The 125042-nt window shown below is 36.8% G+C and overlaps 2 protein-coding genes across 7 annotated transcripts; both read right to left on the bottom strand.

The window, feature by feature from the left end:
- Nucleotides 1-6521: 6521 nt before the first annotated feature.
- LOC137290199 (guanine nucleotide-binding protein subunit gamma-1-like) lies at nucleotides 6522-26815 on the bottom strand. 3 transcript variants are annotated; one of them, XM_067820921.1, is made up of 5 exons: nucleotides 26734-26815; nucleotides 24309-24355; nucleotides 8884-8932; nucleotides 8061-8077; nucleotides 6522-7482 (listed from the first exon to the last, which is right to left on the bottom strand). In XM_067820921.1, the coding sequence occupies exons 4-5, from the start codon at nucleotides 8062-8064 to the stop codon at nucleotides 7259-7261; spliced, it is 228 nt and encodes a 75-aa protein (XP_067677022.1). In that variant the 5' UTR covers nucleotides 8065-8077; nucleotides 8884-8932; nucleotides 24309-24355; nucleotides 26734-26815; the 3' UTR covers nucleotides 6522-7258. The 3 variants fall into 3 exon arrangements, 2 of the variants coding, with proteins under 2 accessions (XP_067677022.1, XP_067677023.1); XM_067820922.1 differs by lacking the exons at nucleotides 24309-24355; nucleotides 26734-26815 and adding an exon at nucleotides 11407-11624; XR_010957196.1 differs by lacking the exons at nucleotides 6522-7482; nucleotides 8061-8077; nucleotides 8884-8932 and adding an exon at nucleotides 20860-22119.
- Nucleotides 26816-40386: 13571 nt separating this feature from the next.
- On the bottom strand, nucleotides 40387-109083 carry LOC137290198 (GTP-binding protein Di-Ras2-like). 4 transcript variants are annotated; one of them, XM_067820916.1, is made up of 3 exons: nucleotides 108881-109083; nucleotides 64720-64931; nucleotides 43332-44585 (listed from the first exon to the last, which is right to left on the bottom strand). In XM_067820916.1, exons 2-3 carry the CDS (start codon nucleotides 64747-64749, stop codon nucleotides 43956-43958), a joined length of 660 nt encoding a protein of 219 aa, XP_067677017.1. In that variant the 5' UTR covers nucleotides 64750-64931; nucleotides 108881-109083; the 3' UTR covers nucleotides 43332-43955. The 4 variants fall into 4 exon arrangements, with proteins under 4 accessions (XP_067677019.1, XP_067677017.1, XP_067677016.1 ...); XM_067820918.1 differs by lacking the exons at nucleotides 64720-64931; nucleotides 108881-109083 and adding an exon at nucleotides 51521-51591 and having other exon boundaries at nucleotides 40387-44585; XM_067820915.1 differs by lacking the exon at nucleotides 64720-64931 and having other exon boundaries at nucleotides 108881-108958.
- Nucleotides 109084-125042: the final 15959 nt, after the last annotated feature.

Here is a 125042-nt window from a genome sequence, read left to right as displayed (position 1 = left end):
GTCTGAGGTGGAGGATTGTGCTGGTGCAAGCGTCGATCCTAGAGTATTGCATAGATGTTCAGTAGGGGACAAATTGGGTGATCGAGAAGCCCAAGGTATTCATCTGAACATTGTTTCCCTGGGGGAAGTCCTGCCAAACACGTATAACGTAAGGCCAATCATTAGCATGCTTCAAAATTCAACTGTCGACGCTGATGAAGGGAACGACGTGACGTTTGATTGATCTTCTGGCAAAAAAGTCAGACTTACCATAGCCATTTGCGCACTGTCTGGTTGGAGATTTGGCACAGTCCAAGAATTTGGATTGTTGTGGATGATGCGGCCCTGTTTTATGAACGAATATATCTCCCATCACGATATAGCTATCCTGCAGTGTTAACTCCAGCTCAACGTGACCTGGGCCTGCCATTAACCACCCCAGTATTGTTGTATTGGTTTGAGATTGTTAGTCTGGACTCCCTGAAAATGGCCAAGAGCGTTGTGTTGATAAGCTTCTGTCAGTTTTGTTTTCGTTCTCTTGTCTAATGGCTTAAAGCAAAGCATATAGAGTACCACTGATGTGGCTTTTAAGGTCTACTGTCATAGGTGTAACCTCGGGGTGATACACAATTTCATGATGCATGTGCTTTCATAAAGGGTGCGTTTTAGCGATTCACTACAGATGCACGTGTAGCGTTGCATGTTTGTTCGTCCCTCTTTTCAAACAGTTTGTCTCCAGTAGCCAACATGTCAGGATTCACCATATGGATCGGTTTGTGGCAAATATTTTCCTTAACTTCATTCTTTTCCCATGTAAAGTTTCTATTTTTTGGAAAAGTATTTAATGACTGCTTTGTCTGATCGAGATATTATTTTTCAGTGGCCAATCAGAGTGATATTACTGAATGCAAGAGCACTATCTACGTTCGGCTAAGGATGTAGGTAGGTCCAGTACTTTTTAAAATTAGATTCTCTCAAACTTTATAAATATGTTTTGACACATCTGTTTATATGCAAAACAACTGTGTTGTTCAGTTTCAGTATTAATATACAATAGTTGTATTCATTCATTCGACAGTTCAGATAATATCTTCAAATTAGTTCAAAATTACTCACAGTTTATTTATTGCAGCTTAACAAGACAAGTCCATTGTGAATTGTTTATTTGTGGAGGGTATACACCTTTCGTAATTTTAATATTAATTAGTAAACATATATAATTGGTTCATAACGTTTCGATATTTGCTCGCCCAATGTAAGGTCTGAGCAGCACGTTTCATAATTTTAACCTTAGTATACAAACATCATTGGGCTGTAAAGTTTCGATAATTGCTAGCTCACAATACAGTCAGTGCAACACGTTCCATAATTTTAACATTAGTAAACACCCAAGGGGAAATCAAAAATGATTTTACTGCATGTTTCACTATCAGCTGTATTTGAATTTCCTCCAGTCTGTGTCTCTAGAGTAGATAGTGCATGGACCCTGTATTCAAGGTGTGGTTCTGTATGTGTGCAGCATTTGCCTAACCAGTTAGACGTTCCTTTTTCTAATTAAGTCTTTTGTTCAGCAATTTTTAAGTACATTACAATATGCCTTCAGTGTACAGGGTTCTGGCTTGTCTATGCCATTGCCCTGTATTCCTTTTTTTCTTTCATTTATTATTTATCACTCGTTGCTGTAACCATGTGTATTTGAGTGTATCATTCTGGTCAGATTGGCTGTCCGCCATTATCGTGGATATCAGGGCTGCAGTAAGGGTACATGACATTAAAATAGTGTTATATCAGTATTATAATTTGATGGTCAAAAAAAACAAATAATCTGTAAAACAATCCAAGAGGACAACTGTCCCCTTGAATCCCTGAGCTACGGCCCTGGAATGTGCCATGCAAAAACAGGTAGGGGAAGGAAACCTTATGAATATGACGACCAACGCTGAGAAGTTTGTGTGTGAGTGAGCAGTTGTGATTGTATTTAAATGTTGCAACCTGAAAACAATGGTCTGTTCCAAACAAAAATAAACTCCACTGTAGACAATAACTACCACCAATAGATACAAAGCCACCCAGATGAATTACCAGTGTATGTGACCTCCTTTCAGTTAGGATCAAAGGGGTGGCGGGTTAGCTTAGTAGTGAAGCATGTGCTTGTCATGATCTACACCCAGGTTCGGTTTCCCACATGGTTAAAACGAGTGAAAGCCATTTCTAGAGTCCCCTCGGTAATATTGCTAAAGTAGTATAAACACTGTTCATTCACTCTTTGCCAATATCAACACCATCGACCCGTAAAAGCCCGGGGCAGAATAGGCATTCAGCAACCCATGCTTGCCATAAAAGGCGACTATGCTTGTCGTAAGAGGCAACTAACGGGATCGGTCAGGCTCTTTGACTTGGTTTACATGTGTCATCGGTTCCTAATTGCACAGATTGTTGTGTTGTTGATCACTGGATTGTCTGGTCCAGACTCGATTATTTACAGACCGCCGCCATATAGCTGGAATATTGCTGAGTGCGTAAAACTAAACTCACTCATTCACTATCAACACCATCGACCAATCCACAGGGCCACTCATGGAGTCTGAGAACTCCGACATCAGGCTTGTAACAAACCCGTGGTGGCAATTGTGTGGACATGCAATAACAAGGATGATTATGCCTTGGAATATGTGTTGTGTAACATGTTCCTTGTGTGGTGACCCACAAGCATCTAGTTAGAATTGGTCTTCAGTAACCCATGCTTGTAGAATACGTCAAACTGGATCAGTTGGTCAGGCTCCCCAACTTGGCTGACACGTTATCCCAGAACTGTGTTCATGATGTTGACCACTGGATTGTCTGGTCAAGATTCGATTATTTATAAACCACCGCCACCATAGCTAGAATCCTAGTTTGGTTGTATACTGATGCCCAGACGTCTTCACAAGTCAGCCCAATTACTAGTACAGTGTCCTTGCTCACATTGGGGCACATCCGGCACATTTCATGACAGGTCAAAACTTGATGAGCAAAAGTGCATCTCTTCCCCATAGTGGTTAAAGTGTTTGCTTGTCACACCGAAGACCCGGGTTCCATTCCCCACATGGGTAAAATGTGTGAATCCCATTTTCAGTGTTCCCGCATAATGCTAGAATATTGCTTAATTCAACATATAACTAAACTCGCTCATTAAAAATGAGAGTACTCCGCCCTTTCAACATATACTTGAAATAGCAGGTAGCTAAATGGATCCGGTTTGGTGCAGTAACTTGGTTGACAGCATGTCATCACATCCCAATATAACAATCAACCCGTGAAGGTCCGGAGTAGAATAGGCTTTCAGCAACCCATGCTTGCTATAAAAGGCGACTAGCGGGGTCGGGTGGTCAGGCTCGCTGACTTGACCGACACATCATCAGTTCCCAATTGCACAGATCGATGCTCATGTTGTGGATCACTGGATTGTCTGTCTCTATTACTTACAGACCACCGCCATATAGCTGGAATATTGCTGAGTGCAGGGTAAAACTAAGCTCATTAACTCACTTAATAACAATCACTGGAATTGTCTGGTCCAGTTGTGATTATTTACATGCTGTGATCATATATTTGGAAAATGCAGCATTAAACATATTGATTCATTTTCAGTAATCAGGTTAAACCTCAGACAAATTTGTACATGGAGGGATCGATATATAGTATTCCCAGAAATTATTGAGAATCATGTTGTGTCATGTAACTCATTACATTTATTAACTTCTGGCGTTTTACTTACATAAACATGTTAAAACATCATCCTTTTACAGTCTCAGTCTTGTTTTAGTACTTTGTTAGACCTCCTCGCTCAGCAATGCATGCCTGAATACGCCTAGGCACACTACCCATCAGTTTGTAGGTAATCGTGTGACAGGGTATCCCAATATTGGACCACCTCGGCCTTCATATCGTCAATATTTCTCAGTCCCTTTTGGTTTATTCTGTCCTTCATGACTCTCCACACATTCTTAATTGGGTTTAGGTCTGGGCTGTAACTGGGCCAGTCTAAAACTTGAACATTTTCGCCCGACAACCACTGTTTTGTGTAGCGTGCAGTGTGTTTTGGGTCATTATCATGCTGGAAAATCCAATCATCTTCATACAATGTTTGTGCTGTCGGAAGAAGGTGACCATTTAGAATGTCAACGTATCTTTCTTTTGTCAAGTTTCCCGTGAAAACACACAATGGCGTCACTCCGCGAGCCGATATGCCACCCCACATGTGAACCTTCGGGCTATGTTTTGATCGCTGGTAGATAGGTTTGACAGTATCTTTGGTCCAAATTTTCACACAATTAGAGAAAAGCCAAACAGAACTTTCATCCGAAAAGAAAACATTATCCCAATCTTGATTTTCATGAGCCCGACACCAGTTTAAACGTTTTTCCTTTTGTGCATCTTTCATCAACGGCGAGGGAATTCCACGTTTTTTCACCCAATTAAGTCTCTGTAATTCCTGCCTAACTGTTTCATTGCATACCTGAGGACTTCCTCTGCTAATCATTTCATTTCTGATGTTCTGAACACTTTTCAATTTGCCCCTACTCACAATCTGCCCAAGTCTTCGGCGATCCACAACACTGAATTTCCTAGGCCGACCTGCCCCTGCTTTGTGCTCTATCCCGGTTCCTGTTTGAATATTCTTCAAAGTTCTGTATACTGTAGACAGAGGAATACCATGTCTACAAGCTAACACTTTAGCATCAGCCTCACCCCTTTCAAAATCATCTAGAATGAGCTTTCTTTTCTCTCTTGCTGTAAATTCTGCCATGTCAACACAGGAAGCCGTCTGCTCAGACAAGGGAGATAACTCAATGAGCTGCCTTCTAAGCCTTCAAGAGTTGTCTCCCTTATTTAGTATGCTTAGTGCATAGTGAAAGCCCTTTTTCCAATCTTAGCATCATTAGAAAAAAAACAAAGATTTTCTCAATAATTTCTGGGAACACTGTAGTTCATGTTAAATATTTCAGTGGCATGAATGTAATATTTTCAGTGTGCCATGGTAGCATGATTAACATTCTGAAAATAATATACATACCATGATGCATTTAATGGAAAATTTGACTGAAATGACTCAAGTTATTTCTGCACCCAATCCAACTGTTTGTCTTTGGGCATTCTTAGTATCAGTTTTACATGGATGTGGCCATTTTGAAAGCCAGTGAGGGAAACAGGGAAGTTAGTTTGGATGATGACATAGTGTATGCTTTATTTTATGGGTCAGGGACAAGTGAAGCTGAACTATTCTTGTGCTATAATAGTGTTCAGAAAGTTATGCTTTTAAGTTTATAGGTTAGGTTAATGCTTACACTCTCAATGTATACTAACCAAAAATGCAACTGTTTATTTATTTGGAGGTTGGGGGGTCAAGTTCTTAAACTTTTGCTGTTCTGTATAAATAACTTTGATAGTAACAAATAATCCCATTTTAAGAAATCTAGACTTGCTCAATGAAGGACCTAATTATTGCTGAAAGGACTAGGCAGAAGCCCCCCAAAATGAGGTTCAAGGACTAAGAGGCAGTCTGGTTGGGAGGTTCATATGATGTTTACTGACAATTAACAATTAATTGAAATGACAGAAGTGTTGTATGTTTTAAGTTTCATTAGATCATCAAAAGGTATGGTCATGGTATATTTTCACAAATCACACCTAAATTAGCTGGTGTCCGGTGGAAGATGCAACTGAAAGACTCTATCAGGGGTGGAAAAAACCCATTGCCCAACGTCCCAGTCTAGTGTTTTTTTCTGTCGAGCAAGCTAATTTGTAGATCACGCTGTATCGGTGTCCAGTGGACTTTCCATTATTAATTATGGTCTTTATTTAAATAATCAACAAGAAAATCAGCTAGTATAGTGAAAAAATTTTCAGGGCAAGTGATTCTACAAGTGCCACTGTACCAGGGCACATTAGTAATTCAAGAATTAGTTCCATCCCTGTCTTTCCCTACCATCACTGAACTAGGTTATCAACCTCCAAGGCTGACTCTGGGCCCAACAACTTCATCCATGAACCTCCAGTACTTTGTTATACTTGAGGTAAGTAAACTACAGCAGATCAAATCCACTGTCTAAAACATGTTCATCATCCAACACACAAATGAAACAGATCTACAAGGACGACACTTATGTATAATAGACACATATACATAGTAATTGCCTACAACATTACTCTGGCCATGATCATGTTTTGAGGAGTTACATATACAGTCGACTCTCATTAATCTGACTTCCTTTTATCCGTTAATCGTCTTTATCCGACACTTTTGTCGGCAACAAATTGAATGAATGCTATTTCCACTTGTTAATATGTTTAGTGTTCTGTGACTTGTATACTTCCATTTATGTTTTTTTAAACTGTCCAAAAAAAATGACACCTCAAACAAATAAATCTGGTCTATGTAAAGAATTAATTTACTGAATGTTCTGATGGTCCCCAGGTAGAGTCGTATCAAGTTGAAAGAGAAACTTTTTGATTAGTTTCAATAAAGAAACTGGTTACATCAAAGAAAACAGAACTCATTATCTTATGTGGACATTTATTTCACTATACAATCAGATGAATTAAGATGTAAAAGCATTTTGGACAAGAACTGCGTAGAATGTACTTGAATATGTTTCAATAACATAAAAAAATTCACATATTCCACATAAATATGATGAGATGTCACAGATTTTAAATGATGCTTTGATTACTAAAATTCCTCACCAAGTACCACAGACCACAAGCATCTCCCAATTCTTGAAAGTGTAGATTAATGATGGCTGAAGTTTCATGTTTGCCACAAATATCGAAAAAATGACAAACAGACACTTCCACTCATCATCACTGTAAGCTAACAAAGGACCACTGTTCAGCACACATGTTAAATCTTACCATGTGTAGGAAACAAAACTGATGAAGAATAATGGACATATGTGAAAACTTACCCTACAGGATGTGATTGTGAAGGTTATTTTCTGCTGCTAATGATAGTTCTGATTCTGCCGTTGCAGGCTTGGATATACAGGAGTAGCTTTATGACAAAAATCATAACTTGCGAAGTCCCTTAAATCACATCTGTCAGCCATACGTATGAGGCAAAATGGCCATTTGTTGATACATGTACTTCCCTCACAGATATGGCTCCGGGAGCTCAGATCTCACAACACAAAGAAAAATACACAATATACTGGAGCTACACAAAATACAAGAGACAGATCTTGATGAGTCAGAGACAGGCACAGCGCCGTGCAAGAGATACCTCCCAGGGGAGGTAACTCTATAAAATGGTGCAACCACCCTTTTCTTTGAAGGGGTTGTCACTTGGCTTGCAGAATCCCTTAATGAGGACGTCATCCTCAGTGTGGGAGTCACAGTACTTGATAAGGTCCTCGATACATTGGGACACTCTCATGCGTGTGATCTGAGCCTCGCAGCGTAGCTGATCGATGAGGCGTCGTTGCTGCTGTAGACCTTCTTGTAATTTGTTCATTCTCATATCAGCTGTGGAGAGACAATGCAAATCAGCGTAAGCAACATACATTATTTCAAAGAAAGCAGTTCAAATGAAAATATTTTAGAAAGAGATGTTCAAATAAAATGATTAAGAGTATAACTTTTCTAAAAAACTATTACGAATTCTATCATGAGATTATATGTAGAAACTGTTCAACAAATCTTTTTAAGTGCCCCAACTTAATAAGCACAGAATAAATAACTGAAAATAAAAGGTCTATCATCTTTATAACAAGTGGTTACTTTTTCATAAAAATAACCATTATCAAAGAAAAGAACAATATAGATTTATGCGAATAAGGCAATAAATTTCTCACGAAGATAGTAAAATACCTGATGGCACCAAATGCCAGTCTGCCGTGCAAAGCAGACTTCTAAATATTACATGTTGCTAATTTTATAAGTACCGGAATGTATAAAATGTCTTTTTAGACTGCGATACAGGTGTAATATTGCTGAGTGCAACATTAATTTAACTCACTCTTTTCAGACCTGTGACTGAATAAAGAAGCATTTTTTGCATTTACTAAATGATATTTTTATAGTAATGAGAAGGAGTACCTTACCCATGTTTTGCCTGAATCTGGAAGACAAAATTATATTTGGTGTAAAAAATATTCCATTCGTACAATGTACATTATCATTAGTCACAATGATTCTTAACTATAAATGAAAACCTAATCATGAACAGTACCATTAATCCACAATTAAAGAATGGCTTATGATTATGATTTGATACATGATATTTAGCAAAATGATCAACAAACTAGGGCAGTGGGGTAGCCTAGTTGTTTAAGCATTTGCTTATTAGGTCCTGGGTTCAATTCCCTACATGGGTACAATGTGTGAAGCCCATTTCTGGTGTCCCCTGCCATGATATTGCTGGCATATGGCAAAAAGTGGCATTAACCCAAACAAACTTACTCTAAATAAGTAAATTTGGACAAGGAAAAGCAGTAGTTGAGAATATCAGCACAAATCCATATCATGGCAACATGAAAACACCCCATCAGCCAGGTCTTACACTGTATCTCCAAACTGTCATTAGTTCTTATAACAAATGAGTGAGTGACTATAGTTTTACGCCACTTTTAGCATAATTCCTGCAATACCACAACAGGGGGACACCACAAATTGGCTTCACACATTGTGACCATATGGGGAATCAAATACAGGTCTTTGTGGTGAGGAACAAACGCTCTAACCACTAACCTACCCAACAGGCCCCTATGACAAGTACACCGAGAACCTAACCTGCTCTGGAATCCTTACAGAAACATTCAAAGATCAAGGAGTCTTAGTAACTAGAACAAAATGGGTCAAGTGTAATTGTGAACATACTGGGTATTTGGGGGCTTTTTAATGATTTTTGTATGAGGTAATACTTACATAAAAAGATGTCACACACAATTTGTGCTCTGAGACCTTGGCCTTGCAACTGAAATGACAAAGCTTATTGATAGTTCCAACATCTCAATATATATGATCTTCATGCAGAATATGAAAAGGAATTCAAGTAAACCTAGGACTGAAAGTGTCCACTGCAAACAGCCTCAGCACGCACAGCACAGTGTTTGAAAGATAAGAGTCAGTGAAAGACCATGGTGTCCTGCTATGGATAGACGGAGGACAGAGGCCTTCAGCAACCCATGTTTGGCATAAAAGGAGACTACGCTTGTCGTAAGAGGCGACTAACAGGATCGGGTGGTCAGGCTTGCTGACTTGGTAGACACGTCATTGGTCCCCACTTGTGCAGATCAATGTTCATGCTGTTGACCACTGGATTATCTGGTCCAGACTTGATTATTTACAGACCGCTGTCATATGGCTGGAATATTGATGAGTGTAGTATAAAACTAAACTCACTTACTCACTAGAAAAAGGAAATTGTTAGCAAGCTTGAACGAACTGAACCCCTTATGGTGAAGCAAACCAGGCCTAACTGTCACTCACAATCAAGAACAAAGTCAAGGATTTCTCATCACAAAGATAACCAAACTGATGTTTAAAGCAAGTTCTATATTCAAACACTGTAGCAGGAAATTGCATGATCCCATGACCTTCCTCAATTTCAAACACTTCAAAATTCATGTCACTTCTTATTTCCTCAAACAGCTGCCGTCCATATAGTTTCATGTCTGTAAAACAATCACAAGTGTTTACTTCAAATTCAAGAAATAATCAATTATCCTATGATGTCACTCTATCAACCATGCATTGCTGTTTGTATACACAATGAAAATGTCCCTTCTTAAGCAGCAGATTTTGGAAAAGAATAGGATTTCAAAAATACAACTACTGCATCGTATTGGTGGCAAAATGATGCCAAACTTGCAGGACAGACATGATGGACATTTGTCACACCTTAAGATGCAATGTGAAAATAGTTCTTCTCTTCCTTACAGCCTATACCTTAAGGCTTGGTTGCAGCTCTTTGGTATGTATCTGACATCTCTTTCAACCAACACAGTTGCAATCATTTTTCACTCATATTTTGCTTACCACACAGATATTTGTTAACTCTACTTCATACCTAGATATGTATAGAGACACACCTGTTTGTGCAGGACATACATGACTGTACCAAACTACAGCATGCTGCCAAGTCATAATGATACACCACAGATTATTATTTTTATTTTTGAGCTGGAGTTCAGTGCTATGTAAATGGCCTTACATCTGTATTCAGCTAACAGAAAACAGATGTAAGGCCACTTACATAGCATTGAACTCAAGCTCAATAATAAAAATAAAAATCTGTGGTGTATCATTTTGACTTGGCAGCATGCTGTAGTTTCGTACAGTCATGTACATCCTGCACAAACAGGTGTGTCTCTCACCTGCTGGCCAAGTATCCAACACCAGCTGAAACACCTGGATTCATATGACATTGTCACCAGAAAAATTAGTGAGATTACACCATTTTTTGCACTATTCCAGACATATCACAGCCAAGAACACCAGAAATAGGCTTCATACATTGTACCTATGTAGGGAAGTGAACCTATGGCTTCAACATGATGAGCAAACACTGAACAGAAATGCCTATTATGTGGAGCAACATGTCAAAATATCTATTTCATTTAATTTGAAACAAAACAAATATCTTGAAGACGTTACTGTATTTTAAGTAAACTCTTGTTGCAAAAACGTTAAAATCTGACTCAGGTTCTGAAAACTATTTAGAGATAATGAGCAAAATGGCCATCCGCCTCTTCCTCAGTACATGAATAGTGCTTAGTGGCTAATTAGCGTTGTCCATGGTATCACCAGACAATAACACTGATGATAATTTAGTACATCAATATGAGCAAATGGTTTGATAGATGAAAACATGTTGACAGTGACTTACAAACTGAGGTTGATGGATCAGGAAAAAGACAATCAGATGTATAGTTCTTATATGATGATACTGTTCAGATATTTCAACTAATATTATTTCAATGAGGCAAAAACTTCTTCATATATTTCAATTATCTGTTTTCATTTATATAGTGTATGTAAGGTACTCGGTACTGGGTATTCACCATTTCCATATGTATATGTAAATAAAAAATTTAAATAAGACAAAACCACAAATAAATTATTTTATTATTATTTATTAATTATTTCTTACAGTTATTTCCTAAACAATCCATTCATCCATTTTGAAGTACAGGATCAAAAATATTTAAAAAGAAAAACAAAACAAAACAAAAAGTGAATACATGTGTAGGTGAATTCACAAGAAGGGATATGCTGTATACCTAATACAGGCCTTTGTTCTGATATATCGCTTCAAGTTAACTCTACGTCAAACTGAGTCAGCAGAAATCAACACAAATCCTACACACATTCATTGCATATTAACCATTAATAACCCAACTTATGCATGCAATTTCATCATAAAACAACCACTGACTCCCAACTTACCTCAATCCTGTTCAAATATCTATGTGGATGTTCTACTTTTGTGTGACCAGTCTATGATTTATGACCTGTACACATGAAACGGACACATCAACAATCCATCACCAGGCTGTTGTCAATACCAGTCTTGGTGCCACCTCCCAGTAACAAAGCAGGCGATAAAAGGGGCTGGGTGATAAATGTTAAAAGCCCTGTTGCCATGGCAACTGGGTATTACGTATTAGTCTCATCCTGGTTGGTCAATCTGATAATCATTTTCAGGGTAGTGTCTCTGATTCTTGCAGCGCAATTAGACAGAAATCAATCAGATTATGGTGTGATGTAATCACTTGTGAGTAGGGAACCAATCATAATTGTAGCACTGCTCGAAAGACTTCAGATGAAATGTGCTTACATCCTTAACTTCAGAGGTATTCAATAACTGGAATACAATGAATTCAAATTCGTTGATTTGTCAGTAGTCTTTTCCTTCCTGTATTTATTTATACATCTGCCAACATGAACCTGATTTTATGTACTTCCTTGTTCATGTAAGAACTCACAAAGCAGCTCAAGAAAAAGCAGAATACGAAACAAGAAATTGTGCCCATTTAGTGATTACTTATTAAATACACTGCACGAGATACCAAAATGTCAACAAAAAATAGGTTGCAATATGGCTGACATACTCCTGCTATAACTAAATTTCTAATAAACCTATTCACTCTACAAATATAATTCTGTCTTATGCCCCACTTCTGTCAAATGAAAACTTAAAGGACCCTTGAATATTTTGATTCTCAACATAACAAACAAGGTGTATTGCCTTGAAATCATCCTTGACCGTTGTGACCACATCCTGACACTTGCTTTCAGGTCTTGAAACATGTTTGGGGGGCAGAAATATATCAACACTGCTCTGGGACTATCTCATGATTACTCAGGATGAATATTAGGTTACATCAGACTGTGACTGTAACATTACCTCTGTCGCTTACTGGATGGGTGGCTTTCACACTTGAACTATGACAGTCTTTAAACATACTTAAGCATCTCCACTGTGACTGACTTAGGAACAAATCTATCCACTTTTTGCCATATTCATGACATGACAAGAGTGTGACCTCCAACCTGCATTCTCCACGCCTGTCATGATGTGTCACGTCTGTTGTAGTTTGTACCAATCAGTCACAAAATACCTACATGAATTTGTAACCAGGATCTATAGTAAGTGTCAGGTGTGATCTCCTTCTTAGAATGAGTGAGTTAATAGTTTATGGCACATAAGTATTACTTCAGCCATTAGCAATATGACCAGGATCTCCTTTCCTACAGCAACCTTTACTCAGGTTAAACTCCCATTCTTTAACATTGTTTACTTCAGTGACATGATCACCTTAATGGTTTGTGAAAGGAAGCCTTGGTCCACACATGCATATAAGTCCATTTTAAGTACAAAGTTTAAAGTACATTCTTTATCTACATAAATCATAATTACAGTCTGACTTATTATTGAAAAAACATCATAACACCTAATTTAGAAACCAATCTGCCATGCACATAGTTGCAATTTGTGATACAGACCAATTTCACTTGTCTCCTTCAAAGAGATTTATTTGGACGAAAGCCTAACATATATCCATACATAATCTGTACATATCATCTACATATCATTCTGGGTAAAATCCATATATATGTTTGCTTGTCAGCATTACAATGGGCAATGGAATCTAGTGGTGGTTATACGAATAACTGAAATAATCGAACACTGATTGCAGTGGCTTCACAGTGTTTTTCCATAAACAAACACAAACAATTCTGGAACACTTATTTGAATTACAATATTTTTTTCACAATTTTGGTTTTGTCTCCTACATTTCATAATCACTACAAGCTCGTTCCAAGTCATGACTGAATTTATCTCAAAGACTCCATTAAATTTATGTTCCTTACATACTAGTAATCCTTGAAACCTTGAAAGATGTGCAATTGGAAAAAACAACAGAACTACATCATTATTCTTTATGTTTTTGTGGATTAGCAAAAATAACCAAGAAAATTTCCTAACTGATGCCAACCAATTATTTTTAATGATTGATTGGTTGTAATGAACCAGTCATCAATTGTGATATTTTAACCAATTCCTAACACGAAAAGAATCCTACTCCTCCTAATGAAATGATGACATCCACAGGTGTTGTAGGTTGTTTTATAGTTTAGCCATTTAAACCTGCACATTATAATGAAATGTCTGTCATTTTCATTCCTGAATTGGCACCAGCAATGTATTTATAAAATAATATTGATCATTTGTTGACTATATCATTAGAAAGAATTTGTGATTGCAACACTGGGAATATTTGGTAACAGCCAAAAGGTTTTATTTTCAAAATATATCTATGGATAAAGATGAAAGTGTTTTGTTTACCCAACCTGACACAAATCTTTTTCACACAGAGAATATAAAGTTACTGAGTATAATAAAGACATATTACCAGACTTTATATATTCTGTTTTAGTTCATAAAGAATATTTGCAAAATCGCTTATCATACTTTTGTAGAGAAACAGAAGGTCCACCTACACAATGGTTGGTCATTCATATGCTGGCATCTGGACATCCACCATCTGCACTGCCATGTTTCACATCAAGGGACAGTCTCAAAAAATATCCTCGTTTGCTCACACTTTGTAATTTCATCTGTTTTCTATCAGTGCTTTACATTCATGACGACTTCGCATACCTGAAAATATTATTTCTTAAAAACTGACTGACAACATAACTTCACCCTGGTCATGCTAATGACCACAATATCTTTACAGTGACCAAATACCTTTGAGACGACCCCTCACTTCTGACCTGCTTTTAGCCCAATAGGGGGTGGTGTCTTTGTTTCCTGCCCAGCTTCTCGGGCACAGCTGGTCTGGCAATCCAAGGGCACAGGTGCTCTCAAGGCCTTTGTGTGGCAATAAATGAATAGATTCAATGGGTTCACACTTCTTTGTAGATGTGATTCACACTCCCTTCATCTCATGAACAAACCTGGTATATCCCATATCCCATAACATCTGACTTATATATCCAACTTTCATAATCAAGGTATCAATGCCAATGCATTGTATGAGAAAATATAAAAATATTTATATGATGTCATCTTAAGGTGAAACCTCCAAGCCAAAGTTAGCTCTGTTGAGCAAATTAAGAAAAGTTTACACACGCCAAATGCCTTTTGACAGAATTCTGAAGAAGGTTTAACAGAAAAGGTCAAAGGAAAATAAAAATTCAAAATACATTCCTGTAGAGGAGCAAGTAGAGTCCCACAAAACTGTACCAAATTTCATTTCATTTTTGATACAAGTTACATTAAATGGGCCCAAACTGTTGGTACAGCAACTGTGAGTGCCTTAAATAAATTCTTCTGAACACATTCTGCTGTGTATTGTCAACTATTTTAGGCAGTGTTTAATCAGATTTCCTTATGACATTGGTAGAGGCAGTGATTTTTTTCATCAGGAATCCACTCATTACAGAGGGAAGTATATTGTGTACCCTTGACAATGGAGTCATTTAGTTGAAAATAGGAATAAGAACGTGTTGTGAAAGATACCTTAGAAAGCTGTCTATCAACACAGAAAGATGATTCCATCAAAAATATTTTTAACATGCCAATGTCACAACTACCTGGTTAACCCAGCTAATAGATTGCGTGTATGGTCAAAGGGAGACAACCCCATTTGAAACCTAATCAGTCGCTCAGAATAGAAGAGCACCAGTGAATATCGTTACAAAAATAGCTAATGACCAAAAATACATGAAGGAACATAAAATACTGATGAAATTATTCAGCAACTTTGCCAAAGGATGCTTGTACCCATTATATCAAGGTACCTTTGATCAAAGGTGTCACCATTACTTTATTTCTTTACCATACTAGTTGAGTTGGTTTAGGGTGTGCAGTATGTCAGTGACATCACTGAGGTGAAAACCTAAACCTGTGTTGCCAAAATAGGGACCATAGGATGCCTCTTGGAAATAAAGTATGACCAGCTGATTCTGCAGAGACAGGAGGTGTAATTCTGCAGTTTTGGACCTCCTTTCAGTCACTGCTGAGGTGATCTTAAGTCTCTAAAATAATACTAATGCAATGTTAAAGAATAGGAGTTAGGGTTAACTTTAGTAAAATTTGCAGCTTCATAAATGGTGTCCCTGATCTACTAATGCACTAATGAATCTATGTCTCCCTTTGACAGTCATATGTAAAACACATTCTGAACAAACAACTGTTCTGTAACTGACAATGACCATACTCAGACTGTTTTATATAATAACTGCATCAAGGTATTCTTCATATTACCAAATTTTCTTCCAATACAAGATACACTATCTTTTCTATCTGAAAGTAGTTTACTAATTTCTAACAACTAGTTGAGGTTTTCTGCATCAGGTACATGATGTACACTGTACCGTCTTTATATGCCAGAGAATAAAGTTTCAAATATCTTACACTGTTGGAATTACTTAGTAAGTAATGTTGCAATATATTGTTTAGATATACAATTTGAAAATTTGGACTCGGGAGGCATTTTTTATTTATACTGATGTATGTTAAATTTTTAAACAAACTTTTCCAAGCACCATGTTACATTATCGATTAACAGTTTACCATGAAGCATCAATGCTTGTATGTGATACCTTCCAGCTGTATTTCAATCACGAAAAAGGGAATATTCACTGTGATAATTAATGTCGCACAACAAAAGGGGGTCAGTAAGCATGGTCACTTTTGCAGCATAAAATCATAAAGTCATGACATCATTATTTCCTCGTATGGTCAAAAGGAGACAACTTGCGACTAACAAACTGTGATTACTGATGATTACTCAAGTTCATGAAAATACAAAGTACATTTCAGAATAACTCTAATAAGCAATGTGACTAATCATATAGACTGAAGGAAGTAGTATAAAGAAAACAGTAACTGTGTCTCGTTTGAATCCCATCTTCTCCCTAGCCAGCTACAGTACCCAATGACTGTAGTGTTTAAAATGGTTTAAATGTCATGAAAATCACAGTTTCTGTTTCAAGATTTTAACAGGACCAACATCATGTTTAGTTACATAAACATCCATGAAAAGATATCCAGAAAAGCTCAATGAGAAACCACAGCTTGACTTGGCTTTCAAGTGGTGCCAAGCAGTGATTGCTACATGGTCTAAGGGAGGCAACTCCGCTTTCAAGTTGTGCCATGCAGTGATTGCTACATGGTCTAAGGGAGGCAACTCCGACATGTTTCTCCCAACCATCATGTCTCAGCATGATGGGACTTCTCTGATCAAAATGTTCATTTTAGTGTGCTAGTAGAGAACATCCTCATTTAGACTCATATGAATAATTTTATAACAAACACTTAAACTGTAATTCATCACATAACTGACCTATCTTGTGAATGAAGTTAGAATTATTAAGGACTGATCGGGCTCATGCACTTAATACAATCATATGGATCTGTATAAGAACAAACTATTAAATGCTTCTTGACATCAGATTTTATATTCAACCTGACATTTAAGAATCTCTTAACAACTACTTGCTAGTGTTGAATGCAAGTCAAGAGAAATTAATCAGGCTGGTAGCGAAGTTGTTTTTCTTCAACTTTGTCATCTAAATATCCCTGTTTCAGTTTGTTTGACCCTTCATTAACTTGTCAGTTTCTCAAAGACTTGACACAATTTGAATTTTTAAACTATGACAAAATGCATAATTTTCAAAGTCTAAAAGTCACAGTTTCATGTCCTAATTTATTGTTGTGTTGGTCAAGTCATTATACTTTAACAAATGAGTCAGAATGCAAAAATGTCAGAGTTTCATGTCCTAATTTATTGTTGTGTTGGTCAAGTCATTATACTTTAACAAATGTGTGAGAATGCAAAAATGTCACAGTTTCATGTCCTAATTTATTGTTGTGTTGGTCAAGTCATTATACTTTAACAAATGAGTCAGAATGCAAATAATGCAGTCATTCTGATCTTTCTAGGTAGAATGACCAATAAAAACATGACAATTACCAAATAATTAGTTCATACTGTTGATTCAGACACGAAGTAGCATTACTCCTATTCCACACTATACATCCACAGGTTCATCGATGCAATTACTATTAGCATTCATGTTTAAACAATCACAACAAAAATCCGACAGCTCTCTGTACCTGAGACAATTATTTCCTTTGGATCACAAGTCAGTGGCACTTTCCTCTCTGGAGTGAGTGAGTTAGTTTAGTTTTACGTGGTCTGTAAATAATCCAGTCTGGACCAGACAATCCAGTGATCAACAGGATGAGCATTGATCTGCGCAATTAGGTGCTATGACATGTGTCAACCAAGTCAGCGAGTCTGACCACCTGATCCCGTTAGTCCCTCTTATGGCAAACATAGTTGCCTTTTATGCAAGCGTGGGTTGCTGACGGCCTATTCTACTCCAGACCTTCACAGGTCTCCTCTCTGGTGATGCCAACAAATGCCACACGGTACAACAAGGTTCCCCATCAGGATGCCTCTTGGATTTGAATATGCAGATAACTAACTCTTGCATCTTGGCCCACAGCGCTACCCAATTGTGTTAATGTTAGCCAAAAATGTATGCTGTATATGTGTGACTAAGTGCTTTGTTTTAGACTGCAACCTTTCAATCAAATCTGTGACTGTAATAAGTACCATACTCACACTGACAATTTCCATGACTATCTAGTTTCTGGGTATACTACAGAATATTATGTTGAATGCATGTATAAACAGTACTCATATATAAAACCAAGTTTATTACACTTCTGTTAAAAAAAAAAATAAAGGCTGAATTATTGCCCATACTCCTGCTACGCCTATGTGGAACATATAACTATATCACACTTCAACACCAACTGCCTCCCATATCTCATAGTGCTTGTGTTCATATATCACTTTCATATCCCTGAATTTGACTCCTCTCCTAAAGCTCAGTCTACTTCACAATATAGTATAACTGTATCACAAAGCTTGCCATTCCTAATACAGTGCTTTTATAACACAATACCCTTTTCCAAAGTGGTCAAATGTAAAACGTCATATTTCGTATTACTGTTTCTTTGTGAAGTACAGATTCCAGTACTTTGTTGGATTCAGCCCAATCCGGAATTCGAACCCACACCTCCTGAGTCAGGCACCTAATCGCCAACACACAAAGTCAGCCGCCTCTCCCGTCATAACATAGTGCTTGTACTGTTATGAGGTTCTCCCGTCTGAGGAAGACAATCTTTCCTGGGCCGACTTGCACAAAACAATTTTAGAGCTACAATCATTTTAAGTACTTAAGATCATGATCTTAGGCTTCGGCTACAATCACCATCCACTTGCACAAAGCGATTGTAGGCTTAGATCATTGTAAGTTTTGTAAGTTACAATCAAAACTTACAATTGGTCGGAACCAATTGTAAGGAGCTAAGATCATTGTAGTCAGTAGCAAAATGGCATTCAAGTTGGTGTCAGTTTCACGCAAATAATTAGCTTTACTTTTGGGGATTGCTTTTATATTGCATAAAACTGTATGATTCACCTCGACACTTCAACAATACGGAAAATGCAACATCGATTTTTCGTCTGAAATATCGTTATTTGAGTTAGTGAACGTCATTATCGAGTCGATATCATAGAGTACGATTCTCACCTGATTCAGAGCTGGAAAAAGTATGAACACCATACCTTTCTGATAAACAAGGAAAGAATCGTAATGAAAGGTGTCTGCATGAAAGGTGTTAGCAGTGGCCATGACCTTTTCAATAACTCAAGGGCAGCTAATCTTGGTTTTTACACAAGATGGGAGTGGTTTCCCTTTGTGTATTATACAGATGCTGTAAAATCTGCAATGCCCAAATACAATGTATGTTATATTGTGACAGCGCAGATCTCCACATATATTTCTTTTCGATCATAGACGTGTCAATAATCTACAGTTGGATAATGTACAAATTTATGTTTCTTACTGAAGAGAGAATAGAGTTTTAATCTATGCATTTTAAATATAATACAAGTATTCTTCAAACAGGAAAATACACTTGCTGAGGCATGTGAAATTTGCACAAAAAAGGTTTTTAACAAAAAGAAAAGACAATTATCAACAAAATAGCTTAAAGCAATTAACATACTGTTGATAAGTATTTAACAACACATACAAAACACACAGAATAATAATGTTTTCATATTTCCCTGTCATGCATTTTCCACAACACTCCCAGTCATGTCACACTTTCATATCTTTACACATCTAATGCTTGTGGGATATATTTGGGACCAAATAACACCGACCAGATGCAAAACTCAGATTCATTAACAGCTATTGACAAATCATGGTATATTTAGGTGTTGCATCATAAGGAAATTTTGTTTATAATTTGTTATCTTTTAATTTTCATGAGTACTAGGTCAGTAACTCAAAACCCAAATTTGTTAATGTACTTGTTTGTATTTCCATATTTTATCATGGAACATATTTCCGTGGTTGCAGTATGACATTAGAGAATAACCCACGAGGTACGAGTTACCATATATGTTATCTTCCATGTTATCATTACAAAGATTTGTGGGGTTTTCTTGCTTGTTTTTTTTTTTGTTTGGTTGGGTATTTTTTGCTTTGTTTTCATGAAACATCTGCAAGGTGCAGTTAAGGAAGGAATGTCAGTTGCGTGCAGTAACCAATTTTATTTGCGCAGCATGCTATGTGCACTTGAAGACAACTGTAGACAGAGTCGAGTTTAAGAAATTTCTACCTCCAACGTTGAAGAGTTCGATCTTAGTTAAGATTGCGATCTTAAATCCTGGCTGTCTTAAGATCGTCTTTGTGCAAGTGGATTAGGGCGATTGTATGGTGATTGTAAACTTGATTGTAGGGACCTGAGATTGATTGTAACTAATATTGCTCTGTGCAAGCAGGCCCTGGAATTAACTCCTCTCCACACACAGCCTGATCTCAGGGCGTCACTGACTGCATACATCAACAGCTTGTGACCAACACATTTGTATCCACCTGCGCAAGGCCATAACTTGAAATCATTTTCACTCTGTGTTAAAGTACAGCTTTTGAAAGCAACGTTTACTCGACCAAGAAAACAATAGGAAGAGTTAAGTGGATATACAACTTTTTTAGTATTAATATGAGACGTGTTTTGGTGTAGCTTTTGCTTGATAACAGTGTTAGCAGCTTCACTGAAACATGACTTACATCAATAAAATAGAAGTTGCATATGCATAGAACTCTCCCCATTGTCTGTCACACTTACTTTTTAAATGCTACACGAAGAAGTTAGACCTTGAGAATTTGCTCGACTTGAGCTGTGGACCAAAGGCTTGAATCACAGGCTGTTTCAGTATCGAGTGCATACAGATGCAACGAAAAATTAACAGCATCAACATAAATGTCTACACATGCAAAGAAAACACAGATGCAGAATTAAAATAGAGACAAATTCTTTATTGCAGTCAGGACAAATGTACACAGACTCCTACTGACTGTAAACATGCAGAGTGTTAAGCCAGCCATTCACTATAGGTTCACAGTATCAACTGAAAACACTACACACAACATACAGAGGCCTTCAATAAATGCATGCTTGAAATATACAAGATCATTGTGTTAGCAATTCAAGGAATATATGAAATAAGATTTTTTATGTCTGTTGAAATCCATTATTATTAAAACGACCTTGAAACATAACATATTGTTCAAGTTAACAGGAAGTGAATATTGACTCACATTTGCACTGACGGAAATCCAGCTAACACAAAGTGCTTGAATCATTTCAAATTTGCCAACAAATATGCTCAAATGTGTTTTAACACTTTGAAGGGTTCCCACCAACCCACCCACCCCATTTTGACTTCAAACACGTGTCTAAAAGTGACTTATGAGCATTTTTGTCAGATCAAATACGCATGAAACAAAGATGATCTATGTCACAATACAGAATACGTCATGCAAAATCAGGAATTAAAAAAAAGCAGAAAGCATGAAGTGAAAAACGAAACTCAAATAATGATCAACAAAATCACAATTTGCAATGTACAAACTATGTCGTGACTTTACTGAATTTCTATGGCACATATTTATTTCCATATTTTCTAAGGAGATATCAGTACCAAAGTGCAAACGAGATTCACATCAATATTTAACCTGCATACACAATTTGAAGTACGTTTCAGAGCACATCTATATCATTAGAATAATCGCCCACATAGCTTATACAATTAGTGTCAAACCTGATTAAGGCTATCTTTGTTTGAAACACATCCAGATACTAGTCCAATGACAATACACTGAATGATCTATTGACAATTTCTGTCGGCATAAATGGCTGATGCAGCTGTTAAGTTTGTAGAGCAAGACATGATGTCTCGCCTCCCAATGAACACTTTAAATTCCACGGTGTCAATTTTCAATTTAGCCTTGCAGAATATGTATTTTTCAGTAAGAAGAAAACTTGTGAAAAACTGTTTCCCTCAAAGAATGTTGCATGTCTTTTTATTCCGGAAATGGTTGTCCCTTGCAGGGAATATAAGCATATCAGTTTGTTGGTTGGCTTCACAGTACGCCATTATATCCCGACATGCTTCTGACACTTTTATTCGCTGCATCTTGGCATGTCGACGAAGATCTTGTGTCAAGTTTTTCAACTTGCGATTGGTTTCGCTGGAGTCAGGCATGTCTAATGGGCTGGTTAAATAGGACAAGGCAAATTATTAGAAGCATTCTGTGAAACAAATTAATATTTCTATCCTACTAATGTAAATACTGCTTGTTAATTAAGACATGTAGGAACATGGAGGGCTAACAGATAAATGAAATTTTGCACTTTCACCCATGCTGAAGGAAAGATGTGCATTTCGCCATCACCCAAACATTTCTTATGCATACAACCCAGTTAACCAGTTTATAATATCATGACATGTTAATAGATCACATAATTAAGAATATAACCAAAGCATATCCCTACAAGCACATCAATAATACTCCTAGAAAACATTCAAATATCGTGTTTAAGCCAATTCCTTTTTTTCCATTTTCTTCAAGCAATAACATCCTGAATATAGAAACCTCTAAAACATTCACTTCAAAACCTTATCAAATTCAATATTTCTAAAGGCTAGACAACAAATGTTGACGGAGACTGTACGAAAATATTGAAACCAACTTACTTTTCTAATTCCATTTTGATACACCCAGAAGCACCTCCTCTTAACAAGAAAGACAGGAAAGCAACTACACTATAATATTCTGAGAACAATTTTATAGACCAGCAAACGATGCATACTCCCGGATGCAGAGATATTGAATTCCATTAATGCCTGCTCATTGCAGAAAGGTAGCCACTGGAGAATAAGCACATTACAGTAAGCATCAAGGCAATATCTGGTCCATAACGACTAGACACACCCATTTCCGGGACTTAAACTCGCATTGACGTTGCAACTAAAATAGTTGGAATCTCAGGTCATCAACAGTTGTTTAGTTACCTCTGTAGTGACGTAAACATTCCATCATGCAATACCGTTCTGTAAACTAATAATGGAGGTTTGTAATATTCCAAAAAGATATGTTGAACTGCCTAGTATATTCATGATGATTACCGTCAGAATGATATTCCGAACTGATCAGAATATAGTATGTTCAAATTAAGTACAGCTACCTTTCTGTCCTTAATACACTATAATTTTGTGCAAAATGGGACGCGTTTAACTTTGAATTGTTTTAATGTTTAAAATCCTAATAATACATACTAACCATGATACTTATATCTGATCCAAACAGCTTTTTAACAGCACTGTAGGTAGCAAGACCAGACACACCTATGACTAATTGCCTTGGTAAACCAACATTACAAATGGCCACTCATGTCATCCCAGTCTATTCGTAACAATCAGAATACAGGTCCTACTTCTAACATTTCAAAACCTACTGTCAAGATATGTCACAGTTTCAAATTCACACACTGTATCACGAGTAAAAGCATGACGACAACAGGCATTGTCTATTTCCATAAATTCCAGAAGAATTTCCAACCCCTAAACGATGGAATGACTTCATTTGGAATGCGACATCCACATCAAAACGACTTATATCAACCCACTAGATACTCGACTGTGTTACTGCTGGTGTGTGTCTGTCTGTCTGTATGTTTGCTACTGATGTATATACACACTGGATAATTAAGGGTGTTACTGCTTATGTGTACACACACTAGATAATCAAGGTTTTATTATCAATGTACATACTGAGGGTGCTACTGTTATGAAGAATTTGCTCATGTCCTTGTAGACTCTGTAATAAGTTAATGGGTTGAAACAAAACTGCCACACTGTTAGAACACCAAACTAAACAACTCATTAATGACACTCATGCTACAACATTCCAGACCACAGACAACAATCACTACAACATGCAGTTTAGTGCTAAGGATGAACTGTGCCACACTAGCATCTAAAAACATAATACAAAATACTGTACACATTTCTTCTTACAATATAACAAACACCAGCAAAACTGTCCAGTTGGGTCATAATTGCATATGAAATAGCAATTGTTCTTTATAGACTTTTTATTTTCATTTCATATACTGCGAGGATGCCAATGTTCAGCTGGTCCCTGTCCTCATTTAACTGGCAACTTCCTGATGTATTCCTAGCTACTACTTTCAGAGACATCTAATGAGCTTTTGATTCAGTGTCATTTTACTTAACCATTTCAACAAAAAAACTACAGAAACTATGTGAATCAAACACCTGCAATACTTGTGTGTGCATTAGGAATCTGTAGATTGTAATAATACCCTTGGCTCTATTTTACTCATCTGATAGCTACCTGTCAATCAAGACTCCAATATAATACACAACATATACACAAACCTGATTGGCTGTAGTTACTGAAATTGTCCAATAAGGTGCCACTATTCCTGAAACAGACAGGATCAATGTTGCAGTATATTACATAAAGCACACAACCAGCTGGTTTCCAACCAGCGTAAACAGGTTGAACCTAGTCATTGTACCTGATGTCTGCATGTTTGTTGCAGTCCAGAGATAATATAAAATACATCACCAAGATTATTTGCAACATTAAAATTCTTCACATGTTGAAATTTCATTGCATAAGCATGTTTTTATCATACAATCCAGATGTTTAAATTTTATTTTGTGACTTTGGCTTTCCTGTTCCCATAGTGCATCTTGTGTTCACTCTAGCAATTTGGTTTGACTGAGCAGGCACATCACTTGCAGTCCCTTCATGCAAGACTGTGCATTTTTGTAACTCCCACACTTAAGAAATTTACTGTTAGCAAGATTTTGAAAATATCATGGCTGGGAACACAAGAAATGGGCTTGAATTGATGGGAATTGAACACAGGTCTTTAGTGTTATAAGATGATGCTTTAACCTATCACTTTTCTTTACTTCCATGTCAAGATCTGGTTAACGCAAATGTAAGTTGAATCTTCTAATCTACAATGTTCAAATTATGCAATATAAAGTCCTGAAAGTTTCTCATGAATCTGTCAGGTTAGGAACACATTTCAGCTATCCAACATCAACAGTATGACAACTGTAACTAGCCAAATGATAGCGTGCAAGAGCTATCTGTGCATGACAACAATGCCCTTGAGCATGTCCAGCTAAGCCTGCTTATACAGATCATGGACTTGCAACAACACAATCTTAAGTCACACTTGTCACGGCTCCAGATTATGGTATTGATGAATCTTGGAATATCCACTGATAATATCATTTACATTAGCTATTCATTGTGATCTATAGGTGTTCAACATAATTTTATTCTCGTGCATATTCTCTGGTGCATATTTGCACCACTGTCCAGATATCTGTTTCACAGAGTCCACATGAATGCAGTTTTAGGTGATATTGTTATTTTGTATCTGTACATATACTGCTCCAAGTGTGTATCATGTTGAATAAACATTGGGTATTTACACATATGAATCTGCAGATTATTTGAAATTCACTTTCAACATCACAGTAAAAACCATGGTAAAAGTTCTGCCCATTCGTTGGTTCCACATTAATTTCAGACTCGCTGTGCACATGCGCAGAGCGTGTAAAAATATCTACTGGTCAATTTCCACGTTGGTCGCTTACCGACAAAAGAAAATGATTCAATAATAATTATTTACGAGTGATAAGTGTTCATAGCTGACTAAATATATCGATTTACATATACTTTTCAGGTATTGATGTCCTATTTTGGTTACAGCTGCATCAGAAATGTGTGTTTTGACAGTTGTGAGAAGGGAATGTGCAGGAAGAACGCTGGTGGCAAGGTGCGTTCAAACAAGAACTTATTCACATGAATCAAGCTATTTATTTCACTACTCCCAGTCTTTTGTACGTACAGGTATAAAAATATGTTGTAACAGATATAAAACTATGCATTTTGTTTGATTTTTCCGTTTCTTTAGAGTGTGTTTACACTATCGTTAAACGTACGACAAAAGCGGAAATTGGTCAGTAGATATTTTTACACACTCTGAAATTAATGTGAAACCAATGAATACCCACCAACCCCATCAAAAACCAAAATTACAAACTGTATTCATGCCTCACCCAAAATATACATTTGATAAACTAGAACAGGTTTCAAAAACTATCAATGAATTATTTCATCAGTGTTGGAATATTACACCAGGGAAGGACTCCCCACAGAGGATATTTATTATGTAAAAAGAGGGGATTACTCGTGGAACACTTTCCAGAAACCAATCCTCATTGCCCCAGCATAATACTCAGTATTGAGATATAGATACAGAACCAGACAAAGCCAATTTCAATGTTGTTGCACTTTTACACCAAAAGAATGCTACCGTCTTCATTTTTGTTAAACAATGTTGCTTCTGATATGCTTCCAGCACACTTGGAAGGAAAAACTGATTTTATCAAATTTCGATAGGAAAAAATATGTCGATTTGTAGTCGACGTGATTACACACAGATAAAATGACTCATCCTCGTTTTAAGAAACATAAAATGAAACAAAGATATAACCGTGTTTATCTATGATAGCGGCAAAATACTGCTAAATTTGGGCCCAGAACATACGTGAGAGATATCTGTATTTCAAATGCTGGCGTGAACATTTTGACAAGTGAAGCCTCATTTCAGCTTTCACTTTGTTTGTAAAAAATACTGATACCGCTCAGACAACGGTATTACCATGTTAAAAAACTATAATATGCAAACACTATTTCATACACTGAAACTTCTTATGTGGATATAAGACACACACTCGCTGCATATATTGAGTACGAAGAAAGAAAATATACCTCAACTACAACTGGAATCTGGCAGCGACAAAATGGCGTAGGGCGAGACGGAAGTGAAGCAACTAAGCCTCGTTTCAGATTTAAAGGGCAGCCCTATAGCTGATTTCAAAGTACACACAACCTTCAACCGACCCGAAAAGACTACAGACGATGAGTTATATATACATGTACGTGGATTAGAGGATAGATATATACTCGAATCTTTGGTGGATTCTTACTGTATTGTATCACTCTGTGTGTGTGACTGCAGCTACCCCCTCCCATGCCCTCCCAGTTCCTACGCCCATGATGTATTGTGACTATGCGTCCCATTCCACAGGGCTGTGAATGTGATCCTCCTAAGGACGGGAAAGCCGCAATAACCCGGTGCTCCCAGTGGCTGTATGAGTTATATGATCCCCAGGGAGTTGAGACTGATAACACGACGTTGCCGATGATATCGAGGGACAATACTAGAGCCTTAAAATTTGAGCATGTATCATGGATACGTGCGCTATATGAATATCCTATCATATTCATCATAATAACAGGATCCACTACTCCCATGAAATTTGCATCTCACTGTATTTTGAAACCGGACTTACCCTACTTGTACTGCACCTGTAAATAAAGATATAAGTTATGTGACATTATGACCAACACTGAGTCAATCGCCAGTTTCAGTCATTTCGCATTGCATACATAACTAACATTTTTCCTGTCGCAAGTGTTCTGATTAGTGACCATCACATCGATCATTACGCGTTAATCACGTATATTGTCCACACACGTATCTGTGTATTAGCCATGCCTGTATCTGTTAGACGTGTGGTATTTCCGCTGTAAGAATGCAGGAACAGGAGATCCATGTGCTTGTAAAGCGCCTCTAAAATGAAGATCACCCAGCTAACACGTGACGTTCCCACAACGTTATGTTTACGTCAGGGTTTGGTTACGTCGGAAAATGACGTAACTAGGACGTTATTAGAACGTCCTAGGATAACGTCATATCACAACCTTGCCACAACGTTACACATTACGTTCTCGCTACGTCCTTGCAACGTATTTTTCATACTTTGGTGTAACGTACTTGTAACGTTGTGAGGACGTTCGTTTCATATATTTTCTTCACTTGATCTGTTGGAAGATGTTTGTATTTGCAGCTGACCATCTGATTAGTTATCAAGACGATATTGAATCTAGAACAACTTTTGAATAAATTTGTTTTGTTTGCTTTGTTAAATGCGTTCAACTGAAGCAAATATATAACTTCACGTTTGAAGGTTATGAGAATGTCATTTACAGACGTTGTCACAACGTTACACTTCACGTAACCAGGACGTCCTAACAGCGACCAAGGTGCAACGTTCGTATAACGTTGTGAGGACGTTCTGTCCACGGCTTGCCAGCGCTGACCCGTTGGAAAATCGTTACATCTTATTCTCCTCATCCCGGAGCTTACTTGATGGAAAATCATATTTAACAGGATCGAAGCATGTGATATTTTCTTTTTAAATTACCATATAGATCTATCTCTTCAGTATATAATGAAGTTTATTCATAGTATTTACCTTATTTTTGTTTCATGCAATTTATTATTATACTATACACTTATTGTAGTGCTCTTGACTTCACTCATTTCAGGGAAGTTATGAAACACGTTTCCTTCTAGATCTTTTAACCCACAAGATCCAGATTGAGGCACATTACACATGACTTCTTCATGTGACGTCATTGCCTGTGCGAGCACTTCCCCGCTCGCTGACATCACACTTCTCGCGCGGCTGCCAGTCCTTCATGTACAGGGTTCTGTGTCTGTTCCTCACTTTTAAAACGGGCTCATCACCATAACAGTGAGTATTTTGTTTATTGTTTTGTTTAGATTAGTAATTTGTATGTATTAATTCAGAACGTACTCATTAAGAATAATGAAACTGACTCTTGATTAGATCTATTTACTTGTCCTACGTTTTACTCAAATTCGAAATTCACAGTGTCATTTGATATATTTTTTGAACTGTTAAAACGCGGGTAATTACTCGGAGTTCTGAATTTCTAAATAGCATATTAATGCTCACTGAGATCAGTTTTGCATGAAATCACCAATGATAATTCTGTAACTTGGCCGATGAACCTAGATTAGGCTGGGATGTTTTCGAAAATACACGCTAACACTAAGTGCGTTTAAAATTTCCACCATTTTGGATACTGAGTAGTGTTTATCTACCATATCGTACGTGGATTCAGGGTAAGCGATTTTATTCTTTGAGTGTTTCTGTTTGAATAATGTTTACATAAATATTGTAATATTGAGTGCAGTATACCACATCTGAAACCGTTACTTGTTACACAAGTGTTATTAAACTTAGGCATAACTGTCGCAAACTCCAAGGCTGTACGGAGGGCTAGGCCCATGGATGTAATTCTATCCTTCAAAGAGGCAAGTCCAGATAAGAGGACATTTCTGCCTTGTGAAATACCATTCCCCTTCCCTCTCCCCACCCACGTGGTTATCTTTTCTCATACGCTTCTCATGCCATAGTTGTCCGAAGATTTACTAGGGTTATGTTATGATGAAGGTTGATAGATGAATATATTATCACTAACACTGAAATATCGATATTTATTAGGGAAATAATCTATCTACGGTAAAGACATTTCTTGATACCACGCACTATTGCTTAACCCCTCAAAACTGGATTCATCGTTAATGTCGCTTTTCGCGATTCGTTATTTGCTGTATGTTTTGAAATGCGAAAATCGGATAATTACTGGGAGTATTGAATTTCAAAAATAACATATCACTAATATCAGTAATGATAATTCTGAAACGTCGCCGCTGAACCCAGAATCAGTTGGGATGTTTTCGAAAACACACTTACAGAAACGCCAAAATCCCCTTTCCGCCGTATTGGATAGATCTAGTTCCGCTAAGGCTGGTATTGAGACGCCTATTTCATCATGTATATTCCATTGTCAGCTGCGACAAATGCATCATTGATTTCCCCATATATCTTAGAATCAAATTACAAATGGGCTTTGTTACCAATACCAAGGGTCTGGATAAAACGAAACGAAAGATACTGGGCATGAAAAGGAACGCTGTGCTCGAAAGACTACGCTTGTTTGAAATGAAAACAAAGAAAAAATCCGATTTTACACCACGTAGCATTTTCGGAAAATTTCAGACATCTAAACGTCTAATCATTGCTTACAATGGCGCAATACGCTTTGAATATTCAGGGGAAGAGTATCGTAGCAGGAAATAGCAAATTGAAAATTGATACGATGCAATCATTTGATCATTCGTGAAAAAAACTGTCGTGTCAGTGCAGCGTGACACCATGACTGACGCAAAATCACCACAGCATTTCTGGCTTCTTCCGTCATTTACAATGTATACGATAAAAACATATAACAATACACAGATAGTCAGAATAATTCTGATTACTTACATCTCACTTTCATGGACAAAACATCCCTAAATCAAGGAAAGAGTGCTCGCAAAATCTTGTGTACCCATGTCAGCGAGGTCGCTATTTTGAAAGAAATCGGCCCTCGATAGTGATGTCACACCTAAACAACGTTGCACATGTTAGGCAATTTCTTGGAGGTGAAGGTCGGTTGAACAAGAGTAAACACAATGGCCATATCATTCCGACTGCACTTTCAGCAATTAGATTTATATTTTCCGTTCAGATACTTTTTCATGAAAATAATTTCAGTATCTTCAAATATCCTTGTTCATCCTCATATCATATGTGGATATAGGGTATGAGTTTTCATTCATTGAAAGCTCTTGATTGTTTGAATATTTACACGGGAAGTTGACTCAGTGTACTATAGGATCTATCACAGTCTATGCCTCCACACAACTATTGGAGGATCACACGTAGCCATTACTGCAACATGTGCTTTAGTTCCTGTGATGTACAATATTCAATATGCTGGGACAAATATTGCAGTTTCATATGAACAGACTAATAAACAGCGATTTAATTCAAAGTTATAAGTAAAACTGATAATATTAATGAAAATGATTTGTACATTTTCTGTGTAGTTTTATAGCTGTATGCAGACAACAAATAAAAACCCCTCGCATTCAGGGTGTTAAAAATGTAACGGCATGTTCTAATCTTGTGCTCCTGAATAATATTAGGTCTTAAAGATAAATTATTCTTGTTTCAGATGCACGCTGCCGCTGGGGAAGATGAGGAAGTGCAAGTCTAGAATGAAACGTTTCTTAGCAATGTATTATACTGGAATAAATGGTTCAGTGTAAACAAAAGAAGAATCTCTGTTATTTGTTACCAGGGCTCAAAGTAAACAGTTTCGAAAAACCCAAACCACACATTTATAATTGCCGAAATAAGTTTTCGAACTGTTGATCACTTGACCTTTTTTTTCCAGCATTCGTAATTTAAATCTAACAAAGACAACGTAAACTATGACTTTTAGCCCTGGCTATTGTTATGATCATGGTGACAACAACCCTGAACCCTTATCCTCAGACTACTGTACGTTCTGAGTACGTATATACCCCAAAAACTATACATAACGTTGTTACAACGTTATCTTTATGACGTCACGAGGACGTTATTTGTGGGTCGTATGAACGTAGAAAATAACGTTGTGAGGACGTGTTTTCGACTCCACAAAAAAGACGTAAGTGGGACGTTATATGCTGACGTTCTGGGGACGTAAACGTAACGTTGAGACAACGTCCTCACAACGTACGTTTGTTAGCTGGGCAGGTGGTTAAAATGAAAGACCAATATGGCTCGCCACTGTTCATTGCATTCCTGGTATACTTACAACATGCCCCAGTCATTTTATCTGGAATATTTCTGACTGTGACACTAAACCTTTTTTTAAAAAAATAATTGAATGCCATCGAAAGCGGTTTCAGCACTTGAGCCGAATCCTTATAATGGTCTGTATCCTACTTCCTGGTTTATGAACATACTCAACCACTACTTGGTTGTGACTGTATAGTTATACATATGTACTGTCGTTCTTAAAGGGCGTGCATAAGGACATTGGAGGTGGCCAAGCGGTTGAAGTATTCGAATCTCCGGGTTTTATTCCCCATGTATACAGGTACCTATAGGAAGCACTTGTCTCCCGCCTAGGCATATCGGAATGTCGTTTAAACGGTGTAAAACAGGATTCACACAATTTAAAGATATATACAATCTAAAAAAAGCTTTACGTTTAAACATCAGTGTCTCAGATTGCAAAACTCTGACAGAAGTTTATAACAAAACATTGACAAACCGTACAACGCGCATAAATGAATATATTGATTCGTGTTTTTCGTCGGAACGCTGGCATCAGTCCCTGCCTGTAATATGTTAGCATTATATGATATTGATATGCATGCACTATCCGCCCTGAATGTATTGACAGTATTATGCAAGTCCCGTTGCGTCCAGGTTTCATCAATATAATGATACTGTTATGTCATAAAATATTCACTATTATCGCTGTTTGGTATTTGTGATCAAAGCTCAGCAGAGATGCAATCGTTCATGACGAGTTACTATGGGTTTACGTCACAGCATTTCTGCAGGGAAAACAGGAATCGGCTTCACACATTATACCCATTTTCGGAATCGAACCCATGTCTTCTACGTGACGATACCAGTGAAGGTTCGGGGTAGAATAGGCCTTCAGCAACCCATATTTGCAATAAAAGTCGTAAGAGGTGACGAACGGGATCGGGTGGTCAGGCTCGCCAACTTGGTTGACACATGTCATAGCTCCTAACTGCGCAGATCAATGCCCATGCTGTTGATGACTGGATTGTCTGGTCCAGACTCAGAATTTTACAGACTGCGGTCACTCACACACTCACTCACTCGCGATCGCTTTAGCCACTTGGCTTCCCCACCGCCCTGGGAACTCCAGAAATGGGTTCACAAATTGCACTAATGTGAGCAATCAAACTCGGGTCTTTGTCGGGACGAACTTTAACCACTAGGCTACCCCACGGTCCTTGGTTCATGAAAAAACTACACGCACTTGTATTGGTATTATAACATCGATAACTTAGATTTTGAACGCATTTTTACGAAAAAAAACAGTGGTACAAAATCGAACCCAGAATCTTTACGGGGTAGCCCATGTTGAAGGCGTGACGACTTACCTTACTGTCACCCCTGTCACTATGACATAGTGTTTTGTATATATAACGTTACATCAGTTTATACAACCATGGTGGCACCTTTCTAGAATAATGCTAAAGCTCTTCATATACGTTTGATTAAAGGAAAAAGAAAAAGAAAAAACCAAGCTATACCGCCCCCACAAAATGTAAATATTATTCACTTGCAGCAAACTAAATTTATTCACCTTACAGCAAACTACAGTAATGTGGAATTACTGTAGTGAATACATACTTCAAAACAAATGAATGTCAACTAAATACCGATTCAACGACATATAAACAGATATATGAAGGGAAAATTACAGAATTATTTATAAATTTCGAGGTAATAGCTTTGGGTGTGGTTTAGTTAACCGTCGATATGTCTGCCTTTCGCAAATGTTGGCTTAGCTACACAGGAGGCTTCATGGTAAACTGGGTGTCCAACATAGCCGTTATCAGTGATAGCGGTTTGTTATGAGCCTCTGTCCAGCATCAGTACTGTGTGGCTGACACGCCCTTGAGTAAATGGGGCTTATATCGATCGCCTTTGCATGTCTGTGCGTCACGGACATACGTCATAAATAGCCACGTTTGGGAGGGACAGGGAGTGGCATAACATCCATAGCAACGGTATACAGCAGGATATCGGGGATGTCCGCTTTTTAAAGTAATAACTTTATGTATATATTGTGCGTTTTAGACGGCTGATTGCCTTTTTTCCATTACTACTACTACTACTACTACTACTACTACTACTACTACTACTACTACTACTACTACTACTACTACTACATGTCATCGGTTCCCAATTGCGCAGATCGATGCTCATGTTAGAACTAAACCCGCTCACTCACTCACTCACTCACTCACCACAACCACCACTACTTCGTCACGATATGGCTGAAATATTGCCGATGTGACGTTAAATATTAACTCACTCACTAGCACTACTACTACCTGTGTAGATCCGGGTTAGAACTGATCGCCGGCAATCCATGCTTGCTATAAAAGGGGATCGGGTGGTCAGGCATGTTGACTTGGTTGACACACGCCATCGTATCCCAACTGCGTAGATTAATGCTCATTCCTTTGATCACTCGATTGTACTGTACAGACTCAACCGCCGCCATACACATGGGGTATTGCTGAAAGTGGCGTTAAACTAAACTCACTAATTACTACTACTGCTGCTGTGGTTACTACTGGTAGTACTGGTCAATTACGTTTGAATACTACATAGAATAGTGAACGATTTTGCAAGGACACATTTTGGATTCACTAGCAGAAATATATTGAAGCGTTCATAAAATATACCTGTGCCCAACGACAAAACTCTTCGGACAAAGCAGTCAGTGGTCGTATCTGACCTATATTAGAGTGAGTGAGTGAATGAGTTTAGTTTTAAGCCGCACTCAGCAATATTCAAGCTATGTGGCAGGGCTTTTCAGTGATAACTGTACGTCATGGTTGTATTCCATGTTTTCTATAATTAGACCTTGCCTCTGAACAAAGTCACATCCTTTCGAACAATTCCTTTGGAGCCAAACAAATCAAGATTAAAAAAGGACTTTTTTTTAGAACAAACACACACAAAAATGCTTTTTTAAAACCATATACTGGATTAGTTGTGTTGTACCGAAACACATCACTGTAAATTCCACGCGTCGTGGTTCGGAAAATAAACATTCTTAGAGGATTATCTCTGATAAACAGGGTGTTTATTGCAGAGTTGCGTCCCTTGTAGGTTTTCATGATCAGCTGACCCGAGTTCAAATCCAACGCTCTGCAATATTTTGAATTGCCTTCATGTGTTGTTGATGGTAAAGTCCATACCATGAGTAACTTTATTGTTAGGAATACATCTCTCTATATTCTTGCGAATCACCGATTTGAGCTATGCAACCTGTGCCACAAGTATACCTGCTTTTTGGCGTTTAACACATTGAATAAGCACGGACTGGGAGCCAAATGCATCTGTATTACACCGATATACCGAGGAAAAGCACCGATGATGGCAACCACAGATATGCAGAATCGAACCCATGGTTCTGGTCCAATAAGAGATAAACACAGTGTCCAGTTGCCTCCGAATGACCGCAAAGCACAGAGGAGTTACCTCCCTTAGACCATATCCCTTTTCCATCCTTCACTGATGTAAAAGAAAAACCGTGACAACTTCAAAGACTCTAGTTATTGTAACAATACAAGGATGAGAAACGACTTCCGAAAAGGTAGGATTGTACAAATGAAACAATACGCCACTGAAATAAATAAACATTTATTAACAAGAGCCGTCCACCCAACCTCCAGCATCGCTATTGATCCCAGAAAAGCGTTGTGCTGTTTATTGATTGGGCCTCGGCAACCAGGGCTTGGACAGAGAAAGCTTCTCTTCAGGTTTCAGGATTTCCTGGTGTTGTGATATATTTACAACACGCATGTACGTTGCTAGTTTTGAGGACCAGAAAATGAAACTGACACTGTCATTTAAATGTTTTCAGTTTCTTTTCTATCATAAAACAATATTTTGCATTTATCGTGTGTCACAATCTCTGCCAATCTGTTGAGTTATTATTTCTAGTCAAAAGTGGATATGAAATTTGCTCTTCCATATTTTTGGTCATATCTTGTTCTGAAAACTCCAAGGTCACTGACTGGTAACCATTTTAAACTGAAATAAACTCACATTTATTTATGACAACACAGTTTCGTTTGTTCCGAATTTACTCATTTATTTGGTGAATGAAACCAATATCTTCATGTTTTATTACCTAGTATGTGTCAGCTATGCATAAGAAAGATTAATAAAACTGAATTTTTACAATTAAAAGAACTCCACTTTTTGTAGTTAAGTTATCTGTTACTCATAAGAGTGGGATATGCTAAATGGACATACAGTAGCATGACTCACCAAGTTTAATCTGCCAAGGTTCCCTATACTGCTGTCCACTAAAACATATGAGCAGAGTTACAGTTTGTTGCCTGACCAAAAAATAGAACTGGAGTGTTTCAAGCAAAACAGTTCCAAGACATATTTTGTAGTTTAACACTTCCATATTATGCATAAGTTATTCATAAATGAATATTCATATTCATTACCCTATATTAAATTCAGCTGCTTAGAAGAGTGTATCCATTACAGCTCTATACAATATCTGCATGTATACATGATATCCCCTTGCGTATGTTCAATGGATGAAAGGATATCAGTCTACCATTAAATGTTAATCTGGACAAGCTGTTTTGGAGAAATTGTTTATGAATTACTACAGCTCCATCATATTTACTGGTTACAATGTTGCTGTTGCTGTTGCTGTTGCTGTTGCTCTCAGCCCCATTTGATGAAGCATTCAAGGGTTGTTAAGTTATCTAATGATAGTTTAATAGTTAAACATTGTGACAGCTCCAGCTAATGTACTGCAAGAGATCAGTAAGCAAGGTTGTGCAATGTAGATATCCTTTCATTGGAAGACTTGCTCAGACAAAGCATAGCACATTCTAGATTCAGCACACTGGCATCAATGCTTAATTTGATATTCTAGCTTGCCATCATTGTGTTGTGGTTGGACCATTGAAGATTGTGATGCAACTGATACAGCCCAATGATCCATGAAGGATCCATTTCAGAGCTAGAGATAGTGTTTCATGTACCAAGGCTAGACCAGCTATGTGGACCCCTGGCAGTGGTGTGAATGCCTCCACCCCAGGAGATCAGTCAGTCTACTCACCCCATGGGTGGGGTAACCTTTGATCCCTTAGATCTTATAACATGGTGGCATTGCTATGACAATTGTTACTCTCACCCTTTAACATAGACTACATTACTTGTGGAAATTACCTCCCTTTGTCTAACAGGGTCAAGGTTGTCAGGCTCCGTAACTCAGTTGTGTGCCATGTGACCTTAGTGACGATTTACTCATCATGTTTTCAGGAAGCTTTATGTTTTATCCATCTCTCTGTCTCATGTCCAGCTGGAAGAAGCCTAATGGTTTAATAGGGGTAGCCTAGTGGTTAAAATATCAGCTTGTTTTGCTGAAGACCCATGTTCGATTCCCAACATGGATACAATGTGTGACTGACTGACTCACTTGGAAGAAATCCACACTGACTCACATCACATCATTGTTCATGTTTGACTGTATCAGTCATCTTTCCTCAGTTCCCAATAGCGCAGATTAATGCTTATGCCATTGATCACTGTATTGTCTGCTCCAGACTCGATTATTTACATACTGCCGCCATATGGCTGGAATATTTGTGAGTGTGGCATAAAACTAAACCCACTCACTTTGATAAATCCTTTTAATGACAACAAACACATGTGGTTAAAATAATGACATTTAATAAACATATGCAGTATACAAAGAACATTTATCTAGAAACCCATCCTCATCGCACAGGGAAGTAGCTGTTACCATGGAGATATGAATTAGTAAGCGTAGTCTATAATCTTAGAATTAACATCCCAGGTTACGTAAGATGAAAAATGTACCCTGTGTGGTGAGGATGATCATGATATATTCTCAATAACAAGAGAATGTGGTAATGATTGAGACAGTAGAAGCTAATTAAGTAATCAATTCTAATGGATAATCAGGTGCAGGCAAATTTGTCCAGATGACATTTTGCTCAAATTACAATTTCGTACTAAGAAACCAAAACATTGTGTCTTTTCTTGAAATATTTACAAATACTGTTAGGCCATGTAAAACAAATACGGCTTCAAGCTGGAAGATTATTTTCAAAATGATGAGGTTACCGTTTGTTCCCAGTAGGCAAAACCGTTATCATTTATTAAACCACCCTCTTTCATCAAGGGTTATTCCATTCTTTATCATAAGTACCCTGGCCAAATTAATGCCATGGCTTTGTGTCAAGTTTGACCAGGGTATTTAATATAACAGCATCACAATGCAATACCCTGGATAACTAAGGATGACAAGGAGAGATGATCTACTGTGAAATTCAGAAAAAGAGGATCTTTCAGTTAGAGACAAAAGCATAAATATTTTTAAGATCCTGAAAATGTGTTATGACATACCTTATCCTGATTAATTAGATGTTGATCGAAGATGAAGATCATTTGATACTTGCATATGATATCTTACTTCTGTGCACTGTAATACCTATTTTCATGAAGCGGATAAGAAGCTGGTTTCATAAAACTGAGTTATATAAGCTGACTACCTGACATAATTTATGAAATATATGTTTATGTGAAGAAAGAATTTATGAATACGCAGTGACAATGTTGATACTTTTAAGGATATATCAGTTTATCATCGTGTTTAGCAACAAACCTCTCGATGTTTGAAGAAAGTTTAACCCCCCAAATCTGGGGTTTATTCAATGCTTTTATTGAGTTTTGTTTAGTTTTTCATTTCTTATGCATGATTTTTTGTAATTTTGTTTTGACAAAAACTTTCAGAATTATATTTTTTTGGTATGCATCAGCATATTGGTGAAACAATTTGATTAGAAAACAAGAAATAAATTTGACTGGGCCTTGCAGATCTATTGTCTCAGTATGACAGTATATACTGTGCTGTGTTACTTGTCAGTATGATTATTAGGATGCATGAAATATATCATATTATCTATTTCAATGGAATTTTTTCCTTCCCATTGTATCCTTTGTTTCATTGTGATGCTAGTGTACACTTTTCCATGATCGATAGTATGCATTACTGAAAGAGTCTTTATTATCTTAGTATCATAGGAACTGTTTTCTGTGTCAAAACAGGATTATGACTTTGTCAATCAGACACTATTTCAATGTCACAACAAACAATTCTCTATTAGACCAAATCAATTTATTTCTTGTTTTATAGATTTTTGTCTTCAGAAAACCTAGAGGAAGGAGGAAAACAAACAGAAATAAAATTACAAGTTAGTGTAATATTCCTTCTCAATATTAAAAGTAATTTACTTCTGGCAATTTTCTAAGTGTATATGGGGCAAAAAACAATCCAAAAATCTTGTTTCTAGTAAGTTTACATTTTTGGCCAATAGAAACATAGGGATTTTATTTTTTGAGCAAGGAAAATTGATTTTTATTATTTTTCTGATTCTTGACAACATACAACCAATGGATCTGTAAAACAAGAAATAAAATTGGTCTGGCCTGAAATAAATACTTTCATTGTCTCAATTTGAGACGAGAAAAAAGTGATATTCCATATGAAATAATCATATTCATATGAGCAATCTGAAGAAAACTGCACAACCATGTTACTGTCAAGTGTTATCTCCCTTGTATCAAGAGTAATCTCCCTTGACAAAACTCGCTAACACAGGTACAAGCAATGCTTGATCTAACAAAATAAATTGTAAATTGATAATACACCATGCCATATTCATCCATTCCCCTTAAATATGGAATATTTTGTAAAAATGGTTTCAAAATGCAAATGTGATATGATATTAAACCATCTGACAGAGAGTCAAATGAAAATTGATGGCATGATTGTATTATGCATTAATTGGAGTTAAAATGATGCTATGTCCTTGAGAATACATGATACTGATTATGAAATAAATAACATGATAAAATGTTTCTATTTGAAGACATGCAATACATGATGTGAGCACTGAGTCAATTGTCAGTTATATCATGGAACCTTGGAATCTATACAATCTATACAAGCATTCAATCATGAAGGAGGATGTTGAATAATTCATGTTGTACTGTTGAAAGTATAACTGACTGTTGATCAATGCATTGTATTATAGAATTCAAACAGAGACATCATCAGGCATTCTAACATAATGGAAATAATGTTGATTTATCATTTCTAAAACCTTTGTTATTTGTCTTTCATCATGCTTGAATATGTAAAAATCTTAAAGTCATTAAGGGTGGGTCTGTAAATGTTCTGCCTCTAGAATATCAAATGGTCCATCACAGTTGAATCTCATTAATAAAACAATGTTATCTGAAATATCACAACTTCCATAACAGTAAAAATCAAAATCTTAATATTGATAATTTATCAAAATCAATTCAGCAAAAAAATACTTATGACAGTGTATCTTTATGTGTGTGCACTGTGTTAATTCTCAGATCCCTGGGAAATATACAGCCTCAAATGCATGTATTCAATTTAGCCTAGATATCGAATGTTCTTCTTTTTCATTCTTTCTTTGTCAATTTCCAAAATATAGGAACAAAATATGATGGAATGAAAGTTTAAAAAATTATTTTTGAAAATCATGTTTGCATATTTTCCATCAAATACACACCCTTCAACATTTGACAAATGAATCATAGGTCCTGTGGGGTTAAACTTGCTTGTTGATGTAACATGATGTTCTTTATATCTTGATCACCAGTCCATTTGAGATATTGAGATTCAACTGTATTTTTAATCATTCTGTCATTCTAAAAATATTGCCAAAACAGCATTTATTTATGCATGATTGACAACGTTCTTGGACTTAATTTGAGTTGAATTTGATAAAACTGATATGCTGACAACAGTATGGAGAATGAAGTGAAATGTTGTTTTCTCTTTGTTTCAAAATGTATAGATAGAAGGTGTGCCTGTAAGCAGTAGCATATGATATGAAGTGAAATATGTTTTTGTAAAAATGTATAAAAAGTTGATTTAATACAAGTGAAATAATACTTTAATATAAACAAAACATTCTAAGTGTGTCTAGGTGGAATGTGTGTCATAGATGAATAAATGTTTAAATGAAGAAAACATGCCATTAAAAGGTACAAAATCACAATATCAGACGTCCATTCCAATCAGTGATGTTGAAGATATTTATTTTATTAAAACCGCCAGTTATTGTTCAGGCAAACAGTTGTGGGCAATCACAAGTTCTTTGACTGACATTTTGTTCATGCAGTCAGTCATTCTACAATGTTATTTCAAAACTTCATGGGCTAATGAAGGGTAATTTCTTTTGGTTGATATTTAAATTTCATAGAATTCGCATTTTTTTAAGATTTAATGATAATTTCTCCTTTGCCAAACCTTTTTAAATAAAACTTTATGTATTATTTGACGTTATAACACCAGTTTTAGATTAGTAGTGGTAATATGAGTCTTAAACAAAGTACTTCAAGATATTGTGTTTAGAACGAATGGTGTTTGGTTTTTATTATGCCAGCACAGTAAGTGTTGTATCAGACTTTTTTAGTTGGAAATGATTAGCAACTTGATGTATCTTAAATCACAAAAAAGTGTATCTAACAGATTCAGTCAGTTGTTCAAATTAATTAACTTTCTTTTGGTCCTTTGGACTCAGATTTGTTGTATGTCAGCAAACATTCAAAGATATTAGTCACATTTCATGTTTATAGAAAGCCATAAGTAGAATGGAAGTTGAAACGTTCTGTAAAAATTCAATACTTACTTATGTTGATAAATAAAGTATTTTTGTTTATTATGAATTGATACATGACCATGAAAACAATGTTTCTGTTTTCATGCATATTTTCAAATTAACAAGGTCACTAGGATGTACTCCATCTTTTTTACCCAAATGGCTCATACAAAGTCAGTTACCATGGTGAGATAGCTTTGTTAATGGAAGATAACTCCATTTAAATCCAGATAGACTTTTCTCTGTAAGAAATGATATTAGGACCAGAATTTTACTTGACAAAATCAAAACCATGAAAAGTTTTCTCACATAACATGTTTGAACAGCAAAGAAGATGACGATAACCATTTCATTTCTATCCATGGTCATACTAGGTGCAATATTACACACATCTTGATTGTATGAATTATAATGTTTCTATGAGAGAAACATCCATTGTTTGATGTAATAAAACCAAATAATTATTAAATTGTATTATCATTGCTATCTCTGTAAATTTAACAATTTCAACACACTTCCAATAATAAAAATTCAACAATATATGTAACAATTACAAACAGCGACAATTTAATAAATAAATTTAATAAAGGCAATATTATTAAATCATAGCTCTGATCTTCCCACAACAGATACTCATCAAACAATTTAACACATTTCAAGGCTAGTAACTAACTTCCATCTGCACACGTTGCGGACATTTACAGTGGTACTTGTTTTTGCTTGAGGCTTGCAGCTTATTAATTCAAAATATTTTCAAACAGTTTCAGTAAATATTTAAAGTAAGTACTAACACTACCATGCAACACCTTATATCACTAAGGTCTTCAGCTTTTTAAATGTGGATGTTTTGGAGACTGGGAAAATATGTTTACTCTTTAATATATGCAAAGCATATGCAACAAGGCAGGAATGACAGGACACAACCATAAGATATTTTGTTCCTTGATTTATTGCTCAAATGCTTCTTTCCCCACATACTTCTTTACCCAGTTTATCAAACATTGCATGTAAATCATGATAGGCCAGTTTAGATGTCTGCTAAGGCCTAGCTATTGGTCAATTTTGAAAAATAATTGTTACATTTTGTTCATATCAGATCTTGAGATCCATACGTTATTGCAGTAAATTTGTTTATTTTCAGTCTTCAAACAGTCTTCTATGGATTTTAAAGTCTAACAAGGTGTCCAGTCTTATTTCTTTTTCTACTGATCTGCCAGTCAGATTTTTTTCATATATGTGAAAAACAATTTCTGTGCTTGAAAAATCAAATTCTAATGTTTTTATTGGCAAAAAATGCAAACTTACAAGAAAACATTTTTGATCCTGAATATAAGCTTCATAAATTGCCCAAACTGAAATACTTCAAGTGTTTAAATGGAATATTACTTTGACTGGTGATTATTATTTTTTTCCCTCCTGCCTATAGGTTTTTAGAGGATAGGAATCCATAAAACAAGAAATATAATTGGTCTGGCCTAAAATGAAAATGAATTTGAAAATATTGAATTTTAAAAAATTTAAAATAATTGCTTTCCTGTGGTCTTGTCTTGTAGCCAAACTTCTTGGGATGTGCATCATACTGAAGTCTACAATATGAAGAGCATTGTTAAGCTGAATTTAGAAACTCTAGAACCAACAGATACAGAATGGCCGAAGCACTGGTGTCAATCCTAAAAGTTGTCAATAGTGATTGTACTGAGCCTACAGTATGGGTAATACAAAGTACAAGCTCTCCGATACTACTGTACTGTATGTAGAAGAAACAATTTCACATGCCCTGGACTAAGAAGTGGAAAGTTAAAGGTCATTATGAGATAAAGGTCAGAGGTGACAAAGGGCAGAAGGTCATTCAAAGGAAATCGTTTTTGTAATTAGCAATCAACAAGACAATGTCATTTCTGCTATATCTGTTTACAAGCTCCAGCATGTTGACTCCATGCATGCACAATCCTCAAGCAAAGTTTTGGTTGCAACTTTCTAAATCCAGCCTACCAATACTATTGGCAGATGTGTGTAGCTTAAGGCTATATGTCTTCATATTATACATGATTGCTGTGCATTAATGTATTCCTTCAAACAGATGTTGAAGAACTATCACATTAATAAAATCAAATCAAACAAGAGAAAGAAGATTGGTAAGAACATTTTAAAGCACTTTGAAAACATGTCATTAGTTTCCCTTCCAATAGCATCATGTTCTTTGGGTGTGTTTTGGAGATGTGATCATGAGTGTTTTCACATCTGTGAACAGTTTTAGAGCAATTTCCTTGAAGAAGTTGAACCATTCAAGGTTGCCCTGGCAGTTGAAGAGAAGTTGTTACAACTGAAATCTCTGGGACACATGATCTGAAATATTGGAGAAAAGGAACTTTCAGAAAAGATGGGATAGATGCACATCGACTGTACACAAGAAAAGCTTTAGTCCATCAGAGTGGGTTTGAGTGGTCCAGTGTAATATCAATATTTGGAATCCATTCATACATTCTCTTGTAAACATTTCTAAATGGATCCTCTTCAATGCCAACAAGTAACACCAATATTGCTGCAAAGTTGTTTTTACATGACAAAGTTGATGCAGAATTGAATTCCACGAATTCCTACAGAATGTTAACTGAGGATTCCAGTGTTCCAGGAATATCAAATTCCATAGCACGCCACAGAATGATTAAAGCCTATGAGTTGTACAAGAACGTTGGTGCCATCTTTTCTGAAAGAGCTCAAGGTCAGTGCTCAATAATACCTCAAGGTCACACATTCACATCAACATACACTTCCCCTTCAATTTTTCTTTTCGCTTTTGAGATTTAGATTTCTTTGTTTCAAGCTGAAGACTCATTGTCCGACGCTTCTCGAGCTGGAGAAGTTCCTGAAATAGTTCTTTAACATTATAGTTTGTTTTTGCCGATGTTTCAAGAAATGCGCAGTTCCATCGTTTTGCCAACTCTGCTCCCTCGGAAAGTGCTACTTCACGATTTGTCTCATCACATTTGTTACCCACAAGCATTATGGGTATGCTTTCAGTGTCACCTTTTATTTGAATGATTTCTTCAAATATGGGCTTAAGTTCTTCTAGCGATTGTCGACTTGTGATGGAGTACACCAGGATAAAAGCGTGTCCTTTTGAAATGGATAACCTTTGCATGGCAGGGAATTGGTGGCTGCCAGTGGTGTCGGTGATTTGTAATGTGCACACTTGTTTGTTACAACTGATAACTTGGCGGTAAGTGTCCTCAATTGTTGGAATGTAACTTTCACGGAAGGTTCCTCGAACGAATCGCAGCACAAGTGAACTCTTGCCAACACCTCCTGCTCCGAAGACAACAACTCGGTAGTCATTGCTCTGTTCTGGCATCACGCGTAGACGAACTGAACGGTCCTTTGGTACCTGAAATGATAAAGATTTCAAATAATTAAGTTCATTTGAGTCTGGATTTGGCATATAATGGTTACAGTGTGCCACCAAAAGGACTGGAGGTCCAAGAGCATTGGATGTCCTGAAAACACCAAGGGACATTTTTTAAAAGTAAATACTGTTTTCTTGAAAATGTTCATATTCGTCTTCAATAAACTGAAAGAATCAGGTGGTCTTATGGGATAAATTGATCAGTGGACAGGCATTATGTTCTGAAAAATAATGTGACATGGGTCTCCCTTTTATCTATTATATGGCTGTCTGATTGTCCATAGTCAGTCTCTCCCAGTGATAAATTTCATAGATATATGTTGATCACTGGGTTGTCTGGTCCAGACTCCATTATTTACAGACCATGGCCATATAGTTGTAATATTGCTGTGTGCGGCATATAACAACAAACCAAATGAAACCAAACCTTCGTTTGTCTCAAGTTTCTGAGTTGACAGAATAAGTTAAATGGGCCCAATGCAAGTCTAGATGGTCTCAGCACTGAAATTAAGAATTGTTTTGGACTCCGTTTAGAGTTTCTACGGTATTCATCATACATTCCACAAAACTATATATATAAAATACCAATGGAAATAAGTTTCTTTTCCAGATTTCTTTGCATTGCACTGTTGGTGAAAATATGGAAATTAAAAGGGGAACATATGTACTTAGTACTTTCACACAGTATTGCATTCATATCTCTAGATGTACCCTCAGTATCATATACATATCGCTAGATGTACCCTCAGTATCGTATACATATCTCTAGACACATATTCACATGCTGAAACACATCTGTTCTTGAATCTGCTGTTAAAGTATCCATTCATTTACAGATGAATATCACGATCATGATAGTGATGTATTCACAAATTACAGAGTTTCCACAGTTTACCATTTTCCCAAACCTGACAAGCACAGGCATGATACTGATACACCTAGAGTGTAAGTGAGTGTGATTTTGCACCACTTTTAGCAAGATTCCAGCAATATAACGGCAGATGATACCAGAAATGGGCTTCACACATTTCGCACCACTTTTAGCAAGATTCCACCAATATAACGGCAGATGATACCAGAAATGGGCTTCACACATTTCGCACCACTTTTAGCAACATTCCAGCAATATAACAGCAGATACCAGAAATGGGCTTCACACATTTTGCACCACTTTTAGCAACATTCCAGCAATGTAACGGCAGATGATACCAGAAATGGGCTTCACACATTTTGCACCACTTTTAGCAACATTCTAGCAATGTAACGGCAGATGATACCAGAAATGGGCTTCACACATTTTGCACCACTTTTAGCAACATTCCAGCAATGTAACGGTAGATGATACCAGAAAGGGGCTTCACACATTTTGCCCATGCTGGGAATGGAAACCCAGGTGTTTAGCATGATGAGTGAATGCTTTAACCACTAGGCTACACCACTGTTCCTACAAACCTAGATCCATGATAAAGGGGAATGGGATTTGAACCCAGAACTATAGGTTCTATGTAAGCAAGAGAGGCAACTCTGTACAGTGAATTGCTGCTCCTTTTCCACGTACAGCTTGATATTCGTTTAGTCTCATAAGATTTTATTAATGTCAAGAATCTTTGATATTTGGCTAGAATTATTGATAGGTAAACCCCTGACATATCAATAGTTATTTTCAGACAATACCACATGCGGAATTGCTATTGTACCTTGTTATGTAGGTGTTTTTTAAACCGTTTGATACATGAAAATGTTTGTACTAATTATACTGTGGTTTTTATATAGGCTACGTAGATAAGGAAATGTCAATTGTTATGCCATTCTCATGAATTATGTCATGACATTTGCATTAATAGCTCTTACCCTGGCAACTCTATTTATGTAACTGTTGTTCAAGTCATGCATAATATAACAACACGTTTAACCAGAAACGCTTGATACGCTGAACAGAAGTCAGTAGCTGAAAGTCAGACAGATTATTCACTTTGTTCACAAGTGGCATGGGAGATCAAGTGGTCACAGTGGAGAGTTGTCTCCCTTCTATATGCCAGGAACCAAGGATCTTGGATCTAAATTTTAGTCCCTCGCTGCGATGTCCCTTAGCTTCATGCTTGTCAATCAGTGGAGATCCCAAGCTACAACAGACTCCCAGTAGCTCATCCAATCCATTAATTTATTATTATTTTTTATTTTAGCTTTTTAGATTATTATAACAGTATTTCCACCCTGATTAAGCAGCCATTACAAATTTGTACAATATGAGGTTTATCTGTTGTAGAATTGTGTTGTGTATTCCACGTCTTCCCTTCTCTCCTAAACCTGTATATAAATCTTACACTTACTCAATCAACCCACTAACAAACTCATCATTCTAAATTAAAACAGCAGGACCATTGTGTTTATTAATTCAGTCGATGTAAGTAAAAGATGAATTTCAAGAGAACATTGTATAGTTGTCAAACTGAAACAATCAAACTTTCATTTTTCTAACTTCAAATGGTATGCCGTGTTTCTGTGATGGGTTTGTCCTCTGGAACGTCTGACAATGTACAGTCAAACCATGGAATTGAAGAATTAAAATACCAATGTGGATGACTACTATACATGACTGAACCAAAATAGAGAAGTAAGCCATTAAACCAACAGAGTCCTATTCAAAAGACATATGCATATCAGTTTGTTTTCCATGGAAATAGTGCCAAAATAAATCCAGCACTTATGTCCAAGAACTGGCACTGTGCAAGATCATCCTTACACAAAACAGCCATTTTGAAATGCAGACTATTAGATTGTAATGCATATCTGAAAGAATCTTTGTCTTAGTTCATATTTGACACAAGACTGAAAGTTAGAAAGGTGTCCTTCTACGCAGCCCACTTACCTTGGCAGTGGCCATGTTGAACTCCTCTTACAGAACTAATGAAATGAGCTAGTCATATTTGGAAGAATCTGTCAGTTTAGTTCATGTAATAGCACAGCTCAAGCCAGTAATAAGACTCATAGTCTCAAACACTGGAATAAATTATGCATTGGGACCTTTTCTCCAGTCCTGCCATGAATTAGTTAGAAAGTCGTAGTACCATTTCAACATCTACCGCCAAGCAGAACATTCTTCCAGGCTTATTTCTGTGAGTCATGTGAATAGAGGACTATTGACTGGTTGTATAGTGTTTGCTGACTAAAGATCACCAGTTTACTTACCATATTTCAAAATGAAATGCTGTGAATATTCATGCAGGACTACCATGTATTGTCATGTGACTGGGATTTGGTCCCCAAGGCATGTTAATTTGTAAATAGGTTGTAAAAACTGGGGTCATTTTTTTTCTCTCATTTCATAACATTATGAACTGTCCACAGATTTTTTCTCTTGAGTGTCTTGAGTTTAAATCTCATAAAAACCCTCAGATGTGCTTTATCTTTCTCACATCAATTTTCAGTCACAGAGTTTTTTTTAGTAAATTGAAATTCTCAGTTTAAAAGATTCATTTCGAGTATATCTGCACATAAAGTGGCTTTTTTGTGCAAGTGTACTGAATATTTGTGTGACCAAATACTCAAGTCTTACTACAAACATACATCTGTCAGTGAAGGATTACCCTAAATACACACAGATACTTCTCAATGTCAGTCAAGTTATAAATATAGTCTTGCACTTGACCAACCACTAGGCATTTGAGTACAGTCTTCTAACACCTGTCAAGTGGGTTTGTGATTTTAACACAAAGTAATATATATTAAATCTGAAGTGTTACGATGTAAATTCTTTATGCATTAGAATGCATGTACACATGCTTGCATGTACGGGTGTGTAAATTTACTAGTATAAGAAGGGTATTGAATACATATGTCCTATCATTAATTTTGTTTATTACCAAAAGTATGATCTGTTTATTAAAACGTGTCAATCTGTTTCTCCAGTCCAGGGGGTGCTGCTGTAGCCAAGTGGTTAAAGTGTTTGCCCATCACCACAAAGACTTGTATTCGATTCCCCACATTGGAACGGTAGGTGAATCATTTCTGTTCTGATATTGCTTAAATTTTGCTGGAAGCAGTGGAACATCTGACTGACTAACTAACTAACTACCTGACTGACTGACTGACTAACTAACTACCTGACTGTCTGACTGACTGATGATTTACTAGGGAAAATAGAAATGGAACTTCTTGTTAAATATTGAGTGGTTATCAGTGTCAGCCAGTTGCCTCAATTTGTACAAGTTCATTTTGAAACGTGAAAGGCATTTATTATTTAAGTAAAGTAAATTGGAGGATCTATACTCTGGAACAGGTATAATTAGGATTTTGTGTTCATACAAATTAGGCAAGGATAGAAAGTGATGTATTTACAAAAAGTATGTTTTTCTCCTGATCCAGTACATGTTCAATAATGTTTAGATATGTCATATTTTATTGGTGAATATTTTGCAGTGATATCAGCATTGTAGAGGAAAATATACTGGTGAAAACCTATTATGAGTGTTTCAACAGTACTATTGTTAAAAAAAAATGCACTCACTTCTCCACACAAATATATGCATTTATTTAATACTTACTTACATACTAATTTAATATCTATATCAAAAGATAACAAACGTTAAGAAATTAACACTTCTTTTTTTCTTTTTGTCATTATAGAAATATGCAATTAGATCTATTTTACAAATCCATTGGAACATGAAATCGGTACACACAAAAATTCTTGTGAAGGTCAGTTATAAAACATATATGATATGATCTCTAAATGCTCACAAAAATGACAATGAGACTTAATTGTAAGACATAAATGATGAAAACAATTAGTACCTAAAACTAATAAGTTAGTCATGATTTTGAACTAAATGACAAACAATAATCTACTGCTATTCAATTTTGGTAGACTAAGGATCAATATTACGCATTGATGAACCATACACTGCAATATGGTGAACACTCCAATGTCAGGTGGAACTAATATCAGAAAAATGGCATCTAATCAATCCCCTAGTCTGATTTATTTGTTAAGTGTTGAACACTTTATGCATAAATGTTCCTCTGGCCCAAAAAATGTTTGAATTTGTTCACTGTATATTCAAATGCCCATACCAATTTAGAAAAATCAAAATGCCCCCTAACCCACGAAGAAGAAAAAAATCCCAAACTCAAAACAAACAATATTTTAATTGTTTTTAACGGTTGAGATCACCACAGATTATAAGAAGCAATATAAAAACTGAAAACTGTCTAATGGTTAAAATACCTACTCAGGATTTCTAGGTGATATCAGATACAAAAGATCAGATCAGATATACATTGGTAAAATTCCAACCCACCCACCCAAAAAGAAATGAAAATTTCCATATACCTTGCTAATTCGCCTTTGAAATAATTAGTTTTGCAATAGTAGTATTTCACTGATAAAAAAGTCAGTGAAAGGAACATGACTCTGACACAAAGTTTGCAATGTTCATAATGCTAGAAAAACTCTATATGTAACATAGTTAAGGAAGTAATTGTTTCAAGAAATTCCAGATTTGGTTTTCACGCAATGCAGTTTTCTAACCAAAGACAAAAAACCCCAAAAGGCAAGAAAAATTACTGTTTATCCAGAAGTGACAAGAAGATAATAGGCATCCCACAATGCAGTGAAACTTCGTTAAACCAGACCCTGTTTAAAGTCTTTACACAACATTTAGAAATAATACACATAAATGTTCAGAATACGTGGATGCCATCTTCTTTGTCAAGAGGAATAGATTTCAGAGTATATTCTCAGTCCTTCATCTGGTGAATAAGAAACTAGGAAGCAGATTGCTGTATAAGTACTTGTGAAACAACAGCAGATCCTGTCTGATCAGAAACACTGTTTTCCTGAAAATCTTATTGATTATTTTAGTAGTATATCTAACTGCTGATAAGATCCTATTTTATCCTTTTATATGAGGCTTTCATCTCCATCAACTGATACTCTAAAGTGTTTCCATGGCAAACATGCTAATAGCATATTGATGGACGTACAAACCGTTTATTTGATCACGCCACATGTTTAATGTTTTAGTCTCGGTGTCTAGAAGGAAGTAAGGTTGTAACTACAAACCTTAAGGTGTTCCCCAATGTGATACTGCTGAAAAATTGCTTGAATATTGCTAAAAGCAACATTAAATAATATTCACTCGGCTTGCTCATTCCATTTAGTGATTATGTCAATATATGTAATAATAACTGAAATTGATAGTTAAAATTTATGAATATTTTATAGAAGTTTGAACTGATGCAGATTGCGGATAATGTGCTATACTCTTGAAATCAAATGCCAGATGAAAAAATGAGAAATGTGTACTTGTGATACCTTTTCAAATAAATGTCATTGATTTCATTTTAAGAAACCAGTGTATGGTTTCTGATGAAGCTTTGAGAATTATATTCCCCAAGCTTCCATCAGCTATCACTTACAATCCTGTTGGATGGCATGTGTGATTAGTTTTCTCTATGTAATCTTTCTTTGATCATTAGATGTTATTGCTGAGATAAAACTAAGTATGAAATATTTTCCAGTACGATTTGCTTTGATATTGATGTAGTTTTTAGGTGTAACCTTTCATATATATTCAGAACCAATTCCAGCATGAAGCAAATATAATGAGTTGCAGTAATAACTGTGTTTTTTCAGCATGATTATTGCAGACTTCAGTTCAATGCTTAGATCAAAGAAATATACAATAAATACTTGTTCCTACAGAAACATTGGCACAGAATCCACACAGTCAATACCACAATTGATACCTATCCATTTCAGGTTTTCACACAAACTAGACCGAACCTGAACATGTATAAGAAAACAAGATTGTATAAATTATATCAAAGCAGCAAATAATGAAGCAGACGCAAATGCCAAATGGTGTGGCACGGGTGTTTGGAAATTATGTCAATCTCAGAACAGAGCTACATACCGTTTTCTTCATATTGACTTTATCAGCAAAACCAGAGCAGCGAGCTAACGACTGTCGGGCCAGGCTTGACTGGTACAGAATGGAGCGAGTGCTCAGGTTGCCATATATACTGACGTGCGGACAATCACCACTGAGTCAGTGGGAGGGAAGCCGCTAGCGTCACCACTCTTTTATCTTCCACATAGACGAGATGATCAGCAGCAAGCTAGAAGCTTGGAGTGGTTTCTCTGACTTCAGCCACGTGGTATGGGACGTTAGGAGGCTTAACTGCTGAACTTTCATTCATAAAGGTCAAAAATAACTGTATTGAATGTCAGTGAATTAAAGTGTTTCCAAAACAGGAAATATTCATTTGACAACCTGTACATAATTGGTTAAATATGTTGTTTTTCGTGTATTTGAATTACATACATGGTAATTTAATATTTTAAAATACGTAAAACATTTTCTTGTGAAATAGTCGTGAAATAACACATGCAAATGTCATGTGTTGTGTGATATCTTCATCATTAGGATGAAATTAGGTTTTCATCCCCCTTTCGATCATGACAACATGAGATAAACATGATATTTGTGGAAAATTAGCCAAATATCTAGAATGTTCCGGGGTGGATGCAGCATTGGGCAATTAAGTTTTAAATATATTATGGTTGTGAAGTATTATTTATGTTACAGTCTATGTTATCACTATGCACTTTCTCCCTTATTGCAGTGTTTCTTTCTATGTTATCACTGTGTATCTTTTATGTTATCTCTAAACACCTATGTTAAATACCTATATTTATAGTTAAGTACATTTTACATTATTATACAGTTTCTGTTATTGCCATGCCTGTTATCACTATACACCTAGGTTATCACTACATAACTTCCAGATTATCACTATATATCTAGGATATCACTACACACTTTCAATGTTTTCACTATATGCCTAGGTTATAGCTATATATCTTGACAGTCAATGCCATTATTGGCAATATCAATCAAGGGGATTCTTTTAAACTGTATGAGTATGTGGTCATATTTGCACACTTCTTATATCAAACCATGGATTATATAATATACTGTCTAATACTGACTCTGACTAATCCAGACCTTTTTCTAAACCCCTCCACCTATAAAAACACACACAAAAACCCCCAGTTTAAACAGGTTCTAATGTGTGACCTACAACACCGATATAGCTGGATTTCTTATCAGATTAAAAAGGTAGTTCATATATGTACAGTTATATTCGATAATTTTTGAAAAATGTTATTAACTGCACCATTGTGATGTAAGTGAAGTGTGAAATCCTATGTTTGTCAAAGGTGTCAAAGCCAGGCCTATTGTGTCACATCGTGGGAGTTAGGTGTGTGGTGGATTTACACCTGTCTTCATCAATAGTACAGGTATACCTTGTAAGGGAAAGGTTGAGTACCTGGCCAATCTCTGCCTTGTTAAGCCAGGTAGTTTCCATAGATACAGGGGTATTTTGGGTGAGTCTAAGTGAACTGATGCAGATAAGGTGTGTAACAGTATGAGAGGAGAAAATCCTTATGTAATTACCTGGAGAATTAGGAAAAATATTGTTTAAGATAAGTTACCATTTTAGTCATGAGAAATCCATTATCAAGTTTCCTCACCTATCTGTATCACTATCAAACAGACTGCATCAGTTTTTCTTGTCCCATGGCCTTTATAGGTGAAAACATAGCTATGCAGATTTTCTTCCTTGCTGAAATACTCTGTATATGCTTGAATGGTTTGTACTTGAATGGAACAAATGGATGATCCATTTATGTTGTTTTCCCCAAATATTTTTTCTTACTATCAACCCAAGCTTTTAAGAGGCTCCTTCCATGCAAAAAAATGAAAATTCCCACGGACAAACATCAGACTGTCATGAGCCTCCCACGGACAAACATCAGACTGTCATGAGCCTCCCACCCACAAACATCAAACTTTCATTAGCCACAAACATTAACCCTTCAAGTACATCAAACAAACTGATATACTCACAAAATGTGCTATGCACGCCTCATTGCTTGACTCCCACATCAAGTCACAGGATCATCTATTTCAGTGTCACACAAGATACATTCACACGAAAATGTGATCACTTTGCCTGTTTACAGATGTCCCAGTGTTGAGATGAATGTTCCCAGCCTTGATGTAGGCCCCAAAATATGCACTTCTCACTGATTATCAATAACCTTCATTAAGCAAGAATGTAACAGTCAGCTCTTAATTTGGATATTTGCCAAGCCAACAGAATTTTATCAAATTAGTCTATTTATACCAGTTGATTTCGTAACTAGACCTTACAGAAAGCTTAATGTGTGTGCTGAACAGAAAACACTGAAATTGACTGTGATCGATTTTGGATATAATGTATAGGGTAATATGGATGTTGGTATTGACCTTTGATAAAAAAGGAATATAAATTTGTCACTTTTAATGATAAATATTGCTGTCGATTGCTGTGATATTTTTGTATGAAATCTGATTGGTTATTTCTCTGCTGCTCATGTTTAGCTGCATTGAGTGCCATATTCAGCCTTATGTGATTGAGTAAACTTAATTAGGTTATGTCTGTGCTGATTGCAGTAGATTGCGTGTAATCAACAAATTTAAGAAATATAACTTGATTCCTGACAATAACCCTCTAACAAAAACAGTTTTACACTGAAATAATTTAAAACACTCCTTCTAATTAACATCACCAATCACTTAATTTCATTAAATATGAACTGAAAAGATGGAAAGTTTGACAAGAATTTAATGTATTTTTTTTCTTTAATCAGTGTATTGCATCAATCCTCATGTAATTTGTTCCTTTCCTGAAATGATTTAACATCTGTGGAAACAGCCATGGACAATGGAGTTCATCTTAGTGTATCCAACCACTCGTGACCCTGTTCAACAAAACGTAATTTCGTGTTACTTGGTATTTTTTAACAAAACTCATTATTATTGTATGGCTACACATTCTTTGAAGTTTTGGAGTGTAGCATAACGTCATGCTCATAAATAGTTGAAGAATTACAGAGGTATATTCAGCCAATCAGGATGCAGAAGATATCATCAGACTAGTATCACTGTATAGGTAGCATCAGACACAGGCATTCCCTCACTTACTCTCTATATGTGAAATATTTATAAGTAATGGAACAGAAAGGGCTGTTTTGTTGATATATCTGGGTATTTTTAAATCAAGCATGGAATAATTTCTGAGGGGGAAGTTTTCAGAACTCTTTACAGTAAAGCTGACAACCCAAGTGCTGCACAGAGTAATTTGCTTTAGTCATGTTTTTTATTGAAAAAAACTCACATGTTTTTCTCACCAGTGAGTTACAAAAGACACATTTCCAGTTTGATTGGATCAGAAAATTGAGAAAATTCCTTTCATTTCACAGAATTCCTGTGGCCTACTATTTCAGCCACAACAAAAGTGTAAGCTGAGATAAGTTACATTTTATGCTGTCCATTCAAATATTTCGCATTTTGCATCTGAAATATCTGAAAATATCCTTAAACATGAAAACTATTTCCATTTGTGTGTTTTTCCAATGTTTTGGCTGTACATCTCCTCACATTGTTATCAGATTTCTTGCCGGATATGGCGACCCAGTCACTCTAATGTGTAAAGTTATATTGTCATTTGCATCTAAGCGTCACTGCTGTGGTAACCTGTCTGTATACTATCATTCAAAACAACATGTAATGCACTTTGCCATGCGTGTGTGCGCTAGTCCATGTCAGTTGTCACATTAGAGTTAGTCACATGGTCTCTGAACCTCAGTATATTATCTTCCTCCCAAACCGGGACGGTTGTGTAGCCTAGTGGTTAAAGTATTCGCTTGTCATGAGAAGATCCAGGTTTGATTTCCCCATGGGTGCAGTGTGTGAAGCCCATTTCTGGTGTCCAACACCGTGATATTGCTGAAATATTGCTAAAAGCGGCAAAAAACTAAATTCAGTTTGTTAGTTTTCTCACACCTTTCTGCAAATGCTAAAGGCCTAAATGAAGCAAGTCTAGATTTCCTCAGGTTCTGAATCTCCGATCTCACTCGGGCGACTTTTCAATTTCAATTTCGATTTATGTCAAAATTATATATAAGTCGTTCAGTGGTCATGAGGGAACCATGAGTTTAGGTACCTTCGATATTTGTTTATGTTCCCTGAGTCTGAATCTTGCTTTTTTTTCCCGTAGGTAATGTATTTGTAAAGTCGCCATGTTGTAATTCCCCTTCTTAATATTCACAGGGACTACAATTGAACGTTTTGTCAAAATATATTTATTAGGATGTGAGGCAAATTTTTTCGTAGCCATCGCTAGCTATGGCAGACGACACAAGAAAAACAGATTTAGAGTCATCTCCCTTCCATCGATTTGAATTCGTAAAACATCGGTAACATCCGTGCATCATGCGTGATGCAATATTATTCGAGATAACTACCACCAGAGACCATATAATAGATATGGTCTCTGTTACCACAAAGTACTGAATGAGTTGCTATTGGCAGCGAGGTGTACTGAAAATATGTTAGAAGAGCGTTCAGCCAATCAGACAGCGACATTTATGTGTGAGGTAAGATAAATATTCAGAGACCAAGTGTTTGAACGAGTTTGTTTGTCTACAAGAAAGAGGAGGTCTGGTCATGTGAGAAACCTACATAAGTGGTGTGATCACTGATGCAGAAATGTCTCTCAGTGAATATGGCAAGCAGAGCCAAGGGTATCTGCTGCTGCTTGTAAACAATGTATCTAAAGGGTCAATGCAGTCACCCTTAAATCATTCATTGCTGTTTTCTTTGATAATGTTGTCAACATATTCTGTTTCTATCTGTCTGCCTCACAACATGCCCCAATTGACCTTGTGTTTCAAGGGGAATATTGTGATAGAAAAGGAATGCTAATGACAAGAGACGATAAATAGTGAGTGAGTTTAGTTTTACAGGACCTTTTTAACAATACATTTCAGCAATATATCACAGCTGGGGACACCAGAAATGGGCTTTACACACTGTACCTATGTGGGGAATTGAATCCGGGTCTTCGATTTGTTGAGAGAACACTTTAACCACTAGGCTACCCAATGCCTCCATAATGAATGAGCATTGTTTTATGCCACCTTTAGCAATATTTCAGCAATATCATGGCGTGAGAAACCAGAAAGGATGCTTCACACATGTGGGGAATCAAACCCGGGTGTTCAGTGTGATGAACGGATGCATCAACCACTAGGCTAACCCATACTCCACATGATACTTGGCATCTTACCAAAAATAGACATAAGACATTTGTTACAAGTGAAAAGTGAGATTGTTTACAGATACATATTTTTAAATCTTTAAAAACGATTGTTTAACTTTAATATTTCAGTTTTATAAGGCCACCAGGTATGTAGCAAATTAACAAAAAAATTAACTATCTATTCATTATCATAGTTCCTCTAAAGTGAAAAAAAAATTTTTTTTGAAGTTTAGTTTCTTACCTTAAGGTTGATAAATACTAAAAAAATCAAAGTTAACATGATGCAAGTATTATATTAAGATTGGAAAACATGTTTTCATCGAGAAATGAAACACTCTGCGAATATCCCCTCAATATGTTCTATAAAAGGCCTCATTAGAACATACAAATATAGGATGAACCAAGATGGAAGCTATGTAAAAGTGGAGAGCTGACTATGAATGAAAATACCCAAACACCGCTGGTCAATAGTCGTGGGTGTTATGTTTTTCTTCATGAATTATGTTAAGGTGCGTGACTGACTGGGGCAGATTAATGACTGACATCTTATTTTTGGAAGACTTTAATGTAATTTTGGTTATTATGTAAATATTGTCACTGCATGATAATAATGGTTCGTGGTTCTATGGCTCTGAACTGTCAATATACACCTACACAAGGTACAAGATTGTGCAGATTATAGACAGACTTGTGTACATTGCTTTTCCTGTTTATGAAGAAGCATGAAAAAAGTTTATAATTTTTTCGATTTTGATTTAATGGCAAGGATATTTTGACTTATTTTCATGACAATTTACATATTTGGAGTAGTTTTGGAGTAAATTGTGACATTTTTTTTGTGTAAAGTGGTCATCAAAGTGGAACTGAGGCTTCTACAAGACAATTGCTAAATCATTAAATTGTGTTTTTTGATACGAGATAATCTAGAGTAATATGCTGTTACACTGTGATACATCTGTCATGAATGTACTGTTATTTACATCTGTAAACAATTTTGAATTTGCTCTTTCCCATGAGGATTCTTGAAATGAAAAGCTTCCAAGCAACTTTGCTGGGTGTAAGCGTGATTGAGTATATTTTTCGGCCACTTTTAGTAATGTTCCAGCAGTATCATGAAAAGGAACACCTGACAGAGTGAGTTTATTTTTACGCTGCTTTTAGCAATATTTTGTTGTGAGAACCAGACAAATGGTTTGGGTGGTCAGGCCCAGTGGCTTGGTGTGTGTCATCGTGCTTTGTAGATTGTTGCTTATTTTATCAATCACTTGATTTTCTGGTCCAGGCTTGATTATTCACAGACCACTATCAATACTGACACTGAGTCCAGGAAATACAGCCTTCTAATTTGAAAGTATATTAAAATTCAAATAAGAGACCAGAACAGTTCTAAAATTCAAGAGGTAAGTCAATCTAGATTTGCCCAATTACTGACACGAGAGTTTCATTCCTTTTTTTAAATTTTTTCTCTAGGGTCTGGGTGACAGACGAGCCCCCATACTATAGGTTAAACATTACTGTTTGTGTCATTAACCACCAATGAGAAGAGGAGCAACACTTTAGTGTTATTGTTTAAGAAAATAATCTAGGGAGTCTGACATCCAAACCCATTTAGTCACCTTGTCACAAGTATGGGAGGCTCAAGGGAACCTTTTTTTGTTATAGGGAAACCAAGTTGTTACAGAACTAAACTGCTTTGCGTAATATTTCCTGACAGCTTTGACATAATACTCTCTAGAAATATTTATAAGACAGAGGGCATAGCTGAGGAGCAACGAAACAAAAAGATAAAATAGTACAATTATAGAATACTGATATCACATGTGCTATTTACCTGTGATGTGTAACTACTAGAAAACATTCCATCCAATAGTCACATCAACCCCTCTGTTAGTGTGAAGAGGCTTGTATCCATTATGTACACACCTGTAGTTAATGCATATCACATCGGTCAAAAATATGTGAATGTGTTGCAGATTCGCTGCTATTTTGGGTGGATTTAGCCACAACAAGCTATTTCAGTTGTGTGCTTGAGGTCTAATGCGTTTACTTTTGCCGATAATGGTGAAATCATCACCTGTTCACCAACCCATAGCTTCATGTTTGTGTCAATGACGCACGATATATTGATCGACATTTCCGTGAACCTTAGGCAGGTAACATGCATAGAATGGGTACGAAGCCTTCTCTATCCTTCGTCAGCTAGCGGATGGTAGGATAATACAATATTTACGACATTATACAATTAGACCTTTCCCATGGGTAAAGTAAACGATTCTGACTATAGCCAAGTCTAGTTAAATTGATACAGTACATCAATTACGAACACGTTCTGACATGATACTGTCTCGTGTTCTGAATTCCCTCTTTCTGAGAAGCAACCTATTCCTCGATTGTACTTTCAGGCTCAATTTAGAATCTGTGATGGCTTTAGCCAAACTTCTTTTGGCAGCAGGTTGAACCAATTGCACTCTTACAGGCACAGTGACTTTTTTAAATAGAATTAAACACTTTACTTTACTGATGGTCCTAGGGATGGAATATTGCAGTGTGGAAAATATAAGTAAATCATTTCCATGTGACTTCTCTTTCTAAAATGGCTTTGAAGATAAAATAGTGAAAGTGAAATAACAATTTCAGAATCCAAATGAACTAATTTATAGCGAGCGACTAATGTTGGAATTCATTCATATTTTCATGACAGTCTCAGGAAAAGACGTAAATGCTCCCATTTGGTTTATGCCAGTACTGGACCCATGAAGGTCCCTGGGTAAAATAGGCCTTTAGCAGCCCATGCTTGCCATGAGACCTGTGAAGGTCCCTGGGTAGAATAGGCCTTTAGCAACCCATGCTTGCCATGAGACCTGTGAAGGTCCCTGGGTAAAATAGGCCTTTAGCAGCCCATGCTTGCCATGAGACCTGTGAAGGTCCCTGGATAAAATAGGCCTTTAGCAGCCCATGCTTGCCATGAGACCCGTGAAGGTCCCTGGGTAGAATAGGCCTTTAGCAGACCATGCTTGCCATGAGACCCGTGAAGGTCCCTGGGTAGAATAGGCCTTTAGCAGCCCATGCTTGCCATGAGACCCGTGAAGGTCCCTGGGTAAAATAGGCCTTCATCAGCCCATGCTTGCCATGAGACCCGTGAAGGTCCCTGGGTAGAATAGGCCTTTAGCAGACCATGCTTGCCATGAGACCCGTGAAGGTCCCTGGGTAGAATAGGCCTTTAGCAGCCCATGCTTGCCATGAGACCCGTGAAGGTCCCTGGGTAAAATAGGCCTTCATCAGCCCATGCTTGCCATGAGACCCGTGAAGGTCCCTAGGTAAAATAGGCCTTTAGCAGCCCATGCTTGCCATGAGACCCATGAAGGTCCATGGTAAAATAGGCCTTTAGCAGCCCATGCTTGCCATGAGACCTGTGAAGGTCCCTGGGTAGAATAGGCCTTTAGCAGCCCATGCTTGCCATGAGACCCGTGAAGGTCCCTGGGTAAAATAGGCCTTCATCAGCCCATGCTTGCCATGAGACCTGTGAAGGTCCCTGGGTAGAATAGGCCTTCAGCAGTTCATGCTTGCCATAAAAGGCGACTCTTCTTGTCGTAAGAGGCGACTAACGGGATCAGGTGGTCTGAGGCTCGCTGACTTGATTGAAACATGTCATCGGTTCACAATTGTGCACATCGATGCTCATGTTGTTGGCCACTGGATTGTCCGGTCCAGACTCGATTATGTACAGACCGCCGCCATATTGCTGGAATATTGCTGAGTGCGGCGTGAAACTAAACTCACTCACTCACTCACTATGCCAGTATTGAAAGAGATCACATCATTTGGCACATTTAAAGTGTGGTTTGCATTTACTCTGTGATGCAGAATTGTCTCCTTTTGAGGTCAGGATGCTCTGATTTTAGGTTCAATTTCCCCCAAATATGTTTAAAATGCACTGCAGCAAAGTTCCTGTGTTTTGGACTTGGTTAACATGTGTACCCACATACTATTCTACATTAACTAAGATTTAGTATCTGAATAATTAACATTTTGTAGTTGTGATTTTGTGAATAGTTCACCTGGGAATAATATTTACAGACTGATAAACTCAATGATAACAATGACTGTGTATAATTGTTGCCTTGATGTGAGTTAAAATAGCCTAGTGGTTAAGGTGTCGATCATCATGCCGAAGATCTGGGTCCAATTCCCCACACTGGCACACTGTGAGAAGCCCATTTTCCCCTACTATGATATTGCTGGAATATTGCTAAAAGTGGCATTAAACTTAAACACTCACTCACTTATCATCATCATCACTGTAATTATTGTCACTGTTATCGTTATTATCCTTGTTCATTGTCATTCTGCTTTTCAGAATTACCTTATTACAATAATGCTCTCTTATTTTTTTCTATGTCGTAACTAACATCGTATAATAACTATCCTCATCATAATCAGCCTTCTCCTTCCACAGCTGACACCTTACAACCATGATCTTTCTCCAAAATGATCCTGTCATTAACTATACATAAGTAGCTTGGAATAGAAACGGCATCTGCTCTGCAATATAGAGAGAGCTTAGTTTAATGGCTGCCAAGCATGCACTGGCAAGGCGTTACTACTGCCATATTAAGAAAGACAGCATGGCTTTATTGAGTTTTCAGACTCGTAAAGGTTGAAGTTGTACCACATCATGATGCCACGGTTGTATTGCCTGCATGTCATGTGACACACTGCGACAAACAAGGAATTTGGGAATATTACAAGTGTGTCATGTGACCATTCAGGTCATTGACCTTGTAGACAGAATGGCAAGATGGTACCTGATGGTTAGTGTGTACCTGATGGTTTGTTAGTGTGAAAACTTGGAATGAGAGTTGGGATGGAAATGGAGTTTATGCAGATTAAATGCCGTTTATTGCCTTAACTTGGTTGAAATTATGAATATTATGCTCCATTGTACAGCTATTACGGTTCATTATGGTTATATGTTAAACCATTATTCTCAAAATCAATTAATGTTTTGTCTGGATATGTTTTTAAGAACAGTGTTGTTGCACCAGAAATCTGTTTGTGATTACCATGTGAGTACAATTTGCAAAACCCATTTTATCCTTCTCTCATGTGGCTGGGATATTGCTCAAAGTGCAATTAAACTTCGCATATATTATGATAAATGATAAATGTACTATAAACCATCACATTCTGTGTAGTAAATGTGAGTATACACCACTCGAAAGAAGGAATACATTAAATTTCAGTTAACTCAATAGGAGCTCAGATTTCAGGCCAAAGACTGATTGATTGATTCCTATTAAATTTCACATGTTTCCAGCTAAATTTACTTTGTCAGAAGTAGTACTATGTCATGGAGATATTTAAATTCATACATTTTGAAAACATTTTTGTTATAAATTTATTTATATCATTGTTTAACCTTCTCAGAGATAGCCAGGTTGTGCCTAAATTTTGGTAAAGGTAGTAATTCGGACTCCTCAGGGACCCTTGCAGGGTTTCAGCAAGACCTGTCTTTCTCATTCATTGGGGCAGCTCTGTAATTGATTGATTGATTGATTGATTGATTGATTGATTCCACAGTCAGTAATATTCCAGCAATATGGTGGTGGTTTCAGAATAAGTGAGCCTGGATCAGACAATCCAGTGATCAACATCATGAACATCAGTTGGGCTCAAGTCAGCAAACCTGACCACCCGACCCTGTTAGTGATATCATAGGACAATCATGGGTTGCTGAAGACCAATTCTAACACAGATTTTCATGGGTGCAGAGCCAAAGAAACAATTTGTTATATCTATCAGTTCATTATAAGCATGATCGTAGTGGGCAATGTATTTGATTCTTTTATGGATTAAATGTTCTACCATGAAAGTCTAGATATTCAGATATATTTTTAAGACATTATCTAAGCCAGTGCTGTATATAATATCATGGTACCATTTTGATCTGTTCCTTGCAGCTGAAGAACACATTTATTAAAATGACATTTTTTACCAAAAATTGATATGATGATGTCTATGACGCCATTCAGAAATCCAGCGCAACCTTGACAACCACATGATTAAAAAGTATTGATGATAAGCATGATTACCTGAATTAATCCATGATGTCATGAATTGTAAATCTCACTGGTAAGGAAATGTCAGGCAATGTGCCCTGTCCTGATTAGACATGTTTGCTTCTAAAATTCCAAAGGGCACATACAGCATCTTTGAGACTGCCCCCTCTGAACTTGAGAAAACCCAAAAAGTTATTTCCAGTTTTGGCGTATCTGAAACTTGGATAATTTGAAGTCTCTGTTTCATAGCTTGAAGAGATCTCAATTTCACTTTCAACATCATTTCAGTTGAGCAGAGATATGTAACATAATGGGAGTGTCTGCCATGTCAAGTACATTCTTATAATGCACCTTATAGTTTTACTGTCATCCATAAAATATTGATGCTTTATAAGTATTTTTATAAATGACAGATCAGCCAAGAATTGTTTGAGAACTTAATCTCAGTACACACTCCAGTTAGCATTGACTGTGAACACAATATGCTGTCAAAATGATCTACAAACTGAACCAGTGATGGTTTCAGTTTGAAAAACATTAATTATATAGCAATCAAGAATGTACGAACATGAAGTAAGTACACAACCTGACTGAAACTTTATTTCATGGGGGCAGTATGTAATCAACTACATACCAGACTAAACCTTTATCTCATGGCAGCAGTGTTTAATCAGCTACACACCAGACTAAACCTTTATCTCATGGTGGCAGTACATAATCAGCTACATACCAGACTAAACCTTTGTCTCATGGCAACAGTGTTAAATCAACTACATACCTGACTAAACCTTTATCTCATGGCAACAGTTTTTAATCAGCTACATACCAGACTAAACCTTTATCTCATGGCAACAGTGTTTAATCAACTACGTACCAGACTAAACCTTTATCTCATGGCAACAGTGTTTAATCAACTACATACCAGACTAAACCATTATCTCATGGTGGCAGTACATAATCAGCTACACACCAGACTAAACCTTTATCTCATGGCAACAGTGTTTAATCAGCTACACACCAGACTAAACCTTTATCTCATGGCAACAGTTTTTAATCAGCTACATACCAGACTAAACCTTTATCTCATGGCAACAGTGTTTAATCAACTACATACCAGACTAAACCTTTATCTCATGGCAACAGTGTTTAATCAACTACATACCAGACTAAACCATTATCTCATGGTGGCAGTACATGATCAGCTACATAGCAGACTAAACCTTTATCTCATGGCAACAGTGTTTAATCAGCTACATACCTGACTAAACCTTTATCTCATGGTGGCAGTACATAATCAACTACATACCAGACTAAACCTTTATCTCATGGCAACAGTGTTTAATCAACTACATACCAGACTAAACCATTATCTCATGGTGGCAGTACATGATCAGCTACATACCAGACTAAACCTTTATCTCATGGCAACAGTGTTTAATCAGCTACATACCTGACTAAACCTTTATCTCATGGTGGCAGTACACAATCAACTACATACCAGACTTAACCATCATGACATGGCAAAATTAAAAACCCATGAACTGTTTGCCAGATTATATATTTCATGACTGTGACACAAAGGGTATTTTATTCTAGACTAAACCTGTATCACCTGGCCCAAAACAAAATGTTTATACAATACAAATACAAAGTATATATTGGGCTCAAGGTGCAACACTAAAATATATATCATACTAAATTGTTACCTAAAGCTACAGTACTAAATATACTGCATACCAGACTAAATCTCTATCTCAAGCAGCAGAACAAAATATGCTTCATATCAGACTAGATCACAAAAGTAAACTGCATTTCAGTCTAAACCTTTTCCTCATAACTGTGACATTAATATGAACCAGAAAGTTTTATGTCATAACGCAATACAAAAATTGACTACATACCAGAATGGACTTTTTGGCTGCACTACTCATGGTTGCAGTATTAGCTGATTGAAGTTACTGTGATTTTGTGAGTTGGAAAGTGTCCAAAATGGATTGGTGTCTGTCTCCAGTAGTCTGTCTAATTGATCCTCTTCGTAGTTACTGGAACCTGCTACTTCAAACTGGCAGTCTCAACTCCAACGTCAAATAATGTTCGCCCGCCACACAACCACCTAAAATGGAGAGTCTTGTATCCCTGTCATCACATGACACTAAAATATGATGGCATAAAAAAAGGATATTATTTTATCACCAGATTACAAGTCAGTCTTGTTATCCCTTCAAATATCAGATATTGAAATAGATCAGCTGATAATACTGTCAATTAGGCAAGAATGCAATCCTGTTGTGGATGTGATGTAGTTTCTGTTGCTGCAAGTCGCCAACATTAATCATCTGCAGTATTTTAGATGACAGCACCAGTGAGCGAGTCAGCAGTCATGTCATCATTGTCTACGTATGTCAAGCCCCAGAACTCGGAAGCAGACGTCTATTTTCAGCAGGATTGCAGGTAGGTCAGACAGTTGGTGACCAGACGTTGTTTTGTGTATCCCTGTCCTGTACAATTTCTTTACAATTGTTTGTACAATTTCAGGACAATTATTGTACAGTTGCAGAACGGATAATCATCACAGGCTTTAGAAGACTGTGATTGTCGAAGGAGATGTTTCCAGTTATATTTCCACAGGCTGAATGCTTGCTAGTCCCACACACAAAGTCGTTGTGAAATATCAGTCCACACCTACCCTCACTGAACTAGTCTGTGTAACAGGAGCAGATTACAGTGAAGAAATGTCAGCAGCACACAGCCTGGCAAAAGACGATTATCTTGTTAAATTGGCGGCAAATATCACATCTGCAAAAGACAGTTTTGATATGCCTTTAATGCTCAGTTTGGGAGCAAGAGCATTCAAAGTGATCCTAAATTTAACTTGAAGATGATCACTGGTCCTTCAGGAATACCCCCAGACATGGATATTTCGCCAGTTCTTGAAAACTAGAGTTCTATGTATGCTCCCCATGCTAGGCTGACAGTTTACAGAAGAGAGCACACTGTGAAAATTGTATGTTTGGACGTAGAGTCAATCAATCGTAGCTTCCAGTCGCTTTCCCATCCCACCAGCACCATCCATTGTAGCCTCAGTGTATTCTACAAACTTGAATGGTCATGGATTTTCCATAAATGGTAAGAGAGGGCTTTTATCGACATATCATTCATTCAGTTATTGGCAAAGTCAGACTTGATTTGCAAGCATGTTAGTTGAGTAGTCATTCAACCATTGATTGCAGGATTTCACTTTCGAATGTAAAGTTTCCAGCAAGAAAAGCCGATAATTAAATGCACATTTTCCTGTTTCACTGTGCCCTGTCATGGAAAGGTAAGGCAGAATGGAGATAGTGGAGTCTACGCTGACGTTTCAGTGGTACCAGACTCCACCATTCATAAGGGTCTGATGCTCACGAAACATCAATACTTGTACTTCTCTTGCTATGAAGTCACATACACACATAATGCTGTTATAGCAACATGATATTTTCACTGGAGAAAATTACATTCAATATCCACAAGCACAGCAAACGAAGACAAACGTTTCCTGACAGAAGTGCAGAAGATGTGTTTCGACGTTGTACACTAGCCGAGTTGACCTACTTTGTGATTGAACCAAGGGATCTTTATTCAGCAAATCAATGAGGGAATTTGCGTCACTGGTCGATTTTGCTCATTCATAAAGATTGGAACCCATGTATTTGCCAGAAGAATCACAAAATCAGCTGAGACCTGGGTGAGTCTGAGAGGGCTCAGCCAATCAGATTTCATCGAGTTCCCAGGCATTGGATGTTTTGAGCATAACCATGGCTTAATTTGTTTATGCCTTAGACTTGGCCGTGTGTACTTCTTATTTGTCCAAATTGCCCCAAATATCAAGGATACTGCTGGCCTTCAGGCTATTGAAAGGCTGTATGTTATTCCAAGTTGACACCAACAATAATAAGGGCAGTTGAGTCATGAATGAAATCACTGGAAGTGTCACTCTGAGTTCATGGCTTAAGTAGGATTACATCACACACCTAGCTGATTAAGAACTATATAACAAGATCAAAGATTTAATTACATTTACTTGGACCAACCCTTCCTGTGCAAGGAACAGTTTCACATCCTGCCTTGAGTTAAAATAGCATTTATCATTGTGTGATACCAACAGCGAGGCTTTCAAAGGGTGGAAAAATAAGAGTGCTTAAGTCAATGAGTCAGTATTGATTTTTGATTACTTGGATTCCCCATTTGTATGAATCAGTGATTTCAGTGTAAGCAGGTGAGACAAAGTGAAATGCTACATGTTCCATTTGAGTCATTTTGGTCCTATCTGTTGCAAGCACTTATTTTAATATGCTTTTCTTGTCATTTTAATAAGGGATGGGTTGTCTGTGTCAGGATTACACCAGAATGAATCAAGTTCCAGTCATTGGATATATGTGTTTATGTTACACTTTGACAGCAGCTCAGATAAGCATGTTTCCCATCTTTCAAATATACCCGATATTCTGTGTGTCATCTTGATGATGAAGTCACCAGCAACATCTCCCCTTTCTTCTTGTATGCATCACATATTCTGTCTACTTGAGACAAGGTTACCAAATCTCACACCAAGACCTGGTACATATCAACTACTTTTCTTCTCAACATGAGACAAGGTTACCATATCTCACACCAAGACCTGGTACGTATAAATTGCTTTTCTTCTCAACATGAGACAAGGTTACCATATCTCACACCAAGACCTGGTACATATCAACTACTTTTCTTCTCAACATGAGACAAGGTTACCAAATCTCACACCAAGACCTGGTACATATCAACTACTTTTCTTCTCAACATGAGACAAGGTTACCATATCTCACACCTAGACCTGGTACATATCAACTACTTTTCTTCTCAACATGAGACAAGGATACCATATCTCACACCAAGACCTGGTACATATCAACTACTTTTCTTCTCAACATGAGACAAGGTTACCATATCTCACACCAAGACCTGGTACATATCAACTACTTTTCTTCTCAACATGAGACAAGGTTACCATATCTCACACCAAGACCTGGTACATATCAACTACTTTTCTTCTCAACATGAGACAAGGTTACCATATCTCACACCAAGACCTGGTACGTATAAATTGCTTTTCTTCACAAGATTTCTTCTGTGTCTATTTAATACGCCCACCCTGGTGGTGCCGATAAGATGATCTCTGTGTCTATATAAGACACCCATCCTGGTGGTGCCTGTCACAAACATACATGCCAAGGCAGGTCACTTGTTCACCTAAATGCCCATTAGCATATACTAGGGCTTATTATCAATATACATCATAGAGACTGGTAATTGTTTACTGAATATCTATTGAATATCGATGAATATCAAACACATAACTTTGAGCAAAAAACATGAAATATGTGAAATATGTGAAAGGAAATGAATATGTTTGATGTGACTGGTGAGTGGTGACATGTTATTGCATGGACTGTTCACAAAACAGCGTCCTAAACATAATTCAGAAACAGATAATTAAGAAAGTCCTAAATTTGTGTTTAGTGTGAGAAAATTACAACTTTTTTCTATCACAAAAGTTAATGTATGAAGTTATCAATAGCATAATTTCATATCTATGATCATTAGTAATTTTTCCTATTGATCTTTTTTGCCAGACCTAACACATACCAGTGCAAATAAATAAATAAATAAATAAATAAATAAATAAATAAATAAATAAATAAATAAATAAATAAATAAATAAATAAATAAATAAATAAATAAATAAATGCTCTTTATCATATGTTTCTGCAGGTATAAAGAGATCAACACATCACACATTTTATGGGCAATAACTTCTATTGCTTCTGTATATGACGTTTCAGAGCTTATTCTTGCTCCTTCATCAGGTGAATGAGAATAAAAAGCGAATGGCATGTGATTATTTACGTAACTGATGTATCAAATATGTCCACCACATACACACAGTAAATCTTTTCTGGTATTTTCCTGAGACCTTGATTGCACTTTTATCAAACAATGATTGAGCATGCGTTACGTGACACTTGGTGAAATATTAAAATAAAGAGCACTCAAAGGTTGTGAAGTGTAAGCTTGAAACGATAAAATTGTGGGAATATTGACAGCCTAAGGTCAGATGATGCAATGTATTATCTGTTGGTAATATTGTCAACAATGGAAGACATCTCATGTCTTTTTTTCTACAGGTGAAACAGTGTGAATGCTAGAAACAATTTTAGTTAGTATTGATGCAAAATTAAAAATCAAAAATAAGTAATGATTTGAATCTGGACCAGACAATCCAATGATCAACAGCATGGGCCTCCATTGTTATGCAACTGGGCTATATAGGTTATCATGCGAGTGTGTTTTGGGATGATTAATAACCTGCACTTGGAATAAACATTGTATTTAGTGAGCTTTGGTGAGCTAAATACATAGTGTTTATTCCAAATGAAGGATATTAACCATCCCCCAACACATGAGTGTTATAAACTATTTTTCATACAATGTCATTCTTACTTTATAATTTTAAAAAACGAGTGTTAGTCACCACTTACTGAAGGTTGCTGAAGACCAATTCTAACCCAGATTTTCGTGGGTGTGACCCAGAAGTCCCAAATGGAATTGATCATGACCACAGACTGTGCCACTACAATGCATATATACAAGAATAGAAAATTATGTGTCAGTCTGTTTCAAAGCTAAGATGTGAAGCTGTGGAAATGTTAGGCTGAACTATTTTGGAAGACCATATTTAGAGAAGTTTCATCTGGTAACTGATTAAGGCATGTCATAATCATTTGTATTTACAATTAAAGGAAATATTGTTAGATATGATGACGCTGATTCTTAAATCAAAATAACTATCAATGTTGAGCTTATACAAGACTATTAAATTTAGCTTTCACTTGTTAAAAGTGACAATCATGTGACCATATAACAGTCATTTCTGATTTTCACTTTTTAAAAGAAGGTAACCTTTTTGAGCATGCATCTTGTTGAAAGTAAAAGATACTCTCCATTATGGTTTTGTTTTTAAACAAAAAGTACCAAGTAAAATTATGATAGCTCATTTTTCTGAATGATTTCCTATGTGCCAACCAATATCTTTGCAAAATATACTGGGTGGCAGTTAACTTTTTATTCATGGTATATCAACATGATGAAAAACAAATGAACAACAATGAATATTGGTAGCATGTAAGCACTTTTTGGGCAAGAGTGTCTCTCCATGTAGTTTCAAACCCATTATTTTAAATGCCAAATTATTTTTGAGGTGAAATTCCAAGCCCTAAAGACAAACTAGTAACTCTCATGAGCCTGTAAATCACTGTGACACATACAGACTCTGTTGTGTATACAGAAGTTCTCACAAGTTGTTGTTTATGTTTTATGTGTTCTTATAGAAGATCCAGTTGCAGGTTTAGTTGTGAAAAGCACCTCTAATTGAACTGTATCCTGCAAGCAGGAAATCTCATACTGCCATCTGCAAATGATGCAGGTGTTTACCATGTCCTCATCCGCTGAGAACAGAAAATCTCTAGAGTCCATAGATGCAGCTTTGAGACAGAACTAGTTCCAAAGTGTTCATTTCTGTTAGTAAACACAAAAAAGGATGGGCAGGGAAAGATATCATTGCGAATTGTTAAATATCCTGTTTTTGTGTGAATTTGAGAAGATATATACAGCCCCCCTGTTCAGCCATCATGGTATAATTTTTGTTTAAAAGGTATTTTACACAACCTATCAACAGCTTCTCTGTATATTTAAATGAACACACAAAGGTATGCACATTTTCCCCTGTTGAGAAATTAAATCAGAACATTTTGTAACAAAATTAAATGAAATTTCATCACTGGTTGCAGACATACAAGTTTGTTCCCTCTGACAGAAGCCCCAGATATAATTTCTTTCGCAAGACATATACATATTTCAGAATCCATCATATCCTGAAAACACCATTTTGTAAATTTGAGTCACCTGGAACTCAAAATAGAAAATGTTGAAAATGAATTGTAAGATGGTTGAGACAGCCTGTGCATGTTGGAGGAACACACACTCACACACACATACACTTCCACATAGCTTCACAAGTGCAAACATCGTCAAGCCTTAAATCCCATTTCACCACCACGTCACCTCTGTGTTTTGATGGAATTATGTTAAGTTATTAATCAAGTGACAGGATGGCCCACTCATCAAGCCCCCCTCTTCAATCCTCAGCTGCCAGTCATCATGAGAAATCCAATATAGGGTGTGTTTGTTTTGCCTGCAGGTTCCAGAGGCTGCCTGCTGCTATTGACAAGCTTAGGACAATGAGGGTCCCAAGGGGTCAGAGCACTTCTTTACGGATCATACAAATCCCAGATAATCTATAGAATTTCTGATGGAATGAAACTGATGCTTGATCTTGAAAGTCAGACATCATGCTTAGCCAACTCTGTGTGGGAAATATTTACCAGCTCTTTTTCAGGTTGTTTGTTGATTTTAGTTTTGCTTGTGAGAATATTCCATGGTTACAGGATTCTCTTTGGAAATGTGATTTTGAAAAAAAGTCAGCTTGTTTGTATTTTGGTCTCAGATAGCAATTTATAGTCATGAAGTAAGTGTTGAATTATGCAGCATGTCAAACTTTTGTTCACAGACAGTGGTTGACAGTAGGAAGGATGTAGATGGGTGGGAACCAGTTTTGAGCAACAAGAAACAGCAATCAGTGACATGTAGTGACAGTAGCCTAAATTGCTGGTTAGTAACATGAAATGACAGTAACATCAAATGCCAGTTAATAACATGAAATGACAGTGACAAAACATGTCAGTCAAAGGCATTAAATGAAAGTAACTTATAATGACAGTTAGTTAGTCACAAGAAGTACCAGCTAGTGTCGAAAAAAGTGTCATATGAAGGGGCTTTTACTGACATAATATAGCCTTTTGGTAATAGGAAGTGACACTTGGTAACATTAAGTGGCAGTTATTTACATGTAGATGCAGTTGGTAATTTGAAGTGGCACTTAGTGACATGAAGATGCAGTTGGTCATTTGAAGTGGCAGTTAGTGACATGAAGATGCAGTTGGTCATTTGAAGTGGCTCTTATTGACATGAATATGTAATTGGTAATTTGAAGTGGCACTTCGTGACATGAAGTGACACAGTTGGTCATTTGTAGTGGTGCTTAGTAACATGAAAATGCAGTTGGTAATTTGAAGTAGCACTTAGTGACATGAAGATGCAGTTAGTCATTTTAAGTGGCACGAAGTGACATGAAGTGGCAGTTTGTCATTTGAAGTTTTATTTTATTACTTAGGGCCTAATCAGAAAGGTTCAATTCTTAAAGTATGCAGCATTCTGGAAAAGCCTGTTCACAGTAATCATAAGAAAACAAAGACTGCTTGATTCTCCAGAACATAATGCCATAAATATAGTCAGAATTTATGAAATAGTATTGTCTCAGAGTGTGTTCTTTTGAGAATGTAAAGACATAATTTATTAAATAGTGATGTGTAAAAGCATTTTCTTTTCAGAATGGAAACACAGAATTTATTAAAATATCGATGTCTTAGCATGCCCTGTGCATCAGAAAGTAAACTGAGAAGGATGAAGTAACAATGTCTGAGATGGTCCTCTGTGATGGAATCACTTTGGTCCCTGCAGCAATGGAGTATTAAACTTAATGTATGTAAAACTGGGTTAACTGACCTTCACTGCCAGCATCCTGGCTTCAGAAAATATTGCCAGTCTTGGCATGGCTTTAACTCCAGCATCTCCCAGACAAAAGAATTGCGAACAATTATGCAAATACTCAGCATTTCCCTCTGAAGAGGTGATTTTTCTCTGTTTCTTCCTGACAAATGGCTTTTAGTCTCAGAAATCTGAGTGGCATGGATTGGTCTAAAGCAAGGCAACTGACACTTGTACAAGAAAGGTAATCACTTTCTCACTTAGTTTAAGTTGGAAAACTTCTGAAGAATTTGAATAAGAAACAAAGTTGACTGATTGGTTGAAAGTGTCTTACTGTCTGGGCAAAATGGCTGATATTGTGACCTAATTTTCACATACTCTGAATAAATGAATAAAAATGTTTGTAATTAGGAAGTGTTTTCAGCACAGTTGATTAAACATGGCTCATTGAGTATGTTGTACTCGTCCATAAATCAAAACTTGTTGAATTCCTGGTGATAGGGTATCACAAAATGTCAGTTATCATCCAAGCCACTATGATGATGTTATCCCCCATAGAGTCAGAGAAAATAATCAGGGTCAGATCGTAAGGCTCGCAGACTTGGTTGACTCATGTCATTGGTTCCCATTTACGTAGATCGATGCACATGATGTCGATCACTGGATTGTCTGGTCCAAATATGATTATTTACAGATTGCCGCCATACAGCTGGAGAATTGCTGAGTGTGTCGGTAAACAACAATCACCCAACCAAAGATAAAATACTGTTCTTGAAAGTTGCACATCTACAACAGTCTAAGTAAACGTAACCTCAGTGCTTTTCATTACACTCCACTGACTCAGTGGTGGAGTGTAACAAATAACACTGAGACTAAGTTTACTTAGACTGACATGTACAATCAAAGGTAGAAAGTTTGTCTATATATTTTCTTGCTGGTTTATTATTGTGTGAACATTAGTGTGTTTACACCTTCTTGTTTAATGGCTATTTGATGAACATAGAGAAGAATCCTTATGTTCACATTTGGTCTCTGGTGTTATGGTTGTAGAATGCGTCATTATCCACCATGCAAGGCAACATGATGGTGAAAGTCAAATTAGGGATTCACTGAAGATTAGTGATGACACCATCTGCGTTCATTTTCTGATTTGCCTTCAGAATGTTCACAGGTTTTCAGCACCTTACCCAGGTTCCTGGATTGATAACCACCCAGGATTTGCTTCGCTTCAGGCTCAGTCAGGCATAAAGCTGATGTCCCTCGATCTAACTGGAATACTGTCTAAAGCAGCATTAAACCTAACTAACCCACACCTGAAGGAAACTTGTCTACTTATACCTGTGCTTATTTTTAGCTTCATAACTCTGTTCTTAGAATAGTCACACTGTTCATGTATTGATAGGTTCACTAAAAGATGGCTGATGGTTTATAGTCCACTAATGTACAAGTGTACCAGTATGTGTATTGAGATTTGTCTTGCAGTGTACAGTTGCAGTCTGTAATAGGATAATTATTGCAATATATTACCATTAACATGTTCAGTGCATATGTTGCACAAATTCTGACAAATTTTAGATTTTGTTGGTTGTGATGTACAAATAGTATCAGCAATTTGGGCTGCTATCAGCAGAGACAGTAATTCATTTTGGGTGGTTCTGGCAAATGCAAGCTACAGCATCAACATGCTGTTATATATCTTCAACATTTGAATTGCCCTTTTTAGACTAACGTAACATAATGTCAGCTTACTCCCTACTGCTTGGAACGATCAAGCAGATGAGAGGTCCGCTTGTCCACGTAACTTAGAACACGTAACCAAGGGAGGTAACTCAGTAATGTTTGGCAGTGAATACCAGGGTCTCAATCCATAAAGCATTCATAGCAAATAACATTCCTAACTATGAAGTCATGACAGGTCGTAATGTTAAGAACTCTGTGGTTCAGGACAAAGAAATGTATTTATAGAGATTCTAAGAGCCAGAAAGACTTTAAAATGTTTTCTTATTTTTAATAAATTCATATTTTTGAAGGTAGCTTTTTCACTGGTGAACAGGTGGTATAAGTCATCTGTCTGAACTTTCTATATGTCTGAATGCTAACCCCCAGATATAGTAATATTTGTATTGATATCTCTTTCTGCTCTCTCTTAAATAATTCTGAACTTCTATATCTAGAAACATATAACCTATTCCTCTTTCAGTTTTCAAGAGGGACTACGTTTGAGTTAACTCAAGTCTAAGTCTAAGTTATAATAATTATGTTGATCAGGGCTCCATTTCACAAAGGTCTTGTAGTGCTGTGACTATCATTAAGTCACATGTTACAGTATGGGATGTACGAATTCTACAAGAAAAGTTACAAGATCTTAGGCTTACAAGGGCTTTCTGAAATGGGATCTAGTCTTTCTGTAAATGATCAAACAAATATTACAAGTCTTGGCTTACACATGCGTTTAATTGAAGTGTCTGGAAGTAAGCTGGAAAAGACCTTTGTTAAAAGTTAATTTGAAAAAGTAGAAGGGACCAACATTTTGTTTATAATTTCTTTTTTTGTGGAAGATTTGCTGTTTTAGAATCAAGTATTTGACTGTTTCAAAATATTCACTCATTTTCCTTATTGGAAATAGAGAGCTCTTTAGAACAATAATTAGTTCATTAGTTACATAGCAATCAGTTCCTGTATTAAACTGACTTCATGTTGCATACAGTGAGTGAATGAGTGAGTTGGGTGGTATATTTGCATATAGTGAGTGAGTGAGTTGGATGGTATATTTGCATATAGTGAGTGAGTGAGTTGGGTGGTATACCACTTTTAGCAATAGCCCAGCAATATCATAGCAACAACTTGAAATGGACTTCACACATTGTGCCCATGTGGGGAATCGAACCCAGGCCTTTGACATTATGGTCAAACACTTTAACCACTGGGCTACCTCTCCGCCCCTGCAGTTTAGTAATGTAACCTTGGGATGTTCAGATCTAGTGATCTATTGATGAAGTGATGAATTTCGTGCCAAAAAAGCTTCTCTTTGGAAGAAAATAACATAATTTGCTTTACAACAAACTAGTTTCATGTGATCTGGGAAAATTTGAAGCATTAATTTGAAACCAGTTTATGCTATTTGCCTGATTTTAGGAGATCGTGTGTAGGTGATCTCTGAGTACAACTCATAATGACTTGCATTATGCTTGCATTATTGAATCGATCACATTTCACCATCAAATAGTGATTGGTCATAAATTCTTTACTGCCTTGAAGGGAAACTTTAGATTAGCAACAAAAAATCACAGAACACACTCATTCCTGAGATTGCATGGTGATAAGATGCCATGATACTCAGAAAGTGTATCTACACTTTTATGATACTGCAAACAATATTATTTCCATCTAGAACTGCCCCATGACATTCAGTTCTGAATGCTTTTCTCATACCTTGTATGTAGAACCCTCATACTGACTGGTTGATATGAAAGTTTAGCTCCTCCTATAGAGTGTGAAAGATTTTCATGCAGAGCAATGTTATGACAGGGTGAAATACAATTTATCTGATTTCAACATGATTGAATTAAAGAAAACAAAAAAAAAATATTTGTAATTAAAGGTGTCATGATTTAGTTTTGTTAATTACTGAAAAAACCCCAACTTCTTTCATGTTAGTATGTTCTTTAAACTGAAGATCTGAAACAAGTTGTACAGTGTGCATGCGCCATCACCTCTGTCTTTTGGGTTTGGTTATTTGTTTAAAATGTGTCCTATACCTCAAGTACATGGCGGTCAGCTCTATGCTGACCAGTGGTGACTCCGGCTATCGATTACAACTCCCAGGCAGTTGTCCACAAGACTGCCATTAAGCCCTAATACTCCTGCCTAATGGAGCGGCCATGTCAAGGCCAGATGGAATCACTTATTTATCAACAGTTGTGAGGAATATCTTACTGTGCAGACACTGTGCATAGAGGATATAATGAAATTATGACACATTCTCTTACATTAGATTATGTAGGAAATATAGGCTTGCATAGTTAACTATAAAATCATACATGGTTTATGTTACTGTTTAGAAGATAAACATACTGTATTTGAAAATCAGAGCTGTAGAGCGAAATTATAATAGCTCGAAATTTCATTTAAAACTGAATGTGTAGCATGTGTTGGAAAATAGAGGTATATAATATGATTATACACCTATCATATTATATAATATAACTATTAGCTTATATAGTTTAAATCTATGTATAGAATATCAGATTATATATTTTAACTACTAGATAATATAGTGCAACTCTGTATAGGAAATGTAATATTATACAGTTAACCATTAGATTATAAAGTGCAACTCTATACAGGAAAGGTAATATCATGTAGGTAACTATTAGATTATGTAGTATAACGCTATATAGGAAATGTAATATTATACAGTTAACTAGTAGATGTAATTATTTTCAAAGGTTACAAAATCCCATCACCTGATGCCCAGGACAAGTCAGTTTTCATATCGGGCAATCAGGTGATGGTATCTTACATATCTATGGGCTACTACATAATTTTAACTGACGGTTTCAAACTGCAAATAAACTTGGATTTCATTTTGCTCAAAATGTAGCTATTAAATTTCACATTGAGAATAAAGTGGGGTTTTCTTTCTTTGTTATTTATCACTTCTCAGTAAGTAGTACACTAAACATGTACCAAATAACTAATCAATCTAATCAAACCACTAATCAAATACCATGTTGATTTATTCTTTCATAATTACATCATCATTAATATATCATAAAAATCAGGGCAAGTGGAAAATTGGTCAGGACAAGTAACTTTCTTAAAGACACTTGTCCTGTGGCAAGTGGCTTTTACAAAAATTTTAGAACCCCTGATATTGGAAACTGTTGAGAAATAGACAGGTAATTCACAATAGGATGATACAGAAACTATATTAACAATTAAACAGGTAAGTCATTCACTACTGGAGGATAATGACAATATAGGATGAAAGGTAGTAATATTACGCAATGTATTGATAACTTTACCTTAAATCATATAGGTTACTCTATATTGGATAAAATGTGTAAACCTGTTTGGATTATATGTAACTCCTTTTAGGATTATACAGATAACTTTATTTGGGACTCTATCTTTAACTCAGTTACAAGTGTATGATTATTTGGTTTTTGTTTTACTGTTGTTTAAGGCCACAATCAGTATTTCAGTATTTGATGATTGTAAATATTCAAGCCTGAATCAGAAGATCCTGTGATTTGTATCATATTCATGTATCTTTCATAATTGGAATATGATGACTAGAATTAACCAAGTCAGTAAGCCTGAACACCTGTCCCCACTAAGTATCTTCTTTGACAAGCATGGAGTTCTAACCCTGATCAGGATTATATAGGTAATGTTTTGTAGGGTTGTATAGGTAATTGTTCGAAGGAACATATGTACTGCAATAAGATGTAACTGATAGAATTTTCTTAAAATGTTTTAACAATAAGCATTTCCTTTGATTTCATGTTTTGTGAAACCATTTGCATTGAGAAAGTGTCAAAGTTCTAAGTTTGATAAAACATAAGTGCTTGGCAGTACTTTTTGTGTAATGTTGATTATTTGTGAGGAGAATAATGATTTAAATTAAGTTGCTGATAAACGTATTTTTGTTGCAAATATGCAAAATAAACTAGACTTTTTCAATTAATTTTATTGCATACAAAATCCCTATGAAAAATGTCAAAATCCCAATATCATAACAACACTGTTGTATATACATATTTTATTCATCTTGTGTACCTAGATCTTTTTCTTTTTTCATTTTATCAGAAAGTTCTGCAGACGTTGTTTTGAAAAAAAAAATTTATTGACAATATGGATTTATTAACACTTACTGACTCTCTCAATGCCCTATATATTTAATCAGCATTGAGTTACTAATCCCAAAGTACCCACCTGTACTGGATTTAGTCAATTCATATCAAACAGTGAATGATTTTAAATCTTAGATAGTTATATTGATACAATTCATAATTAGGACATAAACTGTGATTCTTCTAGATAGAAAAATTGTTGCTTTGTTGTCGTGATCAATTTATTGACTTGTACTTTGGAAAACTGTATTTTATATTGGGTTTTATAATGCCATAAAAGGGTTGTAAACTTTTAAGGTCCTGTTTGATAACATGTTGAAATAGGACATATTATTTTCATTATCAATAAAAGCAGCAGTATGTTGGCCCAGGAATTCAAAATGCAGAGTTCTATCATAAGGTCTGATTTCTGCTGCCTGGGTGCATCTGGATGATTTCCATCTTTTTTAGAATAAAATATAATCAAATGAAATTATAAGAAATTGTAATAAGATCTGACAGGATTATTCCTAGAAACATTGTTGATCATGATCTGAAACATATTGACATTTTGGGGAAGGTTTGATCTCTAGGAACATTGTTGACTTATGGACTGAAGCATTTTGACATTTTGGGGAAGGTTTGATCTCTAGAAACATTGTGGGCTCATGGCCTGAAGCATATTGACATTTTGGGGACAGTTTGATCTCTAGAAACATTGTTGACTCATACACTGAAACATATTGACATTATGGGGAAAGATTGATCCCTAGAAACATTGTTGACTAATGGACTGAAACATAATGACATTTGAGGGAAGGTTTAATCTCTAGAAACATTGTTGACTCATGGACTGAAACATATTGACATATTTTGGGGGAAGGTTTGATCTCTAGAAACATTGTTGACTTATACACTGAAACATATTGACATTATGGGGAAAGTTTGATCCCTAGAAACATTGTTGACTAATGGACTGAAACATTTTGACATTTTGGGGAAGGTTCTATCTCAAGAAACATTGTTGACTCATGGCCTGAAGCATATTGACATTTTGGGGACAGTTTGATCTCTGGAAACATTGTTGACTCATACACTGAAACATATTGACATTATGGGGAAAGATTGATCCCTAGAAACATTGTTGACTAATGGACTGAAACATAATGACATTTGAGGGAAGGTTTAATCTCTAGAAACATTGTTGACTCATGGACTGAAACATATTGACATATTTTGGGGGAAGGTTTGATCTCTAGAAACATTGTTGACTTATACACTGAAACATATTGACATTATGGGGAAAGTTTGATCCCTAGAAACATTGTTGACTAATGGACTGAAACATTTTGACATTTTGGGGAAGGTTATATCTCGAGAAACATTGTTGACTCATGGACTGAAACATATTGACATTTTGGGGAAGGTTAGATCTCTAGAGACAGTTATAATTTGTTTATTTTTCTAGATAGGTTCAGGTGAAACATAATCAGATGTTATTCTAGTAAGCTGATCTCCAAGACAACCACCAAGAATTTTCACCTCTCAGGTGCCAGGAGTGAAAGATCATGTCCACGTCATACCCAGAAAGAGTTGAAAAGTGCTACCTCAGGTCCTGATATTACCTTGTCTGACATTGAGCATTAAGGGAAGAAAACAAAGGCTGTAAGTCACTTGGTCCAAGTGGCCCTGTGGTTAAACACAGCATGGTACCACATTCCTGACCATAATGAGCAGACATGCATGCACATGAATAAACATATGCATACATGTAGACCTGAATATCCAGGTGAGTGAGTGAATGAATTTAGTTTTACACCACACTCAGCAATATTCCAGTTATATGGTGGTGGTTTGTAAATAATCCAGTCTGCACAAGACAATCCAGTGGTCAACAGCATGATCATCAATTTACACAAATAGGATCCAATGACATGTTTCAACCAAGTCAGTGAGCCTGACTACCTGATCAAGCATGGGTTGCTGAGGACCAGTTCTAGATCAGATCTTCACAAGATTAGAAGATCCAGTTTGGATCCCATGTATGTCAAGAGGGAAATGCGATTGAATGGTCTGACTCAACAACTTACTTGGTGCACGTTATCATGTCCCAGTTGCGTAGATTGATATTGATGAAGTCCATGCCTGGATACTCCGATCAAGACTGGATTATTTACTGACCATTGTCATCTAGTGGTAATATTTGGGAGTGAGGCTTTAAACAACAATGAAACAAACAAACAGATAAATAACTGCATTAACTTTGTAAATGGTGTATAAAAACCTCTCTGCAAGACAATTTTATTTGATATTTATGGAAAACAGTGGAATTTATCGTCTCTGCAATTATGGAAATCTGTACCAAAAAGGTTCCTTGCTTGTTCCCTTTCAACTTTCCAGTAATACATACATGGAGGTATGGATCCAAACCATGAGACGCCACCACTGTGGCAGAATATCTATCAAAACTTTATTCAAATAAAGAACATTTATTCCTTTAAACAATGTCATTACTGGTAGGAAGACCCATCATTGAATAATCATCAGAGATAAATCATTTTGAAACTTTGATTTGCCAGTAACTTTTGTCAGTTTCCTCTCTAATTTGCCATTCAAACGAACCGACGTTTTACAGGGATCAATGCTGTTCCTGAGCTGCGTGATCGCAATGGAGATGTGTTAGTGAGATATGTATAGTTAATGTTTGCTCTGTGAAAGTAAATGTTTGCTGACAGAAGACATTGAAGATTTGTTTAAGATACATGTAAAGTTCTTATCTGCTTTTGTCAGATATTTGATTTTTTCCAACTGAAATGTGCATGGCCTTGTAAATTATTTATTAAATGGTATATCTTTATATGCAAGGTGTATTTGCCCGTGTCTAGTAATGAGCTGATCATTATCCTCTAGATAGTATTCAGAAGTTTGTAGTTTATCATGGTACTTACAGTCTTCTGACTATCAGGGTGGTCTGTACAGTCAAGTCTTGTTAATCTGACATTGTCCGTAGCACAGCAAATTGTTGGATGAAGGTGGATGTCAGACTAAATAAATAAGAGTAAGTTAGATATATACAATTTGTTACAAACAAAAATGTGGGATAAAGCCGATATAAACGGAGGTGGGATTAACAAGACTTGACTGTACATTACTGATCCAGGACCAGGCAAACTGGTAAAGGATTAATTAAATTTGGCACTCACCCATGATGTTGAATTCTGAAGGCTATTATGAGTCCATGAGTCAGCCTTCTGTCATGTTTCGTTTTTTGTTGTCGTTACTTATGTTGGTATGTTTAGCTTTACAGTGTAATTTGAAGTGTTACGTGTGTTTTACTGCATCATATTTAAGCGTCATAGCCTGACCTTATTGTTTTGTATTTAATCTCATTGTCTAATCTCACTGTATTGTATTTAAACCTCCTTCTCTCACCTCACTGTATTGCATTTAAACGACATAGCCTGACCTCACTGACTAGTATTTTAACCACATAGCCTGACCTTACTGACTAGTATTTAAACCACATAGCCTGACCTTACTGACTAGTATTTGCCTTACCTCACTGACTAGTATTTGAACCACCTAGCCTGACCTCATGGACTAGGATTTGAACTACATAGCCTGACCTCACAGACTATTATTTAAACCACCTAAATTGACCTCACAGACTAGTATTTAAACCACCTAACCTGACCTCACAGACTAATATTTAAACCACCTAACCTGACCTCACAGACTAGTATTTAAACCACCTAACCTGACCACACAGACTAGTACTTAAACCACCTAGCCTGACCACACAGACTAGTATTTGAACTACATAGCCAGACCTCACAGACTAGTATTTAAACCACCTAACCTGACCACACAGACTAGTACTTAAACCACCTAGCCTACCCACACAGACTAGTATTTGAACTACATAGCCAGACCTCACAGACTAGTATTTAAACCACCTAACCTGACCACACAGACTAGTACTTAAACCACCTAGCCTGACCACACAGACTAGTATTTGAACTACATAGCCAGACCTCACAGACTATTATTTAAACCACCTAACCTGACCTCACAGACTAGTATTTAAACCACCTAACCTGACCACACAGACTAGTATTTAAACCACCTAACCTGACCTCACAGACTAGTACTTAAACCACCTAGCCTGCCCACACAGACTAGTATTTGAACTACATAGCCAGACCTCACAGACTATTATTTAAACCACCTAACCTGACCTCACAGACTAGTATTTAAATTACCTAACCAGACCTCACATACTATTATTTAAACCATCTAGCCAGACCTCACAGACTAGTATTTGAACTACATAGCCAGACCTCACAGACTATTATTTAAACCACCTAGCCTGACCACACAGACTAGTATTTGAACTACATAACTACATAGCCAGACCTCACAGACTATTATTTAAACCACCTAGCCAGACCTCACAGACTAGTATAACATGACCAAGTCAATGCCACCAGACATTAGAAGTTAAGGGACACATACATGCACAAAGTTTTTCCACACATTTGAAAGTTACCAAATTTTTAGTATCATGTCACTTTCATTGTGAAAAAACAGTGGTAAACTGTTCTATAACTTTACTACTGTTCACTTCACTTTTATGACAAACTTTTGACTGGAGTGATTTTGATCCTTGTGTGTATCGTCTGTTGTCACTGTATTTGATAAATGCACATACACCAACAGTACGCTCTGGATAGCTGAATTCATCTAGATTAATTTTTGTTTGATGAAAACAGATCCAAAAGTGTGGCACGTCTCCCACACACCCACCCAGCATCCAATGTACATACTGCAACAGTAGACAAAGTATATCCTAGTTTTTAGTTGGAAGTAACAGTAATTCATCTAGATTAAATTTACATATAAGGAAAGTGATAACTGAAATTCTCAAGGTGGCCTGCCCACTCAAACAGGTCTGTCATCCATCCTCCTCCTCCTCCTAGTTTACACCAAACAAGAAAGAATTTTGTTCACAATTACACCATTTGTCAAAGATTAGATTATGAACATTAGATGCAAAACAACAACTAAAGTTTCAAAAAATGTAATGACACAAAGTTGTTGTTTCCGTGATTCTCAAAGTACATGAAACTGTATTCTGCCTGATCTTTCCTTGAATACACCCACCCACACTATCAATGGTTTCATTTTGACTTCCTGCAGAATCATGTCCATATAATTAAACTTGAAACAACAAGAGACTGTAATCAGACAGCTTGTCTTCAAGAGAAATAAAAAAAATATAGAATGTTATTTATCATATTTTTGGTCAAGATTTTTTTTTTTTAAAAAAAAGATGTTTTTCCTGTAATATAGTAGCACAAATTGAGGAAGTAATTCCAACAGAAACTTAAGTTTCAAAACTCAAGAACACAAGTCAAAGAAATCGTCTGGACTTTTAAGAAGTCTGCTCTTCGTTGTTAAGAGTATTATTGATAAACTGTGCATTAAAGATATTATTTTGACCTTTTATTGACATTTACAAATACCTTGATGTTTGTCTCAAGGTTTTTTCTTTGCGACAACACACAATTAAATCTGTCTCGTATTGATAGAAAAAAAGTAATGGTTGCAAGGTGTATTAGAATATATATGGCTAGTCAATAGAGTCCAACTTGTATTTTCATCATCGTGGCATTTGAATGTGGTATGCAAACCACAAAGTGGTGGTTGATATGATCAGTGTTGTCAGTTTCTCTCCCACCTGCTTGTCAATCAAATGTCAGCCAACACACAATACAGGGCCCTCCCACTCAAAGATCCATTACTGTTGTACTTTTCAATCAGGGTTTACATATGATCAAAGTGGTAGTTTTGTTATCGGAAAGGAAATCGGTATCATTTTCCATGTGTGAGATGAGATTTATGTCTCGATAAAGACGTAATAAATAGGAAAGTCTAAGTTCACAAAGCATCTCCCACACGGAGTTCCGGAACTGTTATTTCCAGACAGGAATTGCCTCAGCTGTATTAGTTTTGTGCCAAGGCTAACATGATCATAAATTGATTCTGTTGGACTCGGTTATGAACTGTACAGACTACTCTTTTGATTCTAACCACCTCTGTCTTGTAGTTTAAAGCCTGGCTGCCTACAGGTCGTAATGGTAGTAGTTGCATCTCCTGACCTCCTATCAAAATTGATCTTGGCACCAAAAATGGTACTTCTACCCTGGTTGGTTTTCGGCATCAATAGAGACAGTTTTGTAGCCTGGTGGTTAAAGTGTTCGCTTATCATACCGAAAACTCTGTGGTTCAATTCTCCCACAAGGATACAATTTGTGAAGCCTATTTCTGGTGTCCCAGATGTGATATTGCTGGAATATTGCTAAAAACAGTAAAAAACTCACTCACTCTTAGCATTAAATTGATAAACAAAGACTATCTTAGTGTCAACGTTACTGAAGGGGTCACTGTCAGGACAGGTACTAAAGAAATATACCCTAAACAAAGTTCAAATACAGAAACGTATCTGGTACCCTAAATAGCAGACAAGTCCATATTCTGCAACTGATAACTGTAGTTGTCTGGTTCGACTGATTGCTGGTGGTATTATACATCACGGAATATTTTTTACCATGTATGCTCATTTCTTATATAATGCAATCAAATGCATCTGAAGTAACATTGGCAGCTCTGACCTAGAAGATAACACAGTACAGAATGGACCCATCCGAGGGTACATTTCTGTTTTATGAATTTGGCTAAGGTATGTTTCTGTATGGTGAAATGTACTTATGATACATCTCTGCAATACTCGTGTTGACAACAGCCTTTTCAACATCAGCGTACTGTTTCTGAGTGGGGTATCCATGTTGATGTGATAATGTGTGATTCAGTCAACAATATACCACGCATTGACAGCTGGGTGACTAGGGGCATTATCTCAGAATTGAAATGAACAATAGGTTGAGTTCAAACTTCTTTAGTTGCTACCACAAGATATGACGAACAAGTATACATGAAAGAGGTAAGCAGAGTTCCAGCTCAACCCCAGGTCTGTGTTCATGCACACATAACATGGACATTTTACAAAATTGTAACACATTTTTTGTCCAAAAGCACCAACAGTGGATTTAGTCTATCATTTTTGCATATCATGTTTTGATCACCAAAGACCAGCAGTTCCAAAACTCTAAGCGAATGTATGCGATGACATGGTCCTAATCATCTGAGGTCATGAACTTCCATTTCAATTTCTCAAGTGGATGGAGGAATAAACGTGAGATTCTCTCTCTTCATTATAGCATTTATTTATTGCTTAATACAGATATTTTATTATGTTCCTTTTTGCATGTAAAAGCATGTTCTGATTCCTAAACTGTCAGCTCAGCAGATTAGAAAATTGCTAGCAAGATCTGGATTAGGTAATGTTATTCAACAAATCATGTGTAAACGTATTGATGTCCTTCCATACATAGAAGGAGAGATGCCCTCAGTTCAGCTGTAGTGACTAGTTATGTAGATACAGCCATGAAAATGCATAGACTCCCTGCTCAATAATGCCTCGTAATATTCTTTTCTGATATTCATATTTTTATGCTGTGCAAGCAAATGTTATTAATGAAAAACTGAAATTAGACTTTTTGATGGTTGCTGAAATTGTTTTGGTCATTTGCACATTTTAAAATTAGGGTAATTTAGATGAACTTATAAGGATATATGTCTTGATGTTTTTGTTTTTTGTGGGAAGATTTTAACTGAGTGTTTAGAGTGCTTTGTGACACATTCAAGTGAATCTATCACCAATATTTAAACTGTGTAGCTGAGAATCATATATTTAAGATCAGTGATATTGCAACAAAAAGTGTCATAATTTTCATTTCATGACATGCCATGTATTAAGTTATCATCAGAAGACCCGAGGTGTTATTCTAACTCTAGGCAGTGGATAGCCTAATGGCTAAAGCATCCTCTCATCATGCTTATGACCTGGATTCAATTCCCCTCATGGATACAATGTCTGAAGACCATTTCTGGTGTCCCCGTCCCTGATATTGCAAGAATATTGCTAAAAGTGTCTTAAAACCATACTTGCTATTTCACTCGCTCACTCATTTTAAGTCTGTTGCTGAGATTATCCTCTTGGTGTGATAGAAATTGACATAATCAGATTATTGTTATAGTCTCTCATAGGAGTGGATATTGCAGGAATTTGTCTTATTGCCATATATTGCAATGCAAAACCATTTATTGCAATATATATTGCAAAATATTGTAAAGAATTTTTTATAAGAAAAACCTACTTATAACTGAATTAATGCTTGATTTGTTAAAAAAGAAAAACACACAACAAAATCATTATGATTGATTAACTTTAGTAAAAGCTTTTAATTATGACAAAATATAAATGTAAAGTCAACTTTTACATGGCTAATATTTCCATCAAACCATTTTGCCCAGGCATGGCATGTAACAGTTTCATATATAATCTTCAGAAAAGTAGGGGAACCTGAACTTTGAAGTCTGGTAGAAATAAAACCCACTGAGGAATGTTACAATGACATTCATCTTGTGTATGCAGCATAATTTCACGTTATCACCACATGTAAACACAATGAATGGGAAGCACATGAACAATGTGGGAGCCTCCTACACGTGCATGGGGTGTCATTATGAATCTTGACGTTTTTCAGGCAGGTCGATAAATCACTGTAGACCATATTTTCCGATAATTTTCTTGCATCTGTGCATGGTCAGGATTTTCAGGGTCAAATCACACACTACTGACTGAAAATTGTATACCTGAAATGTTCATCTCATACTCCAGTCATCTAACTGAACGAACAGCTTTGCTTTGATTGAGATCCATGTGGTGATTCTCAAAACATCCATGAATATTGTATCAACATTGATTCAATCCCCTCCCATCTCCCAATTTCGTCAATCGTACATTGAAAGTACAGTACCCCTACTTTTTTTGAAGAGTATACTATGAAACGCATTTGGGTTGTCCTCTTGCCATCATATTGCTGGAATAGTTCCAAGAAGCAGCATGACCCCACACTCACTCAGTTACTCATTCTTGAAGCTCTGAATAACAAAAAACCGATGTAGAGTCTGACATTGGTTAAAAACTCCATTTACAAATATTCCAGAAAAGATTGTAAACATGTGTCATACTTTTAAATTAAGATATTCAATTTGTTTCATGTCTTACTGTTTCCGTAAAGAGTACCTTTAGATTTAGAACATTTGCCCCATGCCCTCCCCAATCTTGTGATGTATCAGACCAATCCCAGTGTCATCCTAGCGCGAGAGACACAAGTCGTACATCACCTAATGCCAGTTCTATAAATGATCACATGAAAGACCATTGCAAATTGCAAACACGTTCTTCAAATGAGTCTCAGCATTAACAAAATACCCTTCCACACAAAAATAAGCTGATATCAGAGGACTGTATCCTTTGGAAGTTTCTTTCTGTGCTTCTACTGCACTGATCATGGTTCCTATAATCGAGATGGTCTATTATTGTATCATGGTTGCGGCTATTGTTCCTCCCACTCAACAGCTTTACAGCACGAAGAGAGAACCTGTGTGTATTAATAGGCCAGCGCCATGCAGTAATTGAAGCAATAATCCAACAATGACGACACAGTTGCAGAGGTGTGCAGACGTCATATCATTGAATGTCTTGGTAAGGTATTTCTGTCCATAGCCTAATGTGCGTTTTTCGTAGCAGTTTTTGTTACAATCCAATTATTTCTAATGCTTTCACTGATGTCAATTTGTCATGCGTTTTATATTAATAACATTTGAATTAATTTTGTAACATTTATTTTGGGTACGTTTGTCAAAAAGATACTAGCTTTAGGCAGATTAAGAAAGTAAAAAACGTGTTTTTAAAAATCAAATTCATCATAAATAGCATAAAATGTTTATTTTATCTATTTCAGTACTGTTTTTTTTGTACAAAGTGAATGTTCACAATCTATTTTCATAGTTGAAGGGAGTTTAAAAATGATGGAATACTCTTGAAAATATCTGGATATTTAACACTTATCCTATTTACCAAATGATGATGATGATGATGATGATGATGATGATGATGAACAACAACAACAGCAGCAACAACAACAGCAACAACAACAAATGTCTGTCAGTATAAAGAGGTGTACATTTGACAGGCAAGGGAGTTGACTATAAAAGACCAGTTACCAATCTTGAAGAATTAGGACTGAATTTTGTTGCTCAATTGTAGTGCCACACGTGGGTGTTATTAGTTATGTCTCTCTCATGTTCCTCCTACTGACCAATCAGATTCCACCTATCCTATTACTTGCATATGTCTCAAGCAAAATGATGGCCCACAGTCAAGATGGCGTGATTGATTTAAAGGATCTGTATTGTAATAAAATTACTTTGGTACCTTCATTATAACTGAAACATGTTTGGAAATTATCTGTCAGCTCTTAGATGACAGTACTCATACTTTGCAAATTCCACACTTGATCAAAATCTGCAGGGTAATTTACAAACCAGAAGTTGATTTCATTCCGCTACTGTGATCAGACTATGCATTGATCTCATTGGTCTAGGCAAGACCTGACCCCATTACATTCTAGCCTTGGACTGTAACCTCCTTTTTCTTGGGAAGATGAAAGAATGGCCACTAAGTATACATTTCGTTTTGATTATTTGAGTTGAAACTATAGCAGGTGGGTATGTAGGTTGGACTCTCTCAATAACAATTTCCAGGTTAGGCTAGACCAAATTTATTTTATTTTTTTTGCACAGATCTGCTGGTCGTATTTTTTTCAAGAACAAAGACCAGAAAATTTCTTGCTGAAGAAATAAAATCCTAATGTTTATGTTGCCTTCAAATCTAAACATACCAACAAATTGTTTTTGACTGCCCAATATACACTTCATGAATTGCAAAAATTAAAGTGCTTTTGGTATTTAAAAGAAACGTTAGTTTGACTGGTATTTTTTGCATTTTTTTTCCCTCCTGCCTTTTGGTTTTCTGAGGACAAATGTCAGTAAAACAAGAAAACAAATTGGTCTGGCATTAACAAAAGTTCATTGTAGAAATGGCTTTCCAGTGGTAAAATCATTAGTCTGTATTTTTTCTGAAGACCTTGGAGAGCAGTGTGGTTGTTTAATATGTGTTTCGTAATGTGGAAAACCTAGATTGATGCCCAATATGAACCCATTTCTGTTGTGCCAGGGTAACCACAATGAGTGCTGAATGTCACTCAGTCAACCAGGTCACAGGGCTGGATCACCAGATCTGTTTCAGCTGATATTCTTATACATATATTGTGTGAAGCTCATTTCTTATGTCCCCTGTTATGATATTCCTGAAATATTGCTAAAAATAAGCATAAAACCATGCTCACTTACTAAACTGAAAGTTCTAAATGACAAAAAACCTAATTGAAAATATATACCAATATTCCTTAAAAAAGTGTAAAGATATATCATGTTTGTGGATTGAAAAAAATCAATTTGCTGCATGACCTACTATTTCCCTATTAGATTGAGTACAAAGCACGTCCAAAATATTTTTGTACTCCTAATTTTTGTCCTTTGTATGCATTAATGCAGTCATTCTGTCCTGTTGTAAGTTCTTCTCAGTATGAGAAAACGACATCGATAATCTGAATGAAACACTAGAGAAATATCCTGCAACTAGTTGTGCTCCTTGTCTGCAAAGACATCCAAATTTGTGAGAAGATTATGCATTATTTAACTCTGAACAAAAATATTACTGGTGCTCTGACTGTGGCAGTCAAGCTGGGACATCTCCAAGGTCTCGATGCCATGTTGCATGATGGCAAATTCTGAAGGGAATTTCTGGAGGGAGTTTTGTCTGTTTTTCTTATTCTGTGTCTAAACCCTTTAAATTTGATTTGAATTGCACAGGTTCAATTGATGGCGAAGTGAGGACTGTGCAGCGAGGTCGTTATTGATTAGGACAGAGTAGAAGGCAAAGGCTTTCTAAGATTTTCCTTCGTTTTGGTGAGTCTGAAGACTGATATAGGTCATGGGAAAAGGCAGTCTCTGGAGGGATGAGGAAATAGTTCTGTAGCTCACCTTAGAAATGGAAAGCATGAGTGAGTGAGTGAGTGAGGTTTTGCATCACCTAAAGCAAAATCAAGGCAGGTGATACAAAAATGTGGCTCCACACAATGCACCCATGTGGGGTATCGAAATCCAATCTTTGGTGTGAGTGACTGAGTGAGTGAGTATGGATTTACGCCTCAGTAAGCAATATTCAAGCAATGTCATTTCAGATGACACCAAAAACGTGGCTCCATACTTTGTTTGCAAGTGGGATATTGAATACCGGTCTTTACTGTCAAATGAACATTTTAACCATTAGACTGCTAGACCATCTCCATGATCTTGAGCGTTTTATCGTATCCTTGCTTTTAGTTAACAGTAAAAGGATTGTTCTTTCAATTTTAAATCTCTGATTTGCTGACATCAGCTTTCTATAAGTGACTGTTTTTGTTGACCATTCAAGCTGTTGAGCTCCGGCAAATAGCATAATGTTGGAATCTTGATGTTTACTGTGATGGATTGTGTCTTTACACTTTCTTAGTAAAGTGTACAATCAGGTACTTTTCAGGTTTGAACCCACACTGTCAGAGGCAGGCGTCAAATCGCCAGTTCACAAAGTCAGCCATCTAACCCACTCAGCCACCATGGCTTCCACAAAGATGGAGGCTGGACAACTAGTAGTCTAGATTACGTGTGTGAGTCTGACCACTTGATCCCGTTAAATAAGTCACTTCTTACAACAAGCATGGGTTGCTGGAGATCAGTTTTAACCCAGAAGTTCATGGGTTATGTTAACATATCATGACAGGGATGAGAATTCCAACTCAAATTCAGACATTTATAGTTTGGGATGGTCAGGCCTCACTACCATCAGTATGTGGAATAAGCTTTCAACAACAGCTTGAGACAGAATAGATTTCTGATGGGAGAACTAAATTTACAGCTTGCCAGTCCTATGGTCTTGTACAAAATTTAGATGTTCCATACATCTGAGTGAATTCTTGGTTTCTGGTCTGGTGAAATTCATTTTGGGCTGGTAACATTTTCTAGCTACCTATCCTGTTGTCTTGCCGTTTTCTTTTTTGGTTGTTGTATATCTCATGCTCTGCTACTACTGCTCAGTGGTTCACATTGGTTGGTTAGTTGTTTAGAGCCACACTCAGCAATATACCAGCTGTATGGCTGTGTTCTTTAAACAATTAATTCTGGACTAGGCAGTCCAGTGCTCAATAGCATGAGCATCTATCTACACATCTGGGATATGATGACACATGTCAACCAAGTCAGCAAGCCTGAACACCCGATCCCATAAACCGCCTCTTACGAAAAGCATGGAACTTAATGGGTTTAGTGTTTAAAGCTTTAGCTCATACAACACAGATTTCATCCCCCACCACGTGGGTACAGAGTGTCACACCTATTTTTAGTGTCCCCCCATCATGATATTGCTGGAATTGCTAAATGCTGCTTATTATTTTACTCACTATAAAAGTGGACATGTGCAATGAACAGGTCAGTGACCACTGATACTGTCAACATTGTGACGAGTTGTGACCATTGAAAGAGGGTACTATCTGAAGACCAGACCAATCATCTGTCAAAATAGTATTCATTTTAAATACAAAAAGTGCTTTATCTTTGGCAGTTTATGAGTGAGTGAGTTGGGTTTTAGCAATATTCCAGCTATATCATGACAGGGGACAACGGAAATGGGCTTTGCATGTCATTCTATTAAGTGTATGTAAGGTGAAAGGACAATCTAAACATTTTTATGTAAATTTACATTTTTGGACAGTAAGAACATTAAGAAAATATTTCCTGAATGGGGAATTATTTTTTTCTTATCCTTGAAAAAATATGACCAGTGGATCCATAAAACAAGAAATACAATTGGTCTGACCTGAAGGTTATAAAGATTAGCATGGTATTGTTTCAGACATATTTTGTAACACCTGTTTTGCTTGTTAATGTGCTAATGTATTTCATGATCATATGGAAATGAACTGACACAGGATAAACTACCTGCTCAAATCAACTGATCATGCATCAATAAGGCAAAATAGACAATATCCATGGCAAAATTGACTATTCAACTACACATCTACAAAAAACATAGAATTTTTTTAAACAGTAGATCTACTTGGAAATGAAAATAGCTGATGCCAGAGCAAGTGAGCATTTATTTCTAGAAATTCTCATCTTTGAGTGTATATCTCATGTTGAAACTTATATTCAGATTCCGACTAAACAAGGTATGACAAGCCTAATGGCCACAAGAGGTGATGTTCACATCAAGTGAACACTCATGCGAGTTTGATAGTGTGTCCTTGTATACTTTCAGAATTGACCAATGCACATAATATCATTCACAGGATTGTCTGCTGTCTTAACTCCCAGGGCCCTTTGGGTCTCCATAATCAAAGAAAGTGGTACAATTCTACTACCTGTAGCATCCCTCTGTGAACTTATGTCTGACATACTTCATTCTATGGAGTGTTCTGTCCTGTAACCATGTCATGACAGACTTGTAGATGTCTCAGTCACAGCCCTTTCAACACCTACACTTGCTCCTGGGTTCATAAAACAGCAAAATGCAATGACATTTGTAACTGTCCCAACACAAGCTGGCTAGATACCACGTGAAAACTAGCTGAGGAAAGCTCTGTTAAAGCTCATGTCACTAGTACTCATGACTTCTTTCTGACTCTACCCTGAAATGATTCCAGTTATCTTACTTTGGATTTTTTTATTGATTCAGACACGATCAATTAAAAACATTCTAAATTTAAACAATGTATATGGACTGGTTAGTTCCTATTGAGGGGCAGGGGTTAAAGTGGGGCATGAAGAAATGCTGTACAAAAGGATTATCAGCAAAATATGATATCCCATATCCAGCCCAGCCATCCCGGTCAACAATTAAGCAAAAACCAATAGTCTGAGTATGAAGCGCCAATATGATATTTTTGTTTTTCAACCAGTCTACAATCAAGCAAAAACCAACAGTCTATGTATGCACTGCCAATATGATTGCATTATGCACTTGATCTCTGTGTGTTCTGTGTGATCTTTGTGTGAAGCTGTGATTGGCTTTGTCTATGCAATGTGTAACAGGAGATTGTATTCTAACACACAGACATAAATGGGGCAAGGATGAAAACCAGTGGATCTGGATCTTGGTTGGATCTTGGTATGATCTGCCAATCCCAAGATAGGGATTGATGTTCTGACTTCTTATAAAGCTGATGCACTTTAAAGGAATTGATATAAGAGGTGTTTTTGTAAAAGAGGCCATTTTGTAGACATGCAGACTTGACTTATGGGTGGGAAGAACTCCAGTCAGAGATCCTGGAACATTCTTGTGTTTTCGGTAATATTCATAATGCATGGCGTCAAGGGTCTTGCAGGTCCTTTAGTCAGTGTGATTTGTGAATGAGGTGTGTATTTCAACATGATGTAAATCATAGCTAAATACCCTAGTGGGAATCCCATGATGCATTGCCTTTATGCTAGTCCCTATGAACTTAGATAAGTGATTGCAGACATGCTCTCTTTGGATATTTGTAAGACGACACTGTTTTGTATATTTCAGTTCACAGATTCAACTGACTGGAAATAAAAGAAAAAGTCATGAAATGAAATAACTATACTTTAGATTTAAGCCCAACCACTTATTTTTGGTATGGAATACATAGACATACAAATAAAATTCAAACAAAAATGTAACTCTTGATCATAAGATGCTTGGATAATAGTTGATGAAATGCATAATATGGTGCCTCTGACAACTACAGACACCTAAGGTGCAGTGGGGTAGCCTAGTGGTTAACACGGTCACTTACCACCTCCTGGGTTCAGTTCCCTACATGGGTTAAATGTGTGAAGCCCGTTTCTCACGTGCCCCGCAGTTATATTGCTGAAATATTGCTAAAACCATGCTCACTCACTCTTGCAGACACTTAATTATGCAAATCATATGTGAGAATTATGTTGTCACTGACATCTTGGTTAATTCCCAGATGATTTTTTTTTGTTGGAGTGAGTGAGTTTACGCTGCTTTCAGCAATATTCCAGCAATATCACAGCAGGGGACACCAGAAAATGGGCTTCACACATTGTGCCCATGTGGAGAGTCAAACCCGGGTCTTCAACATGACGCGGGATTGCTTTAACAACTAGGCTACCCCATCGCCCCTTTTTTGTTGGAACCACTGATAATTGGACTGTATCTAGTGTCAGTTTAATGGATGGTGAGTGATTGAAAGAGAAAAAACGAGTTATATCGGAGATGGAAAGCAAGCCAATGATTAGTTTTTTGAATAATTGAATCCAAGCAAAGGTGATCGTTTTGTTGAGTCACGAATGAAAATTGATTCAGGAAAAGAAAGTATACCATTTCTCAAATTTTAAAGAAATATTATGTAGGTAAATTAGAAACTGAAACATGTCACCTCAATGTAGCAATTAGATACCTGCAGTAAAATTCATGTGTACATCCTGAGTAAAACGTCGAAGTGGTAAATTGTATAAACCATGATTTGGGCCTCTGTCAGAGTTCCATTTGCACTACGGGTATACAACCTGTGTGAGGGCAGGTTACACATGCAGTTTTAAAAAAATCATGACATATGCCACAACTATCAGCAGTTGAATGTGAGAGGGCCATAGGTTATGCTCTAGATTGGGTCGTCATATGCAAATGGTGCAAGAACCTTCAGCTGCACTCGTGTAGCTGTCTGTTGACGGCTGCAATTTGACAGGCAGACGGACCATACTCAGACCAAGAAGTCAAGAAGAGGGAGACCACAAGTAACAACAGCTGAATACCGGCATTGGAAGACGTTACACCCGAGAAACCGTTTCCTAACAATAACGTCATCAGCGGCGAATTTCTTTGATCACTGTGTCAGTTGATACACAGTGGCTAGACATCTTCAGACAGGAGGCACCGTTCAAAGGACAGGTGTTCAACCTTGAACTCAGACGTCACAGATTGTGTTGGACCCAAACTGTTTGTCATTGACAATGACAAGAGTTGTATGCGTTTGATTTTTAGCCCAGATTAAGTGAAGATGTTGTTAGCATTGCTCTACAGTGGAAGCTGTCTAAACCGGCTCTCTTTGCGACTGAAGAATCAATCCAGTTAAGACAATGTGCTGGATTGTAGACCTGATGATAAATTTACACTTAGCCATGGATGGGACTGAGATTTTATGCCAGCATTGACAACTTCCCGGATTGGACACATGCCGGTTTTGGCAGCATCCACTGTATTGTGTTTCTGTCTAGGTACTCTGGGTCAATGATAATGACCTCTTGAAAACCATGTATACTTTCTTTTGCTGATCAGTTTATATTTGGAGATCACTCTAAGCTGCTATGTAAGCAATTAGTCATGACCCCGTCTCAGTATGGAGATCCATTACAGATGCACCAAGTGACATTCTAAAGCTACAAAATGGACAAGAGCATAAACCCAGTAAAGGTCATTCTGCATCAATCATGTCCTGGAGGAATTGCAAAAGGTTAACAAGGTATGAGAGCAGAAGATAAGAAAAATGATCAGAAGTGCCTCTAAACCTTGGCAAGAGATGATGAACATGTGTTAAAAGGTTAAGATAAATTAATTATTGGAATTTCATCTCCTGTCTCATTTAAAATACCCCTCCTTCCATCATTTTTTTGTCTTTGAGGACTTTGGATGATGGAAATTGATACAGATATTTTTAAATAATGTGGTATGCTATGTACATCATCTTACCATAGATGGCATACTCTTAAGAGAGTAAGATTCTTTATGGATAACAACTTCAGTATTACATATGATGCAACGTTTCGGTATGGATCCTTAAACCGTTGTCAAGCAAGAGTGAAGTAATACAGCACAGAACAGAAAAAGGTTAAAGCATGAACAGTTATTCATACCTACATGTTGTTAATGCTTTAACCCTTTTGGTGTATATAAGTCTGTTCTGTGCTGTATTACTTCACTCTTGCTTGACAGTGGTATAAGAATCCATACAGAAACATCACATTATATGTAAAAAGAAGTTGTTATCCATAAAGAATTATATTCTCTTGTTACTCATCAACTTCTAATACTGCCAGTCAAACAAATCATGGGGTAGTCTTGTGGTTAAAGCATTTGCTTATCACACTGAAGGTCTGGGTTCAAATCCCCACCTGAGTTCTATGTATACAGCCCACTTCTTCTGGTGTCCATTGTCATGATATTGCTGGAATATTGTTAAAACTCGCCTGCTCAATTATTTTCAAATGAGAGATAATATTTATTGTTGTAGGGTATTCTTATGTACAGCTGTAAGTCAATATTCATTTGTTCTCTTACACAAGTATTGTTAGTGGAATGCCAAGTTTCAGTGTTATTCTATTGGAAATGTAAACCATTAACTCATTCAATTTGTGTGCATTCGATAATTGAATGCAATATTCTGGATATAATTCTAAATGAAATAACAGACAGATGAGAAGGCATGGTCGTCTTATTGTGCTAGGAACGTAGTCTATAACTTGTACAGACAAATACAATAAGTAGCTTCATATAAGCCAATTAGATTTCCATCTGGTAAAATTCACTTGTCAGTTTGCTCCGTGTGTGAAAATGGCACTCTCTATCACAGTAAATACCTTGTCTGTCTATGGTTGGAAAATTCTGAAGGCGAGTGCAGAGGAAGTATAATGCACCCTGCCAGTACAATACTTTTCATGGTAAAAGGCAGGATTTGAACACAAATACATACACATTCAGAATATTTTTAGGAGGTGTCATTGTAATTAGATATTTTCTGTTGAAGTTGACAAAGGTGGCGAATCACTATCATCAAGTATCTTCAATTTCTAAAGCCATCCATGCAGATAATGAGTCTCGGAAATGATGCAACTTCTATTACCATTGTCAAGATGGGAGATCTGGAGTTCCCAAGGGATAGAGAGAATCTCAAAGGTCATTTAATATCGGGACCTTCAACTATAATCACTCAGAGGAGAATTTTGAAGAAAAATATGATCATCATGATTATGGCAGACGTCTGACCACAAGTCACTTAGCTAACACAGTAATCATTTCTCAGGATATCTGAATGTGACAAAGGCTTCAGCATGCTGGCTTCTAAGGTTTTGACTCTGAAATGCTTCAGACTTATCATCTTGTCTGAGAATTTACACTGTTTAGGACGCATGTGATTTTGAAGAGTGATTCATAATCACTGATGTCAGTCATGCATTCACAATAGTAGGTCAACTCCTTAGCAGCTCTCACGGGTAAAAGATCGAAGTTGTTATCCATAAAGTTTATTCTTTATTGTTAAACACCCTCCATATCCAGCTTTTTCACCAAACTTCTGTATTTTGCCAAACATGAAGAAAGTATTGCCAGCTAAACAATTTTGCATCTGATGATGGCTTCATTTCTTCAGTGGAGCTCCACTTGAAAGAGATCAACACTATGGGATCCGGATTCTCCTGAGTCTCATTGGCAGAAGTGTATGAGAACTGTTTGGGATTACTGGGAAAAACACATGACTATCAACTCCATTCCTGCAGTCAAGTCTAGTACAGCTCAGAATTTTTCAGCAACCCTGCACATAAGTGAAGTGTTGGAGCTGACAATGCATCTGACCATTTCATTATGTGCAGTAATGAAACACACATGTCTGGACTCCCAGGTAAAACAATGTCTGGTTGCTATAGTAATTTCAGTATGACACAATCTGAATCTGTGAAGAATATATAACTATAATTATTGTTTCATGCTGCAGTCAGCAATTTTCAAGCTATAGGTCAGACAGGGAATAATGGTGTCTGGTCCAGACAAACTGGTGATTAATTTTGGAACCACAATCTATGCACTGAAGGAACAATGACACGGGCAATCATTTCGTGCTTTGCTGATAACTTCAGTATCAATTTTGCTGAATTAAGTGTAAGTAAGATTGAATTAAAATTTTAATTGAATCAATAAAAATGATTAAAACCATAATGGCAGACATGCAATGATCTTTTTAAATCTCTGTAATTATGTGCATAATCTGCATTATTGATAATGTATTTACTGACATATTTCTAGTGTTACAAGTGACTGGGTGAGCTGGATTTTATGCTCCTTTTTGCAATATTTCCTCAATTTTACAACGGGGGACACCAGAAATGAGCTTCACACATTGTACCCATGTGAGGAATCAAACCCAGGTCTTCAGCATGACAAGCAAGAAACTTTAACTAGGCTACCTCACCGCCCCTCCGGTGTTACATGTTCATGGTAATGATTGTGCATAAGGACAAAGATATCAAAATTCATTATGGCCCATATAATGTGCACCCCCCTCCACACATATGATTTTTTTTATTAAGAAAGCACTGTGCTATACTACTGAGCCTCAAAACCCAATCTGTTTTGTGGCCTCCTTGCACAAGCATATTTGGTAGCTGGTTGGGGAGCTGTTTTACGCCAGAGTGCCCATCTTCTATATGCCTTCTTGAAAGGGACTCGGAGATTTGCACATACTGCTTTGAGAGATTCTGCTAAGGTCAGTGGGTAGTAACAGCATGTTTGTCCAAGTCATGTACGTCCGTCATGTTTCTTTGTCTGCTCACTACTAAGTTGAGATGCCTTGAGGTTCGAATGAGAACATTCCATCTCATAATTTTGGGTGAACATACAAGAATTATTTAAAGGGGAACTGATCTATGGTTTCAACTTGTGCATCAAATATTGCCACCTAGGTCTCAATAGCTGACATTGGAGACATTTTATCCATACAATACAGTGATCAATTGCATGAGCATCACTCTACCCAACTAGGATATTATGACATGTCAGCCAGCTTGACTGACTGATCCTGTTAGTCACCTCTTACAACAAGCATGGGTTGCTGCAGACCAATTCTAATGTGGTCGCCATGGGCCGACTGATATTTGGGAATATGGCTGATGGTTGTAGTCTGATTCTACAGCAGTGCAAGCATTTTTGGATTTCTGATGCATAGATGAACTACCCTCTGGCTGTAATCCATATTTGATGGTGTAAACCTACATTTGTTAATCTGTCATCACTGACTTGATGGTCAGTTAATTAATTTGGGCATAATTTGTGGTAACACTCCTCAGAGTATGTGACAAATGTTCCCCTTTGGCATTTCTAGTCTGGGGCATTTACTTAACTTTTTGGCGGCATTTGTTAAAGTGTCCGTTCATTATGCTGAAGACCTGCATTTGATTCCCCATGTGGGTACAATGTTTGAAGCCCATTGCTGGTGGCCCCTGCCATGATATTGATTGAATGTTGCTGAAAGTGGCGTAAAACCATACTCACTCACTCACTCAATAAACTTTAGATTCAGATCTGATGTGCAAATGTATTTCACACTGTGTAACATGCATGTGGATGAGAGGATGGGATATTAGCTGAGTTAAAAAAACATTGATCAAAGGAGTAATGAATAATATGTTGACTGATTAATCGATGTTACCTTGCAACGTGTATGTGTGTTTACTTACGCATATGGAATACACCCATATCCTGTAATAAAGTGATTGTATAAAAGCAACAAAACACTAAGGGTTAACCGATAATAGGTTGAATGATAATGCTCATCAATGCATTACTATATTATTTTTTAGAGGAATGCAGACATTACAAAAGTAGTTGTCACATTCGCTATGCTGGCAGACCAAAGTTATATGACCATTTAATATAACTGTCATGATAGATGATATTTCTGGTGTTAGGAGTAAGTGAGTAAGTGAGTGATTGTCATTGTGTGATTTTATTCGTATCAAAAGTTTTGGTTGTAATTATTTTCCCTTTGTTTTAGCATTGAATAGAATCTTCCACTTCATGTACATTATCGTTGGGAATGTCTTTGTAATAATACAAGCAATACAAAGTAATTTTCATGTGCCTTTTCATTGTAGACGTCTATTTGCCAGATATGAATTGTATAGGCCTTGATATTGCAGTCATTTTTAAAATTCACTAAAGTAAAAGATTGACTAAATATTTTTATGAAGTTCCAAAGTCAGTAGAAATGTACAAATTGATTTATTATACTGTTAAGTATGCCAAAAATATAAATATGTACAGTGACCTCTATTTTCTTTTTGAGTCGAACATTTTTCACCATTGGGAGATAGAGGTGAACTTCAAAATGTTTGGAATTGTTGTCATAATGCACGAGATGGACATATTTTGTAAAATTACTGAAACATTAAGATGTCAGAGAGATGACTTCAGACATATGACTTTATTTCCCAATTAAATCAAAGACGAAGCTGTATTTCATCTTAGTTAATCAATATAAGGATATGCCCTTGTACTATCTATTGTGCTTATGGGTCAGTCACTCATCAACCATTCAAGAATTATGGGTTATTTGGGTACCCATAGGCAAAAATAATGACAAAAGTAACACCCACTCTGACTGGAATTACTCAAGATCAGAATCCCGTTAATGATTAAACCTTAAAATCCTTTGTATTGCTTAGACAAAATGTTCCACATATTAATTAAAATATCATGATTTATACATCACTAATACATTGTGGTTAGACATCTGAGACTCAGAATTAGCAGATAGCTCAATCCTGTTCAGGCTCATTTCTCATATTGAATTATAACAAATTAGAAGACCTGCACTTCTGGTACGAGGAGAGACAGACGTGTTCATCAGGAGCATGAGATTAGGACTTCCCAGTGCATAGGAAACGTTTTATCAATTTTATTTCCTGTGTTAATCCATAAACCAGTCAGGAAGGATGGATCAGTGACTAGAAGCTTCATCTCACAAGCTTTCTTCATTTATCAAGATGTACTCCTCGATTGCAGTCTTTGGGCGGCCATCTTTAAATGTGTGTCTGACACTGTGTGAGATTGGTCTCTTCATGTAGGTCAATATCAGCCAATCATTAGGGTCTCATCATGTTTCGCTGTTGATTAGTTGTACTGAAACTAGCATTATGGGCTTGTTGCTGATATTGTTAGGAAAGTAAGATTGATGTACAAGTTGGGTGAAATCAGATAAGAAAGGTAGTTTTTCTCATCAAATAAATTTAAATATTTATTTTCTTAGTTGTAAATATCAAGTAGAAATTATATCAAAGCTGCTTTATATCAATATTTATTCTGTGATATTAACTTTCTTGGTGATTTTTTAAAATAAATGATTTGGGTTTTTTTAAAGTTTAGCAAGTATTTTGAACTATTTAGATGAGGAAACTAAATTGATTACAAATCATTATTATTTCTTTCAAATGGTTTATGGGTGTTTCTATGTGTGGACTTCTTTTGAAATAATGCAGTGCTTCCTGTTACCTCTCAAAACTTCTATTATTTTTAATTATTTGCAACCACAGTTTGTCTTCAGGTAAGTCTCAGTTATGATTGCCAGGACTCAATAGCTAGTCAGTTGTTTGTTCTTAAATTTTACAGTGCAATTCTAGAGAAAAAAATGCATTTTTTATTTCTGTGCATTGAAAGGACAGTGGTATGAAAAAATTCTGTTTATTTGTCAATATATTCTGTCCCTATGATGTTGCAATAACAATAAACAGTTTCATGGAAAGCATGATTAGAAAACCACTGAATCATTTGCTGAGAACCAATAATGAAATTGTATAAAATTCCATCACATACAGTCATTTGGGATTTGAATATGTGAGCATGGCAATGAAATAGGTCTCAGGGACGTTGCCTAATTACCATGAGTCTGGGCAATATGCCGGCTGTGTCCCTATCAATGTTATTCTGCTGGTTTGTATTCCATCAGATTCCGTGGGATTGCATAGGTTTGATTGCATTCTCAATGCTGGTCCAATTATCTAGGATGCAATACTGCATCATGAATTATTGCTTCTATGGCGACTTGATTCACATGATGCAAAACCTGGAGTAAGGATTATATTTCGTGATTACAAGGACGAATATTGAGAGGGTGTCAGTGGGTGAATGAGTGAGTGAGTGAGTTTAATTTTGTGAATCTTTTATTCCAACAATCTCATGGTGGTGGATGCCAGAAATGGGCTTCACACATTGTGGGGAATCGAAGCTGGGTCTTTGGTATCAGAGTGAACAGCTTCACCACTAGGCCACCGGCCACCCTGTTGTCCTTGTGATTGAATGAGCAAGTGAGATTGTTTTGAAGCCACTTTGAAAAGAATTATGGTTATATAAGAGAGTTTTTATGATTTTTATTATTCCACAAGCACAAATCCGGATATGATCTTGAAGCATACTGAATATGCTGGCCCTAAACCTCTGGATTGTCTGTTTTAGAACCACTATGCTACAGTCTACTTCCACAGTCATAGGTGTCTGGTGCAACAAGGGACACAACTCTGTACAGGAGGTTGCAGTGGCTTTGATATCAGAGGCACCATGCCCCAAATAATGCTATGTTACTCAAACACAGTTGAGATATTTTTGGAGTATTCAAGATAATTTGAACTTTCATATCTCTATTGGATGAAGTAATGTACTGTAAATTGTCATCAATAGCATCAATATAAACCAACTAATGGCTGCCAGTGAATCAACAATTTGGCTTCAATTTTCCCTACTTATATACAAATATTTCTTCTTGTCTTGATGATGATTAATGCCCCATCATCATTTTGTCAGGATATGATCAAGCACATTAAAAGAAGGAATCGATTTCTACAGCCACAATCAGCAATTTTGGCACAATAACAGCCAAGGTCACACTAAAGTATATCCTTGGTGGATTCTTTATACAGATCTATTCCTCTTTGTTTTTACCAGGTTAGTTTCAGAATATTTCATTGCCATTTAGATGTAAAGTGAAGCTGACAAGGAAATATTCTTCCACTTTTGAGAATGGAAATGATCTCATTTTGAATAGGTAAGTACGAGCTTAATAAAGCATAGCACTTCCAAAGTAAAGAGTGAGTGAGTTGGGTTTAAAGCCACTTTGAATGATATTCCAGCATGGCAGCAGAGGCCTGGATCAGGTGGAGAAGGTCTGTGTGAGTGAGCGAGTGATTAAGTGTTACTTTATGCCACTTTTAGCAATATTACAGCAATATCAAATTGGGGATGCCAGAATGGGATTCACTGTGTAAAGTTTGAAGTGAAGCTGGTCACTAATGTTAATAATCCTTGATGACACTCTTGAGCACATGTGTCATGATGACAAATCAAGACATGGACTTGGAATCAGATTTCAAACTTACAATCCGAGTGTTGAAGTAATAACCAGGCCTCTTCTATAGCGCTGAACTCCACCCTGCACGTGCAAGCACATTCAACATGATGGACGTTTTAGTCCCAGATAACCAAGGCTAGCTTTGAGGACTTAGAAGGTTTTTATAGTCATATGATGTATACAACCTGGTATAGTGGAAGCTGACGAAACCAGCATCTGTCCAGTCCGGCAAGTTGTCAACACCAGCATATAATCTCAGTCCCGTCTGTGACGTGTACATATATCATCAGCTCTACAATCTGGCATGTCTAAACTGGAATATTTCTTCAGTCACGATGAGTGCCGGTTTAGACAGCTTCCACTGTACCTAATTTCTGATGGATGAAAATAAGGAACTTGGACAAACCCATTAGCCTAAGATGAGACCATATGTATCACAGTCATGTGCTTCGTTATGGGCCCTGGACTGAAATCTAAGAAACTCTCAGGAGTAGAGCTGCCAAACACAGTCACTCATACAAGGACTCTCTGTTCTCAGTATTGCCTACTGGCAAATTGAACTGATTTGTGATCTTCACGAAGCAGCCTTTACTAAGGTTAACCGTAACTCCCATTCTTTAAAATGACACTAAGGTTACCTTTTGTGAATTACAATCACCTTAGTGCTTTGTGAATTACGATCACCTTAGTGCTTTGTGAAAGGAGGCCTGGAGCTCTATACACAAGCCACGCACTACCTCTGAGTTCTAGACCATTTTGCAACCATAAGAAGTTTATTTGGCTCATAACAAGTTTTTCCAAACCCACGTCGTCTGCCAACTCAGATTTTATGGTGTATACCAATCTTATAGGTTATATTTCTGACCACCCTAATGTCAAACAGACAATGTTTCCCTGTCACACAAGATTTCAGTTAAATGACTTCTTCCTCATGTCGGCTCCAGACAGCAGACAAGGGAAAAGAAACCACAATACTTAGGATACAAAAATTATGGGCAAAATACATCTATTTACAATCTAATTAAGTTTAACAAAATTAGGGAAGCCAAGACAAAATTCATTCATGTGAGTTAAAGACTTTTAATGACATTTATACTTCAGTAAGTAACGACAATGTTTTATGTTTTATAAAAGGCCAGACCAATTATATTTCTTGTTGCATGGATCCACAGTCATATTTCTTTGAAGAATCAGGAAAAAAATATATTTGTCATTCTCATTGCAAATATTAGCAATTTAAAAGCAGTACAATGACATAGTGAGGATGAAAAGATAAAAAGATTATTTATGGATATTAATTTTATATTTTCCTGTTGTCCTGTCATTCAAAATTCATAGATATTTCCTGTTTTAACTTTGAGGGAGGGTGTGGAGTCAGTTATACAAACCCTGAGACAAACATTCTTGCAACCCAAGAAGGCATTTTATGACTCAGGGTGTGTACAAATTTGATATATCTATATATTTAAAGGGAGAATAGACAAAATGAAGGGTCTTTGGACTCTATTTCATTAAGATGATTTATTGAATATACCTTTTTCTGCCAGATATTTTCATTTCAGTAACTAGATTAGTCTGAGAGTCTTCCAGGTTGTGCCTGATCAATTATCACTGACTGAAATATGTCAGTGAGTGAGTCACTTCAGTTTAGTCTGCAAATAATCGTTTCTGGACCAGACAATCCTGTGATCAGACAATATTTAACAGTAGTACACCGTTTAGTAACATTAAAATATATTTGTAGCAAAATTAGCATAATGAATCCATTAAAACAATTTTAAAAGATATTACTTTCTCTATAAATCAACCAATGTATGTGTATTTTAATTTAAGATTAATAAACTGCTCTGTTTACCTGAACTTTGATCTAAAGTGTTGAAATTGTTTTTCCAGTGAGATGTTCACTTGTTTCAGGCTTCACAATGTCAATATGACCAGACAAATATTGATGGTAAGTCTTGTGGAACATTTTTGTGGGTGTCAATACTTAGCATTCTTTGATCATCAATCTCTGCTGACATAAACAATCAACCTGCTGTTTTACAAAGACATTAAATCTCCTATGATTTATCTAATAGCTGGCACAAGATCTTGGATGGACACATATCAGTCAGGCAAAAGTCATTTGCATGAAACATTATGATATGAAATAATCATCATTTGTAAGTTGAAAAAATATTTTCTCTTTCATGAGAATCAAATTTCAGTTTTCGTCTCCAGGACGAGAAAATGTAATATCAATAAAATTTTATAGATAACTGTGAAAGATGGAATTCTTTGCATAGTGACATCATAAAATTGTTTCTTGAAGAAATGTTTGGTCAATTTGTAATAGGAGTATGCTGTAAAAGGGTCAGTTGCAATAAATGTGGGATTGAAATAGTTGCTAATTATCTGTTCCTGATGTTTACCATCATTACTGTACTATCCTGTTAAAATACCAGATTAAAGCTTGTATGAGTGAAGAAAGGGGATGTTCCAGTTCTTCTCCCACCAACTTTTATAAATTCTTAGTGAACTATTTAGAATACCATTACCAAATATGTTAGAAGTTTTGAAACACATCCTTAAAGACTTCATCTGCACACTGATCTACAAGGATTTTCATGTGTTTCGAAATACCTAACAGACTCTGCACAATATTTGTAGAGACCAATGTGTATGCGAACAATGAGTCCAAGATTCATCCATTTTGTACTTCTTTGACCGGAACCTTTACAGAAATCTGTCAAAGAATCTGCTTATATGTTTAGATGTTAATTATTCCCGAAATAAAGATTTTTGAAACTTTTTGTATTAACCAGTATCACATAATGTATGTGTCAAAAAATGTGTTTGAAAGTCTATACTTGTATTAAGTTTTGCGTGTTCATACGTACACCCTCAAGAGAGTTTTTAACTTGATGTTTTTAGTTGCATTTGGAAGTTGTTGTACATGACCAAGATATTTTGTAAATTTATGGTAAGTTAATTTTGTTCTTATTCTTGAAAAAATATATTATAGGTAGCAGATCTGTAAAACAAGAAATAAAATTTGGTCTGGCCTAATCTAAGAAAAAAAATCTGCACCCATTTGCCACCATACCTCTGTTTTTAGTTTGTTAATAATGAGTCAATCCAGTGATCAACAGCGCAAGCATCGATCTGCAAAACTGGGACACAGTGACATGTGTCAAGTGAGTCTGACACTTGGTTCTGTTAGTTACCTGTTATGGTAAGCTGGGCCCTTATTCTCGAAATGTTCGTAGCCCTGAGAATTTTTAACTTTGATCGTAGCCAATGTGCTAAGAATGGGCTTAAGAAGTTTGTAGAGCTACGAACGTTTTGAGTATAGCTAGCCTGAAGACCAATTCTAATCTGGATCTTCACAGGGGTTACGACAAGCATGGGTGACTGAAGACCATTTCTAACCCAGATCTTCACAGGTCTTACGACAGTCTTGTGTAACTGAATATTAATTCTAACCCGTATCTTCTTGGATGTAAGGTCTATGTATACAGTGTCAGAGTATACTGACCATGAGCTAACCAGTCCTTGTTTTATTCCCAAACGTGGAGCACCAGGCAAGGTAACAATAAATACCATGTCTTTTGTTGTGATGCACCCAGGAATTAAGCCCAGTTGTTCCTGTCATTGCACAAATATTCTGTCGATGAGACCATGGATGAGGACCAAAAAACTAAAACAGTCTGGTGCACAGTTGATTTTCATGTCAAGGTAAAGACTACTAAAACACAGAAGTATCATTTCTGTATTCTTGAAATCAGTTCATCTTTGAATCATTACATGCTCACATGCAACAAGAACCAAGTCTAGATTTTGTCAGGTTCTGAATCTCAAGTTTACCTGGGGCTTCTTTTCAGTTTATATTGTTTGTTTTTTTGTTGCTATGAAAATTATATATATTCAGAAACTAAGCATTAGTCTAACTCATGATGTACACACGCAAACAAGAATAGATGATCGTGTGCTGTAATCTGTCAACATCCCAAGACACATAGTGTTGGCTGACATGAAACAAGTGGGGCCTATTGAGATGTTTTAAACACCATCTCACGACTGTTTAACATCGCTCTCTCACCAAGACTGAGTCTGCAGTCAATGCTGTATGTTTTATTGATGAACCGGCACGTTTAATGGCAATTCCATAGTTGCACAGATATGGAACATATTGCTTGCTGTCATCTATCATTGTTGTGGTATTGATGGGGTAGGTACCCACAAAGAGTGTTTTACAGCTGGATTGTAAGGAGAAAATCAATTTGGGACATGTTAGTAAGTCAATGTTTTTAGAATGTATTTTTGTGTCCCGGGTGCTGTCTATAAGCAATGTGCTGATTTAGATAAACTGAAGGTTGTATGTGTGTATACATACACTTAGGGAGAGTGGGAATCAGCTTGAAAGGAAGCACATGAAATAAATAGACAATGTGATATTTTCAGAATGGAAAGTTAATAGTGTAAAATTTTTTATATTCTGAAATTAATGATAAGATATTCTGACCATGACCATATAGTCATGGACGTTTGCTGGATTTAAATAGTCTCAGTGAAGGAATTCTGTTAATTTGATTAATTGCAGGCAGTATTGTAAATTTACTGATGATAAATTGATTAGATTTGATATGGTTTCCTTGCACAGCCTCCTGTGTTTACATAGAGTAATTTGTTAACTAATATGATTGTGATTATCTGATATTTCCAGATATAATGGAAGATTTCTAAATTGCACTAATTGTACAAAACAATACAACCAAATCAGTTGAACTGTGTATGGTGTTGAAAAAGTAAACACTGACTTTCAAAATTAATGACAACACTGTTATTATAACAATAATCAATGAAATATCATCTGTGTTGGATAGGATATTATGAAGGCTGATATTGATGAAAGTAATGGCATCAAATCAGACTGGAAGTTTGGAACAAATTAGATAGTTATTAGTCTTGCTGACATAGGCGATTTGGTCAAGGTTACCTTAAACCCTCATTACTTGCAAATATAGTCGAAATTGTTTCACATGTCTTGCATTCCTTCATACAAAGTCAGTTTGATAATAATCACATATTGTCATAAAATATTTATTGAATCATTGACAGATCTGAGAGCAGACGTGTAATTTTACATTAGAGCATTGTGTCAAGGGATACCATCTTGGGTTTAGAGCAGACGGGTCAACAGAATACAAGATCACTGATATCCCTGCTCAGTACCTACACCAGTGGGCTTGCACGTGCCAAGTTAGTAAATACCCCCACTACCAGTTCAATTGATCTGATTTGGGCTAGCTCCTGGAGCTAAAGCCACATAGGCTACGCCTTACCTCAACATCAACATTCATTCCTGTGCTCTTTGAATTTGATCGAATAGCTCTCCCAGAAGCAGCCATCTTGGTCCTCTGCTCCAGCGTCTACCCACGAGTCTTTTCCCAAATTCTCTTGTTTTTCTCCTGTGTAATAATCTTTGGTGGAGTCAGATCGTGGCATGCATGTCGTCTGCCATCCTGACAGCGACCTTGGTGGAGAGATACACTGTTGTATCGAGTATTGATCCCAAGGATTCCATTCCCCAATATTATTGGTATTGTGTGGTGAATAATTACTATCTGGGAATCCCCGAATCAACACTTTTTGTGGAACCCAGTTTGGGCAACAGACAACACACAGTTGAGCTATATGTCGAGAGAGTGTAGACACCCCAGGAAATGAATGGTCACTAATTCTATGTCCTTTTCTTTGTTGGGAGATGTGAGCTCACTAGCTTGGACATGTCGTTGATCTGACGATGGTTGAGATAATGAGTGGTCAATACCATACATAATGCATTGGTGATTGTGTCAGCTACCAAACGACGACCCGTGATGTTGACAGGTCTACTATTTAGTTAGACATCAATATTCTGCTATGCAATTAGACATGCTTGCATGACATCGTGAGGACTTGCTAATGATTACCACAGTGAGTTTCTTACACATGGTTTGAGAAACAAAAAGCATGGATGTTATCTAACATGTTTATTGACTAAACATAAGAATATAGTAGCCATAGGAATACCTTGTGACTGCATTATTTCACAATTTCACATATGAAAGTGGATGTGAGATTTCTAGGCAAAACTTTATGTTCGTGAGTTGGGGCATTTGTAAAATTGTATTAAAATAATAAATCAGAATACTTTATTTTATTCATATGGAATTTTCCGTAGGTATCGTACTGAAATTAAATTTGTTCCATGAGTACTGTGGTATTAATTTTACTAAAACTGGTACTTAAGTCAGGTTTGGGAGGTGCCCCAGACCATCAGCAAATATCTGAAACTAATAGATGGGGGTTTCTTTTCATTTTGTAATTGCCTCTCAATATTTTGCACTGATTATTTACAAATGACACATAGGATAATAAAAACATATAAAAGGCTAAATAAAAAAAGTGAAATGTTTCTTGGGCATCAGTGTGTCACTTTTATTTGTGTGTGTAACAATTTTTATGGCCATTCAGAAAACAAAAAAATTTGACAAAAAAAATAATCATGCCTGGACCTGGCAAACTGGTGGTCAACACCATGAGCATTTATCTACACAACTGGTATATGATGATATGTGTAAACCAAGTCAACCAGCCTAACCACCCAATCCAATTAGTTTTCTCTTACGACAAGCACAGGTTGCTGAAGATCAGTTCTAGCCCAGATCTTCATGGGTCTGATATACAGTTAATCACTGTAGTGTCGAAACTGAAGTACACCCTGGGTTTTGAGTTATCCAATGTTCACTACAGAATGATGACTAAATAAGTAATATGTAAGGACCAAGGATACACCTTGACACAACCGTAAGTACAACACATCAACACAACTGTGTTTGATTTTATACTGTGTCCAGGCACAATTGTTATTTATTCATTCACATGTACCATATTCCCATTCTGTTCAGGTAAGTACAATGGACCTATCCCTGCCATGCCTTTCTTTTTGGTATCCCAGTGGTGTAGATTGATGCTCATGAGATTAATCACTGGTTTGTCTGGTCCAGGCTTGTCCACATCCACATAGCCGGTGTATTGCTGTGAGCAGTTTAAATCAATAGACAGAATTCTCCAAATAAACACCATGATTTAACAAGCTGCAATATCCTATAGAGCTTTATATGTAAATGAATTTAAACTTTTAAAATGTTTTAAACAAACATGCGAAAACATTTATCTGTGATCTGAGATACTCTTGTCAGAGTGCTTTAAAATTTGCAAGTGGGTAAAAATATACATATGTACATTATAAGTATACGCTATTGATTTCTGTCATCCAACTGTATTTTGACTAATAGTGGCATCAGTGCACACAGCGATATGATGGTATGACATCAAAGCTTGAGGTTACAAAGCTTTTCTTGTTACATTAGCAGAAGAACATTGTGGCATATTTTCTGTTCAGCTTTGCTGTGATCTCCATGTGAGATGTTGTTAAATGTTAATGAATTCCCTGTTCTGTACTTGATTGAGGATCATTAACAGCTTGACTTTTAGTGGAGAATTCTTAACTTCATATTGGCCTAGATGTACTCATACACACTACTGAATGCTGACTGAGTGCAAAGTCAATCTGCAGACAATCCTTAGAAATCTTCTTATTATGGAATATCAATAGAAAGGGAATTATATATATATATAGATAGATTGTCCCTTGCTTAAGGTTATCTGATAACTTATTGGGACTGTTACCATTTGTGGACGTAATACAGAGGCAGTAAGCTGGCAAAGGGAGTTGTGATTAGTTGAACAATAAGTCTTTATGAGAACTTGTACGAAGGCAGAAGGTTGGCAAGGGAAGTCATGATTAGTCGAACACAAAACTTTTGTGTGAACCTGTTGTGTAACCTTGTGTAGGAAGTCAGAAGGCTGGCAAGGGGAGTGGTGATTAATTAAACACTACGGCTTTACAACAACCTGTTGTACAAAGACAGAACATTGGCAAGGGGGATCATGATTAGCTGAACACTAAGTCTTTACGAGAACCTGTTGTAGGAAGACAGAACATTGGCAAGGGGGATCATGATTAGGTGAACACTAAGTCTTTATGAGAACCTGTTGTACAAAGACAGAACATTGGCAAGGGGAATCATGATTAGGTGAACACTAAGTCTTTATGAGAACCTGTTGTACAAAGACAGAACATTGGCAAGGGGAATCATGATTAACTGAACACTAAGTCTTTACGAGAACCTGTTGTAGGAAGACAGAACATTGACAAGGGGGATCATGATTAGTTGTACACAAAGTCTTTACGAGAACCTGTTGTGGGAAGACAGAACATTGGCAAGGGGGATCATGATTAGTTGTACACAAAGTCTTTATGAGAACCTGTTGTGGGAAGACAGAACATTGACAAGGGGGATCATGATTAGTTGTACACTAAGTCTTTATGAGAACCTGTTGTACAAAGACAGAACATTGGCAAGGGGAATCATGATTAACTGAACACTAAGTCTTTACGAGAACCTGTTGTAGGAAGACAGAACATTGACAAGGGGGATCATGATTAGTTGTACACAAAGTCTTTACGAGAACCTGTTGTGGGAAGACAGAACATTGGCAAGGGGGATCATGATTAGTTGTACACAAAGTCTTTATGAGAACCTGTTGTGGGAAGACAGAACATTGACAAGGGGGATCATGATTAGTTGTACACTAAGTCTTTATGAGAACCTGTTGTACAAAGACAGAACATTGGCAAGGGAAATCATGATTAGGTGAACACTAAGTCTTTATGAGAACCTGTTGTACAAAGACAGAACATTGGCAAGGGGGATCAAGATAAGGTGAACACTAAGTCTTTATGAGAACCTGTTGTAGGAAGGCAGAACATTGGCAAGGGGGATCAAGATAAGGTGAACACTAAGTCTTTACGAGAACCTGTTGTGGGAAGACAGAAGGCTGGCAGGGGAAATAATGATCAGTAAAACAAGGAGCCTTCGAGTTAACTTTCTGTACCAATTCAAAAAAGTAGGGGATATTCCATTTTGTGAGCATACAACTAGCCAGTGCCAGTGCATATGAGAAACAGTGATATATATCCATAAACATTAAACATTTCCAAAGGAATAGGATAAATTGTCACATTTTCCCTTAGTTTCAGTTTATCATCTGTTTCCTCCTTGGATTCATCATTTCCATTTGATCAGCCTTGTATATCCAGTATTCCCTACATTGTTTTTAATAGTATATATACTGAAGCTGGAGGCTGAGTACAACGTCAACCAGTGCAACTGTCTACATTACGAGAAGCTTGTATAAGAGTAGAATGGGAGCACTGTGTGAAATAAGGCACTGGCCTGCTAGCCTGTGACTAGTCAAAATCCAGTCAGGCCAGTAAATCTACATAATCACTGGCCTGACTGGTTAGTGATTATTCATGGGTGCATATAGTAAAAATATCACTTTCTCGAACTTGTTAAGTGTAATATACTTATGAAAATCTGGCATGATAAAGATATCTATTACATTAGCAATTTCATGATGAAGCCCTTTATCTATTTTCAAATTTAAAGCAAGTGAATTATTTTGTTGGTGAGTAACTTTCAGACCTAGAAAGCCCGACTGGCTAGCAAATTTGGAAACTATTTTGCCCACTGAAAGTGAATCATGATCAGTGCACAACTGAGCCGTTTAAGCAATACCGTTATATTGAGATACAAGTATAGCAAGGGGAGTCATGATCAGTGAAATATTGAGACTTTTAAGCAATGTTGTGATATTGAGGTTCAAGTGTGGGAAGGGAAGTCATGATCAGTGCAATATTGAGTCATTTAAGCAACTCTGTTATGCTGAAGTATAAGTCAAGCAAGGGGAGTCATGTTCAGTGCAACATTGAGAGATTAAGCTATATTGTTATACTAAGGTCCAAGTATATCAAGGGGAGTCATAGTCAGTGCAATATTGAGTGTTTAAGCAAAATTGTTATATTGAGGTACAATTATATCAAGGGGAATCATGATCAGTGCAATATTGAGAGTTTCAGCAATACTTTTATATTGAAGTACAGGTATCGCAAGAGAAGTCAAGTTTATTGCAATATTAAACCTATTACACAATACTGTTATATAGAGGTATTCACATTTGCCCTTAAGAGAAAATGTAATACTAAGACAGGAGTCCAACAAGAGCACTGACAATCAATGCACCACAGAACCTTTGTTGTTATATAGAGTCAGATGCCAGCAGAGGAATCATGATCAGTCCAATAGTACACCTATCAAGGATGCTGGTATAATGAGGCTGGTATTGTTTTAGGGAGATCTCATGAGAGCATTTCCAAATCTTCATAGATGTTGTTACATGCCGACAAACTGTAGCATCTAATGAAATACAGAAATCAGCTGGACATCCCTTTATGAGATGTTTTTATAATGAGGAAGGTTGATTTGGACGCATTTGTGATCAGTTCCACAATCCTTAAGCAGAGGCTATTACAATTACCAGAGATATCACTATAGTTGAGCGTAGCCATAATCACAAAGTCTCTGAGATTATATATTATATCAAGGCAGATTGCTCATCTAAGGCATATTGCTACCAGCATATATCTCTAAGAGCATTTGTTATAATGAGGTTGCATGATCTACAAAGCAGTATTGCTTCTATCACCAAATCTTTAAGAGATGTTGTTGTAACGAGGTTGCATGGTAGGTATAGGAGTATTGCTCTGATCACCCAGCCTTATGGGAGTTGCTATAATGAGGCTGTGTGGTAGATACAGAGGTAATTATAAAGGCAGACTGCAATGTCCCAGTGCCGATATTGATCTGAAACGTGTTGTAAGCTTCAGCAGGTCGTTGAAAACAGAAGGCCCAGATATCTGGTGGCTGTCACTGTGTCGAGACCATCACCCATTATTCTGGTGGAAATTGCAACAGCTATAATCAAAATTTAACGTTTCATATGATGTACCTGATTGCCTCTCAAGTTTGGGTAATGACGATTGGTTGTGACACTTCTGATGAGCAGTATTGATTGGTTTTATCGAGCCAAGATATAACACATTTAGATATTGAGTAAGAAGTTAGACGTTATGACTGCGATGTTTACCAAGAAACATAAAAAACACACTTCTGCCTGCATTTTCTGATTTACTAGCAAGCTATGGGCATAAACTGCTCCATGGCTTCGTCAGTCAATCAGGATATATGGCTGCTGGGGAGAATATATTGCAGATTCACTGTTCAAGGAGAACGTTTTTAGAGGACTTCTTTTTCCTTATTTTGCTTCCCACATATATGAAGCATTATCATTTTGTGTTTATCAATTCGTTTTTAAGTTGAATAGAAACAAATTATTATATTTTCCTGACAACTATAATTCATGTTAAAACTGATCCAGTTAATCATGAGTTTGGGTTGTTGTGGTTTTGAACAGCATTGAGGTTTATCACAGAATATCAGCTTGATTTGTTTGGAGAGTAAATACATTTGTATTTTTATTGGTTGCATGTTTACCAGCCATGAAACCACATGTACCTAGTGCCATAATTCAGTTGCACAGCTTCCTGGTACAGCTAAGAGGCACCACTCTGGAGAGCAAAGTGCAAGGCATGCTGTCAAGGTATTTGATAAATGAATTAATGTGAAATGCATCTTCCACAAATTATAGGTGATGAATACATGTTGTACAACCACTTGTTGGGTTGTGGGATGATTTACTAAGTACAGAAACTGTTTTACAACCAAACTTAGCGCTAAGACTGCCTTAACGCATGGGAGTTACTGTGACCTTGGTACTAAGATTGCTTGTACAACAGTGTCCAGGTGCACCTTTCACGATTCAACCTTTTCTCAGGTTAACCTTAACTCCCCTTCTTCGACATTGCACTAAGGTTACCTTAGTGGCAATCACCTTAGTGATTTGTGAAACGAGTTGCAGGTCATTATGATTTGGTAGGAAGTGAAAGATATTGTGCCAATTTTACCATTATTCCAGCTAAGCTACCACATCGCCCCAGTAGTAGTAGTAGTAGCAGCAGCAGCAGCAGCAGCAGTAGTCATTGCTTAATATGTTTATTGTCTAGATCTATCGTTAATTATATGAACTGGTGAATGATAAAGCGAAGGCAGGACAGGTTGTTTGCTGATTATTCATTGCATTCTACCAGCAAATTGTGGCATGATGTTTTTGCGAGCTCAAGTCATTCGCAATTTTTGCAAAAATATCATGCTCACAACAAATGAATGATTTACAGTATATGGTCTCTCGTAGCACTGGTAATATCAGTATAAGTAGCTGTCATTGTAGTAGTAGTAGCAGCAGCAGCAGCAGCGGCAGCAGCAGCAATGGTAGTATTAGTGGTAGTATTAGTAGTAGTAGTCACGGCAGAGACCATCTATTATATGGTCTCTTGTAGCACTGGTGATATCAATATTAGTAGCTGTCATTGTAGTAGTAGCACCAGCAGTAGTAGTAGTTGCGAATAAAGCCTATAAAGTCTGAAACGCACTGAGTGTTCTGTTTCTTGCAACAGTCAACAAAATAAAAAAAAACAAAAAAAAAACATACCAGTGAAATTCACATGCACAAGTTGCTTTTCACAACAATGGTGTAAACCATGCTTGTAGAAGTAAAATCTCCAGACAAGGATTGACTGGTAACATGGCACTTCCATTTACGTCATGGAGGCTGAGTGCAGCTGCACCGAACTTGTATTGAGAAGACATAAGCGTTAGTTGGAGCGTTATGTTTACAGTGTTGTTGTGGAGGGTGGTGGTGATTTGTGTGGAATATATATTTGGAAAGGTTCCGCAACCTTAGCTGGACATGTGTGATTGACTGTATGCTGTAGAAAGCAGTATTTGGAATTCTGCTGGGAGTAGCTTCAGCTGTTTATATTTTAAACATCCAACCTACTGAATGTGAAATATCCTTGTGAACTGTAGTGGGGGTCCCAACGTGATCACCTTATCCTGTGGGCTATTTAATGACATCAAGATGTGGGAGTTTTAGTCTGATATGGTTGAGCAATAGAATCACAATCTGTTTAGATCCTACACATTTTCTGGTACCCCTTCAGAGAAATCATGAGCACATGTTTGGTTTGGACAGGCAAAGGAACTGATCAGATCCATGCAAAGTCCAAAGTATTCTATTTATGTCTTTAATGAATTATATGGTTTCAAGAGGGATACAACTTGGTGTACCCTGAAAATGGAGTGTCTTTGATCATTTGACTACCCATAAAAAATCCGATAAAAAAGGCAGATATAAACTTTGTGAGAAATAATTTAATCACAAAATAACATTTTTTCATCATGGATTTGTACAGTGAACACTGACTTCCAACAGGGGCAGTGGGCTAGTGGCTAAAGTGTTCCCTTGTCATGCCAAAGACACGGGTTCAATTCCTGACATGGATACAATGTGTGCAACCCATTTCTGATGTGCCCCGTCGTGATATTGCTGGAATATTGCTAAAAGTGTCATAAAACTAAACTCACACACTCCAGTAATGCTGGCAATAAGGTGACTAGGATCCTGTCTTCTTGAAACATCAGTGCTGACATATTTGTATGAAGATGACCATGACATTTTGGACACCCATACTTGAGACCTGTGACCATGAGATGTTTGTCAGAGACCACTCCGGCCATTCTATGGGAGACCACCACACTGGTTGTGTACGAACCCCCATATCCCCCTCCCCTCTTCCATCCTCTTTTCCCCCCTCCCATTCCCAACAAGCCAAGCTGCCACTTTAATCCTTCCTCAGAAAATACAGGACTACGATAATCATCACTACTGTTAATTATTACATGAAACCAAATGCTCCAAGTCATGAACTGATGCAAATATTTACTGACAGGGAATGTTTGGATTTAATTTATTTGGCATTCAGAAGAAGCACATGGAAGAAAGGTTCCTGAGCTGCTTTATGTATATTTAAGCTTTGATGGTTTCTTCAGTGGAAGGATCCCGCGCTGAAGAAAGCTTTTAATTTCATCTTTCCCGAATATAACAGCAGCTAATTTGTTCCTGCAGTAGTTCCCAGGTATTGATGCTTGTTTGTGATGTTATAAGGCACAGATGGATTTAGATACACATAGCCCAACTGTAAATGTCATCTGTCCACCAGCCAAGAAAGTGTGGGAGTGGAAGTTACAGTCTTTGGTATCAAACCTCTATTGGGGGAGACTGAGCTCAAGGGCTGTTCTTTGGTGGGAAAATTAAAGGTAGAGCAACCATTGTTGTAGTGAGACCTGATATATTGGTCAGTCAACAATGTCAAAAACACATTCTGTTTATGAGTGATGATGTCAGTGATGATGATGAGGATGACGACGCCTATGATGATGATGATGACGACGATGATGATGGTGATGATAATGATGACGACGACGACAATGATGATGATGATGATGATGATGATGATGATGATGATGACAACAGCGAATTCTAGCCCAGCTCTTCAGGGGTATCCTTCCACTGAATCGGAGACGGCCTATAGTAAGTGATGAATCATTGTAAACCAGATATCACTGTGTTTGTTCTTTAATCTGACTGGTTGAAGAGCTGCTGATCGAATGGTAATCGATTTCTGGAAGTTGCAAGGCTATTCGCTGCATACTGACATGTATGAATATTGCTCACAATTCTAATGTTGTGTCGTCAGCAGTGGTGATGTCATTCAAATCATATTGTGACATAAAGTCCAAATGACATCACAAATGAGCAGTTCCAGATGCTGCCACGGGAACCAGCTGAAATGGCCAGCCGATGACAGTAAAACCCATGTGAGCCTTTTGGTTTACTTTTGTGTTTACAGTGTCTATAAACATCATGTGTTGGTCAATTTCCGGATGTTACTCAGTATTTGAAGCACAGGAATATTTCATTTGAAACCTCCGGCTAATGCCATCGGTTCCAAGTGAACTACTATGCTCCAGTGCTCAATAACACCCCAAAATTGGCCAACACATGATGTTTGTCTCCTGAATCAAATATTACATTCAAATTTCCTGGTTTGAACCAAAGGTGATCTGAACATCCAGTGAGATGTACAACCACATTAGTTACAGATAGACAAGCATCTCCAACAATCCTTGATTGGTGCCACTATCATGTGTCTTTAGACACAATACCTATCAAGGTTAGGATCAGCACTAGAACAATCTCATTCAAATGTGATCTTTTATCCAGGTATGATTCCATTTGCGTGATAATCTGTGGACAGAATCAGATGTGATTGCGCATGTGATCAATTTGGCTAATCTCCTAATCTACATGAAGGATGTGGGTCTTAAGCCAATTGGATGTCAGCTTTCTAAATTATTCAGCTTAGGTTCATAATGGTCATGATTGAAAATGTTGAACATTGCGAAAGAAAAACACTTCATTGATAAATAAAACAATAAAAAATAAAAAATTAATTAAGAAGATCTGGAAATATAATTGGCTATTTAAACTCAATAATCGTGGATTAAATCCTATCCATTCAACAAGACTATGATAGGCTGTATCAAAGTGTAGTTAAAATAAGGGATGGGACAGGTACAAATCTTCTACCCAGGTACCCCAACCCCTAATGCCTTACCCTACCTGGATGCCTGTTATGGCAATTCTTGACATCAAATTTGCAAGAAATGGCAATATGTTCTTCAGTCTGGAGGCTGAAATTTGAGATTTTCAATATCTTAACGTTTTATGTTCAAAAGAACTGACTGTAAATTATGTCTAAATCTTCAAAGACAATACAACCTTTTAATCATGAAAGAATATTAACATGTTACATTGTTTAATCTATTAGCCTCATGATCATAACGGGTCCTGGTATTGAGATGGGTACCCTTGTCCAACTCATTACCCATTTGTCCCAGGTATCCGGGTTACTCATCCCAGCCATAGCTAAGATAACCTAAATAATAAGATTATGTTGTGGAGAAAGACCCTACACCTTTAATAAAGATACGCAAGTATATTGTTTGATGCACACTTACATCCAAAGTGAACGTAAAAAAATTGCTAAGCAACTTTGACCTATAGATCTATCAGCCAGATAGAGTGTTTGAATTTGCAAAAGCTGCAGTAACTCCCAGATGTCCTTCTCTAGCTAATCCAAGACTGATTTGTGAAGATCTTTACTATCAAAAGGTCAGAAGAGATGGACTTGTGGCACCATGGATGATGTATGGTAAAACTGTTTCCAATAAAGCAGGAACCTCAAACCATACGTTAATTGACTCTTAGTCCAGAAAGAACCTCCAAATACATTTTGCGTTGATCATGTTCTTTTTGTATAACCCCCAAATGTCATCTTGTTTACTATTGCGAGATATTTTTGGAGAATTTGATGTCTTTTGAGATCATAATGTAGCCAAAATAATCAGTGGACTTTTCGGAGATCGATAATCGTCTGTGATTTGCCACATGACATTCTTAGACATTCACATACAATGGCATCAGTTTTGAAGAAAAGGTTATAGGGGAAGATCACAGCTTCTTTAAGACTACTTGTTATGAATTCTGTTTTGAAGAGTCAAATGATCAAATAGTTTGTTCATTTTGGTAACAGTTCTGAAAATTACACCATATTGACATATTGCTGAAATGTTTTACTGGATGAAAATATGAACAGGTTTATATTTCAACCTAAACATTCAAGTTCATGGATGTTTTAAGTGTCATTGTCATTGACCAAACCTGAATGTATTTGTGAACTTCTTTGCTGATGTTATCATACATTTATCTGTAAAAGATACATAATAAAAACTTCATGTTTTATGATATGATTATCATTTAATATTTCATTGTGACACTATCTGTAGACAAAAATATAAATAGATTTCAGAAGAACTAATCTTGTTCAGTTTCAGTCACATTAAATTTTTTGAAATATTTCCAGCCAAATTGATTAACTATTTATCTCAAAGAGAGTTTTGATAAAATCTCCGTGAACTGGTACAGGTTTGTGGCATAAAATTTCACTGTAACAGCATCAGCAACAAAAATTCAATATTCTGGGTATATGAATATATAACTCTAAAACATTATGCTTACAAAATCTGTTACAATTTTTGTATGATGTCTTTGAAATCAGAGAAGATTTATTATTTTTCATGTATTTGTCACTTTAAAAACAGCCTTTATTTTTCTAACAGAGTACCAGCACCTATTAACACTGACCTGTCCCAGTATACCAAAATAAATGTCGGAAGAGCAAATTGGAACTGTCAAGGCTAAATTAGACTTGCTTTGTCTGAGTTGGTGTCATTCTTGGTGTTAATGTGGGCAAGTACGTCACTGGGACCTATTTATGATAAAAATCGTCATCACTTTCCTTTGAAGGCAGCCGATAATTACTGTTATCTATTGTCGTCACCATACCGACAGGTGAAATCGACGATGTCCGTTGCCGTTAATGTGCTCGCCCACCTGATCAGGGGATGTTGGTACCTGTGAACAATTCCTGTATCCCATATGCACTGTGACCCTTACCATTTCAATGCTGGCCCTGGGGGCGACGACCACTCGTTAGAGTCTCGTGTGACATGGGCAGCAGATAGAAATGTCATGTTCATGAAATCAATAGCAGTTTTTTCTGATTCTGTTGTGTGGGCTTAATAGAGAAAATTGAGCCTGTAAAGCATTTCCTTTATATCGTCAATCAAGAACTGATAGAAATCTATCACGAAACTGATAAGATATTGAGAACTGATCAATGTTTCAAGAACTGATGTGATATATATATGGAAACTAATCAATATATGTCTCATGAACCTATAAGGCTATCTCAAGTCTACATGGAACTGATAAAATACCAGTCCAATAAAACAATCTGATGTAGATATAATGTTTGAATGGTACATATGGTGAGGTGATAGAAAAGGAGGATTTTATTTTTGTTGTGTGTTGTTATCATGTGAGGTGTCTTGTTGGTGTATGGGAGTGTTGAGGGAATGGTGTGGGTGTATGTGTATGTTGTGTTGTGCATGTGTGTGTTGTTGAGCATTGTGAGTGTATGTGTGTTGTGTGAGCATTGTGGGTGTATGTGTGTGTTGTGTGAGCATTGTGTATATATGTGTGTGTTGTGTGAGCATTGTGGATGTGTGTATGTGTTGTGTGAGTATTGTGGGTGTATGTGTGTGTTGTGTTGTGTATGTGTGTGTTGTGTGAGCATTGTGAGTGTATGTGTGTTGTGTGAGCATTGTGGGTGGGTGTGCATGTTGTGCTGTGTTGAATGTGCAGTGTGTATGTGCATTGTTGTGTGAGTATTGTGGGTGTGAGTGTGTGTTGTGTGAGCATTGTGGGTGTGTGCATGTGTTGTATGAGTATTGTGGGTGTATGTGTGTGTTGAATGTGCATTGTGGGTGTATATGTGTGTTGTGAGCCCTGTGGGTGTATGTGTGTGTGTTGTGTGAGCATTGTGTATATATGTGTGTGTTGTGTGTGCATTGTGAGTGTATGTGTGTGTTATGTGAGCATTGTGGGTGCATGTGTGTGTTGTGAGCATTGTGGGTATATGTGCATGTTGTGCTGTTGAATGTGCAGTGTGTGTATGTGCAGTGTTGTGTGAGTATTGAGGGTGTATGTGTGTGTTGAATGTGCATTGTGGGTGTACGTATGTGTTATGTAAGTATTGTGGGTGTATGTATGTGTTGTGTGAGCATTGTGGGTGAATTGATGTGTTGTGTGAGCATTGTGAGTGTATGTGTGTTGTGTGAGCATTGTGTATATATGTGTGTTGTGTGTGCATTGTGGGTGTATTGGTGTGTTGTGTGAGCATTGTGGGTGAATGTATGTGTTGTGTGAGCATTGTGTATATATGTGTGTCTTTGTCTGAGCATTGTGGGTGTATGTATGTGTTGTGTGAGTGTATGTGTGTGTTATGTGAGCATTGTGTGTGTATGTGTGTTGTGTGAGCATTGTGGGTGTATGTGTGTGTTGTGTGAGTATAGTGGATGTATGTATGTGTTGTGTGAGCATTGTGAGTCTATGTGTGTGTTATGTGAGCATTGTGTATGTATGTGTGTTGTGTGAGCATTGGGGGTGTATGTGTGTGTTGTGTGAGTATAGTGGGTGTATGTATGTGTTGTGTGAGCATTGTGAGTGTATATGTGTTGTGTGAGCATTGTGAGTGTTTGTGTGTGTTGTGTGGGCATTGTGTATATGTATGTGTGTTGTGTGAGCATTGTGGGTGTATGTGTGTGTTGTGTGAGTATAGTGGGTGTATGTATGTGTTGTGTGAGCATTGTGAGTGTATATGTGTTGTGTGAGCATTGTGAGTGTTTGTGTGTGTTGTGTGGGCATTGTGTATATATGTGTGTGTTGTGTGAGCATTGTGAGTGTATATGTGTTGTGTGAGCATTGTGAGTCTATGTGTGTGTTATGTGAGCATTGTGTATGTATGTGTGTTGTGTGAGTATTGTGGGTGTATGTGTGTGTTGTGTGAGCATTGTGGGTGTATGTGTGTGTTGTGAGCATTGTGGGCGTATGTGTGTGTTGTGTGAGTATTGTGGGTGTATGTGTGTGTTGTGTGAGTATCGTGGGTGTATGTGTGTGTTGTGAGTATTATGGGCGTATGTGCATGTTGTGTGAGTATTGTGGGTGTATGTGTGTGTTGTGAGTATTGTGGGCGTATGTGTGTGTTGAATGTGCATTGTGGGTGAATTTATGTGTTGTGTGAGCATTGTGAGTGTATGTGTGTGTTGTGTGAGCATTGTGGGTGTATGTGTGTGTTGTGCTGTGATGAATGTGCATGGTGTGTATGTGCGTGTTGTGTGAATGTTGTGTGAGAGCCGTGGATGTATGTGTGTTTGTATGTATATGTGTGTTGTGTGAGTGTTGAGATGGTATGTGTGTATTGTGTGGGTGTTGTGAGGTATGTTGTTTGTCTGGGTATCTTGGGTTTGTATGTTGTGTGTCTGTGTGTGTGCTTCTGTTGTAAGGTTTGAAATGCCTCCAGACAGACACTACTGGATCAAGAAAGCCAAGAATGTCACAGTATCGAACTCGAGTAATACAACATATTATAGAAATAATCACGTCCATGTAACTTGATATAAATCTACAATACCATGGTAAGTATCTATCCTGATATAATTCAATCTATTATCCTTGTTACATGATAGTTTATGCTGCTGATTAGATTGAAGCACTGATTAAACATTTTCAGTATTAATACCTTCATAACATAGAGTCCCTCTCAACTTACATAATTTGAAAATGCCAATAAATGGTCTCCCCCATACGCCTTTATTAAATCTGATGGAGAGAAAGCAGCCAACAATATCAAATGACTAAATTCTTCAAATGATGTCTATTTCCTTAATGAAATGTCACAGGGACAAAGGTGGAGGTGGGTCTCCAATTGTTTGTTTTTAGGATGAAAAGCCTGGGATCTTATAACAATATCTCATGTAAAACTGTGAGGTATAAAAATTGACATAATAACTGGAAATATTACTGGGTAATAACCAGTGAAGTTATTGAAATTTCAGTTGTTTTCCAGAAAATTATTGAAATAAAAAATGGAAAAGAAATTGAGTCAATGAATAAAAGGAAACAAAATAGTCATAAAAACATTTAGTATACTTAAATGTAATAAAGTGTGAAGAATGGTTTAGATGTATACCTTTATGCTTGTTCAGTTGCGCTAAACTTATGATTTGTTCTCTGTCATCAATTTGCTGATGTTATGTTTCATGACATTTCATTTTCAAATAAAACAATGCTTGAGAACTGAAGCTGAAACAGTCTGTCTCCCACATATCGAAAACTAACCGGCATAACAAATTAAGAGAAATAAAAGGAGAATTAGTCAGGTTATTTTTTTTTCATAACACTTTTAGCAATATTCCAGCAATATCATAGCAGGGACACCAGAAATGGGCTTCTCACATTGTACCTATGTGTAAGTAGTCCGGATCATCCAACCCAATGATCAACAGCATGAGCATGAATCTATGCAATTTGGAAATGATGACATATGTCAGTCAAGTCAGCAAGACTGAGCAACAGATCCCATTAGTCACCTGTTACGACAAGCATATCATTCCTAACGTGGATCTCCATGAGTTTCTATGGTGTCACAGTGTTCTGTGTTCATAAGTTTGTATCCCTGATCACCTGTTCACTGTCAGCTGGGGACTGTGTGAGGTGCCACAGTGTTCTGTGTTCATAAGTTTGTATCCCTGTTCACCTGTTCACTGTCAGCTGGGGACTGTGTGAGGTGCCACAGTGTTCTGTGTTCATAAGTTTGTATCTCTGATCACCTGTTCACTGTCAGCTGGGGACTGTGTGAGGTGCCACAGTGTTCTGTGTTCACACGTTAGTATCTCTGTTCACCTTCAGCACAGCAACCGTCTAAGGTGCCACAGTGTTCCATGTTGATTAGTTCATATCTCTGTTCACCTTCAGGTCAATTTGTACTATATGTTCCAGTGTTTCCTCAGGCAGTCAACTGTCTTGCCTGTGCAAGTGTTTTTGACCAGTCACGCTGGTTGTGCAATAGAA

The sequence above is a fragment of the Haliotis asinina genome, chromosome 7 (genome assembly GCF_037392515.1).
Source record: "Haliotis asinina isolate JCU_RB_2024 chromosome 7, JCU_Hal_asi_v2, whole genome shotgun sequence".
Taxonomy (NCBI): domain Eukaryota; kingdom Metazoa; phylum Mollusca; class Gastropoda; order Lepetellida; family Haliotidae; genus Haliotis; species Haliotis asinina.
Note: the sequence above shows the minus strand (reverse complement) of the source record. Positions and strands in the feature narration are given on the sequence as shown.

Coding starts and splice junctions, on each gene's coding strand:
- LOC137290198 (XM_067820915.1), bottom strand. CDS start 108,946: ATGGCTGCTTCTGGGAGAGCTATTCGATCAAATTCAAAGAGCACAGGA. Junction 44,586..108,880: donor GAATGAATGTTGATGTTGAG/GTAAGGCGTAGC, acceptor TTATCATTTCAG/GTACCAAAGGACCGTTCAGT.